General features: G+C 49.4%; 9 protein-coding genes across 12 annotated transcripts; 6 read left to right on the top strand and 3 right to left on the bottom strand.

Moving 5' to 3' along the window:
• Positions 1-4,937: 4,937 nt before the first annotated feature.
• On the bottom strand, positions 4,938-16,336 carry LOC131205380 (opsin, ultraviolet-sensitive-like). Of its 2 annotated transcripts, XM_058197455.1 has the most exons (7): positions 16,247-16,336; positions 15,638-16,154; positions 10,105-10,275; positions 9,858-10,024; positions 9,697-9,739; positions 9,243-9,379; positions 4,938-5,671 (listed from the first exon to the last, which is right to left on the bottom strand). In XM_058197455.1, the coding sequence occupies exons 1-7, from the start codon at positions 16,302-16,304 to the stop codon at positions 5,133-5,135; spliced, it is 1,632 nt and encodes a 543-aa protein (XP_058053438.1). In that variant the 5' UTR covers positions 16,305-16,336; the 3' UTR covers positions 4,938-5,132. The 2 variants fall into 2 exon arrangements, with proteins under 2 accessions (XP_058053438.1, XP_058053439.1); XM_058197456.1 differs by lacking the exons at positions 15,638-16,154; positions 16,247-16,336 and adding an exon at positions 10,514-10,609 and having other exon boundaries at positions 10,105-10,434.
• On the top strand, positions 6,409-9,129 carry LOC131205383 (E3 ubiquitin-protein ligase sina). Its single transcript, XM_058197459.1, has one exon. The coding sequence runs from the start codon at positions 6,802-6,804 to the stop codon at positions 7,654-7,656; it is 855 nt and encodes a 284-aa protein (XP_058053442.1). The 5' UTR covers positions 6,409-6,801; the 3' UTR covers positions 7,657-9,129.
• LOC131205382 (tRNA (guanine(37)-N1)-methyltransferase) lies at positions 11,463-13,417 on the bottom strand. The gene is made up of 4 exons (XM_058197458.1): positions 13,400-13,417; positions 11,934-13,345; positions 11,681-11,839; positions 11,463-11,604 (listed from the first exon to the last, which is right to left on the bottom strand). The coding sequence occupies exons 2-3, from the start codon at positions 13,297-13,299 to the stop codon at positions 11,778-11,780; spliced, it is 1,428 nt and encodes a 475-aa protein (XP_058053441.1). The 5' UTR covers positions 13,300-13,345; positions 13,400-13,417; the 3' UTR covers positions 11,463-11,604; positions 11,681-11,777.
• A 1,064-nt stretch (positions 16,337-17,400) lies between the features above and the next one.
• On the top strand, positions 17,401-24,743 carry LOC131216089 (uncharacterized). 3 transcript variants are annotated; one of them, XM_058210494.1, is made up of 5 exons: positions 17,401-17,487; positions 21,204-21,692; positions 21,762-21,891; positions 21,956-22,288; positions 23,915-24,743. In XM_058210494.1, the coding sequence occupies exons 2-5, from the start codon at positions 21,295-21,297 to the stop codon at positions 24,644-24,646; spliced, it is 1,593 nt and encodes a 530-aa protein (XP_058066477.1). In that variant the 5' UTR covers positions 17,401-17,487; positions 21,204-21,294; the 3' UTR covers positions 24,647-24,743. The 3 variants fall into 3 exon arrangements, with proteins under 3 accessions (XP_058066477.1, XP_058066476.1, XP_058066475.1); XM_058210493.1 differs by lacking the exon at positions 17,401-17,487 and adding an exon at positions 19,238-19,303; XM_058210492.1 differs by lacking the exon at positions 17,401-17,487 and adding an exon at positions 20,861-20,923.
• An 11,953-nt stretch (positions 24,744-36,696) lies between these two features.
• LOC131211351 (uncharacterized) lies at positions 36,697-60,963 on the top strand. Its single transcript, XM_058204819.1, has 5 exons — positions 36,697-36,817; positions 57,998-58,455; positions 58,569-59,516; positions 59,586-60,051; positions 60,128-60,963. The coding sequence occupies exons 1-5, from the start codon at positions 36,737-36,739 to the stop codon at positions 60,782-60,784; spliced, it is 2,610 nt and encodes an 869-aa protein (XP_058060802.1). The 5' UTR covers positions 36,697-36,736; the 3' UTR covers positions 60,785-60,963.
• Positions 60,964-61,277: 314 nt separating this feature from the next.
• On the top strand, positions 61,278-62,866 carry LOC131214679 (protein odr-4 homolog). The gene is made up of 2 exons (XM_058209018.1): positions 61,278-62,201; positions 62,270-62,866. The coding sequence occupies exons 1-2, from the start codon at positions 61,437-61,439 to the stop codon at positions 62,843-62,845; spliced, it is 1,341 nt and encodes a 446-aa protein (XP_058065001.1). The 5' UTR covers positions 61,278-61,436; the 3' UTR covers positions 62,846-62,866.
• Positions 62,867-85,264: 22,398 nt separating this feature from the next.
• Positions 85,265-104,891, top strand: LOC131216617 (uncharacterized). Its single transcript, XM_058211153.1, has 4 exons — positions 85,265-85,377; positions 102,772-103,509; positions 103,577-104,207; positions 104,275-104,891. Exons 1-4 carry the CDS (start codon positions 85,354-85,356, stop codon positions 104,298-104,300), a joined length of 1,419 nt encoding a protein of 472 aa, XP_058067136.1. The 5' UTR covers positions 85,265-85,353; the 3' UTR covers positions 104,301-104,891.
• Positions 104,892-105,117: 226 nt separating this feature from the next.
• Positions 105,118-106,838, bottom strand: LOC131212132 (nuclear migration protein nudC). Its single transcript, XM_058205883.1, has 5 exons — positions 106,664-106,838; positions 106,289-106,575; positions 106,022-106,193; positions 105,533-105,927; positions 105,118-105,454 (listed from the first exon to the last, which is right to left on the bottom strand). Exons 1-5 carry the CDS (start codon positions 106,736-106,738, stop codon positions 105,403-105,405), a joined length of 981 nt encoding a protein of 326 aa, XP_058061866.1. The 5' UTR covers positions 106,739-106,838; the 3' UTR covers positions 105,118-105,402.
• A 9,721-nt stretch (positions 106,839-116,559) lies between these two features.
• LOC131215698 (basic helix-loop-helix neural transcription factor TAP) lies at positions 116,560-117,831 on the top strand. The gene has a single exon (XM_058210089.1). The coding sequence runs from the start codon at positions 116,560-116,562 to the stop codon at positions 117,829-117,831; it is 1,272 nt and encodes a 423-aa protein (XP_058066072.1).
• Positions 117,832-122,140: the final 4,309 nt, after the last annotated feature.

Below are 122,140 nucleotides of genomic sequence, written 5' to 3'. Positions count from 1 at the left end.
CTTATGTTTTCGTTGATCACGTCCATGGCGTTCGGGTCAATTTCAGGTTCTGCACTCCGTTTGAGCGAGTCTATGCTGGTGAGCAGCCTCTGAAGGTGCGTTCGACCCTCGCGCATGCCCCACTGGCCGAATAGGACGACATTTAGCAACCGACGCTCCCTTTCGCTTTTCTTCCATTTCATTCGGCCTTGTAACTGCTGGTAGCGGGCGAATATTGTTTCTATATTTTCGTAGGATTGCGTCAATAGGCCCAAATGTTTTCTAATAAAACGGACAGCGCTCTTTCGCTCACCTGGTACTTTGGCGCCCATCCAAAGACCTTCGGTCTGCTGCAGAAACCCCACCAACTCCCGGTGGAAAGCATCCTGATTGGGTGCCTGGCCGCTGACAAGCAGCACATTGCCAATTGATTCGAACGTAATGCTCCACTTCAGCATGTGTCTGGTAGACGCATCTTTGAGAAACTTATGGCCACGAGCCGATATCAGTAACTGGGCGTTCGATTTCGTAAGGCAAATTTTTGCATCCGATACCTCGGCTTCAAAGGTATGTTGCTTTTCTACCTCTGTCTTCGAAGCGCTCACAAGAAACATCGCTTCATCCGCCGGTTGCGTAGTGAGTGATGTAAAATCCGCATTCTGGAAAGGCTCACTTGTCTCCACTGAGTTTGACTTTCCTGCCATAGTATCGTCACAGCTTAGCTTACACTCTTCCTCATTAGGAAGCAACTCGGAAAAACTGTAATTCGAATCCTCTTCCATTCGTGCAACGGAACAATCCATTAGGTTGTCTTTTCCATTAGGTACTTCAGTACTTTTCAATAGCTGCTCTTCTAACACGATCGGCGATTGTTGCTGTGAAATTGATACATTATCGCTTTGCTGACCATCATCTTGGGACGGTCTCTTGTGATTCTGGTTTGACTTACGGGTACGTTCCTTTTTGTTTGCACGATCCGTGGCTGTGTCGGGCAGAATCCCCTCGGTTGATGGCTCACTGAGCAGACCAGCTGACTGAGCAAATCGATAGTAGAAGCCATTCGAATTCATCGACAATGTTTCGAGGTTTAGCTCGCATTTGCTCGCATCGCCACCGAACAGATTGTACCGGGAACACTCGTCCTGATCAGCATGTGGTGCAGATTTGTGGCCCCTTTTGCTCATAGGCATACGATGGTAGGTCGGATGATATGATTTTACTTCTATCGTCGGTATCGGATGAACAAAGATACGGTGGGCGGTACGACAGTTGTGGGCATAGTGGCCAAATTTGCCGCATACGCTGCATTGTTTTGTATCCCTATTTTGCTGATAGTTTTCCACAAGTTTAACGTTATCTTCAGTCTGTGCGGCAGCGAAGCCATTCGATGTACCAGTCACATGTGGGCGAAAAAATAAAACATTCATGCAGAACAATAAATATAAAAAACACTATGCCTATCCTACAGAGTTAGGCGAACAAGAACATGGGCAACGGATCGAGAGCTTAACCTCGTTCAGAGATTCGGATTATCCTTTGGTTGCCTATTTTAACTGCATCAAGAATTGATTCGATTCCTGTCGAAACAGAGTGCTAATCGTTTTGTCTAACTGCTTTCATTGGCCACAAGATAGTAAAAACAATACAAAAAACTCTCCTGATTCGCCATATAAATGGAAAATCGGTCATTTTCCGTAAATCATCGAATATACATGACGCGAAATGTATCGCAAAATGGCAATTCAGTGCCTTCTGATCAAGCTGCATATCGATAACTTACCGTGCTGTGGTACCGACGCCAGTGATCAGGACAACGGACCGTGGTATGACCACGCACTCCGCATATGTAGCAAAACCTTCTGAAATCGTTCCGGCAAGCACCACACTCGTAGACGAACGTCTCCGCCCAGGATCCACACTGAAATAGTCAAGTAGAAGGATTGCACCGTCTTTTGTCAAATTTCCAAGTCCATCAGTTCGTCGCGGAACTTTCTTACGTTTAAACACATCGTTTGTGGACATCGTGGCTCCTGGTGTCCCTGTTGGCCACACATATGGCAGATGCGTGGCTTCGGTGCATTACGACACTTGAAGCGCATATGACCCCGCTCACCACAGTTATTGCAAAGCATCTCTTTCTTCGGTGGATCTGGGGAACGATCCTTATCGACAATTTTCCAGTGCTTAGCATCACCTATAATAATAAGAATTAAATGTAGTACATTACTAGTTGTCGCCATTGAGATATAGGATTAAAATGTGTTACTTACGTGGCATTTTCCGCATTACTGCAGCCATACTAAAGTTATCCTCCGTGGCAGTACTATTGTAGAATAGACTCATCTCTTTGTTCCACACACATTCAGCGTCACCCATTACAACCGGCGAAGAGTCGTCTATGCCGACAAAACGTATATCCTTTACCTGCAAGACGTCATCACCTGAAACCTGTACGACGTCGTCACCTGAATCATTTATAGTGCACACCGGAGCCACATCGCTTGCCAGCAAAGGACCTTGCGCTTCATTTTCTTCGTGAATGTTCAGAGAGCTATCATTGACCGATGGTACCTCTGCATCAAGCCAATAATCTACTGGCACATCCTTTTCTAGCTCAATATTACCAACACCACCACCACCATCATCATCATCATCATCATCACCATCCGAAATGGCTTGAACAATATCTGTTAACACGCAGGCAAAATCTTCATCAGAAAGGTTTTCTGAGTGATTTGTTTTTCTTTTTGGCCGCAGGGACTTCTTTTTGTAGCCTTGTGTGGCTCCACCTGTGTTTGAATCTGTCGATGCCGCTCGTCTTGGAGGGGTGATAATGATGAGATCCTCATAGTCACTTTCCGAAGAAATGGTCTCCAGTGCATGCGTAGTCGTTTCGGAAGCAGACCCTACCGTTGTCTTGCGACTGACGGTTGATTTATCCAAAACTGTCGATAAGTCATAATCACTCTCCGAGGATACGCTGCTCTCATCAAAGCATGCTTTTCCATTCTTCAGCTTTCTGGTGATTTGCTTGTACATGCTGTCGTCATCGGGAGTAATATTTTGTGTAACATTTTCGTCTGCTGTTTCTGCGTTCGTGGATTCTTCCAAATGGGAGGCGTTTTTAGATTTGTTCTTTGATTTGACCATTCTACCAGACAGTGCATCTTTTTCGACGATCTTTTTTGTTTTCAACACTGCATTGTTCACATCTTGCTTTTTTACAGTCAGCTCCGCGGTTACAGATGAAGCCGATTCGGAACAGTTCGACAAAACGGCACTTTCAACATTTTTCGATTTCCCCTTCGATTTCAATCCTCCTTTAGGTAGCAGGGAAGGCTTCGTGGTACCTTTGAGGACCTTTTCCGATTGACATGGCGTGGCGGATCGTGATGGCGGAAGAGATTTTGATTTGGCTTTTTTTGTCTTAGATACACACGGATGGCGCCTATCTGGATCGGTTGTGTCGCTGTTGCTTGCGATAGTGCAATCAGATGATATTGACGGAACACGCAGCCTCTTGGGTGCGTTGCTGGCTCTAGCTTTCTTTTTACCCGTTCGTGCCTGGAAAGATTCGTTCAGTGTGCAATCCAATTCTTCGTCGTTCGGAATAGAGTCCCCGAGGCTGTCGTTCATACGCGATCTATCGAGATGACCGATGAAATCGTCCGACATAATGGAGCTATTGGAAGGGCTCAGGCAGCGAGGGGAGTTCGTACTGGGTGACACCTTTTTCCTCTGCTTCTTCACCATTGGCAATACAAAACTGTCCTGTGCAACTTCATCATCGCTACAATCGATGCAAATCTGGGGCACTTCCGGGCCCGGCACAAGCACTACATCATTCGTTTCATCGTCGGATGGATCTATCGTTCTCGGTTGTTGTTTCCCCCGCTGCAACGGCCGTTTTATTTCATCATCAGATGAATCGAGCGTAATTTCGGCAACTACTGACACCTGCGATTTGCTGCTGCCAGTTTTGGATGCTAGCTTTTGCCGCACCACCGTTGCCTTTGCTTTCTTGACTTTAACACATTTCTTAACCGTCTCCGCTCGTGTGCTTCCCTCTATCACCTTCACTAGACCAGCAAGCCGCTTTGCGACAGGATTCAGTGCTTGATGTTGCTTCTTTTTGAGTTTCTTCTCTTTCAATGAGGGCTCGCTGGCGATTTGCACTTCCTGTACCTTATCGAAAACGATGGTTCCGTTCGTAGTGGACAGAGGCGTATCACTATTCTGGGAGTTACTATTCAGCAGGGATTGATAAGGCGTAAAAAACGCTTTTTTAGGTTCACTCCGTTCAACGCCAGTGTTAGTTGGCGATGCTTGATCCAACGGTTTCTGCTTTGGATTCCCACCCGGCTTTCGTTCGGTAACAAGTGGCTTTCTCTGTGTGAATGACTCGCCACCGAAACTAGAGGCCCAGTAGCGCATCGTTCTTGAACCAGTATTCGGTGTGCAATTGTTAACGACGGATGTTGTCGTCACGATACGCAGAGGTCTTGAGGTAGCCGAAGTGTGAGATTGAAGAGCATCATCATTGTTGGTGGTTGCGTTATAAGAATGATGAAACGACGAGTAGAGCTTTTCTTCCAGAGCCGCCAGATCGGGATCGTCCAAATCCTGGCGACGAGATGGGTTTCAGGAACTTTTCATAGTTACATCATGTTGCCGATGTTACCTACCATGTTAATGTTGTTCACGAAAGCGGCTGCAATGAAGATATTGATGAGCCTAAACCTAAACGACCGGGAAAATTATTAATTATTGGTTGTTGTTCAGCACATCTTGTTGGAACACGCGGAAAGTGACAAATGTCATGCCAAAACGTCACGTTTCGTGAAATGTTGACCAAGGTTTCTATAGATTCGTGTTTGTTCGCGAAACACAGTGATGGTGAAAACATGAAGTGCACAAAGAGCAGTTGCAAAATGGAAAGATTTAGGTTTTGATTTTTCTGTGAGCTTCAAGATTACATTTCAAATCGTTTATTTTTTTGTTATTTTGGATAGCATATACATAATTTTGAAACATTTTTAGCAGATAGGTCCGTGCAATAATCCGTTTGACATAGCTTTGGTTCGATCGTTACTGGTGGCCAGTGCGGCGATATTCTAACCGAAAAGATTGAGGGGTATTTTCGTAAGTTGGAATTATGTAGCCGTTTGTCCATCCGGTTCGGTGCAGGTGGTCGCTGTTTCTGCCGGCAAGGTTTCCGTGATGGCCAGCCAAGGCATGCGCTTTTGCAGCTCTGCTCGGTATCTGGGGTGGCTGATGGCGTAGACATAGGGATCTAGGCAGGCAACAAATTTGCAGGCACACGCCGGAAACATGGTCACTCCCGGGGTCAGCAGACTCTTGTCGCCAAAGGATCCAATTAGTGCCATCACGCCATAAGGAGTCCAAGATGCGACGAAAAGGAAGCACACTGTAATGGCAGCCTTGGCAATGCGAATTTCTACCGATGAATCGTTTTTGTTTTGGTTCGATCGCAACGAATCCACGTTCATTTTTTTGGCTTGTTCGCGAAGAGTTTTCTCGTGGTTAATCACGTGGCTCACAATATGGCTGTAATAGAAAATTATGAGGGACATCGGAAGGACGTAGCTGAATGTGAAGATGGTCGCAACGAACAGGCGATTGTCAAATGTCGCTGTCAAATAGTCGAACGTGCAAGATGTCAGAAAGCCCTCTGAAAAGACAAAAGAAATGCTATTTTTAATTTTGTTTCGTATAGAAATGCAAAATTTGGTTATAAACTACGTTTCAAAACTATTGATGCTTGAATACACCTTGTTGGCGCCATTACAGTGTTGCCATATGTTAAAAAATGAAGTATCATTGCGTTTATATGCAGTGTTTGTAAAATGCCACAGTAATCCTTTGATCATTATTTGGTGTAATCTAATACCACTAATGTATGAGAGTCGTTAAAAGCAGTGACCAAATTACACATTAAACGATAATGTTATTCAAAGTAGACCGGAATGCTTTATATTGGTTTTGGTTGAACGGGCAGTGTTAGAACACCTTCGAAACCAGTGTTGTCGCCTCGCATGACGAAAACGACAGCATAAAAACATTCATCTCCCCCTCCTCCCGTCTTTTGCCTCCTGGAGCTTTGTTGAACCCTTCTACGTCAGTACGTGACGGAAGTTCGCGTAATGTATGTGAGCCTCAAAAGTACATACGCTCCAGGATCAGGTCAAGTAGGGGATGAAGCTGCGGTGCAATTTAATGAAGAAACTCATTGAAAACGGATTAACAGTCCAACGAAGCGGTGCCAGTTACATTTCGTGCGTCAATACGGGCAGGGTGCGTGCGTAGTAGAAAGGGTTCGCTTTCTGCATCCTCTGTCGATTCGGTGCTTTTCTCGTCACGAGAAAGCTGGTGAGAAATCGATTGACAATTGCGAGCTGTCCGGCCGCCCTTAAGTGGCTAAGTGTATCGAAAGCAGCAAATGAGAAATTAATGGCACCACCAGGCAGATTCCAGAAAGAACTGTCATACAGCAATCAAGAGTGGAAGGAATGAATGTTTGCAAAACAAGTAACCATTGCATCGCACAACCCGGGGTGACAACAAGTGAGGAGCGCCGTCGGAACGAATAGAAGTCTTCAATCGTTCTGTCCATCGATCAACAACCACAGCGCTGTACTGTCCTGTGCCGTACGTTGGTGTGCCATTACACCGAACCGAAGCAGGTTTCTTTTCGCGGCTGTCAGTGAAACGGACTAGACGGACCTGGCAACGAAACGAACGGTGGCGACGGCAGCGAGGACTACGACGAGCGATTCGAACCCGCCGGAAGCCGCCGAAACCATGTCCAACAAGCTGAACAACCCGAAGCGCCGTGAGGTGGCCGGGTCGTCCTCATCGAACTCCTCCATTTCATCGGTGGGCGCTGGCGACAGTGGCATATCGGCTGATCTCGCTTCACTCTTCGAGTGTCCGGTGTGTTTCGACTATGTGCTGCCTCCGATACTGCAGTGTCAGAGCGGGCATCTCGTCTGCACTAGCTGCCGCTCGAAATTGACCTGCTGCCCGACGTGTCGCGGATCACTCGGCAACATCCGTAACCTGGCGATGGAGAAGGTGGCTTCGAATGTGAAATTTCCCTGCAAACACTCGAACCATGGCTGCACCATCTCGCTCGTCTACACGGAGAAAGCGGAACACGAGGAAGCCTGCGAGTTCCGGCCGTATCTGTGCCCGTGTCCCGGGGCGTCCTGCAAGTGGCAGGGTTCACTCGACTACGTCATGCCCCACCTGATGATGTCGCACAAGAGTATCACCACGCTCCAGGGGGAGGATATCGTCTTTCTGGCTACCGACATCAATTTGCCAGGCGCGGTCGATTGGGTGATGATGCAGTCCTGCTTTGGCCACCACTTTATGCTGGTGCTGGAGAAACAGGAAAAGTACGATGGCCATCAGCAATTTTACGCGATCGTGCAGCTTATCGGCTCGCGCAAGGAGGCGGAGAACTTTGCCTACCGGTTGGAGCTGAACGGCAACCGGAGGCGGCTCACGTGGGAAGCGATGCCACGATCAATTCACGAGGGCGTCGCAAGCGCCATCCTCAACTCTGACTGCCTCGTATTCGACACGTCGATCGCGCAACTGTTTGCCGACAATGGCAATCTGGGGATAAATGTAACTATTTCCGTTGTTTAAGCACCATCACCCTGGAAGTAAGCGAAACGAGTGACGCTAAATTTGGGAAAGAGAGGGACAAAGACCATGGGCGCTTTCGCTTGTTAGGCGTTTGTTGTTACTGTAACAATACGTATGTTCTGTTTTATATTTTTCGTATAAATCATGAAGCCCTAACAGTAAAAAGAGCCAGAGAACGGAGAGATTTTTCCATGTCCTCAACGAAAAAAGGTTCTTGTTTGCAATCGCGCTGATAAGATGAATCTCATCTCTATCAACCAACACTCTAACCCAACGTTTTTGAGGAACAACAAACAAATATTGATTGACGTGAATTCACCGCGATAGTTGGTGATCGATCCGTGGTGAAGAGCGGGACAAACATTTAATTATGTATGATACTATAAAACCATACCCACGCTGCGTGCTAACGCACCCTGGACGAAAGGTACGTGCTGCCCGAGCCCGCGAATGAATGTGATATTGTGTGTGGTTTGTGCGTGTTTGTATCACTTGCAGATAAGGTGACTAATAAGTTCATCGCGAAGAGACAAGTTGTAAATTAAAAATTAAAGCGTAACGGAGGGAACATTGGACAACAAACTAAGGGAAACGAAATTAAGGTAGTACAGAGAAAGAGAGCGAGTGAGAATGACAAAACAATGACTGTTTGTATAAGTTGCTCCACCGCCCTCTTATCGATGAAAACTGATTACTTACAGTTAATATAAATAGGTTAATTCCCATAAACACGGCCGGATCCAGCAAAACAGAATGGCTACACTGTGTGCAGCAACAGTTTTGCACGATACCGCCGCACATACGAGTGCAAGAAGCTGCACTGTAGGATCTTGAGAAATGATCAGCAGATGATCTGCACAAGCATATTACGCGTGTGAGTGTGTGTGTTTACAACAAAAAATCCAGTTCTCTTTTGTTTTTGCTAAAGTACCTACTCAAATGTACACAAACGCAAAGGCGATGCGTGTGAGATGATAAGATAACTTGGGGCGGAAGTTTAGTTGTTGGCAGGCCGGCGGAACTGGAGCTAATGCGGAAGGCATACATCGATCCAAGAAACACCATGTACCCCTTTCTTCCGTTCCTAGATCCAAACGCCTGACCAACGAACAGGGAACTATACTGCCAAGATATGTTGCTGTTTGTTTCTAACATTATGAAATCTGAAAGATGACGAATAAACGTAATAGTATAAGTTCATCAATCGCTGGCGTGGTCACCAGTAGTCAGTTTGAGTGGTATTGACTTTCCCTTTTTTAAAGAAAGGATTCATTTAACTTGAACCATTTAACAGAGTTGATCGCTTTACTTTGTCCGCTAGAATAATTTAACCATCCGTCACGTGTTGCACATTTTGTTGGCCGGAGGAGTAAAATAAAATAATAAAATGAAACTAAAAAAACGTAAAGCATGTGGCACAAGCAAAATTTGACAAAGCAAATAATTAATTCATAAACTGATTGCAAAAATAAATGATTATATATAATTTTAAAATTTTACACGAAAGTACGAATGTTTGCAGAATTACGCAGAAACGCTACGAAATATGTTGAGAAAAGATATCGAAGGGAAGGATGTATTCTTACCAGGTACGAATCGTCCCCAGATTTCCAGTAGCGGTAGCACTGCCCAAGGAATAGCATACATCCAGACGAGACAGACAAGGATGATCGCCTTGGTTCTGGAGAGCCGGCCTTCGAACGGTCGTGTGATCGTGTTGTATCTGCAAGAGTTGCCCAACATGTAATTTGATTGACGCAATAGCGTGAAAAAATGTGAATTGGAACCCAGAGCCCTTTTTTAAACAATCGTTTAAGCATATCATTTCTAAAAGTTAAAAATTATCTTCTCACAGAGTTATCTTGTGTCTTTTTTAAATTGGCTTGTCGAACACAACGATAAGATTATGGGCCGTTTGATTTTAGTTTCCATCCAACCGGCCGTGAGAAAACGTTTTTTGTTATCAACCAAAGGTCTGATTTGAAAATTTCTATCGAATTTGATCGATGTTTGGTTTATGCCAGTTTATGATCGACTTACCGATCGTATGCAATCAGTGCATTTGTTGTTCCAGCGCCAATTCCTGGAAAGAAACACATTGTAAAGTCAAAATTAATTGAATAGCAAAATTAATTTCAAGCTTAAAACATGATATGTTTTCTAATCACATAAATTTTTCGTTTTACAATTCTAATACTAACCGGTCAGGGATCCAATGAGGGCAAAAATCTGACATCCAACACTGCCGAGGGTAAATCCTTTCGTAAACGAGTTATAGATGAATATTGGTGTTTTCGCCATCATGAAGAAGTCGCAGATGGCCAGGTTGATGATGAAAATGTTCGACGGTGTCCGCAAAGATTTGGCACTATTTTGCAGGGAATGTGTGAGGTGGGAGCAAGAAGAGGATGTTATTGCTGCACAATCCGCGAATTACGGGTTACTTACGAAAGGAAAATCCAAATGACCAGCCCATTGCCGATGAGCGAGAAAACGGTAAAGGCAATGTACAGGAGGCCGAGAAGGTAGTGCAGGGAAGCTTCTGGCTCGGCGTACTGCAGCCAGTGCTCAGGAATGTGCACCAGCTCCTCCGGGGGAATGTTCCAACCGAGGTAACGTAGTCCAGATTGCTCTATACCAATCAGAGCTTCCGGTCGGTAGGCTGTCTGGTTGTCAAGCGCGTTCTCGATGATTCCCATGGTGCCGCGGATGGGTTGTGGGTTGGTTTGAGAGATCCACTCAAGATCCACTAGTTATCGATACAGACTGCACTGTTCACTGGGGAGAAACAGGTTCAGTTCCGAAACGTTGTACCACCGCTGCCACAGAAACACGTTAGTAACACGAGCCACAGTACCTTTGTAACGTAAGTCACAGGGTCCTAAATGGCACAGGGATGAAGAAATGGCTCCACTTCCAGCGCACCGCCCTAGACACGTTCGGTGTGCCTACTGACGGTCCGTTTGATCCGAGAATATCGGTTTTATAGTACTCAGAGCTGTTCTGGGGCTCCATGACTTGGTACAAGCTTTTCCTGTTTTGTGGTGGCAAAATAATTGAATCAGCGCTACAATTCTGCCAATGTCGCTGAAGACGGGTGGATTACCGATTACTTCGCCGATTAATCCGAGGTATTTGATCAAGCGCCATGCTAGCCCAAAAGGGAAGTATGAGTGTCTTTACCAAGGGTTTTAATTAAATTACTATCGGAATGACAGGCGGGCGGGTTTCTCCTCGTTCACCATAGTTCCCAAATATCCTCAATTGTCCTTCGCAGCTTTAATTACTTTTCTACTGCAATACTGGTATTCTTGTTGTGTAATCGTTTTGTAAAAAATAAACTCTTGAGCGAGTCGTCGTAAACCGTTCCCGTTCATTCTAAATCGCTTCTGACGGTACGGGCTATGATCCACTTCCGCTTGTTATTAGCAACCGATCTGGTACTTCACGAAAGCGATGCAGCCATAGAAGTGATTCGCGTGATTGTAAATCCGATTCGTGCCGTAATTTCCGATTGATGGCAAATACTGCCATTGGTAGACATAATACCAATTGTGTAGCATGTTCTTTTGATCGCTGAGTTGTTGCTACCGCCACTTTTGCAAACTGCTCCAGTATATTTTTGTTCGTTGAGAAACCTTGTTGATGGTTCTGTTAGTCGTCCCTTTTGTACCCACCGATTGAATGAAAGTGATATTTGGCTTACATGTCGGTTGGTGTTTTTTATTGGTAAATTAACAATCTCAGTGCATTGCATGCAATGCAGTTCACCATTCATCCTACTTGCAGCTTATTTAGATCCGTTTCCATTTTGTTGGTGTCCGGTGTACTTTTATCTTTCACGGGCAAAGGTTTCGGTGACGGTTTTGGAGCCTTTTTCGATACTAGCTGTGCGTGAAGTGTTTTGAAGTTCGCGTCCACTTTCTCCCGTTTTTCTTGTACGCGTATCTGTAGGGTTAAGGCAATCAAAATACTAAGATAAATAAAAACAAAGTACAAAAACCGATGACAGGATAATTATTACATTTTTCAGCTTGGCCGAAACCTCTTTTGTTTTCTTCAGATTCCCCTTTTTGGCCTGGGTAACGGTGAACAGGTTTTTTGCTTTTTTGGCCATTTGCTTAGGCCGATCTTTCAGTTTGTTGCACTTCTTCGCCATCGCTCTCTTTGTTCGGTTCTAAACCTGTGTGGGTAAAGGAAGCCAACAGATTTTTTTTTGTATTTGAAGTAAGGAACTCTGGAAAAGGGACTTTTTTTGGATTAGTGTCTGAAATTACATTGTCGTTTTGCAATGTCCGTCGCCGTTTCCATTGCACTGTTTAATCGTTTCCTCACAGAGTTCGTAGCGCCACTCAGCGTATCATCCGTCAAATAAAAACTAACACGCATCATGTCCTTATTGGGCGCCACGTTTCGTACAAAGGCGATCTCTTTTAAGTTTTCCAACACTTCTGTTCCCAACCAATGCTCGACCAACTTTTGTGCAATGATTTTCTTATCATCTACCCCCTTCGCAAAGCAGTACACGTGTACCAGTGGCTTCGTCTTTAATGCAAAGGTTTGTCCTTTAAATAGGCCTGGAAAATGCTCTAAATGCTCGACTGCCATTGCTGGGAGGTTCATCGTGATGTGCAGTTCTCCTTTGAACCGCTCGTCTGCACACCTTATCAGCAGGTCCTGGCGCAATTCTTGTTTGATGAAATCGACCGCATCTTTGTTGAAGCACTGTACGTTCTTTGTCACCTTGTTCCGAGCACAGTTACCAACCAGGGCCGTGTATGAGTCGGGATTGAGGTCGTTCGCCATTACTGTGCAACCCTTTCGCGCAGCCGGCACAGTAAATGGGCCAACACCGGCGTACAAATCGTACAGCACGTCGTGCTTGTTGAGCATTTTCACTATTTTCTCATGCTCCGTCGACAACCGCGGGTTCCAGTATACTTTGGAGAAATCGAACTCAAATATACTCCCATTTTCCTTGACAGTTACTTGATAGTCCGGAACACCGCAAAGCAGTTCCATCTGGAAATTACGGTACGTGCTATCGATGGAGACGGATTTGTTGACGACCGTCCGACAGTCGGCAATTTTGTCTTTAATCACCTCACCGACTAGCTCTCGGTAGGGAAGAAGATGGTCTTTCAAATTAAGATGCACAATGTGGCCAATTTTGCTGAACGAAGAGAGTGCTTCTTTGTCCTCTGGGAGAACTGCTTTGATAATTTCGTCATATTTCCAGTTTTCATACTTCAAATGAATTTCCTGCCACACGAGACATTCCTTATCGATGCCGAATTGGTCGAGTGGCACTTCGGCAAGATCCTCCCACTGTTTCACCGCTAGAGGATGGAGTGTTATTTTGTACTCATCCGTAACGACCGGTTTGTAGCGTTCCATTTTCAGCAAAAACTTTTTCACTGCTCGGCACACGTTATTTAAGTTGGTCGTTTTCGGTACAAACAGATGCGGTACGTTGATACTTTTGGCAAAGGCTTCCCTATCCAATCGAACCATTCCTCGGACGGTTGTTGGTGGATGCAGATCTGGGCACAGCATGTTGCGGAAGTAATGTCGATGTCGGACCGATTGTGAAAGGCAGTGCGCGAACCGTACCGAGGAGTTTATGACTTTGTTTCCTGTCATTCAAAGCAGACGATGAAGAGAACTTTCAGGCCAAACAATCGCAGGTCTGAAAAGAGCTGTTTTTGTGCCAAGGAAATCATGAATGCCCAGCAATAGTTACCTTTTTGCTAAATCCGAACCGGCCGATACCACGTTGTTTATAATGTTTGTATTGGCTGCCCGGATCGCGTTTGACATTCCTTCGAACGTCAAATTTCGACCACAGCTGGATAAAGTTTCGCAACGACTCGCGTGGATGACATAAATCGAATATAGAAACAACTGTCAACAAATGTTTAATGATTCAAATAACGATGGCCAACATGTTCAATACTTTTCAAAGATTTCGATTTTTTCAACACTTTCGTTGAACGTTAAGCTTTTCTTTAGCGGCTGTTGTTGCGGTGGAACCGCTTCAACAAAATCGGCTGTATCCTCTTGGCCTTCAGCGATTGATAGCAGATCCGTAAGGGAGCGGTAGATTCTTGGGGCCTCCTGTGCATTCTCTGCTTGAAAATAAAAAAGAAATGGCAGGTAAAAGCTACCCTGTTCAGCTCCTAAAAAAACTCCACTGGATCTCTTACCTTTGCTATTGTCAACGTCACCAGAGTTTTGTTGCTGATACGGAGGTGTAGTCGACGATGTATTGTGAAAGTTTTCGACAATCACGGCGTCGGAAGTGGCGGATGATCTTTGCGATCCAGCGTTTGGATGAAGGATGGATGATTTTTTTAGCTGCGCCCGAAAATAGTATGCCGCTGCTGCCAAGGCTACTGAAAGGGCGCCGAAAAATGCAGCCAGAATTATGTAAGGATAGATGACGGTTGTGTCTGCTTCAACTTTCGGGGGCTGCGAAGGAAATACATCTTCGACGCGCGAGATACTGGCCACTAAGGTCGATCCAGAAGATTCCACTAAGCTGCTAGGCGAGAAATTGTATCGTTGAGAGTTGCGAAAATTAAACCAAAAAGCACCTCACCTGACGATCTCCTGGTGGGAAAATAAATATGATTCATCGAATGCATACACTATCGCAGTCGTAGTAAATTGCGTGTCTGGTAAGTCCCTCAAAGAAGCCCTCGATTCTTGAGCAACGGAATGCACACTGCGAATCGTTCCTAATTCTAATCCTTTTGTTTCTCCTAGCTCATCGAGCAGTCCTTTCAACGAACTCGGATCGATATTGTCCACGGTCATAACCGCTAGCTGACCCTCCGACGCACCGACAACGTGTATCTTCAGCGAGGAAGTATTGCCATCTTCAGCTCCATCGCGATCGGTGGCGAACACGTGCAGCTCAATGGTTCTGTCGGCTAAAAGACCTGTTTTCAGTGGAAAGATGACTCCAGTCTTTGGATCAATATCGAAATGATCGTTCGCGGAGAGCCCATAACGGATGGTGGCATTAATTCCGTAATCGCGATCAGTTGCTTCAACCTGCAATAGTTGCTCGGGAAGCACTTTGTTCGCCACCGATACCGATGGAAACGCAAACCATGTGTTGTCGCGCGGATAGGTGAACACTGGACTGTTGTCGTTTATATCGTCGACAAAAATGTTGAGGTGTGTTAGTTTGGTGGAGAAATTGATTTCTCTTATCGGCCCCAGACGATTGGGGGCATCGAACGATGGTGCAGATGCTTGGTTTGCGCAGACTAGCTTCAGCACCACCCAAAACTGTGGGTACTCCAGATCGGAGAAAAGATCTTCATCTTCACGGTCAAACGGTGTCGACGCCAGCACGCCATTAGGTTGGTGTAAGTAAAAATAATTTCCGGGTGTTTGCGATTCTAGTTCGTAGGCACAGTGATGTAGCTCGAGCGGAAAAATAGACTTATGCTCAGTCATTTCTTCCAGGTGCAATACGGCGAGCACCTTCTCGATGGTAGTGTTTGGTACTTCCGGAACATTTTCCATCGGGATGGTAAGCAGGACAACGGATGAGGTTTTCGCCAGTTCACCTCGCTGTGCAAATGCTAGGACGTTGAGATAGGGCTTGCTCTTCGGCAGAACATCCAAATTGGTGAGTCTCAAATCTGCACCCGTGTTATTGTTCCATACTGACAGTGTAAAATATTCCAAGTCTGGCCCTTCAATCGAATAGCGCACGTCCTCTGTCTCGGTGCCGGGAATTAGTTCTAGATGTATCACTATGTCCTTATCCAAAGTTAGATTGATAAATGTGTTCTTAAACACCGGTGGATCGTTGTAGATGATTGAAACGTCCGGTTCGATCGTCACACTGACTTGGCTCGCTTTCGGCGGATCACCCTGATCGGTGGCGGTCACGATGAGTTCCAGTTGGTCAGGCATTTTCAACACTTGGTCTTTCAGTCGAACGATTGCCTTAAACTGTTTAGTATCACCATCAACTGGACGGCTTTCGACGTACACGTAATCGTTTTGTGACACACTAAACACTACCGCATTGTTCACGAGATCAATATCTCGGGCCATGATTCCCCGTCCATCGGCCAGGAACGGTGAAATGTCGAAGTTTTTGGGCAACGGCAAGGGAACTTGCGCCGCGTAGCTTTCCTCGAGAAACTTGGGCGCGTGATTATTGGCCAGTTTCAGCCTCTGCCGGTAAAGACCACGCTTCTCGCCCGTGGTACATCCGTACATCAGCTGAAGCAACAGGATAACCTGCACCTCACGTTCTTCATACTGCGGAAAGTGTTCCGTCGTGAAAAACTCCAGCAGTCGGTCTGCGATCCGGACGTTGATGTACAGTGGCTGGGCTTCGTTAACCACCACAGTTGCCGATCGCACGTGCTCGACTGGGAAGCTGGCGATGACGGTGTCGGGCGGGGTTGTAAGGTCGAGTTCGTCGTTGTTCACATGATTCGCAAAGTCAAAGGACGGCGAGGTGCATTCTGTAAAGAAACACATTCGACTCGTTCAAGAGTGAAGGAAACATCCTTCATGCAGTGCACCATTCAGTAGCACACGGCCACAACTGACTCACCTTGCGCTGCACTGAAATGCAAGGAATGTATTAAGAATACGATAGCAAACAGCAACATTCTGCCCCAATCGGCGGCGGCTGGAGCTAGAAATCGTGGCTCGGCCACAGAGGCAATGCAATGAATCAGATGTAGACTTCGACTGGACCGACCGATCTCTCGGTTCTGCACAAAGAATCACGGTGCTTCTTGCTACTATCTTATCACGTTTGTCAAGTGGTTCGCGATGGGCCTCTATCAGGTGAAAGTATATTCATTGAGCGGGCGGTAAATCAAGATTATGAACCTTAGCTGGCCGTTTTCCGTAGCACCGTTAAGCAATTGAGTCATTAAATAAATCAAATCACGAAGCGCTTCTGTTTCCGTTTCTATAATCGGGTTATCATCTTTAATGGGCCTCTGTTCCTGTGTGGGAAAATTGTGAAACAAAGCTTGCCTTTGGATAAAATAAACTAAGTACTTTGTTAGAGTATTGGGAGTATTGTGAACAAACGAAAACGAATGGAATTTGGTTGTATCTGTCAGTTCAAAACAAAAAAGAGTTAGACGATTTGTTCTTGTTTCATGACTGCCGTATGCAAATCACACAAAAAACTATAATTGTGTTCCATTCTCCAGCTTTGTCGTTCCGAACCCAGGTCATGCAAAGAAATTTGGGAGGTCCGTTTGTTGCAGATGAGTATGCGTTTCGATAACAAAAAATCACACTGCTCACATTTGGGGAATAATAAAAATAAGGCACCAGGTAGAGTGGCGTTTGTGCGCGACCGTTACACCAATATCAGCGGGAGACGCGCGCAACAACGACCGCGAACGCCGGCAAACAACCACAAGCGTGGCGCGCGTCACATGTGCGCTGTGACGAGTGATAATTGATATCGTTCGCACCGTGGCAATGCGCCCAGTACGCCGTGGGCTGCCGGTTAGCGATGCACGCGGTCGTGAAAATCGTCTCCGATAATCAGCGATCATCGCTTTGATTCTTCGACGACTTCGATCGTGGTTGATGACGTAAAAATGGAAAGTTAGTGGCAAAGTGGTCGTGAAACAGTGTGCAGTTTGAGCCCAAAGAAAACGATACAAATTGAGCGAAATCCAAAGAGCAATACTTTCAGAACGTACTATTTCTTATGTTAATGTGTGTTTTTTTGTACTAATTCAAACGGAGCAAAACTCTGCAAACCAGAAGAAGTGTTCTGAAATCCCCGCGGAATATCTGGAACGTCTTGCGATCGATAAACCGGTGAGTAAACATCCCGTTGCGCCGATTGGGGAGCGTTTGTGGGGTTCTTATCTACAGGTTTCGTCATCGGAGCCGAGGGGACCAAATCGTGCCTAGGTGTGTACACTGCGGTTCCATAAACCGTCGTTTGTGTTTCTTATCAGTGAAAACACCGACCAGATGTGAAACGATAAATAAATAATACAAAAAAGCCACACGCAATGGACGGAACCCTGCCCAGGCGCTTCGTTGGAGGAGTTGCTCTGTAGGGCGAAGGACCATTTTCGTCCCGATGCCGGACTGGAGTTTGAATTTAAAAATAGAGTGTCCTCAATTGATTCCGAACGTTCGTTCACTGGCGCTACAACGCGAAGCATTTGTCCCACACGGTAAAGGGCAGCATGACGGCGTCACCGTCAGCCAATGGACATTTATTTTTTATCAACTCCTTTCATCGGGTTTCTTTTCAAGGATAGCGCAATTTACACCCCGTCCGTCTTTGGTCGGACCGCTCGTGGAAAGTTATGGCGTTCAAAGGCGGCATTAAAAAGTGTCAAATAGCTGCTTCCAGGAAGGGAACGGGCGCATAAAAGACGTAAGGGTCAAAAAGGTGATAATCTTTTGGAAACCACGTTCCTAAAGGTTGATGAAGGTTGATTTAAAACTGGTTGAAGAACAGAATAGATTTATTACAGAGTGGCGCTCTCTCTAACCTGATGAATCTACAGTTGACTGGTTATTGACGTAAAGAGAGTAGACAGCAAATAGACAGCAAATGGGAAAGCTTTGCCCGGCGAGGAAGTCCCTCTGACCTTCACTCTCATCCAGCACGGGTTGATAAAAGAGTACAGGGACAAGTAAACAGGACTATTTCGGTTCAGGCAATGGGGCTGGAGCTCGGACTTCGGTCCTTCGGTTTAGAGCCATGGAAAAGTGTCTGGACGCAGAGAACGAGGAACGCAACCGGGAAACCACATGCTGTTGGTGGCCCATATCCATGCCTTTGATGCTATTACGGGTATAGGTTTATTTTTAACATCCCACAGCCTGTGTGCTTTGTGGCCGTATGTGACACGGGCTTGTTTGCGGATGTTTTATGATCGTCGCCTAGCGGATGATGCCATTGGTATCGATTGGTAAGCAGAGCAGCGTCCGACAAGGACCGGCCTAGCAAATATTGCGCCTTTCGGCCAGCTAGAAATGCAATCACTTTTATCCTATCCTCCAGTCCGTATTTAGCCGTACAGTTTGACCGTATGGCGCAGTACTCCAGGACGTGATTTTCAGTCGAGTTTTGCGATAAGCGTTGATTGCATTCCATAGGCCAATAGATAAAAAGGGTAACAGCGAAATCAAAACCTTGTCTTTGACCAATGCACTTATTTGAATTTCGCTGTGTTCGGGAAAATAAGTCATTTTAATTTTGCTACGTGTACCTCCTAGTATCCGTTACGGATTGTGTTGTGTCAGAAGGATCCCTGACTGCGCCGCCCTTAACGCAATCGACCGGTTGAGTCTACTAACGTTAGGAGAGAGAGAGAGTTGCGGTCGTTTATTCTCACTCGTGTCTCACGTTCGCCGCTCGATAACGGTTACACGTCCTGCTACTAGGAAGCGCCGCGTTAGTATCAGATAGTCAGCGGTTCGCGAAGGAACTCGGTGTGCACGCGTCTTGCGCCATCCTCCCACAACGTTCAACGAGGTTAACTTAAGCTGGACCAAGTTCTTGGTGCCGCATTCTTCAATTGGATAATCAGCCCAATCCGTATCACGGCGGTTCGCTAACGCCGGAACGGGCGTACCGTATGGCTGGTTGGTGTCGGACTTTGCTAAAGAAGTGAGTGTTGCAAATTCGCGTGGTGACCCGATTGTTGATAAGTCCACAAAGGTGGTCCTGTATGGATGGTTGTGTGTGCGGGTTCGACAACGTGTTATATTCAAATGATAAAAGGCCAACAAGGCTAAAGTGGCGTGGTACCACTGGGTCAATAGTGCGCGGATAAAGCCCAGCGTGCGTTCTCCAAGGCACTAGCGATAGGCGCAAGTACGTGTCTGTGCTCGATAGCAAACGACTAATTTTTGCCTTGAATAGGTACACCCGTCAATAGAAATGTGTACTAAATAGCAATCAGCGACAATGGCGGGAATGGAAGCGCCTCCGGTAATAATCGCCTGGGGCACCGACCGTTTCACGTGCCCCAAAACCGTCACTGACCCGCTGGCTGTCGAAGTCACTTAACCCGATCGCAGTACTTGACCATGATTTTTGTGATGCATTTGCGTGGCCCAAGTGAAACCCGAGGCGCCCCACCTCCCCCCAGGAGTCCGGTAGGAGTTTGCATGATGTGCTTGTATGAGTGCAAAACGATTATTCGCATCATTGCTGGAGAACGGTGGAAACCTTCCTCGCCTAAATGGAGTCAATTAATTATTCAAGCATTCAAGCCGGGAGTCGAGAATGGATGAACTCATCTTGACGGGGGGGTAGTGCTAGCGTTTCGTGGATCGTTCCGGTGGGCCGGGCCGGGTGAGTGCTTGTGTGCCTCCCAAGGGTGTATGTCTTGTTGCGCAAACAAAGTTCCGCCCGCGAACGGACATATCACTAAATTGGCCGAAGGCCTCACTGGGATACTGGTGCACGATAACAGGGAACCCCTGAAGATGTCACGGTGGATTCACTGGTAGCAAGCTTCTGATAGCTATAAGCGTGGAGCTAAAAAGCTGTGCCAATGGGTTGCAAACTGTTGCCTTAAAGAAGTCGCTGCAATTTTAAATTAAAATAATTTAAATTCAAGCCCTCTCATAACTGGAGCGACCGAGGCAGACTTCTACTCGGCTGGAATTCCTTGACTGCCTCGTGCATCGATCAAATGATCGTTCTCACACGATAGCACCGGATAGCGGCAAGCAGAGCGATCGAGGGAAGCTGTAGCGCAAAAAGAAAACGCAAGTCCACGACGGCCATGTCGCGATATTCAATTGTTTTGTGCGCTCACTTACTGGCACTCGGTTCAATTGAGCCGGCCGTCAACTGCCCGCTGTCGCTGACCTTACCGCATAGAGTCGCCTTTCTCGCCAGACCGACTGGATGGTCGCTCCAGTAGTCCGCTAGTACACCCCACAGTTTACCCCAAACGATGCACGACTTCGCGGAACAAGTGAGGTTTATCTCGAGATCTCGAGAGCTCTCGAGAGGTGGCATCGAAAAACGCACGCTGCCGGTGACAGCAAAGTAGACCGCGGCCGACTGCGATTAGCGTTTCGAGGAGCGCAAATTAGCACACCACAGTTTAGTTGTCAACTTTAGCAAGCAACGGATGGCGCTCTGGTTCCGTAAAGTGGTGCTCCTTGAGTACCGTGCAGTTGTGCAATTCCCGCGAGATTCCCCGATGGCGAGATAACGTACTGCTCGGAGGTGTGCGTGTTAATGGTGCGCGCGAGTTTGTGACGCAGGAAGGTCGGTTTGTTTTTGGTCTGGTAGTGCTCCGCCTCTGTAAAGTTGAAGAAACTTTGAACGAAGATCGATAGAGTGATTAGCGAGGGTGCTGTTACTCATATTGCTTATCTATTCCCCAGCGACACTAGCGCTATTGCTTTCGTTTCAAAAGTTTCTCACTGTAACCCCACGTTGAATTGACTTTGTCAGATCGCTTTCGGTTGTCGTTATATGACACATGCGCATCACCTGCGATCGCTGCTCATCGTGTGACTCACGCTAGTTTCTTTGGTCTCCCCAGCGATTCCATCGACAGATTTATGGACGTGAGATCATAAGGGGCGCATGATCGTGATCTTCCGCACGTGTTCCCCGCAGTAACCGGCCCGACGATGAATAAGCTGAAAACGTTGTTACCGGCCAGCCAGCCGACCGGCGAGGCGAACCAGGTGAACAACAACGAAGCTAAATCGCTGGAGCCGCTCGTGGGCTTCAAACTCACGCTGAAACATTCCGGTTCGGCCGCGTCGTCGGATTACGCGAACGGCAACGACGACAATTCAAACGGCCGGACAGCAGCGCCCTCTTCGTCGGCGGCCGTTCCGGAGCTTCAAGTGCGGCTTTTAGGTGCACGCCATCTCCCGAGCAGCTTTGGCCTGAAGAGTGTTGAGGGATACCTGGTGAAGGTGAAGCTTTTTCCCGGCAACATGAGGTTCGATTCCTCGATCCAAACAAACTCGTGGCCATCGTTTAACGAAACGTTTTCCTTCCCGCTCGTCACCAGCCACAAGTAAGTCAGGCGAATTTTAGTAACGCAATTGATAACCTGAATGTTTCCCCCTGTGTCCCGGCGGGCCAGGTCTTCGTTCCGGGTGAAGAAAACCGACCGGCACAAGGACACCCATTCGATGCAGTCGCTTCCGGAGAAGATTTTGAACGGGAACTTTGTCGTCTTCACCGTCTTCGCGCTGCTGGAGCTACCGCCAGGGGTAAGCAATCCTGGAGACAGCAGTACCTTCGCCATAATCACACGCTTGACATAATCGCTCACAGTACACGTCGTCGTTGAAAAGCAAAACGATGACCTTCATCCGGCAAGGTAGTCAGCGGTTGAAGGATAAACCGGTGATCGGGAAGCTGGTCAAGGATATCGACCCGCCGAACGAGAAGAACGGAAACGCCGACCAGAAACCGAGCCCGAAGAAGCTGTCGACGAGCGAAAGCCAGCGCAATCTCGGCTCGGCGACGTACTTTCTCGATCCGAAGTGCTTCACCGGGGACACCAGTGGCCAAACCCGGGGCAAGCTGAAGTTTAGCACCGAAGAGCTGTGGCTACCGATCAAAGACATGACCGTGACGCACCCGCCCGCCGAATCGCGAATCACCGTAAGTATACGGCTGGGGGGGCTCGTTCCGATCGGTTTCCATTTGTTTTTCTTGTCTTTTTGCCCAAGCTCGCCTCATATTTTGTGCCCGTTTGCCGTTTTAGTTTCTTTACGTAAAAAAACTCTCACTTTTATCCGAATGTGCAGCCATTTTATGCCCTCACCGGGTAGTGGATACGTCTGCGGCTGAGATTAGTTCGCGCCGTTCCGGGTGCCGGCGGACGGCCGTAAGCAAAAGTGGAAAGTGTATCCAAATTATTGCTTCTCAGCATACCGTAGGGCTTACGAACAGTCACGATCAGCATACCGAGTGGCAGCACTTCCCGGCCGGCGGTGCTAGAAAACGAGCTGCGAATTATTGATTAGTGACTTCGGTGGCCACACCTGCCACACACCGTACTGTAGTCCTCGGGCGACCGAGAAGTGTGTGAGCACCATTTTACACTTTCGATTTTGGCCATCTGGCCGGATCGGCCAGCGGCGCTAAATCGATACCTTCCGATGGGCTCGTGCCGCACCGAATCGCCACTTCCGTTTCTCGCCGGGAACCACATCCAACGAGCTGCAAATGCAAACGAGCGGCAGCAAATAACAGCAGCATAGATCCGAGAGGCCGCGAGAAGTGGAACCATTTTTTTCACCATAATTGCATATTATGTTACTCACAACGATTACTGTAACGAGGTGCGAATCAACTGACGTAACCGGGATTAGCGCTACCTGGCAGGACGAATGGCCAGTGGGCGGCAAAAGTGTTGGCTTTTCTAGGGGAGCCAGCAATTAAGAGCGCTTGAAGCGTAATTAGTGTGTGGGAAAGCCGTGAACTCATTGTGACACGCTCCGGTAGTTAATGGGGACAGTAAAAAAGATCGTTCCGCTCGGTAGTGATTACATACTTTAAGGATATTCCAATATCTCACTTTGATGGACACTTTCCTGTTAGGTTTTCCACATGTTGCATAAGCTTATGTTGAAGATAAGCGTTGGGCGAATAACGGATTCTAACGGGTTTGATTAAAATTAGATTGAAGATAAGAACAGTTAGCGATTAGAATCTAGTTAAGTTAGGTAGTTAATCCGGCTAGTTAAGATAGTTTCGGAAAAAAACAATTCCTGAGATGCAACTTAATAAGTCTGGTTGATGGCGTGGTCTCGAAGGTAAAAGCTCCTGCACACACAATGGGGCCGGCACCCAGCCACACTAGAAAGCGTCGTAGGTAACGCAAAATAGCTATACTTTCGTACGCTTAATGGCTAATAACTTTCGTAAGCCCTCTGGAACCGCGCCTAAACGAGAGACGCACGAATCACTGATCATAATTAAACGTTAAAGAGTACGCACTTTCGAAACTACAACACAGATCGCTCCCCCGTCTGCAGGGCCTTTTGTTTTGGCGTGATTAATTAAATTAAAATAATAACTTTGACTTGACCGAGCGCTTCCGGTGCCGGTAGGCACTGGTGAGCAGAGATAATTGAATCGCGCACGGTTAACCCTAATGCTTTCTTACTGAACCAGAGCCCCGACTATTCCCTCTTCCATAGCAGCTACTCAGACACCGGCCCCAAATGTTCCGGAAGTGGCGGTCTTTGGTTTGATTTCTATTTTTCATCTCGCCTCTTGCAGATCACCAACAGCCCCCGGGGACAGGTCGAAGTAACACTGCAGCTGTCGGATTACACGGAGGTGCACATCGACCCGAAAGCTTCCGGTGAAGACTGCAGTTTCAACGCGGATGGCCCATACTCGTCGCCACCGCTCTCGCCCCTGGCGCTGTCCTCCCGAGCGTCGTACGATGGTCCGCAGGTTGCGCCATTCGAATGTCGGCGTGCCTACTCCAGCGGATCACCGGTGCCGACGTCGAACTCGAACAAGAATCGCTTCAGCTTCGACGTGCGCAAGATTATGCGCAGCGTGAAGAACAAGGAGAAGAACCACAAGGGCCTGTGCCTGAAGATTACCACCGCCAAGGTACGGTGCGGAATTCGGGTAAAGGAGGAGCTCGAGTCGGTCGCGGAGAAGGTGTACCTCAAGACGACGGTGCTGGAGCACCAGATCCTGTCGGCCACCTGGAAGTCGGAACCGTTCCGGCCGGCCCTGTCGAGTCGCTGGAACCCGGAAGACTGCACCGTCGTGGTGCCGCTGGTGGGCGAACCGTCCCTCGATCATCTGTCCATCAGGATTGGGCTGGCCACGAAAAGCAAGGTGGGCAAGAAGACGCGCCTGGGCACCGTTTTCCTCGGGCCGATGGCGTCCCAGACCAACCCGGCGGCCGACGACCAGTGGCGCAAGATGGTGCTCTACAAAGGATCACCGATTTCCGTTTGGTACAGTTTCGAGGAGGAAGCGCGAGAGTAATGCAGGCTCCCGCCGTAGCCCGTGGCCATAAAACATTCGTAACGTGTGTAATAGTTGTGAGATTTGTAAAAAGGACCAGAAATAAATATTTATTGTATGTACATTAGAGACGATTTTTGGTGGCAGTTTTTGTTTGTGGAAATTTTGGTTCATTTCTCAACGGGACTTTGTCAACGTGGATGGTCTGCTGCGGATGGTTCACGCAAGATATTGGCAGGCATTGGAACAACATTAACGGTAAAGTACTCTCTATCGGTGTCTAATTTTTTGATTAAGAAAGGCGAACCGAACACACATAAACACACGGGCATATGGAGGCGCCACACGCGAGTATTGACCTGATAAGAAATGGTTTATGATTGGTTCAGGCTAACGATTCAACTCTTGCTATGTAGCAGTAGTAGTGCTCAATTTGATCATAACATGGTCTACATAGTGATTTAACAAATAATTTGGGTACAGGTATCCTTCTTCTCATTATCGTTGGAAAAATTACCGAACACGTGGTTGGAAAATACCTTAGCAGGAACCATCTCCCCAAAAACCCATCTTTGTTCTATGCATTTTTTACCTCCTGCCTCCGAGGTGTTGGAATTTTTCATATTCTTAGGAGAGTGCCAAGAATTTTCCGAAGGCCTCAATGGTTCTGGCTCATTTGTATACGTTTTCTATTTTTTTCTATGCTTTGTTGGAAGGTCCTTTTTAAAAGATCAGCTTTAGTGCCCAATGAGTAGATTAGTGTATTTCGTTCACATCCAAACACTGGATGGCATTTGTTTATGTTGGCAGGGGGTCTATAGGAAGCTATTGAAAGGAAGAATCCTTGGCACATCCTTCCACGTTGGGTGGAACGATCGGCGATCATCAGCTCCTTATGAATATGAAAAAAGTTTGTGGAAATTATCAGCTATTATTTAAACGTTTAGTAAAATACTTATTATCTATTTTGAGGAAACATCCTTAAAATCCTCACTTTTTAAAGTAGTTATGACCGATTACCTTTTTCCCATAGTACTTGAGCATTAAACACTAACTCAGAGAGCAAGAGCGCAGAGAAATACAGAGAGAAATACGCTCAGAGAGAAGCATAGAGAGAGTCAGGTTCGCCGTCAGGTTCAAACTACCAAACGTTAGCTCCAAAAATTGGTATTCTCAGAAAACAGCGTGCTCCCGTTCGACTTTTGCGCGGTTTCCGTTGAAGTATTCGGACTTGTTTTCCGGTTCCGGTTTTTTTTCGTGCAGATTCCCTGTTGATCGCAGAAAAACAGAACGGTTGCGTGCTGTTGCTAAAAATCGCGCTAAAGTAGCTGATAAAAGTGTATCACTCTTTCGACTTTGTCAGTTGATTTCTCGGCATTTTTCGTTCGTACCGGTCGGTTGTGTTTTCCGCGCGGAGTGCTGCGTGTCCCGCTCGAAACCGTAGTGCCGTAGTGCTGTGGCCCTTTGGAGGCGAAGGTTACCCGTTGCTCTAGCCGATACTAAAAAGATAGCCGTGTGAAGTGGGGCTTCGTCGCGTGGGCCAGGGTCTGGAGATTGGTGATCTGGCACCGGTAGTGCTGAGTGGCTTTCGAGCAGAAGGGCCCTAACGAAAAAGGAGAAGGCCGTTTGGTGGCCGTCCCGGAGCACGGCCGGAATCGACACCGTTCCTCGTCCCGCTCTCTGATAACGATTGGTGATATATGGCGGTGGAAAAGTGTGCCCCCAAAAGTTGAGGATGATTTCGGAAGTGAAAGGAAGGGGCGCGTAAATGTCGTATCACCGCGCCAGTGCGCTCCCGAATGGTGCTCTAGAGATTGTATGACAGCGAGCAATTAGTGTACAGGCGTAATCTACAGCATTCCCACCATTCCGGAACACCGGCAACCCGCCGCCTGATAACCCGTTGCGTAACTGTTTTGCCATTGAAGAAATTGCCACCACGTTCGTCAACGATCAGTCAGCCGAGCCGTGACGTAGTAAGTAACTCCAGCGGCCCAGCGGGATTACCATAGGCATCTGCAAGAGCTGCTGCTACGTACCGAAAGTGATCAACGTGGGACGCTTCGCCTTGTGTGACGCAATGTTGCCCCCAACCCGGTGACCGGCCATTCGGCCCTGGGGTTTGCCGGTGTGCCCGTATGTCGTTGACAGCCAAAATTGGCAGTGCCAATTAGAGGACGAAATTAATTTCAGTCAACCCAGTCCGTGCCCGGTCGGTGGATCTTTGGCCAGAGAGAGAGAGAGAGAGCACGATCTTGCGCGATCGTTGGTCATGTTCACTCGGTTCGTGGCCGCTACTTTCGCTTCCTGCTGTCGCGGACTGCGATGACGACAAATTTGCCGTGCAGTCCCTGCAGCAGCCAGCGTGGAGTGGCCGGATGATGCTTCATTCTTTCGGGAGTTGAACTCCGCGGTCCGGGAGAAAGGAGAGAAAATTGGGACAGGTGAACTTTGCAAGTTTCGCAGTAGAGAAGGGCCGCACAAATCCGTCCTGAAACACGGTCCTGGCATCGGAACCGTTAAATTAGTCTGCTCATAAAAGGTTTTATGTTGGCGTGTCGCGCCAAGCCGCTCTCCGCGTTCGACGTTGACGACTTTGCACAAATTATGAGGGTTAAAAATACGCGAAAAACCCTTTTTTATGCAACGCTCATCGGGGTCTCCGTGGGGTCCGTAAATTATCAGGCTCCATTAGCTGCTGGCCCCAGTCCGTTGCGCTCTCTTGCACCGAGAGTGTCCTTGTGCGATCCCATACCCGGTCTTGAGACGACGCCCAATGGCCACGGCGTGCGCTACACGCTAATGGCACACCAAGTGGAGCGCATTACCCGGCCGCGCGGGTTAACGAGTTGGCCTCAGCGAGGAGGTGTCTTCTTCCCCGGTTTTTTTTTTATCTCCAACCGGATGCTCGTTGGCACTCATTGAAGCGTGCCGCGCGCGTCTGCTCCCCGGCGGGTGGAAAATCGGAAACACATTGGAACCATGTGTGTGTCATGGGCCGGCTTCTTGAAGGAACGCCTCAAGCACCCGGGCGCCCGGCGGTGCTGAGTGCTTTTCGATGGGGGCCTCCACTTGAGCCGCGAATCCCTCGCGCGATCCTCGCCTTCTCGGCGGCGTGCGTGACATCGGTTTCCCCTGGTCGTGGTGGGCCCGAACCCGACGGTGTCATCACCTTCGTCTGTTTGTCTGCCGTGAATCTGGTTCGCGAAATAGCACAACGCGCGCGAACGATCTCAACGCACGAATCTCTCGGCGCACGCTCGTCTGCGCCATTTAACCAAACACTGGCGCATTCCTCTGGGCAGGCGAAAAATCGACAAATTCTAGACCTCACTGCTGATCGACAGTAAGCGCAGCCAGACGGTTGCCTCTACATGGGGAAGCCGTATCGGTGCGATCAATGAACCGAAGTGGAGGTTATGTTATGGTGCTGCCAGCCGAACTGTGTCATTGCCTGTGTTGTGGTGGGTTTCGGGCGCATCGCATTTTATGTTGCGATGAAACCGAACGCGCACCGCAAAGGTCGCCCGTTCCCGGGTCGTAAAGTTTTCCTCGCGGCCATTCCCATTCGACCGGGGAGGGGTGCAGGTTAGGTTATGGTTGCGTTCAAATTATGTTATTAGGCGCGATTTGATGTGATTTGACAAACTGCCTGGAATGTTATAACCCTCGAAACAGTATTTTAATGTTTCACTTGAAGATGGTTAAAAATGGGCGAAGTAAGCATTCCTGCAAAATTGAATTGAAATTAATTTTTAATATCTTTATAATTCATTAATATGTTATCCGAAGACCAAGTAGACAGACAGTGGGAATGCTGTACTGTGGTGGAATCATAAGCAGGATCGATCGAGGATAGACGATCGTCCAGGTGATCAATCTAGTCGTCGCCAACGACGACTCTAAACCCTTGGCGGACAATGATCCTTAGCGATCTGAGTCCGAGTCTTTAGTGATCCAGTAGACCTGCTCGAGTAAACGGATGCCCTCTAGACTGATATGACGGTTGGAGTGTTTGCTCGCCTTAGAGTTGATATCGCCAGATGCTCGAATTTCCCATTGCGTTTACCACCAGTAAGTAACGGGCGGGCTAGAACCACTCAGTTCCAGTATCTTCCTCGCTAAGGTCAAGTGTCGGGGGGCATAATGACCCCGACGGGCGGGGCGTACTTATCGATCTGGCACAAACTGGCGAAGGGCAAGGCTGCTCAAGTGGGTCCCTGCTGCCCTCCGATTAAAACCTTGCCCATTATGTACTCCTCTGATCGCGTCGCCAGGATGCGATGTTGCCATGCCCGACCCGCGCCAGGTCGTTCGTCGGGGACAGGTGAAAATGAATGGGCGACCATTACGAACCTCTTAAGAGCCGCATCATGGCATCAGGCTAGGGGATTGCACTCGACGTAGTAAAACGCACGCAACTTGGAGTTGGTCGGGTTGTGGGCCACGGCTTTTCTCTGGTCGCTTGCGGTTGGAGCCAAAGGCTTAGAGTGCATCCACGCTGCTCGATGGTATGGAGAATATCTCGAGTGGTATCGATCCGGAAAGCACTTCGGGGAGAAACGCGCTTGACGAAGATGACGGACGAAGTATTGAAAGACATACATCTTGTTCGGTTACCCGTCGTCCGGGAGCGTCCGTCTACCGTATCGTCCTCACATCGGTGGCCCCGGACCGGGTTCTGTGAATGGGCTTCGAGTCCGGAGTCGGGTGATGAATGAATGAATCAACCTTACCTTTCCATTTCGGGCTCCTGGTGGGACTGGTGGCGGCCGAGAAAAGAAGCAAAACCGGTAAGGCGACACCTTCGATTGAGCCGCGCACGAGAGGATGCTTTTTATGGTCACGCGATGACGATGGCGTTCGTCCGGAGCATCACTGTCGTCGCAGGAGCTTCACCGAACGAAAGACGAACCGGTGATAAATCAAATATGTTCAAGAATTAAGCTTAATAAAAAGGGATAAACCAGATAAGTAACTGGGACGTGGCACAGTTTACGTGTGACCAGCATGTCTATGTGTGAAGCAATCGAACGGGCGGACCACAAATTAGTGGGTGACCCCAATAGGATGTGCAAACAAAATTACCTTCATCCGATCCGGCTCCAGGGGAGCTACATACTAAAGGGCTTTGGGGCCCGCCAAGTAGCGCTTCCCTTACTTAACCCCATTCCGGCGGATCGGCAGCAGATTAGCAATTAAAGTGCCCGGTGGGCTCTGTGGCGTCGTGCGCGTCCATTTGCATTTGTTTGATCAGTCAATTAGCAAAATTATCCGGCATCGCGATGTTGTGTAACGGTCGTCACAAGGGACGTGTGGTACCGAATCGGCGTACGTCGCTCAACTGGCGGATTTTAGAAGACATTGCGCAGTCAATCGGTAAATCTTGTCCACTCTGCGCGGTGTCTGGCGACTCTACCGTTAAGCTGCATTCTTGGGCCACGCTCGGGCGCGATTATTCTTCCACGACTCGACGGTGCAACGGTTGCAGTATGCTCCTGGGACCGGGTCGCTGGCTACCATCGATTGGGGAGCCCCGTAGGCTGACGGAGATAGGTTGTTTGACAGGCCCGCTCGACGGCAGTCACACAGTTTCACGATGCATAAATTAGTCATTCAAATCGATTTGCGAACCGCGCGAAACACGATCGCTACATGTCGTGGCGAAAAGCTGCAAAAGGAAACTAATCAAATCATCGATGGTGTCGGTCGATAACGTGCGAGAGAAGATCACAATCCAGGCAGCGAATCTGATTTCAGCGATCGTTGCATAAGTGTCATGCGAAGTGGGTTCTGATGCAAATATGCTCCCAACTGCAATGCAAACAACCGTCGGACACTGCAAACTCTTTTTTCGGGTGTCCTTGAAACCGTTACGAACCCCCCGATAACCTTTTCGGGGGGTCAAATATGTTTTGATGGTTTTCATTTCCTTTTTGGCAAATATACCACAATGACGCTAACTGGAGTGCGAGCATCTGATTATGTTTGGCGCATCCCAAGCGCAGAGACAGCGGAAAGAATTCTATTAACGCAGCACGCCGGTTATCGCCGGGTCGGGTTATCAACAAATAAAATGAAACGCAAATCAGAGCCCCCGGAATGAGAATGATTGATTTCGAGGTCACAGCGTATGTCGATGGTAATGGATGGGAACATCACTAAACATACCGCCGCCGCCGTATGTTTAAGCGGCAGTTTGGACATTTCATGTTCCGTTTTCTTTTTGAGCTGCCGCGATGTCGTTCGTCTGGCGCTTGCGTGTCGCCGTCTGCGCGCGCTGATGAGTGCGTTGATTTATTTCCATCCTTCAACCAAGTCAGACCAACTCGCCAACTGGAGTGACATTTACCGAAGGCGTCCGGCGTTCTAGGGGCAAATTGGCAACAAATTGCACACGCTCCCTTCCCTATTAGGGCAACGGAACGCCGCATTCTCCGTACTTGTTTCTCACGTTTTACACGTGGCGGGGAGTTGTGGTGTTGCGCACTCGAAAAGGATATGTACGGCGTAAGGGCGTAAGTTTTGTAGCACCGATTCATCTTTGAAATCGCACCCGCGAAGACGCTTCGGAATGCAGTCAAGCTCCGGGTACACTCAGCACCGTTACATCGCCGATCTAATAAATCAATAAATTGAGATCGAAAGCGACCCGTTGCAGCGGGCAAGGGCTTGGCCCTGTTCCGACCTTTATCAGCACGGCGAGGATGATTTATTATTTTCGCCTTCCGTTGGTGGCCCGAACGGCGTTAACTGGTGCTCCGAAGGCTCTGCACGTGCTCGAGTGATCGTGATCGAGTGGAGTCGGTGCAGGCGATGCATTTGTGGGTAACGCCAGACGATTGCATCGATTGGGTCGCGATGGTCGATCGGATTTTCTTGCGTGGCCAAGACACGATCTTGAGATCGAGCGCCACAAGTGTTGCGGCAGGATCGTACAAGGAAACTTCTAAATTAGGGCCCCAGTAACTTATCGCATTCCAGCTCCGGCTCTATGACGTGCCCGGGGGCGTTTGACAAATTGATGGTGGTGCGCCCAAAAATGGTGCGCATAATAGATTCGGTACCCGTTTTTGCACGGCCCTGACCTGGCCCGCTTTGGGTTGATAGTCGGAAACAGTTTCGACGAGGAATGTGCGATGGCGCAGGAATCTCGGTGTCTCGCTGTCGTTCTAATCCGGCAGAGAAAAAAAAGAATTCCACCGTGTCGATAGTAAGTCTGCCATCGCAGTACCTTCGGGTGATCTGCTTAGAGCGGGCTCCATCGCGCCATTAGCCGTGTGGTAATTATATGAATTATTAATACGGTCCAAGATATGGGAACTCAGAGACCGAACGTTCGATCGACGTTCCGATCGGAAAGTAATGCCGATCAGTGGTGGTTCCAAGGATTTCCTCCGGGTGTACCGTGAATTTTTCTTACTTCCCCTCCGGCTGGTGCATAATAAGCGGTCTGACATTTCTGACTGCTGGCCTGCTTTACAGCATCTAATTAGCAATCGGAACGGACCGGAGGTTAGGTATTTTGGAATTCGCCCTTTTGCATCAACGGGGGGGCCCAGACCCGAGAGTGCAGTTAAGGGTGGTCTGCAATCAATAAAAAAGGCTCATAACGTTTAGCTGATACGAGCTGGCGTGAGGTGTTGCGGTGGTGATCTGTGTTCATTACAGCGACTCAAGGATGGAACCAATTTGTAATGGGTCCTTTTATTGGCACAACAGTGGAGGACACTGCGTGAATGGATGGTGCGGCAATAACGGCAACCATTAGGACTAGGAGACTGGCAAGACTGTGGCTGGCGAGTCGTTTTTCTTATTCAACCCATAAAACAAGTGGTTAAAGTATTCAGTGTTCAGCCGCGATCCGTCTTTTATGTTATACTCGAGGGACTTGCAGTGGTCCATTAGGAGATCAAAGCCATTGGAAAAGTCAAAGTTCCAATGCATCGCTTTAGGTAAAACTGATTATATACGAACGGAGGGTTACATACTAGTAACTCTATGCTTGTAAACATAATATGTCCTTTCAATCAGTTTCAATTTGTTGATCACTTCTGACAAGCATTCCGTTCGCTCGCGTACATGCCGCAGATAGACCGCAGAGCATGATCACGCACCCGGGCGGGGTATCGGTTGCGCATAATTATACCTCAAAGCCAGTAGCCGGCTCCACAGGCTCTCTGTGGCCACCGTGTAATATCTGGTGTAATATGACCATTTGACAGGTTCGCTGCTGATTAAAACCACAACCTGTCCAACTACTGTCGACTCCGGTGCGCTGTGGTTTGCACACGATCCGTGCCCGATCCGCACACAGCACCTGGTAATTGAAATGGTCACACTGGCGACCACAGACCTAGGGACCGTAGCCCATCTTATCCCTTCCCCGCTCCTGGGGCGGCGGGGATTAAAGGTCCCCGGCGGACGGCGTTCCGTTAGCCCCGCGGGCAAGAAGTTTCACTACCGGCCCGGGACAACATTTTAGAGACACGCAATCCTCGTCCAACATAGCCGCCGGGCCGGGGACTGCCGCCGCCACGGACGCGGTTTATGATCGGTGGTTTGTAATTTCACTTTATCGCGCTTTATTTGTCATTTCAATTAATCGCATCGCGCCGCAACGGCCAGGAACGGGTTTTGGTCCCCCATAACGCTCGGTGCCCATCCTCGGTGTGCCCGGAGGTTCCTGGTTTCAGTGCCGTTTGATTGCCGTCGTGTCGTGTCGGGAAAAGCGCAAGAGACCAGGCGCACCAGGCGCGAGTCGTTTCACGGGCGATCGCAAACGAAACGAGACTTTTTGCTTATTAATTTAAATTATCACCCAGTCATCATTGCGTAGCGCTGGTGATGTCTCGAGCCCGCCAAGCTTGCCAATTGCAGCAATTGCCGCGCGTCAGTGGTCTTTAGTTTCGGTCGGGGATTGAAAAGCGCTTGCTGTTCGTTAGCCGGGTGTCGAGCCCCGGGGGGGCTGTTCGGCTGTCCAACGGATGGACGTGGATCAATCGCGATGCTCAGAAGACACTGTGGTGGCCACCCGCGGAGCATGAAATTGAAAAAATCCGCCACGCTACCGAGTGGACCATCCCCAAAAGTGTATGGAAAAGAAGCCATTAATTTTGTTGTATATTTATTCATCCCCAACACAAAACAATAACTCTCGAGTTGATGTTTTTTTTTCTCCGGCAGTTCCGGGCCACCGATTTCATCAACCTTTCGTGGCGATCCGAAATGGGGTTGGATGATGGTCGCTGCTGTGGGTGTTCGGCGCATAGTCACGACCCGCAACCCTCCCCGGAGGTGCTAGGATCAAGAGCTGTTGCATAATGATAAACTAGGCAAAAAATTTGATCATCATCAACATATAAATGCAAAACTTAATCAGAAAGATGTTAATACCAATAAGCGAACGATGGCCGTCGCTACTTTTACTATCTGCGTTCTAATTTATTGGAACATCAATAGTTGATGATAGTTTTTGGGACCAACGTTTGTTGGTCGTTGGTCGAACGTTTGTTCTGTGGAGAGCTGGACGCTCCAAGATAGCCCAACGTTGGCTTTTAATTAGTGTCGATAACGATATCGTTATTTTCGTGATGTTCACTTCCTGTGAGCAAGAGATTGCGATTCAGTGATAGTCTGCCTGAGTGCGTCGATCGAACATCAAACGAACATCCGCAGGTTTCAAACCGTGTTCCCTGCATCAAAAGCAGAATCCCTACTATCCGCGTCTTCTCGACCACGGCCTCGAAAGTCAAGGCAACCCGGCTTAGATTTGGATATAACGGATATTCAGTCAGTAGTGGCCACTAAAAGTGTGCAGGCCACCCGAGTCAGTCCGAGTCGCTGCATAATTTAGCAGTTTCTTCTCGCTGCACTCGCTCTCGTTAATGTCAGAATGGTTCGCCGGTCGCCTGAGTGGCGGTTAGTGGGCCAGCCGCCGGCTATCAGCTCCATCCTTCCCACACGGCAGACGGAAGTGGCTACCGATCATCTCACGCGGCAGCAGATGGAGAAAGAGAGAAGCTAAAATAAATACAATTTATTAAAATGACTGGCCCCGTGCGTCCATTCTGGAGTGTGTGACGCGCGGGGAAAGTACAGCAAACGAATCCCTGGCGGGAAGACGGGCAACGGTAATTAGTAGCAAACGATCAGGGCATTTTGATAGCGATGACTTACCGTTATGGCGCACCGGGCTGCACACGTGGCTGACAGCGTGGAGCTAGCCCCTGGAGGAAAATGTTTATTTATTTTATAGGAGCAATTTTCATAAAATAGTTTGCCCTTCGCGCGGTATCAATCAAACGAGGGTCCTAAATTGTTTGACCTTAAATTGCCTTAAGTTACTAAAAGTGGGGCACATTAAGGAAAATTATAAATGAAAGAGATCGAACCCCTTCGTAATGATACTCGCAATGAGTCAATGAAGGGCCTGTGTGCCGTGTGAATGACGGCTTTGATCACCCGAAAACATGCGCGATCAAATCCACGCGCTATCTAGGCGCCGTGTTGGAACGCGCCATCATAAAAATTTATCTCCCTACCCCGAGAGCCCGGTCCGGGGCGGTGATGGTGCACATTCGTAACATTATTTCAGTCGCAAGATGTCCGTTTGGGAGTTGAATGTCGTTGAAGACTGCACGCATCGGGACCAGCATCCGGTAGCCGCCGATCTTCCCAAATGCTCGAGTGAGTGAGTGAGTGACAAAGGATTTATAATTAGTGCCGGTGGCGTTGACGTCGGGTTGATATCCTGGGACGCGCGTCTGGCTGGCACCAACAGCCAAGTTGCCGTTTCACGTTTCCAGCGAACTGGAATGGTCAGGGTGGCATCGGGCAAAAAAGGTCGATCGCGATGAATGCGTATTTTTAGCATTCATAAACGCGGGTGCAGCATACAGAATGTTGGGCCGTCTCACGCCCGGCTTAACGAGCATTAAAATCCACACCTGATTTTACACCACGGCCCCCGGTTCGGGGTGGCTCTCACGCTCGCGCACAGCACGTGGTTAATTATGTTGCATCATTGCATTAAATTTAACGTCGTTTATGCTACACCGAATGGTCGGTGCACCAAACCGGAACGTGGGTTCTCCGTCGCACAGAACACCCTGACAACCTGCATTAACACGACACGCCCGGTCGTCGCCAGTTTTTGCCGTTTGAGTAATGCGACCACCGGGCGGCGTGATAAATGGACGAAGAATGCTGTTTACGCTGTGCACGTCAATCGGACGATAAGTCATCCGGGGTTTGTTGGGATCTCATTGACGTTTCGCTGGGTGCCGTTTCCGCATAGCTGCTCCGATCGATCCATATAGATCGAATGGAATTCGCTATTCGCTATCAATGACTACTTCCTCGTCGGAAACTTCCTCGACAAAAAGGCGACATTTGAACCGTCACACCTTGGGTTTCCGCATCGTGATCCGCTTCAGCACACCTTTCACAGTAGCTGCAACAATCTTGTTCTGCAATGTCTCTAGTGCATTGCCTACTCTAGTCGTCGTGATGGCAACCATCGATCACATCGTCAGTAGCTCTGCGCAGTGCTTCGTGTGGCTGTCCCAACAAGCAATCACCGTTAGGTCCTTGGCGACTATCGTCTCCGATAAGCCAGGTTGGCACACGCGTAAAATTCTACTCTATTCTGATATCGGCGCTTGGAACAGTGGAGGCCTTCAGCTTGAACGCTTCCCATTTGAGAAAGGTTTTCGTCCTTTGGTCAGATTTGTTCGATTTATCTTATCGCAGCCCATAAAACTCGACTCTGTTCTGGGAATGATTAACCTAATTCTTTGACCACCTGTGTGTTTTTTTTCTCGTTGCAGACGGTGCTGGCCGGTAGAGTGAAGGTGTAGTGCTGCTTCGTTCCCTCGGTGCTAATATGGCCTACCGCCACTAAATCATTCAACATAACTGGTGTGTTTTGTTCCATTGCGCAGCAAAATGCGTGTGAATGTTGCTGCTGGAAGCCGCTAGCCAGATCCTGTCGTGGCAGTACACCGGTGGAGTTTCTTCTTAGTATCAGGGCAGTGCGATAAAGGCAGTGCGATAGAGTGAGAAAACACACAGCAGCAGAGCGAGCAAGGAAGCAGGAGTAGCAGTAAGATGAATTATGTGCACCACTCGGTGGTCGCTGCCGTCTGCCTGCCCGTGATTGCGATCTTCCTATGGGTTCCTGCACTAGAGGTAAGGTACCAGAACTATTTTGGGGATGTACTGTGGCCAGACTTTTTTTTTTTAGGTTATGCTACCCGCGCTGTGCTCAATTCATGTTTGCGTACGACAGGGAAGATAAAAGGTTCACCACGAACTGTTGATCAAATACGCTGAGTGCGTCGAGGTTTACGATGTTGCACAGTCGGATTAGCGGCAAGCTTTCGACACCACGGAAGCTGCGCGAGAGGCTCCGTCGCTTATGTTAAAGAATGTTTAATTTTCTTCACCGGGTCATCCGGAGCCCAACTCGCCGGGGTGTGAAAATATCGCCTCATGTGGCGCATAAATAGGGAGACTGTTCGGTGCAACCGAAGATAGCTCTTCCGAGTTGAGATTGAGTTGTCCAATGTAAAATCGAGTTCCATAAATCCACTGAATAATCTGCCGTGACCAATGCCATGCACTCGATTATGTCCCATTTACGACCGGTGCAAAGGCTCTTCTCACGATTGACTTCGGTGTAACCAGTTTTTTCTCACGTTCCCTGCAATATCTGAGGGGGCGCCCTCGGACCGGGTAGCGTCTCGCGTTGAACACGACTGTTTTACGCCAAGATTATCGCACCATTCGCTTTCGGCCGCGGCCCGTTGTTTCGTTTAATTCTTTAAATGTTTCGTGACAAGAAGAAATTAATTGTCACACGATTCTTCCGTGCCAGGATCGGTCTCTTCCGCTGCGGCCCGAAGAGCCCAAAGCAAAGCCAGTGATCTGTAGGGACGCGAGCATAGTTCCTTCGTGCGAACGCGTTCGTGATGCTGGCATCAATGAGGCCAGGCCAGTGCGGGGTATCGTCAACGGGTCATCGCTAGGCTCCTCCGCGGGCCCTGGGGCCAGTTTTGATGGGTCCCAGATGAACTTTTAATTATTCCCTCCCCAATTGCCGGCTGGGACGGGGCGGCGAACCCTGGCCTGTGGCGGCATACAAATTAACTGGTTCAATGGTTTTGCTCGCGAAACGCGGTAACGGTTCGGTTGATTTGAATAAGGTCGGCCATTGAGGGCGGCCCGGAACGATGGAAAATACGAAGGGAAAATTGCGAACGTCCGTGGGACTCATTAGAACTATGTAACGAACGCGGGGACGGACCGTTTGGGTGGTGGCGGAGCTGGAAGTTCGTTGAACTGCACGCCGCGCGCATTAGTGTGGCGCGGTGCGATGAATCGCTTGAACTCAGTTCGATGAGCCCGCGATTCACCATCGTTACTTTAAATGCAATTAACAAGGTTTTTTTTGTGTGCGAGTTCCGCAATATAATATTTCGGAGATTTGAAACCGAAAGTACCAAGAGGAAAAGTGCCTCTTTTTCCGCAAACGCCTCTGGGAAATCCATAAACCGCCTTTTTGTGGTTTTATTATGTTTTGATCATCATTGCGAGTGGCGATTTAGTAGTCGTAGCAGGGTACCAACTTTCACTTGGCCGTAATTACCGCTTCCTAGAGGAACAAACGGAGGCTAATGGGATGTGTCTTTGTGCGGCGCAAAGGAAAGCCCACGGTGGGTCATAATTCACGCAGGGCACGGCCCTTGGAAAGTGTGGTCTAGAAACATGATATGCTACATTTAACCTGCCCTGGGGGTTTATGCTCGCCGGGTGTGCTGCGCCGTGAACCCAGTGCCAGGAAGGAAGTGTGCTCCCTGTGCAGCTCGGGGCAGATGATAGTGGCCCCGGAATTAGTGTCACTTTTCGAACGCTTGTTTTCATTTTTCTTCCTTTCCCCACACTAAGGAAGCCCGTCAACGCACGTTTGTCATCTCGCCGGGGGAAAAAAATGCATGTTGTCGGCCCGTCAGTCGGTGGCGTCAAAACATGTTGCAGCTGGAATTAGTGGGAGATTATGGGCAGGGCGCGCGCAGACGAGTGGTTGGATGTCGGGGGATAGCGGGAAGCCCCCGGGAGTTTAGTGGCTTGTTGGCTTCGACGCTAATCCAGCGCGTAATCCACGAGAACGGTGGAGAGAACGATGATAAACTTCTGTTTCGTGTAGCGAACGTATTTCTCTTGTTAATTGCTGGCCCCCAGTAATTGCCAGCAGGTTTCTGGAAGCATCGGAAACGAACCCGATGTTTGGGTTTAGGTTAACAAAACTATGTTTCCGATAGGGACACACGATACGATTCACTGATGTAGTGCGCGAACTTCACAAGCATTAAGAACCACATGTAGAACATCAAACCAAAGCTCATAAAAAGAGATACACAGATCGTGCCAGAATTGACTTGCTGCTAGCGAGATCAGCTTACCCTGTACCGGTTTAATTCTATTACCAGCGGCTGCCTGACTGGCTGTGCAGAAAGTTAATAGGTTTGCTCCATCGAATATTGTGTTCAGTGATAGGCTACAACCATGTTTGTGTAACCCTGTCATGCAGGCCCAACATGAAGGACTCGATACGGAGAGGCTCTTTCTGGCTCCGGTTGTAGAGAGATTCGCACCTTCGGTGCCGTTAAGTGTTAGCGCCCAAGCTTTCGCACTGTTTTATGACGGATTGACGGGGTGTGCCCTTTTGCCTTGTTTGGCATCGAGGCCCATCAAGAGGAGCTGGGTCGGTCCGTGTAGGTGCCCACAAGGGACAAGAATTATTAGGTTCGCTCTCAACAGCTCCATTTCTGGGATGTTCTGTTATGGTACGAAGCGAGTTATTTTTCAATCTCCTCGAAGGTTGTAGGCTTGTGATTGTAAAAGGTAATTTTAAAATTGTTACTTCACGGCAAAGCACATAAATAAAGCAGCCATACAAGGGGAACATAATATTAGGTGGCTTCGGTTATAACCATTCCGGCTTTGGTTGCATTCTCTTCAAAGTATTATGTTGCCTTACAATCAGCGTGTTTAAATTTAATTTAAATGCGTCAAAGGGCGGCAGCGTAAATGAGAAAGGTCTGGTCCTTGGACACTGACCGCATTTACAAAGTGTTGTTAAAGCAATAATTAACTAACGCTGGCCAAATTCTACAAAACAGGCCAAGCCAATTAGCCAATTTATTTGGTTTCCCATCTCCAATGCACAGCTTCGTATCGTTCGAGATTTATTTCCTCCAGATTCATGTTTGCTTTGTGTGGTGAGCTATGGACCCCTAAGGGTGACGAGCAGAGGGTGACATGCGCTGGGATCGTGCAGCGAGAGATTTATTTAGTGAAGCAACCGAAGGGCAGCGATAATTGCTGCTGCCGCGGCATTACAATGTTGAAATTTGGATGTTGGATGTTTTATAACTAAACATGGTGCATCTCGAGTGTTTATATGTTCCTGGCACTGACCAACAGTCAGCGAGACATACGTCAATCCGTGGCGCACCGTGGTGTTACACGTGTTCGTGCGGCTTCCAAATTGTTTATATGGACCATTAAACTAGTTTACGGTACGCAAAAGGTTAGGAAAGTTTGAAGAAGATTCACTGCACTGGGCCTTACGCCGCGTACTGGAGAAGAGCGGACCCGGAAGTTTACGGTCGTCGGTCGGTTTACGACGGGGGTTTTCAGTTTATCGTATCTTTTAAACATGGTAATTGATGTTTTCATGGCGCTTTAGGTACGGAGTTGCATAGCTGAGCTTTTCTCCAATTTTAAACGGCCCGTGCGCTTGTCTCATTATTTCCAAACACGCGCCTTTGAAGCGGTAAATCAAAACGTACTGTTTAAATAGGTTTTATCCAGCGATCAGATAATCCTTTAAACGTTTCGCTGAAGCATTGAAAAAAAGACTGTCAATGATAAATTACATTGCTGGCCATTGAATGTTTCCCGGGGCGTGACCACCCAATTTACGGCTTTTAAAATGCACTTTTTATTTAACTTTCTGGCACCGCTGACCCTAGCGGGGGGTGTTTTTAAATTTATTTAATTACGCAGCTCAATGTTCAGTTCAATATTTTGCGAGGCGGCAACAAAAAATCGTTCTCGCCACATCTCGAGCCCTGCGTAGTTTCACCGTCGTTCCGTGGTCCGCGGCACGGGTCCCGTTACAATATTGTGGTAGGTCGCGCAGGAGATCATGAGCTTGGTAGAGAGATTTCACTTAATCTTTTTCCGATTTTTATGTGCCCAACCTCGTTTAAATCGATGGCCAACGCGCAGTGATCGTGGTTCCGTTGCGAGCCGGAGAACGTTGTTACCGGCGAGACTGAGGTGATCCTGGCGACTCGGTCCAGCCCGAACCGAAGGGTTGCTCATGTAAATGATTAATGATCGTCGTGGATGGCGCTCTTCAGGCTCGTACTTGTTGAATGGAATAAAATAATTCAACAGTAGGAATGCGCAGCGTAAAGCGAGAGACTTTGTTCCGTTCCTTCAGAACAGGAACCGCGAACACGTTTGTGGAACAACACACCACAATCGCCCCGTAATGATATGTGATAATAAATAATGATAAATAAATATATCGCAAAGTATCTGGCGAGAGCATGAGTTATGCTCCGTTAACCGCTGCGGACACTGCAAACTCGAAACGAACGCTGCGTTCAATTTGTCTTCCCATTGGGCGATGTGATTACTTTATGGGTATTTTTTTTGTACCGAAATGGCGCACTTGAAAAGGGTAATTGGATGGCCCAGAATGGTGCAGAAAGGCGATGCGTGGCTTTGATTTAGTACCCCTTTTCGGGTGGAGTCTACCTCACCAGGCCAAGGTGTGAAACACTCTGGACCGTTTTCATCAAATTAAAAGAATTCCATAAATTAACCCGAGAACCCGTTGCGTATCCTACTTTTTGCTTGCCGCGAGCTGCTTGTGGTCTTAAACTATGTAATAAAACCCGTTTTTAATTGTGCACATAGCGGTTCCCACGTTTGATGAAATAATTTCGGCCGTCTGCGTCACGCGTGGTTTGGTAGAAAAGTACGCCAATGTTGGCCCCGTATGGCGCTCGACATTTGGAATGTTTGTGTTTTCCTTCCAGCGCGATGCTATTGAATAACAACAATTTTTCCATTTTCTCGCTTCTGTCATGCTGGCAAATGACGGCGCATGTAATTGCCTATTGCAATCGGATGAAGTGTTAAAAATCGTGAAGCACCCTGAGGCCACTAGAGCGCAGGCGTCCGGCAGGTGACAGACAGAGGAGAGCCTGTCTCAGGTCCAACTGATGGTGCTCCCACTCCGACGGTGCAAACAATGCTCTGGCTGCACCTCTGGCCACTGTCAGCCCGGAAAAGCGAATCGGTTACCCAGCCCAACAATCGTTGGAACGAGTGCGCGAGATGACGGATTTTTGCGCGCGGGAAGTTCATTATAACGTGCCCCCATAATGCGCGCCCGGACTGGTGTTGTTGGGCGAAAAACATCCCACATTCCGGCCGCGGCCCGTCACGATCGTTTCACGCTGCCGGGCGGCGTCCGATCGGGGAATTTTGCGTTTGCATATATTTGCAGGGATTTTCTCCGGGCGGCGCCATAGGGAGGTTGGTCGTGGCCCGGGTGGGGAAAGTGCGCTCGCATACTAATCGATCGGTCGGGGGGACGGGACAAACGCCGTGTGACGAACACGGCGACGTGCTGGAATGCCGAAAGATGGCTGGCCGCCGATAACTCGGGGTGCAGTCTCGTGAACACCTTCCGTCGGGCGGCCCAAAGGGCGCCAATTCGTGAGGGTAGGGTAATGAAGGGTGTCGAGGGATGGCAAATTCGACGACAAGATTCAGTGCCTCCGATAACCTTTTCGGACTCCCGGGTCGGTTGGTGTTGGTCGAAACATTATTGTTTGCGAAACATTACATTGCGAAAGTTGCCGCACGCGTGAGCAGATTGCTCAATTACAACTACAGGGTGTTTCATTAACGATGCATGATTTCATTTGGTTATATAAAAATGGCTGAATATTTTTGATTGGTTGAACATTTATTTGAAAGGTTCATTCCCTCCATTTATTTGTGGAAAACAATTTTGGTAAAATGTTTACCACGATTGGCTTGGCAGTAGCTCATTCGGTCGACATATGTTTGAGTACATTTTCGATTGTATTTGTTCCTATTCCGGCAATTTGAATTTCAAGTTCTCGGCTTCAATTTCGCCGAAAAACCAATCAGCCAAAATCCGCACCAAACAGTGACTCGTTTTGGCTGTATTGGCTTCTCTTGCACGATGTGTGGGTTTTCCGAACCACAATACTGCTTATTAACTTAGCCACATAAGTGGAAATGATTTTCAGTGAAATGTGCTTTTGACGAACGATTTGGCGACCTACCACTTTGGAAATAAATTTTTCATATTTTTTCCAATTTTCTGCAACCAAAATTAGATTTTATATATATATGGAAGTGGAATATGGATATGTTAAGTGGAAGGAATGAACCTTTCAAAAACAAATGTTCAACCATTGAAAAATATTCAGGCGTTTTTTTATAATCAAATAAAATCATGCATCGTTAATGAAACACCCTTATAGGGTGATCCATCAAGTGTTTGGATTATAAACTACCGATTAATTGACTTTTGGAACGTTTAACATAATTCTGGAAGTTGTAAACATTTAGTAGAAATTTGAACAGTTACAAAATGGGACTCTATTCAATTGCAGAAAATTGGAAAATATTTAAAACTTCTTTCCAAAGAGCCGAGTCTTCAACTCAAACTGTGCGAAATCAGAGAAGCTCATTTCTACCTCGATGGTTATGTTAATATGCAGAGTTGTCGTATTTTGGGTTCAGAAATCCCACACGTCGTGCAAGAGAAGTCAATGCATTGGTTTCAACAGGGCGGTGCTACGTGCCATACAGCAGCGACAGTCACAATCGATATTTGGCTCTCGATCTTCGGAATGCAAACACTAGATGGACCACCCTGCACAAACAATGTACATTTCATTACGGCATTACGGGAACGTTCAAGTGATGCTATCGATTCGGTTTCAATTTACCAAGCGTTCGAACGAAACTTTCGAAATGTCATGGAACAGATGCTTCTGGTCATTAACATTGATGGGTCTGTTTAAAACAACAAATTACTGGACACCTCCACTTATAGGCAGGGCCCATAAATCAAATGAGTCTCGGCCTCTCTGTGGTAGGTCTGTCACCTGAGCCGGAGTCCACTTGGTAGACAAAATAAAAGTTGGCAATTTATTGCAAAAACCCAAAAAAACTATCGTCTCCACAAAAAACGGCTGCTTCCTGCAGTGTGGCCAGTCGGGGAAAGGGAACCACCCAACCCAACAAAACAAGAAACCGCCGTTACGGAACCATCCGGTTCCCTGCGTGGGGCCGCCCTGATTGATTGCGGTAGTCCCCGGCGGGTTGCACCGAATTTGCAGCGAATGCGAAAATGCACATTTGGCACCGGACAGAGCATTAGCATTCGCCGCAGCGGCTAGCGGTTCGCTTTGATAAATTTGGCCGACGACTATTTACGATGCAGATGGCGCCACCCGCCGTGGCTAGACCTTGGGCGGGCTGTGAAATCGTCTGAAAACGTGGGCACACCACGCCCGGTGTATGGAAATGGTGAGCTGATACACCGTGGTACGTAGGATCGCTAGGATCTGGACTCATTGCCCATTGCCGTACGCCGGACAATGGGACTACGGGATCTATAAATACCGACGCACCCGACGCGGCACGTTCCCGGAACAAACCAGATGAGCCGTGGAGTCTTGGGGAGTCGGAGTGCCGGGGTCGGATTTGACGGGTCGGGTCGTCGGCAGGGACCACACAGCACGCCGGACGGCAGCGCGTCGATCGATCAAACGGAGTTGAGTTTCCACGAAACACGATCGTATATCATAGCTGTTGACGGGAGACATACCCCGAGAGAGAGGGGACCGACCGCTACCGCTACCTTCGGAAGGGCCCAACAAGTCGTTGGGGTTGTTGTTGATAGTACCCGGCACTGGTGCTCCATCTGGATGGTCGGTCTGGGCAGCGCTCTTTTACGATGCAAGTGGATCGAGATCGGGCCCGGTGGGCAATGTCAGCCTGGACACTGGTTTCCCCCGTTCTATCATCGCTGACCTCCGAATCTCCCGTCCTATAAAATACGGCCATCGTAAAGGCCTATTAGAGGCCCTAGACCTTCGGACAGGCTTCGGGCGATGGAAACGAATAGAAACCTATTAGAGTATCATTTGATTTGCCCGCACCGGTTTGTTCGGTTCGGTTCCGTCCGGGAGTTCAAAACACACGCCCTCTCCGTACGATCAATTAATCGGCCCCGGGAGGCCGTCTGCTGCCGATGCTGCCGATGCGGCTATGAAATATGATGTCGGTGGGTGGAGTTGAAGGCACCGGGACCGGAATATGGTGGGTTAGCCCAGCATTAAGATATCAATAAATCTGTTCGATGGGCCAGCCCGTGGGCTTGAGCAGCCAGTTTCCTTCGAAGAAGTTTCCGAGGAATAGAAAAGAATCTCGGAAATTGGAAAACTTTCATCGTCTTTGCTGGCGTTGGGTGGCACCCCGGATCGGACCGGGATGGGGATCCAATTCTTTGAAACTCCTTTCTATTAAGTTGTACCCACCGAGCCTTATCGTGTGCAGCGGGTCGTTAGATTTGTGGGATTATCGAAGACAAAATGTTTTTACAGTGAGAACCGGACAGGCAAGACAGTAGGCAAACACATCTTCAGGTCTGACCATTGTGGAGTGGTTAGCATCGGGCGACCTATCAGCCCTAATGGGAGACCTCGCACGAGAATCGGTGACGGAATATTTTGGTCCTTTTCGATGTCATTTGTAAAACACATCATTAAAATATTTCCATAAAATATGCTGCCTCAAGCAGGGGCTGCAAACGCAGAAACTTGACACTGACCTGAGACCTGGTCCGACAAATCATACGAATGCTAATTTGGTTTTAGTACAGCCCAAGAACGTGAAGCGTGCTAAATTGGATTAAAAAAGCAATTCGACCGGAATCGATGAGAATAAAATTATCATTAATGATGCAGGAGGGATCTTCGGCACGCGGATGTGTGAGTCACCGGCCCCGAAACATCCCGAAAGCCACCCAAAAACCAGCATCGCCTGAAATGAAGCAAAAAACCAGTTCACTAATATGCAACATGCCGGTGATTCGCGATGCCCGTCTTTGTCGGTCCGCACTGTCCGCACCGGAAACGATTTGTTGAGTCTTTCGGACCAACGACAACTACACCACCACCGACTTTGCCTTCGACTAATGCCACGGTATCGAATTTCCTCGCCGTGCCGTGTTCGCCGTTGGCTTGCACATCTTTCCGATTCTGTCTCGCGGCGATCTTGGCACGATAATGTTGGCACACAATCTCCGATCACCGATTCGATCCGGGGCCCGGGATCTGGGTGATGCAAATCGCAAAACTCTCGAACCTTTAACTCGAACAGCACTCAAGATGTTCTCCGCGCGAGCACCATCCTGAGCAGGAAATGTCCGAACATTAAAACATGGCAGAAAAAAAAAATCCGATTCATAAACGGTGCATATCTCTGCGCCGGAGATCGGCGAAGATTTTGCACCGTCGTCGTCGTGACCCGCCGGGTTTTTATTTTGGTCGCGTTTGAATTAATAAATATTTGTGACACCCCACTGCAGACTGCAGCAAAGCAAACGTCGGGCCGCGCGGTTCGTTGCCCGCGGGACGTCCTCCGAGCGGCCGTTTATGCGCAATAAACGCAACCACCCTTCAACAAGACCAGTTCATTCGCGAGGCATCATAAATTCGGTGGTCACCGTCGAAATTTGCAATCGATTCCGAACTGTTCGTGCAAATAAAAGGGGGGGCCAAAAAAATGGCGGATGCTCGGTGGACCTGTTTTGTATGTGTGGTGGCGCCACGAGTGGCACCTGCAACCCGTCTGTCAATCCGCGCGCCCCCCGGGAAGCGCGAAGTAAGTCGGAAAGGACAGGTGCTACAATGGGGCCTGTCTGCCCGCCAACCACCCAACCAGCAATAGTGAACATATTTACATAAATCATTGGCCGAGAGAACACGATGAGTGCCCGTGATCGCGAGACGTTGGATTGATTGTAAAGGCGATCGATCGTTTTTTTTTCGGGCCTTCAGGCTGATTGATTTCGTGCTGATTTATGCTCGGTGCGATCGGCATTCAAAAGTGGCACACGTACGTAGAGCCCTCCCACTGGGAGCTACCCCCACGGGGGATGCCCCGACCCGACCGGCAGGTGATAGTGAGGTCCGATTCCGATCGTAATCGAATCCACCGACGATCTGACTTGCCCGGGTGTATCGATCCGAGCATTGCCCATGCTGGAGGTGTCATGCTGTGCATAGATTCGTTTGCCAGTGACCTTGCGCTTTGATGGTGTCTGATCGGCCAGGGCACAGTTTATGTTGTGAATTTGAAATTCCACTTTCGTTTGGGAACGGAACACAGCACCACTGCAAGGGATGTGGTAAGAAAGCCAATAAATAAATCGGGCTTGGATTGGGAAGAATAATGGTATGTATTCAACTATTTATTCACTAACAAGCGAGCTTTGTTGTACGTCAAATTGAGTTGGAACTAGAACCGGCAGGCCTGATGGCCTTGTAAAAATGGTTGGTTGTTCGGTTAGACCTTTCTGAGACTTATGAATGGCTTGGCTTATAATATTACATCGGAGGTCCCTGTGAGTGTTGTGGTCGGAAGGTAAATAGTCGGTTTTAAATGAAAACCAGACACTGGAGGAGCTCTAATGAAGGCTTTCGACGTCTGTCAAGCTGAAGGAGATAGCATTAGAAATAATTGTATTAGAAATAAAAAACCGGAAAAGTACGGATTTTCACCCTTTAAAGTAACTAAACGAGTTACTCCTATCGTGAATCTTGCCCGAACTTAATCCCATAAATGATCAATTTAGCAAGCAGCCATTTAATATTCGTCTAAAGTCTACTTGTGACAAGTGGTGATAGAATAGTTGATGAATTTGAATTAAATTCTTCCGCTCATCCGGTGAAAGCGTTAACTAAATCTCGAATCGACTACGCACGCTGGGTTCCAATACTTTTCCGCCCCGATAGACCCGATAGCAACGGTCGAAGAAACAAATTGTCAAGATCAACAAAGTGTGGCCCAGTTTTTTTTTCGCCACACGGGCAACCGAGGCCGCGTGTCACGTCGACGCGTCTTCTGGAGCATCGGCGCAAATTTATGTCTATTGCGTCCTGACGGGGCGCGGGGGATGCGCGTGTACGATTAGCGCCACTGCCATCCGTGGGCAGCCGAAACGAAACGAAACGAAGAGCGAAAGAATGGAAACTAGAAACCCTAAACTATCGGCCATAAAGCGAGAGCATCCAAATTAACACCATTTTCCCATTAAAAAGGCTGATGCGTGAGCCGTGAGGCACGAAATTAACACAGCGAAAAATATATCCGCGTCCTGTGTCCCGCCCAGTCTCCGTCCCCTCCGTAAATTGGCCCCACGATCGTTTGCACGGTTCGTTGCGCTACTTGACACTTACTTCGTTCGTACGGGCCAACAGCGCAGTCGCAGGTCTGGCCGTTCGCGAGAGATGCGATTTTTAGCGAACAGGAACACCAATCATCCGCCGAACCATGTCACTGGCCAAACCGGCCCAAGGCGAAGACAGACAGAAGACTCACAATTCTAGGCCGTTGTGGCACTGTTGATATTCAAGTCAATTATTTATGAGCTCCACTGAGCTGTGCTTCCACCGTCTGCTGGTTAGGTGTGTTTGTTGGGATCATAATAAGGCGGGTCTATTCCAAACGATTAACAAACAAAACTGGCACCTCATTCCGAAAACATTATTCTGTATGAAGTTGTTGATAAAATTGCTTTATCAAAGTAAAGAGACGAATGATGTCAAACAGTAACATAACAGAGAACCCCTGCGGCAGGTCCAACCGGAGAGCTTCGTCTAAGTCGAGCGAAAGGCATTCGTTTCGGTTGTTAATGAATCTTCTAGCTTTCTTATCGACCTGTCATGCTGCAGTCATGTTCAAGGGTAATTATGTGCCGTGGCCCTCGCGATCATCCCGACGACTCTCTGCCCGAAGGTCCCACTTCCCGTCAAAACACGATCCGGCGGCGCTAGGCTGCCGTTCTAAGAGGTCCCATAAATCTCATGAAGCCGGCTTCCGCTCGCTGGCCTTACTAATTTCTACTAATTCACGACCGTGCTGTGCTCTTGTGGACCGGTGCACTTTCGACGGTGGCGATGTTTTCCGTCGCCCCGTGACCTTCAACGGCCAACGATTTCGAAACGATCGATTCGGGCGCGTTGAAAGTGGTGTTAAGATTTTCCCACCGAGCGCCCACCGAAAACATAAAGGGCTCGGACTCCCCGATGAGTGTGTCCCTGCTGCTGCCGCTGCCCTTAATGCGGCGCACAGGATGACAAATTTGACAGCAGAAAAACGACTTCCCGACACCCCGATGGTGCGGCGATTTATGGGCTAATCGTGCGGCGCGATGCGTAATTTTCTCTAAGTCGCGGTTTGTGTGAAGAAACTCGCTTACTTTTACTTTAACAAACGCGCACGGCACTTTCGGTTTCCTCTTTGTCCGGCCGCTGGCGAAGTGACATTGAAAACGAGTTCTGGTTTCTTTTTCGGGGAAATTTTATCCGATGGAGCCGATGGTCGCACGGATTAAGTCGGTGGAGAAACGGTGGCATGCGGGGTGATAATAGTCCTATCCCGAGATGGGCGAAAGTTGGCTAGATTTGATTGCTAAAAGTAGTTCAGTAGTTTTCAAATGATGAGGCATCGGTGACGACACTGATAACTTTATACCATGAAGGTCATTTGATCTGCAATATTTTTTTGTGATCCGAACCGACAACCTCACTAGTCGATTGTCTCGTTCGATAAATGAATCGAGCCATGATCGGCATCCATATGAACGTGATCTTACGGAGCATAGCCCAGACAAATGGGCGCTTCCTCGCACACTCAGGGTGGCTACTAGTTGTAAGGTCCTTGGCAAGCTCGCCCTGCCGGTAGCTTGCATCTGAATGGACGCAAAACCGGCTCCCTGAACCACTACTACCAGTGTTACCATCGAAACCAGCTCGAAACGCCAACCTGAGCGCCGTTTCACTGCCACGGCAGTGAGTGTCTTTGTGTGTCACTGTGGTGGGCACGGCACGGCTAAAACCAGCGCAAAACCGCCCATATGCTGTGGGGTTGCTCCGAGTGCATAATGCTGGAGACCAGCTGGAGCCGTGATTTATTCGTGCGCCGGCCATAAATCATCGAACGTCAGTCTGTGCCGGCGGCTTACGTTGGGCTGCAGTGCAGGTCGTAAAACGGTAATAGGATGGCTTAGCTCTCGGTTCGAACCCCTTCGGACAAAGTACCTCACGCACGGGAACTAGCTCCCAGGCTGATGGTAAAATGTTGTGGGATGTAATGAAACGGACAACAATGTCCTGCGGTTAGGTTGTCACGTAAGTGATTGAGGGAGCTTCGGCAAATCAATTTGCACTCCATTCGCCGTTCAATTGTTATGCTGACTTTCTGTGTGCGATCAGCTTCGGCACCTGGTTAGGGAGACCGCACTGCCGATCATCTAACGGGCGTAACCGGTTGCTGAGGCGTAAATTGAGGCCGGCGCGGATCCCTGCACCGGAATGTGTCGCGTCGTCTCATTTGCTAACAATACACGCGGGCTAGACGACGCGCCGAAGCCATATTCCGCCAACGGGCATCGGTAATGGATTCACGCGTCAACATTCGCCCCCGGATCGACACTCGGATCGGGTCTCACTCTCTATAACCGGAGCTGGGGAGACCCCGGACCGCCAAACCGCACGCGACCGCCGCTTCGCGTCTTTACACACCTTTGCGTGCCAAATCATTCGGAAACGTAAACAGTCTAATGATTGTCAAAAGAAGATTTATAATCACTAACTGCTCGAACGGGTGGGGGTCTGCGGGGCCGGGTTGACGAAAAGTGTTCGAAAATTGTGGGCGACCCGGGTCCATGGTTCCACCCGTTCGCATAACCGCCCGGGTCGCTGGTGCTGTGGGTCGCTAGAGCACCCTCAACACCCGGGGGCAGCAGGGATGACGAACCTCGCTCGCCTAATAATGTTAGGTTGGGGAAAAAGAAATCCATTATTTTTGAGTGAAATTCAAAACATAGCTTAAGATATTTCCGATTTACGTCAAATATGCATCGTTTTGTTGGAAAATTTGTTGCTTTTTTTAAAGTAGCTTCATAACGGCTCTCTCATAAGACTTGATCGTTATTAGCGAAAAACTTGAGCCATTCTTTGTCAGCAACACTTTTTTGATCTCAGTTTCAGTTTGATCTCAGCAAATGATGGAAAACAACATATTTTCTTTTGGCCAGTTCTGACCGATTCTGGTCGTTCGATTGCTAGCTTCGAACGGTGCAGTCGTTGACATTAGATATCTGAATTAGTGTTTGACCTCACGAAAGCAACTCATAATAAACGATTACTTACAAGTTCTACCGTATACCCAGTAGAACCTTCCTGACCGTTTGTTCTGGTGTGACCACCGGTTAAGATGCTTTACCACGATCATTTTCACACAGTATTGTCGTATGTATCCCATTTCTTATCCCCAGTACCCATCCGTTTAAGAAAAGGGTCTATTTCGCTCCGTTTGGCCAAAACTTCGCAAATGAAAATTCGATCTATCATAAAAACCATGCAACATTTCAGCGGCCTAGCTTGAATTTTTGCCTTTTTCAAAGAAAAACTGTAAAATGTAGCGAATTTTCTCTTTGTTGACTTCCGTCGTTAGAACGCACCAACTCACAACTGAATGGAGTAAACAAAACATCGTAACAGCATTTTTCGGATGTTTAAAGTTGAAACTGTATGATCGATACTTCGAGAAATATCGATCACTAAAGTCGTCTACCGTGAAAGTAATGGATCAGCCTAGCTAATATTTTTGCATATGTTTAAAGTTGATGAACTGTGTTAGGGCTCAAACTCAGAGGTCTTTCGCATCCGCAAACCGAAGAATCGTTGCCCGCGAAGACAGGGGATCTTCGCAAACGCAAAATTGGATTGGACATTCGAGTTGGTCAAGCGGTTCGCGATCAGTCAAGGAAAGCGTTTAAACAGTAGGAACGTTTGAACATTTTAGCAAATAGTACTACTTTTAGTATTTTTCTAATGTTGGCGACTAGCCTTTAGTGTGCCAACCCTGTCATTCGAGCGGAACCCTAGAGCACACTCACGCCCGAACAAGAAAACAAACAGAGATCTTCACGAAAACGGCCAAGTGAATAAATAAGCGGCAGCGGCCCCGCGGGACCGATTGCGGGGCTGTCGAGGGGCGGGGACCCACCCACACAAACACATACACACATGCGGTCTCCGCTAGCGGCACGCACGCACGGGGTGAGATCGAGCCCTGGTGGACGGCAAATTTTTCATGAATGAACGATACACGGGAAGCGGTTTTCGGGAAGGCATCGCATCGCGCGTCTGTTGTCTTCTCCCTTCGGTGTGATTTCGAATTCATCTCCATCGCCTCCATCCATCCTGCCGTGTGACCGGTTGTCAATGTGTCACGCGCCATATGGTTGCCGGTTGGGCGCACCTCTGGAGGCCGCGGATTGGGTCAGAGAAATGAGTGTATGGTGCGTAGTGTTAATTTCGGTACATTATGCACACCATGCACGGGTCATTTCCGTGGATGGGTCGCACCCATTAATCTCCCGGGCGCATGTCGAGCCCACTTGCGCTGATCCTTGATCGTGGTTCCGACAGACGGCGGACATGGTTTGCGGGCTTGTAAATGGTGTGCCGCAAGCGGTTTAGTCTAATTAGGAGCAGGAGATCAGCTGCAAGGGGATCGAGCGCAGAACGAGAGCCAAAACCGACAGCAGGACCACCGGTTAGCATAAGACCGCAGCATCCCACTGGAACCACGCAGCGGAGTTTCAAATTAATCAAAAACGCAGCGGGGACGCTCCCTAGTGGCTGCCAATTTGTGGCTGCCACCAGCGATCCTGAGCTCCAAAGGAATGCAAAACAGACCGGAAACGGCTGCCAAATGACAAACGGGGACCACCACGACCACAGAGTATTGCGTGGGGTGTCGATACTTTTTGTCCCGCACTGTGTGCACACCATCGTCAGCCTGCTTCGATTTTGGAAGACTTTTTTCAAACGATCCTCAACGGTCCACGGTTACGGCACACAATTGACCATTAATGGAAAGGTGAGAAATCCGTGGTCTGCGTGAGTAAAAGTGACGAGAAAAGGCCAAAATATGGCGTATGCGAAAGGTGTCAGCAGGCGATGCAATAAGGCGTTGTCGTGGATTTGGCTGGCAGTAGGCGCAGTATCGCAGATCATAAACAAGGGATTTGCGTACCAATTTGCTGTGGAACACCCGAAGCCTACTTGATCTGTGCATCCGTCTGAGCAGATTGACGCCGAAATTGGCAACGGCAGCCAACTGTGGAGGGTAATTAAAATAGGTTTATTTAGGCAAATCCGCAACCGTTTGGTCTGGATGACTAAATTAGGTTTTACGAGAAACCTCCTTAAATGTAGGCGCCCCACAGCGGCGTCGTCAGTCAGACTTCCTGGGAAGTAGTGTTCCCCACGGGGAATGAATTATTGTCGAACAACCGATTACCGTAAAATGGCCCCGACACCAGACTACTACTGAATTGACCCGCCGGGGTTTACTTAACGTGACTTCCTGAGAAATAATCCTGATTTCTCGATCGATTGCCCTCCGTTCCGAGAACTCTCGACTCGTCGCAATCGGGCAGGGCAATCATCGGACCGACACTTATGCAACTCGAAGTCGGCCAATCCAGATGCTTCTTATCTGGGGTCGCGATGTCCAAGGGTGACACTGGCCAGCTAATAACAGTGTGCCTCGACGGGTCGAATGCAAATAACATAGTTCACGCTCCGTTCTGGAGTTCGGTGGAACTGGCCGGTCGCCCGGCGAATGGCAAATTAAATAGGTGGTTAAAGTCACTTATCGAGAATTGCGATAATTATCGTCCGTCGATCGTGAACGGCATCGCTTTCATCACTCACGCACGGGGGCTGTGGCCGTCGGGGATTGTTTCTCGAGAAGGCGCACTAGTCCAATTTGCAGACTCCCATTGCTGGTCGACCTTTGCCAGTGGATTGTTGGTTTACCTTTTTTAATTAGCGCAGCAAAGGGTGAAAAAAGCAGCACAAAATTATGATCCGCGGTGCTGCGAACCCAACAACTTCGCCGGCGAAGGCTTATGGGCGCGTTTATAGCAACAAACTATAAAAGTTGTCACTGCCGTCAGTCCTCGTTTCGCGGGTGATCAGTTTGGCCGGGCGGCTGACGATCGGTGAAAAGTGTAATTTATGATCTAATGCTGCGGATACGCGAACTACACGAGCAGTGCGTGCCAGCAGCGCGTTTGCCGTGGCCACGGCTGAAGTGATCGATACAATCTTGCCCCGTAAATAATGGCCAATCGAAAAGGTATCCACGCCGCTGGGATCGAGGCGGTTCGTTAAACAGCCAAGCGCCAAGAAGGTTATCGGTAACTTATTGATTTTTATTGGATGGAAATTTATGAACACTTACGCCGGTGGCAGCTTCGGCAGGTTACGTTTGACTAGCGGTAATGAGTGAGTGGAACCAGGCAGTAGTAATCGGTACACCGGTAGTGCAGCCTCGAGGCGTCATTTTGCGTGGTTACTTATGTACACATTCAATTAACCATGGTTTTATAGCGATTCGTGTAACCTGGACCGATCGCTGACCAACCAACAAAAAGGGGCCTGAGATCCTCTTTTGATGATCGCATGCCCCCATGGCTCTGACGGTGGACCGCGACGTAACCTAGAAATCGAATCAATCGTAAATTATAGGACATTTCTCCTATTTTGGCATGGATGCATGGAGTTATGCAAATGTCACCCCACTCGCGGGCGATACCGTATCGGCCCGAACGCGGAGCGCTATCAGCGCTATGTTCTTGCGGCTTGCGAGGACAGCGAACTCAAGATACCGCGGGTTGCGCTTGTGTAGGCACCGTCGAGACATAAATTTATATTGGAAACGTTGTCCCAAAAGGTGAGATGAAAGATAAATGCTCGCCGTATTAAATCATCCGTGATGTCGGTGCTTCACTCGGGGCATATCTATCATTTCTGTTTCATCAGTCGGCAAAGGAGACGCAACGTAACAGCTCGAAACCTCCCAACAACTGGAACATCAAACAATTGTTTGCGCCGGCAATTGGAAGCAAGTGACGACAGAAATCCGGCCGATAAAATTAATTCATTGAAAATAGTCGCACCAAAGGATTGTCACCTTCCGAGCCGCTGCTAATAGAGCTGTAAACTGACTCGACGGTGGCTTCCTTTGCCCCAGAGACCGACAGCGATCTAGGCCGCCCAAAGGCACATAATCCCCACGGAAGATGGCCATTGCTCAAGAAACCTGTAGCTAAAACGGGCCATTTGATGGCCCCTTCTGGTCGCCCGATCAAGATGGCTTCATATTTAACGACCAAGTCGGACGATGATCGCATCCCGGGTCCGGGTGTTTACTTTTCCACGAACCACTCAGTATTCCGGCGGGCGCGGACACCTACACCTGACGCACCAGCCAACGCACCAGCCAACGTACCACCTGCCCACCGCGACCACAATTACGCGCCCACACGATCCACACTGGACCAGACCGGACGAGATTCGAACTTGAAGATCGAAACCGACGGTTATTGGACAGCCCAGACCAGGGAGTCGTCGGTGCGTCGCGTCGGATTGTGACTTAATTGTAGTTTTATTGGCACGGAAATCGTCTTCATCAGCTCGTTTGCACCCGTGCCGACGAAGAGAGGGACCTCGTGGCGATCGTGGAATGCTGCCCTGGGGTTCTCGGAGAGGATCGACTGGTACGCAATTGCAGACGCCCGGAAGCTTGCTACACCGAAGCCGTGGGATGGCGTGTGCTTTGAGGATTAGGCGTTTTGTTGGGCCCATTCCGATAAGGAGCCGAAGGTCCGAGTGGCCAGCCATTACGCGCTGAGCTGATGAAGAAACTCGTTTGCGCGAGGCACAACCCGACGGGGAGCCCGACGAAGATGGTGATAGTGGCACACGGTACACGATCACGACCCAGCCCGGGCTGGCGGCTACCACCGAGCGGACGGGCGGTAGAGAAACATTTAATGTTCGATAAACATTGAAAATTTATGCTTCCCTCAACCCATTCACACTCTCGTGCCCCGCGGTCCAGCCGTTGCAAATCTGCAGTTGACCGAGCGGCATCGACTCTCGCTGGACGCTGCCGATCGGTGGTCAGACGTTGGCGGTGCCCGTGTGGGATGTGAGAGGGACTCCTTCGGCCCTCGGACCACGCGATCGTTCGCCTCTGGCCGATGTTTGGATTTGGGGCTGGGGGATGGTGTTGCGACTGAACCCGCCGGGTACTATCTTCATTCATGAATCTTTCTTTCAGGTCCGTGCGGTTCACGTTCGATCGCCGGTTTCTTGAATGGAGCGGCCGAGAAGACGAACCGCAAACAAAAGTACGCACGAAAGAAACGAAGAAAAACATAAAACCCATTCAAAGGCGCGGCAATGGGTTAGGGAAGAAAGGCAACCGTCGGCAACAATCGTCGGCTACGGGACGAGAAATTACAAACATGAAACACATTGGGAAGAGGTTGCAACTTGCGTCTGGACGGCGCAACAGTTGTGCATTTAGCTTCTCTCCCCCCTATCAGCCGCGGACGATCTGTCGTTTGTTTGGGGATATTCTTTTTTTTATAGGGGTTCTGGCCGGTTTTGACCGTCGCGGATTAACAATAAAGTCCGTGATCCGGACGGCGGCTAGGGCCTGAGAGGAAGTGGGTCGACGCGCGAAGTGCCCCAACAATTGCCGTTTTGTAACGAACCAACCAACCCAACCAACGCATAATTCAGCGTTGAGTTATTACGTTTTTTTTCTCTCTAATGCACCGAGTACAGGGCTTGTGCCGTACGAAACGAATTTAGGTGTCTGAATTTTGGATTAAAATTTAATGCATTCGATCGCTGCGTTTTTGGTAGATAGAACGTAGGTTTGAAAAGCAACACAACATTATTATAATTTCTTACGATCGTTCTTTGAGTGTTATGTCTTCACTTTTCAACTGAGTTTTAAATAGGCACGTCCAGGTAAGATACGCTGGTTAATGAGATAGGATATCAATATTCAGAAAAGTATCTTCAAATGGAAGATTTTCAAAACACATGCCATGGCCAAACATTGATAATTATGTACACATACTTTACAGCAAAATCGTTTATAGGAAAGAATCAACTAGAACATTCAACAGTGCCTTCTTTGCATGTGATCCGATGTGAACTTTGTAATACAGGCAATAGATTTGCGTTGTTTCAAAAAGATTACGCACCTAAATAGGACAATGCAAAAAAAAGGACGATAGAAGGACCATCGGCATGCTTTGAAACCTCCCCAATTCTGGGCAAAGGTGCTGTGGGCCACCATTAATGAAGAAAAACATGTTATTGGTCCAGATTCCACCATAGAACAGAATGATGCTACAGTCCACTGTTCACAAATATTTGTGCAGAATCAATTATCGATGATCTACACAAACGGAAATATTAATTATCTTACTCTAAAGAAATTCTTGAGAAGTCGTCCTTTCAAATGATGATAAAATCGAATCGAATATCGGTATCGAATAACACATTCTGAAGACGCACGACTGAAGCCAAGTTATTCTTGCCTTGCGAAATCAGAAGCAAAGCGCCATTTGCTCGCTCAATCTCGCTCAATCCCAAGATTAATCTCACCATATCATTTTGAAACAATTTTGATCGAATCTGACGTATTTCAAGCCTTCCTGGGACAGTAGGTTTGCTCATGAGTCTTTGTAAAACTTTGGTACAATCTGTTTAAAAACTCTTTTGACTGTCCGCTTTAATTCAAAAATGTATTCAGATGCTACTCAAGTGAGTCACATGGTAAACTTTTACTCAACCATTTGCACCATTGATAACGAAAAACTCCAACCAACGGCCAGTCGTCACGTTGATGGAAGTTCCCCGGGGTTTCCTGTCCCTTTGATTATGGAACCAGGGTTCGTGGCATAAATACACGGTTGGGAGGAGTTGGAAGCAGTGCGTTCTAGGGTTACACCGGGAGCCAGGGATCCGTTGTTGGGGCGGCGACTTTTCGTCTGTTGCGAAACTTAAAACCCCGGGATGTTTGATGTTCTAACTCTCGTGTTCTCTCCGATTCCCGCACACCCAGGCACACAGTATACCGCCGCAACAGTCCCCGCCGGGATCGGGGTACGGTAGCAGGTGGCTGATACGGCCCGCCACGGACCACCGGAGCACCGGAGGGCTGGATGCGGCCGGGCGACCGGAGCAACGCTTCGCCGCGCCCCGGAAGCTGTCGACGCAGCTCTTCATCCCGGAGGCGACCGCCGGGGTGGTCGACGAGTCGAGCGCCGAGCACGACGGGATCGATCGCAGCTACCGGAAGGTGAAGAAGATCGTGAAACACCACCGACCGGGACCGCGCCGCCTGAAGCCGGGCTGGGGCGCTCCCCGGCGGCGCCGGCCGAACCCGCACCTCTACACGCCCTTCTCCAAGTGGGGCCCGTGCGACTACTACTGTCACCAGAAGCGCGAGCGGTACTGCATCGCCAAGCGGAAGTGTGGCAATCACATCGTGACCGAGGAGCGGATCTGCCCGAAAAGCATGTAAGTCCAGTGCGCGGCGCATCTGCTATCGTCGTTTGCGGGAATTTATGGCCCCAGGCGGATTTTTAATGCGTTATCGCTTTTTTTTTGCGCTTGTCCTCACCCCTCCCCAGTTGTGTCCCGCTGCACATTCCACCGATCCCGACGGTGCACATCGACGAGGAGACCCATCACCACCATTCGCCCGGGATGCTGCCCCTGAACCAGTTCACGATCGTCAACTTTGACAAGCCGCAGGAGAAGCGGAAGAAAAAGAAGAAAATCATCATCCAGGAGGACGACGACTGGGAGGACGCGGACAGCGAGACGGACTACGTGATACTGAAGAGTCCGACCACCGGCAAACCGGGGCCGGCGCCGCCGTTCCACCGGAAGGAGGAACTGCTGATGCTGGGCAGCAAGATCCGCGGCCAGCCACTGCTGATCAATCTGGACGACTTCGACGACAAGCGCATCCTGTCGCCGACCATTTCGCTCGCTCCGCACTACGACAACGGGTACGAGACGGCGGCCCACAAGTTCGTCAAGTACCCGCGGAATCATGCTCCGCGCCGGCAACCGACCCGGTTGAGTGACTTCTTCGAGGACTACTACGATCACCTGTACCGCGACGGTACGGGATTCGCCAACCGGAAGGGCGAAGAGTTCCCGGACGACGATGGCTGGCGACCGATCACGGTGCCGGCCCCGACAGCGAACCACAGCGAGCGGGTACCGGTGGTGGAGTCGCACCGGCTGGACCGGAACTATGGGGCACTGTTCAAGCAAACGACCGAGTCGACCGTCCGGCTGGAGCGCAACGTGTCCCACAGCACGCACTACCAGCAGCTCCTGGAGTCGTTTTCGACGGCGGCCACGGGACTGGAAAGTGCGCGCCAGTCCAAGAGGGACACTGGCGAAGGTGACGCTGGCGATGTGATGTTAAAGTCCGGACCACCGGGGAATCAGCGGCGTGCGCGGGAGAAGGCTGTTTTCGAGATGCCACGCAAGGTGGACAATCCGTACACGAAGTGGAGCAAGTGGACCAAGTGCACGGCCAAGTGTACGACGCGACGGCTGAAGTAGGTTTTCCTTGAGGAGGGTCCTGAAGGGAGATTTAAAACCGACTTTTATCGATCGATCATTTCCAGACGCTGCCGGGTGCCGTCATTCTGCGGCAATGACGTCATCCGAGAGGTCGCCTACTGCTACACCGAGGGTAGCTTCTGCGAGGAGTGGATCGGCACCCAGCTGTACCAGAGTAGCCGGAATGTGGTATTTCCGGCGCCTACGACAACCACGACGACCACGACGACCCCAGCGCCACCGATGATCGCGGTCGGACCTAACAAGCCGAACAAACCGCGCCGGACGCAACCGGGATGGGGCCGGAGTGATACGGTGGCGCTGCCGAGCACTCTGTCGGCGCAGATATTCTCCAGCCGGCGGGGACTCCTGCAGCCGGAGTATCTGCCCCAGCCGCTGACCTGCGGGTTGCCGATGGTGCGCGACAAGCCAAAAAAGAACTACCTGTACAACATGCTGCGTATCATTGGCGGGAAAACGAGCCGCCGGGGGCAGTGGCCCTGGCAGGTGGCCATCTTGAATCGGTTCAAGGTAACGGGTGCAGGTGGATACTCCAGTTGTCCAGCGTGTGTGTTCTCATTCCGTTTCTTCCACCGGCTTTCCACAGGAAGCGTTCTGCGGGGGAACGTTGGTGTCGTCGCGCTGGATTCTGACCGCGGCCCACTGCGTCCGGAAGCGGCTGTTCGTGCGGCTCGGGGAGCACAACCTGCAGCAGTCGGACGGGTCGGAGATCGAGTTTCGCGTGGAGCTCAGCATCAAGCACCCACGGTACGACAAGAAGACGGTGGACAACGATGTGGCGCTGCTGAAGTTGCCGCGCGAAGTCGAACGGTCCGCCTTTATCGGGTACGCCTGTCTCCCGGAACGGTACCAGGCGCTGCCGACCGGCCACACGTGCACCATCATCGGGTGGGGCAAAAAGCGCCACAACGACGACGCGGGGACGGACGTGTTGCACGAGGCGGAAGTGCCGGTCGTACCGAACGAGCGGTGCCGGGCCGTGTACCACGACTACACCATCACGAAGAACATGTTCTGCGCCGGCCACAAGCGTGGTCGGATAGATACGTGCGCCGGGGACTCCGGCGGTCCGCTGCTGTGCCGGGACGCGGCCAAGCAGAACTCCCCGTGGACCATCTACGGTATTACGAGCTTCGGCGATGGCTGCGGCAAGCAGAACAAGTTCGGCATCTACACCAAGGTGCCCAACTACGTCGACTGGATCTGGTCCGTGATCAACTGCGATGGCAATTGCCGGGCGTGATGCACTCTCTGTCCGACGCGACACACATTAACTTATTGACCGGCGTCCTTGCGTCGTGAGCGTAAAGCTGTGGGTCAGGTTGCGCACCCGAAGAAAATGATCTTTTGATAATTATTTATTTGCGAATAAGCGAGAATAATGTGTATAGTTTATTTACTGTTTAAAGAAATAAAGTGATAATTACAAATTTACAAAAGAACCAGGCGCGGTGGCGGTGGCGTTTGACGTAAACTAAGAAATAATAAACGTAAAAGTAGCTTTCGCAGTCTGCAAAGTTCTGTGGCGTTTGTTTTCTCATCGGTTTCGCTTGGTAGTGCATTTGTGGCAATTTAAGTAGCTTCCCAGCCGCAACGTGTACCGAGGAGCGGTTATTTCAAATTTGAGCAAAGTGAGCCAATGTTGTGTGGATCTACAACCCAGGAGCCAACACATTTTGACAGCCCGTGTCTAGTTTCACCACCGGGGCTCAGTTTGCCACAAGTCACAACAAATCTTCAATTGTAACTGCGTTTTACAGAAATCGAATCGTCGTTTAGTGAAAGTCGTTTTAATGTAGCGGTACCGAGTATTTCTCCGATTCAATCATTCCCCGGAACGTTCCACGTTTACTGTGCATTTGTCTAATTCCCTGTGTGCCTAATACTTCGTCGACATGGGTCGGGCGGTGCTTTGCGAGGGCCTGGTCGAGGAGCAGCTGCGATATCTGAGGAAGCATGCTGGACCGTGCGTCGGATTCCTGATCGGACAACCGGTGGCCAATGGCAACTATTATGTTGTGCACGCCAATCGCCTGAAAACGGAGCGAGCGCCGAACGGTGACGCGAAGGAGTTGCTCGACCAAGACGTCCGTCAAATTTCCCAGCACGCCCTGGTGGAAACGCGAATGCTTCCGGGCGGAATGTACGTGCTGGGCATATTTGTTTTCCATGAGAATAATCTGTTCGAAGATCAAGCGCTGCTGCAGCGCGTGAAGCTCATTCTTCTGAACATGAAAGCCTCTTTCGAAGCCAACCCGCTGCTCATGGGTTACTGGGATGAGCAGGACCGGGACGAGAAGCTCGTGTTGTACTATTCGTGTCGCAACAAATCCTATTGCTGCAAAACGGTTTCACTGGATACGGACAGTCCGTCCGTCCGGCCGTGCGATTGGAAGTTTTCGGAGCAACCATCGTCCTGGTATCAGTTCAAGACGTACTTCGAAACGAACGACGTATGCCCGTTGCAACAAAAAATCGAAAAAGGACAGCAATACGACACGGAAGCGAACCTGACCGAGTGCGCAAATATGGTCAACGAGCAGCTGGCGGGGGCAAAGATTTTGTTCGACGGTTTGCTGAGACCGGAATCGGACAGCGTCGAGGGAACGCTTCGCAAGATGGAGCGCACTACGCTGGATGTTCAGGTGTACCTGCCATCGGTGAGTAACGATTCTTCGTTTTAGTATATACACACTAACGGTTAAATTTCCTCCGTCCCTCTTCTTAGCCTACCCATTTCCAAGAAGGTGAAGCAAAGATCGACCAATACAATGGGATGCTCAAGTTCGACGGGATCGTCAGCTCGCAGGTGTACGTCCACTCCCAGTGCACGTTCCGGGAACTGGAGCGCTTCATCAAGGCAGACATCGTGCGGTCGCTTATGTCGCGCATTCAAATCCACTGCGATTCCCTGGTGCAAACGGATGATGGCGTCCAGGACAAGATAACGTTGAACGAACTGCCACGTCGCATCTACTTTCCCATCCAGCAGAAGTATTCCAACTTCCCGGTGCAGTTTAGCGACTACCTGTTCCCGGACGAAGCCAAGGAAAGATTGGTGACGCAAATTGATGACATACTGGCGGTGAATCTTGCGCCGAATCTGTTGAACGCTACGGTTGAGCTCGTGCCAGCCGTAAAGGAGGACGAACGACACAACGCGGAAGAATGCGGGTCCGAAATGGGCCGAATGGGCGAAAATGATGGCGATGGCGATTTGAAGCTAAACATGCCCGTCGTCAGCGCTATTGGGGCCGCTTTTGTGTTGGTGATCGGTCTGCTGGTGTACTATATGTTGAAGTAAAACGGGTATTTTGTGTTTCCAAACAGCGAAAGCAAAGTGAATCGTTTTACTTTAATTGATGACATCCCAAAAGTATAAAACTCCACAGAGTCGAATTTCAGTCGATGTGTGTCTTGGATGAAGCGTAGACACAGTTTTAGTTATACGGTAGAGGTGCAGATGGCAGCACATTTGAATCGAATGTCGACCGTTATTCGACAAAACGCTGTTTTGAATGTTTCAGAGGCTTTGATATTGTGTTTAAATGATATGGCTACTTAGACTATCTGTGGCTCGACAATTGGCATCTTTATGACTCTATTTAGCTGGAATGCACTTCGGCTGGCGTTAAAACATAATCTTAATGAGTAAGTTAGCACGGTTTCAGCCACCACCTGCCACTGTAATCTCCCTTCACTTGCTTTCAATTCGTCATTGAGTGCGTAATCATTCCGCTGCGCCCGTCCCGGGATGGCACGATTCGATCTTGACCTTCGTGCACTATCTACTTAGCCGCGTCACGTCAGCAGGAGATCCGAGCTTATGGCCGTATTTTTGTCGTTGCCCCCTTTGCCTAATGGCGAACCCGCATAACAAGGCTGAATGTGGCGGAAGATCGATCGTGGCCGCCGTGCAATTTCGCACACGCGTATATGGTGTTGAAGGAAATCGTTAGTGCTAAACATTGTCCAGAGGGCCGGAAACGGCATAATGGCGGGTGCGCTTCATCTGGTTTTGATTAAGCATACTTTTGACCCCCGCTTGGGTCATTAGAAATAGGTACGAAACGTAGTGCTTATCAGCATGCACGGGACGCCAGGACTGCAGGAAGAGCACGCAAAATCAGCAGCGAACCGGAATCGACGCACGCGGTCGGTTGGTTGTCGTTGGGGTGCTTATGCTCGACCGTTCGGCTCTTTATCGGGCGAATGTGGGAGGACATTAACCGAAATTGGTTGTTGTTTGTGACATTAACAAATTGGTTTGTTGTTGTGTCCCTCATGGTGGCCCCAGCACTGACTTTGCGTGCCTTCGCGATTGCGTCGGCGTAACGTGCTACAAGTGTCAATGTCATGTGCCGATGACACAGACATCCGCTTCGATGAATAATAATTTATTTAAAGGACTGTCTTTACCGTCTGCCAAAACTTTCGAGAGCACTCGATGTGTTTTTGTTTTGCGCAAACTTTCGCGCGATGGCCGTGATTATATGGACTGGACACGTGGACTAGGCCAAGAGAGAAACAAACCTTTATTTACTTTCTCTAATGGGTACGCTCGAAGCGCGGACCGACAAGATTTCGAGAGCATCTTTCGCCACGCGGTGAAATTGAGGTGATCAACATATTAGCACTATTTTCAGGGTTAAAAGAGAAGCGTCGATCGGTGTTACATAAAGGAGGTACACAGGAACAAACACAGCTGAAACCTGATGGCCGACGTGACGAGAGTCGCGTAATGATATTACCGACGATTGCAGCATTTTGAAGGCCTTCCCTTCTCTGCGGTTTCAGGGCGTTGCCACTCTTTCGAGCGATTTCGATGCGGTTACGAATGGGAAATTCACATCTCACCGGTGACGGACCGAGCCGAAATGAGTTGAGTTAGTTTTGCTTCCTCCAGGAGGGTAAACACTTGTGCCGAAAGTAAACTAATGAGGTGAGCTGCGATTGCGAACACAGATAAAGCCAAACCTTCGCTGAGCATTAAATTCGAGCTCATTTAAACCTTCAATTGGTTCACACCAAATTTGAACGTATAAGTCCATTCAAATTTATGGCTGATGAGATTATTCGCAACCGAAGGCTCAGATTTTTCGTTGACTGTGAAGAAAAACAGTCTAATTAACCACTCGTATCCGGTCACTCGGTCGGTAATCGTCTCGCCAATGGACAGTTCCGCGCTACGATCCTCTCAGGGGCGTCAATGCAAAAAATGCCACCTTTGGCGCATTGTTTCGACCGTCGTCTCACTCCGTTTGTGATGAGTTAATTAATGACCCAGTACCGCATCTTTCACGATGCTTCCCATGCCGCGGAAAAAACGGAAATCCTCCAACATCTCTCGATCAGACGCGACGACAAACTTTGCCTCAAGGCTCGGCCCGAGTGAAAATTGGGTTGTTTTTCAATTCGCCACCGGATGAGCTTCAAGAGCTGCCCGGTAATTCGTCCCCGCGGTGTGTAGGCCACATAGCCGACGAAACAATGCGGCCACCGGCTCGCTGGCTGCCTGTGGTTCAAAGTTAATTGTCGCTGGTCACTGCGCAAACAGTGCTCCACTCCGCGGCCAATCCATGCAAATCGACGACGAACCGGCACCGGCGGAGGTGCATCATGTCCATAGCGTGGCGGATTAATTATCGCGCTATCCTTCGGATGTGTGCCTCTGGCGGTGGAATCGTTAATTGAAATCGCTCACTTAAGTTGCGGCGTCGGTGATGCGGCTATGCAAAAAACGATGAGAAGAAAAATGGCGACGATGCGGTCCATCATCTTCCGGAGCTGGCCGCGTGTGGATGGTGCGCAAGCGGGTGCCTCATCCTCAGTGGGTCACTGGGTAACTCGCGCGCGGTTCCGATGGTGGCATTGGATAAAAAGCACAAACACACACACAGGAATGCGCCCTTAAAGTGCCATTTATGAAAGGGTGCTTCACACTTTAGCAGCCGTTTCCGATGCTCCGATCGCCGCCGCGCTCCTCGGAACCGGACGTAAAGCGTCCGGTTACAAGGAGCGCGGAATGCGTTAAGAAGCCGATTTTGTTCAGGGGGCGGATGATTACATTGTTATTGTTGTTTTTGTTTTGTGGGAGATTTTTCATGCATTTTCTTACGATGGCTTTAATTGCTGTTTCACGGGCTTCGGGGAAGTTCCTTCGGCTTTCCATTGTTTTAATGATCATGATTTCCTTTTCAGCCATTTCTCTCTTCGCTAACGAGGGACTCTTCCGCGGGCTTTAAATTTTTGCTTGTGGCCACGGTGCGTGTGCGGAATGCGTGAGAACAAATTAATTTAATATAAGGTCATACATAAATAGTTTATTAAAATGAAATATAAAGGAAAACAACATTGCAGGACCATTGGAATTATGGTATTGCAAATCCAGCAACGAATAATTATGAAATACTCTTTAAATTAGTAAAATGAGCTTGGTAACTTCGTCTAAAAGACATCAACTGGAGTCAATGGACACTATCGGTTCAAACCCAAAACCAATCAAGCGAGACACTATTTGTCAAAATCTGCCAAAAATGTTTGCTCTCGATCTCCTACAGCTCGGACCACAGCATTTGGTGCGTATCCGATTGGTGGGAGGAAAATGATTAACGAACCGCGACGGATTAACGTGGGCCAGAGTGAAAGGAGGTCTCCAGCAGATCGTGACCGGAAGATATGTATGGGCAAAAGTCGGAAATCGCCCGACTGGAGCGGCCTGTCAAAAATGTTGGTACGAAAAAAAAAATTGTTCAGTAAAAGGCACCGTTTTGGCACACTCCTCCATTATTGAACCGGTTTTATGATCGCCACGCTTCACCGGGCCAGCAGCTGTTGTAGTTCCGTAGGAGACGCACAACACCCCACCATTCGTTGGGGAAGTTCTAATCACCAACCACCGCCATGGGCTATGGAAAGCGTAACCTAAGGACACTATTCTTGCGCCGAGGCACGACTCGATCGATGCACGGTCGCCATAAGTCTCCAAATCGAACCGCGGCAAACTCAAAGACAATCATAAATTGCACTTAAGAACTTCTCGCCACTGCATTGGACGTTAGATAAATTCTTGTCAATTTCACGTGAGCAACGTTGGAACGTCCAATTAAAGTCCAATTGCTGAGCGATTGGCTTTAAGGTTTGAGCGGGAACGTCGAGTGACACGAGTGTGGAGCGTGTTGATCGTGCTGACAGAAAAGGATAATAAATCGATTGGGAAAAAATACGGCTCTGATCGGTTGTCATAAATTGTCCCATCGATTGGCGTGACGGCGGTAACGAATTGGTTTGGCAGAATTTTCCATTTGCCCTTTAAATGAAACCTGAAGGGCAGTCCCAGGATTTCATGAGAGATTCCTTAAACTCGAAAACATACAAAGATTTTCCCATGAGCGTGTCAGGGTTAGATTGAGCGCTTAGCATAAACCTACAGCATCGAATTGACAGCAAGAACCAAGAATCGCCGTGTCCCAGGTTGTCCATTCGACCACTCGGATCGGTTCGGCCCCCGGAGGTAGAACTAATGCTAATAAATAATTTTTCCCACCGCTAGCAGACGCGTTGACCGCAATCCAACGCCAATTGGGACCGAAACAAATCATCCCGATTTCTTGTGCCGGCCCTCGCCGTCCGCGTGCTGGAAAAGAACCTTCCTTAGACCGGTGTCGGTACGGGTGAGGCACGGCTGGGAAAGCGAGTTCACCGGCCGGTGGGTCGGTCGATTGGGTGGGCCCCACCCCTCTCCGGGAGGGGTGTTTTTGATTGGCCACCGTCAACCACTGACGGCCACGATCGAAAGGAAACGATTGATGAACTTGCAACGATGGCAAGGGCGCACAAGAATTGTGAAATCCTTCGCCCGCTGCGCTCTGCGAATTTTATTCTGACACTGCCCGCCGGGCCTTAATGCAGCGACCAACGGTAGGGCCGGCTAGTTAGAAACCAGAGCCTGATGCTTGCAAGCCACCGGAAAGGCCGCACTTTTGCACGGCACTTCATGATGAGCACTTAACCTTGGATGCGTTTATGCTGCATGCATAAAATTAAAGTCAACGGTTAATGTCACACCGAGTCACAACGCTTGAGTTATTGTTCCTTTTAAGCTGTTGTGTTGCAATCGAAAACAGGCTCGGCAGGTCAATAAAAATAACGATTTGTTGAACAAATTTCTATAGCCGGCTTTATGGTGTGCCTAAACATGCTGCTCCCGGCAAGCAAATAGCAATCAGTTTTATGAGCTTAGCCTTCATCCACGGCAAGTACGCGAACCTCACGATAAAATAACAATTATCTCGCGGAGCATTATCATGCCCAACCGAAGGTGACAAAATCTACACAGCAGACAAAGAGAATTACAGCATAGGGCCGGCTGGAAGCCGATGAACTTAGGGCAGTAGCCCAGACCGGAACACCGGAGTGCACGACTGTTCTAACTTACAACCCACGACGGCGCTGGGTACGGTCATGGTTACGCTACTGGATAATGGGAAGCCGATCGAAACCCGACGTCAAGCCCCAGGCACTTAGAAGATCAACAGCGGAGGTGGCCGTAGTAGCCGATTATAGACCCGCCAAGGGCGAAGGGCTCTGCATCAGAAGTTTGCCCCTCTCCGTTTGAAGACTCGAGACTTGCACTAGTGTACCATCGGCATCGACAGATGCCGTGCGGCTTCTGGCAAGCCCCGAGCGGAAATGGCTGCCAACGACGGGACGTGTTCTTTATTCCGCGAATAAAAAAACGGCGAAACAAAACTGGCAGAAGAGCATGAATCGGAACGATCCATGAAGTGAGAAAATTGGCGGCGATTATGATTAATGTGCGCTATTTTGCATTCGCGCGGTTTTGCGATGTTCCTACCAGGCGAACGATTTAATAATAATAATGATGATGAGGATCATCATCGTCGATCATCTCCCGGTGGCATTGGAACTAGTTCTGTCCGACCCCGCAGCGTGAAGCTATCCCCATTAAAGATGTTCGATCGAGGAACTGACTAGTTCCATTATATGACGCAGAACCGATAAGCATAGCCGTTGAATTGGCCGGAAGAAGGTGTGTAATTGCATTAGGTTTTTAAAAGGAAATTGATTAAATTATGATTTAGATAACACCAAAAGTAGGAACCAAATGAAAAACTGAGACAAAATTTTAATAAAAAAACATGCAAAGAATATAACAAAAAAAACCTAAAAAATCAAACCATTCGGTATCGAAAGAAGTAGGAATTGAAAGCCCCTCGAGACCACTAAGTAGCGTCCCTACGGAACGTTGATTAAACGCTGAATTCAATTTATATGCTTGATTACCGGTGACTCATCAGCTGGCGCGTGAGCGAGAACCCTTCTGACGAGTTTAAATCTGAGACACTTAAAAAGGGTGCCCTTACCCGGCCCCGGCTGACGATACGTCGGTCGCCCTTGAAATTGGATCCAATTTCCAGTGCCAGTGCACGGAAAGCGGGCCATCCGCTCCGGGACGGTCCACCTGTGGCTTCCACCAAGGTGTCCTTTAGGCCGCGATTAGGTGTCGCTTCCTGACCTAGAACTTCGCGGTGTAGCAAAGCGAAAAAGAAAAACAAGAAAGGCAAACAAAATGTGACTGGCCCAGTGCCGTGGTGATGGGCGAACAAAGAGACGGTTCAGCGGTGTTCCTCACGAATCCGGTCGCTCGGTATGCATAATTTTCCGACCCGACCTCTACCGCCGTGGCCCGCCGTGGCGACACGGAGGGCGCTAATTAAGTCATTTCAACAAACGCTGTTTTCCCAATGAGCTGGGCTCGCTCGTTTGCCCTGGGTGGCTCGATCCGCTTGATCGAACGGCGCCCGGCGAACTTGAAGGTGAAATGTGTACACAAAGTGACTATTTTCCTACTCCCTGAAACGAATGGCAGATGATTTATCTGCTGCTGCTGCTGCTGCTGCGTGGCGCCAACGAGCATCTTCACGCCTCGGTCCGGGCGGCCGTTCGATTATTGACAAATCAACCTTTTGCCGTGGTGAATTCCCTTCGGTGGTTGGACGTTCATCGATCGTTTTAGTTTCACTCCATGTTTCAGTGCAATTTTCGATCGCATCTTTGCCATCTGGAGGCTTTCGATTGAAGTCATAAGGTTCAATTAATAAACGAAACAAGCGTTCGGCCATAATGAAGCCGATTTGTGGGTGCATTGTGATGAGGAGATAAAAACTAGCCAATAAGTGGAACAACGCGTGCGATGGTTTCGAAAGGTGTGATTTTATCCGGTGCATTATGAATTATGCAACGGAGGCAACTGAATCGGTTCCATTGGAGAAGAGCCGATACAAAATGCCAAAAAAACAAATAATAAATTAATAAGAAGGATTTTAATTAAAAATTGAAATCGTTTGTGTTGATTGTGTTGTGTGTTGGATGAAAGAAGGTGAAACACGTTAAAAAATACTGTACCAATCCCCTAAAATAAATGTATAAACGTCAGGTACAGTAAAAAAAGAAGGTGAAATAAATCCTTTAAGCTACGAACTAATGATCTACTCGTTTCCCGCTGGGAGCCACTCAAAACCGCCCGGGCCGTGCAATTGCAATCAAAATGGTGGTAATCCATAAGTGAGATGATTATGAAACAATCAACTTCCAGGCTTCGGCGTCGTAGTCTTTTCGCCGGCTGGTGGCCGGTGAGTTGCAATGGCCGTCTCGATTAACGGAAAACACTTTCCGAACACCCGATAGCCGATCGATAATGCACCTGCGATCGCTACACGATTCCCAAAGCCGAAAGGATTACCGGGCTCGGTGTGAAGTATCCCATTAAGCGCAAACTGCATATCGAAAGCATGGCGATCCCGGGTCCTCCACCCCGGGGGTTGGTTCGAAATTGCATCCTTCGTATAATTGGCGAAATAAAATCGATTCCGGATGTCAAAAGTCAAGCAGCGCGGGCCGCGCGTATCTCAGTTGGAATCTCGTCGTCGATGCAACAACGAAACGGATTCAGGGTGAGGTTAGATTTTTGCACGATAGCTCCTCAAAGGCAATGCCTTCCGTCGTAGGAATACAATCCTTTTACTAATAACGTTCGTTTTGACTTTCGAAGCTAATATAAAAGCCCCATGGGACAGTCGTAAAGATCGTAGAATTAACGTTCGAATAGCGATGCGGCATGATTTAATAATGTTTAAGCCACTGTTTGGCTAAAGTAACTGCTCGTCACGGCGATGAAAACGAGCATTTATTTATGTGCTGCCATTGAAGTGGTCATCAAGACGTATAAATTAATCGCGCTCGTTGCGGAAACAAATCATTCTGTACAGATCGCGCGCCGGAGGCCCTGACTCCGATGGCACACATTTTTTTTTCATGGCAGATTTTCCATGCCGATACCAGAACACACGCGCGGCGCACACATGAGCCGCCAGTGCGCCACTTATGTGTGCCACTGACCTTTTCCCGGTCCAATGCTTCGCATAAATAACGCTGCCCGTGGCAAGATGGGAAACGGGGTTGTTCTTAGCGCTGGTTCTTAGAGGATGGCATATGGGACGGCTCTCGATGTGCTGCGATGCGATGGGCGGTTCTAGTCGTCGCCCCGAGCGGTTAGATTTGTAAAGCACGGAGCATGGAATTGGACCGGCAGAAAGGTTAGACGCACGATGCTGACCAGTTTCTGGAAGCACATGATCGGAAGGAAGGTAATGATAAAAAATTGGGCAAAGCAAACTCTGTTTGTTTACTGCCCCAATTCGGTGAGGCACCTGAAAACCAATATCGCCTTTAAAGCCGCGCCGCGCCGCGTCCGCCGATCGGCAAACGATAGCAGACTCAAAGCCACAGCACCGGTGCGTTTTGAAGACGTCATAAATCTTCGCCACCAGCGCGGACCGTCGTCGACCTATTTCTTCGACTGACCAGACCCCGGGGGTGGGCTGGCTGGCGGAGAGGGGAAGGACTCGGCAGAGCCGGAGCCGGCCAGAGTGGCAATTAAAATTGTCCTTTCAATTAAAATTCCTCCTCCTGCGCGCCCCGGCGGCGGAGGAGTCGCACGTCGCACGAGGAAGTGGCGCCGGGCACCGAGATCGGGTGTGTGACCGTGGCACGCCGCACACGGTCACGCCAGCGTGGCCACGGCGCAGGCCAGCGGATATGCTTACGGAGCGATCGTTAGGCGGCGAGGCAATGGACGCTGACATTGAACTCGGCGCAAGTTTTGTGGCGCGCACTGACGTCGACGGTCGGAACTGCTGCCGTGATCGATCGGTAATTATGCATGCTCGGAGCGTATCGTAATCCGCCGAACGGCTGGGGGGGGAGGCGGCTGGGTGACGACAAGCTGGCCGATCTGATGGAGGCGGAGGCGCCAACCTAACGCAGCGCTCGGAGGATCGCGAGGCTCTCTGACCATCGCGCCCGCAAATCCGGCCGTCGGACACGATTAGGTTTCGATTAGGCGTGTGCCCGTATGTGTTTGCTTAGAAGCTTAATTGCATTTTTTTATTTGTGACAAGCTTCAGTGGGGCGGTGATTAAAACTTAATTCACCTGCCCAAGTTGACCGCACGCGCGCGCAGATTCTGTCCTGTGAACGATCGAACCACCGCGAGCATCGATCGTGGTCGAGCCGGCGACAATTAACCATCATTAGCGTGGGCGACCCAATGGAAGGCGTTGAAATCAATGAATCCACCGTTCGGCGGATAAAGGCTAGAATTGGCTATGCAAAATAGTGCAATCCTTTTTTTTTGTTCCGATAGGAAACAAAACGCCAGATGCCAGAGGTGGGCACAGAACTCGAATGCAAAGGAGCCTAAGAACGGTTCGCAAGATCACAACTAAGAGTATCGTGGCCCTACATTCCACATCGTGGGTGGCCTTAGCTAAAGGACACCCAACGGTTCGAGTTGCCCTTTGTGCGGCCCTACATTTGCCGTGGCCCGCTGGCCGTGCACCTTCTGGCTGATCATCATCCATTTTCGATAAACATTTCAACACGTCAGCATATTTACATCTATCAATCATTCCGGCGGCTCGCAGGGCTCCCCGACACAGCGGTGCACCGACACCATTTGCTCGTCTGTCCCCTGGCAGGCGAAGGCCAGCATGTAGGTGGAAAAGACTGCCATAAATGCTGTGACTTACAGGCTGTAGCCCTAACGCACTACTGGACGGACATACAGAATGGCTTGATCAGACAGACGGTGAACTATTGGTACCGCAAATCTCAGTTCTATCTCGCCGTGGGCGCAGAAAAATCAGATAAAGATTACGGTAGCTGAAGAAACAAAAACGCGTTATCCATGAATTTTAACAATTAAACCTTCATTTTTTAACACTATGGTAAACGTTGAGCAACTTATTTTTGTCTTTTAAAAAATATGTTTCTGCCAAACGAACCGCAAATTGGTCTGAGAAAGGTCTTGGTCTGTGCCAGTAATTTTTATTCGCCACACGTTCTCCGGGAAACAATGAACTACAACCACAAACCCACCAGTTGGTGGGTAATCACAACTCAGAAGTAACGATAGCTGCACAGAATGGATGGCCATCGGCCGAAGAAATAAGAACCACCTCCCCCAAAACGATCACCCAACCAATACAGCGTTGCACCGTCGGACACACACTAATGCGGCCACTTAACCGATATGGGGACACGAAGACGCGCAGACGGTGGGCCTCGATTCGTGGTGGAAGACTTCGATGCGACGCTCAGCGACGAACCGTTTCGCGAACTGAAGAGTAAAAGCCGAGCGCAGTGGTGGGATTAAGAAAAAAGAAGCAACAACAAGGATGGCCCGTGTGGCGTGGGGTGTATGGTTGAAAATTTTCCGAAAAAGACAGTGGAAAACAAGCTCAATCAGTGACCGCACCGACAGCACGGACCGCACGGGCCGCGCAGACAGTCACTCAGTCGCCAGCAAGCAGGGCGTGTGGGCGCTGACCAACTCCTCGATGGGCGGACAATCGGGGTTTCTTTTTCATTTAATTTTTCTTATTAAACTGGTCGATTTTTGTGCTCTTTGGTTGTGCGTTCAGGTGCCGTGGCGTTTGTTAAATTTAATAGCAGCCGTTTAAAGGCAACCGTTACGTGTGGCAGCGTTCAGCATTTGGTGCAACGTTCAACTTTGATTCTTCGATCGACCACCAATATCGGACGTGTAGTGTGAAATAAGAGTATTCTCCTTTCCGTAGTGTCTTCACGGGCTAACCGGGCTAAGCAGCATGAGAAAACGTTTGCTTTCTCGCTACAGATGATTAATTAATTGTAGTGACTAACTTGATCGTCTAATGATTTGCTCCGGCAGCGCATTCCCCGATTCGAGTGACGTAGATAGTTAGTGCGCGTGTTTGTGTTTGCAGCAACCACAAAAAGAGGCATCGTAAACGCCCACTTCGATCGGTGGTTGATGAGTGTTTTTAACCGTATAATAATAGTGTGCAGTAACTTGGTGGTTTCGTTTCCCTATAATTTTAAAATCATTCCGTGCCGGATGCGTGTGGCGAGCAAAACAAAAAATAAAAGATGCATTAGGGCTACACGTTGTACGGTTCGATTTACGTAGATTGAACGATTGTGGTTCCACCTCCTTAGCGATTGTTTACGCATTGTGAAAATCATCCTTTTTGTGTGTCGCCGTAGAGCAGCCCCCAGCGAAACAGGAGGCCGCTCACGTCGGTGTGATTACGATCGATTTCGATTGGCGCAGCAGTAGAAAATGGCCACGAACGTTAGCAACGATACGATTCCGGAAGAGCCTACGCCGGAGACGGAGCCGCCGTGCGATGAGAATGCGGAAGAAAAGGTAAGCGAAGGATGTTACTGAGCCATGTAAAATATGGATCGCACTCGCAGTATCGTTGGGGTGTGCGACCGCCTTTGGGGTGTGGTTGACTTCTAGGAAAATTGCCCCCGATTAGAAATGGAGATTTCCAAATTTCAAACCATAAAAATGGAATCGAATAGAACAGTGCACCAAAAATCGAATGGCATGGTGGTGAATCAAAGAAACAATCGCTTCGCAAACATATGGTTGTTTGTGGGGGCAAAAGTTTTGACAGCTCGGAAATGGAAACTCGTTTACCGACATGTCACTTTTTGCAGCATGCTGTGATCTAAAAGTTTGGCTCCCTTGGCGCATTGCAGCGAGCGTTCTAAAATTTTGCTGTGCACCTAAATACTGCCAAATGTCACGAAACGCTGCTTTACTATGTTCCAGCGCATTCACGGATATGCTAGTGGCACGCTAGTACGGCCATAAAACGTCGCATTCGGTTGACCGTGTTGAATGTCGAATGCCGAACCAGGCTGCGTTAGATGGAGTTCAATGAATCCCGCGATTCCGGACGCCGAGTTTCGAAAGGCCGTTCCGTCCTGTTCCGATTCTATGCGCAGTCACGTCTCACATGTACGCAATGGCACAGGCTAATGGATGGCCTTATTGAAAATGTTGCGACGATTGCCGGTTTGGCACAGATTTCTCTCGATAAGCCCTGGAAGTGCGACGAGTATTCTCTTTGCTAAATGGGGATTTCTTGGTTCCGTTGCATGTTTGTATTTATGTTTGAATTATTTTGGACGGTTGATTTGATTTTTGAGAGGATGGAAACATAAATAAGCTTTCAAAAGCTAATGATTCCATAGAAAACAACGAAAGGCTACTTTTTGCAGTGTGTGCCGATGGATTTCAAATCGGATTCGATTAATCGAAACGACTGCGATTGCATGACCCGGATTCTACATTTGTTTCCTATTTCAGTCATGTATTGTTCATCGTAAGTGGAATGTGTAAATCACTCAGCGAATGCCGTTAATATTCATCAAAACATAAACGCGAGCTTTAGTCAAGCTGCGGGTCATGGTGTCAGCTTCAACACGAGGGATGATTACTGCGAACGCTATTATAATTTTAATTTCATTTTTATCGTTCTATGCAGTGTTGTTCATTTGAGCGATTAGCACGAACGTGTAACGGGGGAATAGAGCTTCCAACAATTACTTTCAAAGTTCCGGTTCCCTAGATTCTGATTTAATGATTTTAATTATGTAACGGTTGAAATTGGGAAAAGACTGACGATCTTTTCCGAATGATGCACAGAAACACAAAATAGTACCATTAGCAAGGCTTCATTCAAGAAAACTGCCCGCTAACGTATGCTACACTTAGTGTTGATTGTGCGCCAGTTAGCACTTTTCTAATGGACCACAATTCGGCCGGATTGCCGCACACTGCGCCGAACCACAAAGGGCTTTGTCAACCCACAAGAAAGTGCCAGGGTGCACTGAGTGCAACCCTTTTGCTTTATGTAATGGCCAACGCATGCAACTGGTACGCAGGCAGCACGCAACGTTCGGCCGAGTGTAAGTCAGTGCCGAGAAAGCATTTATACGTGCAACCATTAGATAGCTTGTATTAGTGGTCATTTGAGAAATTTTAACGATTCTAGTACTTGCCGCTGCCGACCTAATATCCTAGCAGCTTCTAATGGCCGCAACACTATCCATTACCTTGTTGCAGACGAGCGTTTATGGCGATGAGAGTGATCGCTAGCGAGAGCTGTCTCATTAGCGATGGTTACACCAATTAAGCAGGTAGTGTGTTTTAAGAAGAGAAAGAAAAAACAAGCTACGAACGGTCTTACTCAGACCGTTGAGTCAGGTCGACCTATTGGTAGCTACTGCGCACCGGTTAGCACAGCATGAGATAGGCACGTGCCATATGAAACGAGCCCAACCCAAACGATTAAAATATCTCATACCACAACATTACGGCTATAATTGATTTGTCTTGGACCTTTTCATAATGGCCACTGTAGGGATAAAATTAAATTGAAAACCTAGACACGCGTGCGCCCACAGCATCCAATTCCAAGCAGGTGTTCTCACTAAGATTTATGTTCCTTTCCGAACCATTCTGGAAACCTTCCCGGAACTCGAGCGATATCGTAAAAAGAACGCGGGTTTGACACGTGCCTGTAGAATCGCCTCCTACGTTCCTGCCACGTTCCGGTTGCGATTTTCTAATCGGTCCAGCTCCGGTTCGATCACACATGAGTATCGATCGTGCCTCAAGATGTAGATCGTGATCCTGTCACCTGCACACCATCGTAGCCACCAGTGCCAAATGCATAGTCATGAGCGACTGATTGCTTCCAGTTCAAGCCGCGCGTAATACTGCACGCATTATTCATGGGATTCAGTCAGCATGCACGCGAACGCACCACCAGGATTCCGTTAATGTCCGACAGGTGGCACAATTTCCCACCGTCTGCGAGAATGACGGTCGTCTCACCAACAACGACTTCCACGGGGTAATTTGCTAAAGAAGAAAACAAACCGTTTCGCGCATCACATTAAGCGGTAAATCGAATTAGCTGATTCATGAGCATTTACGACTGAAACTATTTGTAAGCGAACATGACATCATGGCCACCCAGCGCTGGACACTGCCGCGTTGACACGAACGATGTATCTGTAAAGTTAAAAATAGACTGATGCGTCGGTAATTAGGTATGCTACATCTCTATCGGCGTAACGCAGAAGGAAAATGTATGCGCGTGACCGCAACTCTTTCGCTACTAAGCGTTTGATTTTGTGGCCAACAAATTTTAAATTGCAAGTGATTTTTGCAAGTGATACTTGGAACAAGGCTCACATTTCATTTCTTGTACCCTGATCGACCATGTCATAAATGCTGTTATTTAATACTGCCATGTGTTCCACGGCTGCTCTCACCATCGCCGATTGGCTGGAAGAGCATTTTATTGGGAACCGTTTCACACTCATCAAACCGGCAGCACCGGGACCCCGAAGCTGCTCCGCTTTAATGGTCGATAAAAATTTCATTACTCCTTCACCACATCATGATCCATTTTGTTCGTTTCCTCCGTTCACTGTGCCGCGGTGAACGCGGGATGTCGGGTCACGAGTGATGGGTCATTTTTTGCTACTAAAACTCAACGCTCGCTAGAACGCTCGCATTAGTTCTGGCCGTAGCGTAATTCTAAAACCAACTCAACCACTATCGATTAAAAGACGTGGACGCGATAAAAAAAACGGAACCAACTCCACTTTGCTTCCTTTCACTTTTATTCGGTTCTTGACGGGTTCTTGGTGGCCGGTCGAGGCCGTTGGCAACAGTTTTATTCTTTCCAAAAACTGGGCACCCAGCGGCTGACGCGTTTAGGGCGCTATAATAATTATGTGCCGGATCGCGGTGGTAAGCCGGATCGCGTGTGATTACGAAATCGTTGGCTGGCATCGATGGGTCGAAGCATGAACCGAGTAAGAACACGGTGAGGCTGATGACCTGTGATATAATGTTGACCTTGAGGATGTGGTATTATTCGTTAGGCTCCCTATGGACCCCTCATGGCGCTGGTGCAGTAGCTATCATTCCAAGGAGACTTAAGGTCTGATGGAAAAACTGCAATCTGTCGATTTTGACACCTGCATGGTAAGTGAGGATGAGTGTTCCCAAGCTGTCTGCTGCTGATTATGGTGCGGAAGCCTTTGAGTGGTCGGCACGTTCTCATGAATTGTTCCATACTACATCCATATGGCGTCAGAGGACTCAAAGCTTGTTATATAACCCGGATTCGGGTCAGTTTTAGTTTCCACATCTTTCAAAAATTGCCGTAAATATATTCAGTGGCCATTTTTTCTGTTAAAATTATATTTGTCCAATGGCTCGATCTTATTAGAAAAAGACAGTGAAAACATAATTTCTATCGTTAACACTACATCATTTAATCGAGCTGAGCATTTCTCTCCATAATGCCGGCAACGTAAGAAGAATATTTACGAGCTACCAATAACGGGCCACAATTAGTCTTCGGCGTGTCAAAGTCGCCTTACAACAATAGTTCCATCACCGCTACAATAGGTCCTTCATTGCAACAATAGTGCTCTGGCAGCTGACGAGCCCAAAGCCGCCGGCCGGGTCTAAACTCTTTTGACGTCATAGCGCAACGAGCAGAATTTTCGCAGCCCAAAGCTGAACACCCTCGAGAAAAGTTGGAGAAAGAACAAAATCAATTAATGGAAAACCATGGTCCCGGGTGTGTCAAGCGGACATTCCGACCCCCGCAAACCGGCGATCCGTGAGCGGGAATAACGCTGGAGGTTCATCAATTATGTTGCCCTCTGCTGTCAGGCCGCCGTGATGAGGTGCCGAGATGTTTGCCAAAAGCGGGTATCAATTAGCCGCCGAGAAGTCCGTAAACGTCGTTTCATCAGCCTTCGCTCGCGGGGGCTTTATTCTGGGTACCCCGGGAACCCATCACGTTACCGAGGGCCCCTCATCGTCAACCGGAACGATCGTGAGCCTGATAAAATCAGGAAAACAGCAAGGCAGCTGTGACGGGACGTAGAGCTCTTTCGGTTCGTTGCGCCCACTGGCCAAACCTACACTCCAGGATGTGATCCCAATCGGCGAGGCTATCGCTGACCCCACGATCGCGGTGTACACTTGGCTGCCCCGCGCAACGACCGTGGACACTTGTAAACTTCTCCGATTTACGCAGATCGACAAGATTTCGATCACGTTCGGAGGTAGCCTTACGTATCCACCCCGACCACCGTGACCACCCATTGCGGTCGCGATGTAAAACGATCGCAGCTGTTCGATATGTTTAATGATGGATACTCTTGTTACAGATCCGACTGTCGATCACGTCGATGCGTGATGCGTAAAATCGAGCAGGAAATTGATTAGTTGCGAGCAATTTACACCACACCACGCATGGTCGGTGAATCATTTTTCATTCGAAGCTACTATACGATGTTTTTTTTGTTGTGTTGCTTCTATTCTAATTTGCGATCTAAACACATCAACACAAACCATCCATCCACTCGACAACTCTCGTGAGAATGCCACCGAAGGACGTTTGGGTTTGATGGATAGCAAAAAAAGCAGTAAAATCCGTCGGCTAAGTGTTGTCGGCCCCCCAAAGAGGGTCTCTTTGGGGCCAGTGGAGAATCGAAAGAGATCACACATCTGCACGCGTCGGTTATGTAAATAATTCATCAAACTTTGACGCTCATGTTGGTCGTGCCGCTCGGCGGCGGTCGGGCGCTAAATGGCCGCTTGCAATGGCGGTAACGAACATTAAAAGCTAATCTGGCGTAAAATTAAGCTTCGTTTGATGACGCGTGCCTTCTGTGGTTCCGGTTACTTTTGTTCCATGCTGGAGGCATCCAAAGGAGGCATATAAACTGTTACAATTCTTAAAAATTTATGCAAAATGTTTCCAAAAAAGGTTTTTAAAGGAAGCATTAGGTTAGAATGTAATCCCATTCATTCCCGGCAGGACGGAAGTTAATTTCGTACAGCAAAATTCCAATTCTAAAATAAAGGAACCCATTCCTTGCAACGGTGGCCGCTCAAGCGCCCCCTAATCTTTCCCAGCAAATGCGAGCTCCTTTTATTGCCCAAATAAAAGCTCTCAGACAAACTCATTGTTAACTGAATCTGGGTCCAGCATCTAAATCCATGTCCATGTTCAACGGAGCATTAAAACACTTCAGAATCACCGTTCTACTCGATGCACAGGGTAATCACGGCCAGTTTTGCGTATCTTTTTCCCCCAAAAACGGCTGGGGCACCAAGAACAAAAAAAAAACCTCATCGGTAATCGGTTTATTTGGCTGGCTGGCAGCCATTTAATGTCACTGGCTCCAGAGTCCAAACAAGGAAATGTTTGCCCTCTAACCACCCGAGAGAACGGTTGGAACGACATAAAACACCGATCTCTCCCAGTCAGTTCGCGGGGGACCCTAATGAGCCCATGGTATTGCGTTCGGTTGTCCTGCTGTCTGCAGGTCTGCGCCACCGGCGCCGGAATGCAGGAAGTTTACATTGACGGGTAGCTGATGAAAAACCGCTCGTTTGCCCCCAAAATCGGTTCAGTTTGCGGTGGGTAAACATTGGAACGCCTTCTGGGTCTGGGTGCCTTCCTTTGCTCAGGAACATTTAATGAGCGCGGCATGGCTGACCAAGTGCTAACGAAAAAAATTGGACTTCACCCTAATGCTCAAGTCAAGTGTCCGCGCGCAAGATGATCTCGGCGCGCGACTTTGCACGTTCCGTTTGCGATTTGCGTATGACCTTCACATTCTCTTCGCGCCCCATCGGAACCGGTAGCTTTGCTAAAACATTTCACGATTCATAAAAAAACAGAAAAAAACAAGACGTCCCCAGAACGGCCGTCGTGTTTGCGGACGGTCAATATTTGAGAGGTACGGGAACTTTTCTAACCGTTGTTTCCAGCGATTTGTTTGCGGTAAATAGCAATTAATCGACGACGGAACCGTTGTGTTTTGGTCACGGAACCGTACTCTGTGCGCCCGCTGGCTGGCCTGAAATATTGCGCCCATCGTGCCCGGGATTCGTTTGCGGAAGTGACGACGATAATGGTCGCTGCTAAGCCGACACCACCTTCGATGCTGGTTTGGAAAGCTTCTTTTCAGAGATTTACTGAACAGCCTCCTCCGGTGGCTAAATGGTAAGAATAGTGACAAACAGGGGCAAATGTTGATCGAGTAACCTGTCAACGTTATGACACCCCACGCTGGGCGTTGCATAAAGCGGTTTCGAAGCGATTTGCAAGCGTCAGGCGCAAAAAAGACCAGACGCGCTAACCGGGTTACGTCACAAGTTCGTCGTGACACGCGGTCTGTTCGAACCGAAACGCATAAATGCACTCCGCGTGTCGACAGATGTTTCTTTCAGCTCCGTGCTCCAGTTACTGGTAGGGTACCCTTGAACTTGACACGGTAGCAGCGCTGTGTAAATTAGATTATGACACAGTGAGGCCCCTTCATCTCGTAGCTCCTGTAGGCTTAGATAACGGCGGTGCCTGTGCGAACGGTGTCCAACAACCCCCACCGGGTAACCGGTTTTATGCTGCATCGGGCAATCCGGATTGTGCGTAGCCCCGCGATTAGTTCGACCAACGAAATCGGCCCATCGGCTGACGATGAGTAAGTCTGTGTCGGCGAAAACTCAAATAGCTCAACGGCAGTACATCATCTCGAATGCTGCATTTCAATCAATCGCGCGCAAATCACTTCATCCGCTTCGGCCCTCTCGCGTGGCCCATGCTGAGCGCTCGTGCAACACGTGTTTCTAATCGCCGTGTATTGATTCCGAATGCGGGCTCGCAACTATCGGGGCGATCGGAACAGCGACAGCGATTGACTCGCAGAGACGTGCAGAGCTGTGCAATTAGCTGTGATGCGACAGTTCTGTTTCCTTCGCCTCGAACGAGCGAATGAGGAAGTCGAGGAGTGATTAATTCACAGCTCACAACACGTGGTTGTGCGTACCGTTTTAAGTGGGATCGGCTACTCCCGGGAGGGCGACCGCATTCCACGCGATCCTCAGTGCATTTGCTGGCAGAACAGCAGCAGCGCACGGGAAATGAGAAAACATATTTTCTGGACCACTCTGACAGCCCAAGACAGATTAGTGTGCCCTTTTGAAAAAACAGCTTCGTAGGCAAATGTGCCCATCAAAAGTCCGCAGTTTTGCCGTTCGAATACATTACGAAAGGAAGCGGATCGAATAAATCTCCAGTGTTCAGCCGTCCACAATCATTAGCCAGTTTAGCTTCTTGATGAGCACTTGATTCTTCACACCCAAGATCCGTTATCTCCTCCAGCGGCACTACGGCACTCGACGCGCCAACAAAAGGCTAATGATGCTTGGGGCCGTGTGTACTTTTTATGCTACCGTCCGTAGGACTCGACCCCAAAAGCGTACGGCGCAGCAACTTCAGGCCGCAGACGCATCTTCAAGGTTATCACGGTGAACGCTTGGCGAAGCTTCGGAAGGGCTACCGGAACATCTGACGGGTGGTAGACCTGTGGTGGGTCGCCCTCCCAGGCGGGTTCGAAGCTTTGAAACGCCACACCGCACTTCGGGTGCTGAAAACCGGCTCACGAGATGATGTCGATGTCAATCAAGAGATGACACGACTTGTGGTTTCCCGTTTCAATTTTTTTTCGCCACTTCTTGCCAACCCAGCCTGACAAGGTTGACAAGGTCGATGGGGTTCTGCCACTGACACTTCCAAAACCGGAACAAATAAACAAACAAAGAAACTAAGGCACAATCACGCCATTCGATCGCTATCGTGGGCATAAAGAGGGGCGCATTCTAGGGCCAGAGTAAATCAATTTCTTGAGATGATCGCGTCACGGAAACCGGACATCAAAATCCTGCGTGACCTGCGAGAGTGACCGGTCGGTCGGATTTAGACCAATGATCTCATTGCTGTGCCCAGGATCTTTGTGGTCAACGTTTTGCAACCATGCTGGTGGTACTCTGGTGGCCTTTAAAACAAAAAATCCTTCAATGAGCACACTCAACTCCCGGATGCGAAACGACGAACAGTTCATCGAACGTAGATCCACGGTCGTGATGATCCGGATGAGCAGCGAGCCGAATGGTGTTCCAGGAACAACCTAGGGGGCTCGTCTCCGTGGCTGGGACAGTCTAATCCCCCCACACTTCATGTACAAAAGCAATAGAAACAAATTCTGGTGATGGTTAATCATAGGGAGAGGCTCAAAAAGGATCAGCCAAATTTAATGGAGTAGTGTTGATCAAGCCGTTAACATTGTTTTTCTCTTCCAATATCATTCTGGCGTGGCCATTAGACTGCACGGCACGTTAACCATAATTACATAATAAATTTTCTTCCACGCCTAATAATGGCAGCATGACGTCGGCGATCGTGTCCGTTTTCCGAGGGGCCTGTGAACCGTTTAAGCGACCTGTAGATGGCCTGTAAAGGTCGTGTCGATAATCAGACGGATAGGAATTTCTAATTTTAGCCCCGCGGATGCCCGTCTGGGGCTGGGGTCGAAGGCATTCCTCCGCTTCGCTGTGGTCGGTGAACTTCGGAACGTTGGCCATTCTTATGAGGCCAATATGGAAGGATCTTTGCAAGATAATCTTGGAACCGCAAAAAACCGCGTGGAGTTATTGAAAAAAAAATGCCTTGTCACGTGCCGATCCGCATGGGTCCAGGATGCGTGAGATACGAGCATGACTCGTCGAATCTTCATAGGCCACAATCAAGTGCTAACGCTGCTCAGGTTTATTTGCCTATAATTATTGTACTTCCAGTTGAAAGTTAGTTTTGGAAAATAAGTTCGAACGCGTTCGAATTGATTGGCAAGAAAGTATTTTCCATCAGCTCGCAACCGATCTCATGTTTTAATGCTAAGCATTGGGAATCGTGACAAACAGTACGAAAAAACAATTAAAAATAAACCATTATTAGTCGAAGTTCGATCGACCCGTTTAACAGCAGCACTCAAGCGTGAACCAGACGTGAGATGAGAAAGAACGGTGAGCCAGGTGAGCCACCCTGCCACAAGGAGAACGTGCGCGCGCTCTTCCGGATCCGGACGAACAAACAGCTGACCGGCTTAGGCCGATCTTGTTGTTGTGTGACGTCACCGGTGGCTGGCTCTCTGCGCAGAATGATCGTGCTCTCTTACGTTTCCCGACGGTCTCTCACGGTTCGCTCACAGCATCCCCATCATCTCGACTCGATCTTGGCTCTCGAAGATCATCGACAGCATCGGGAGCGAACGGAGCATAAAACTGAGCTGGCAGAGTGTTCTCTCTCTCTCTCTCTCTCTCTGTGCAAATTTATATAATTCCCATATAACGCCGCCACCAGCATCGACGGGCCAGTCAGTTTGTGCACAGCCTTTGCGGAGTGTGCGACGGATTTTGAGGGCGCGTATTTCGAAACCGGGCGTCTTCTCGCGGACCGATTCGTCGTCGTGAGTGATCCCCGTTTTTTCCGGCTGCTTGTTTTCTGCTCTGCGCTCGCAGACGCGCGTGCCACCGTGTTTACGCAAACTGGGACATTACAGACGCCTTGCGTTGCGCAAGCCGATCTGCCGATCGACCGGCGGCAGTGCACGGGAAGGATCACAGCAAGTCGTCGATATCGTCAGGCATAGCGCCAACAAACTCCGATCGATCGATGAGTGCATCTGGCTCGGGCAAATTGAAAGTGCAACACACCGGCAGGAAGGTCTTCAGGTCTTCCGGCGTCCCCGGCGAGAAGGAAAAGGGACACACGGTCGGAACGGAACCCATTTTGCAAACCCCACGAGGGTGACGCAACACGGCGAACTGGCACCTTCAAGGACCCAGGCAGGCGTTCGAGGCGACCGGCGAAAGTGATGTAATTGGCCCGGCACAGGCTGCAACCGACGAGAATCAATGTCTTGAGCGCGCTTTCTTCGCCCTTCGCCCGGCTCTGCGTGCGTGCGTGCCAGCACCAAGTAATAGTTCCGCCACCCGTGGTTATTTCCCCGATCGGCCTCGCCAATCGCCGTACCATGGATGCTGTGTTCGCGCAGTAAATGTCAATCAAACACCCGGCGGCCCGGTTAAGTAAGCGGTTTTGCACTAATCTGCGAGAGGTGTGATCGACGCCGGAGAACAATAGGCCCCTCTATGTTCGGTGTGGCCCACCACGAGGATAACACGCGAGGTGCCTTATCGTGCAGCAGTGTGTTTTATGCGAGGCTCGCCTTCAGCGCACAAGCAACACAGGCCACAGGGCGTAAGGCGCGCCTAAGTGAGAAAGTGCATTTACGGTGCTTGGACCTACAATCTACTGCCACATACTACTGCTGAAGTGTGCACATGTTTGAACATCACATAAAATTAACAGTTTAGCACTCGAAAGCCTCCAACGCAGCCACCAACGGACAGGGAAGACACCGGCACCTCTCGCCGTCTGTGTGGAGTGTAATTTAAGTGTATGTGCCCGTGAAGCCCGCCCAGAGGACCCCGCCGTCAGCAGAAACATGAGCTTTAACACCTTCCTGCAGGTAAATAGCGGCGCCAATTCGGCGTGATGTAAGCCTTCGATTAAGATATTATTCCGCTCCAGACCGGAGCGATCGAGCTATTAAGTTGGTTACCCGATGTTTCGGTAATGGTTTCCTGTCTCCACGGGCGTCACCGACGCCTGTGACCTTTCCTGTGTTGTGCCGCATTAAATGTGTGCGCAACAATGGCTATCATTATCATTAGGCGAATCGCTGTGGTCGAGACCGTAGGGCGATTGTTTCGATTTAGCCGAAATGAGGATCGATCATTCCAGTGCCGATTGGATGTCGGTCACAGTCACAGAGTTCCGTTAAGACGATCGGCGGGCAAGCTATGGACGCTGGCTCTTGGAGGGGCTCTAATGCCACCGAGGCATTGATGCATCGGCACGCTTTATCGGCCAGAGTTGGCGGCCTTTTTGAATGCAAACATCGCCGCTGGCGAAACCGAAGATGATGAAGGAGGGTCAAAAAGCAATACGCGTAAATTTGCATACGCGAATAGCATCACGTACGCGCCTTGCGCTACGCAAGCTGAGGCCCCTGTTGGACCATCTTATCGGGCGGAGAGCTACAAAGAGGGCATAGAAGATTACTTTGCGGGTTCGAGCCACCGAAGATGATGCCAACGGGCTGCCCCTAGCTGAACAGAAAAGGAGAGAGAGCTGAGCGCCACCGAAATAGGTGTTAATGTTGCAAAGCTGAACTGCACAAAAACCGTTGTGTTGCGTGGTGATGAAAATGATGCCTATGAACCACGGCGCTCCTGACCCCGATTGGTGGTCGATTTTGTGTAACGAATGTTTAGTTTGCGGAAATTTTACCGTACGGGAAGCTGATCGCCGATCGGTCCCCTAAAATTGAAACCCGGAGAAGATCTCACATAGCAATCAGTCATTCAGTCGGATGGATTTGGGACGAAGTAAAATAGCGCGGAAATAAAAGTACCCGTATTGCGTTTCGGTATGTTCTAGTCAGAAAATCGGCGGCCCACACGGGCACCCACTGTGTCGGCCGAATGTTTGATGCTTCAAAGGCCACTGTCACCCATCTGAATGGGGCTGAGATATTTCCACCGCAATACCGAGTGTAGTATGCAAATGCTTTCGGTGTAAAAATAGGTAACCTTCTTACGGCCACACTCGGCCCGGCTAAGGTCAACCGTTTTTCCAGTAAACGCTCCAATTTTGCTGCTGCCACCGCTGTGGACCGTGAGCGCACCCTCCACATCGCTTAACATTTAAATCAGCTGTTCACGGTGGCGCTGCTGCTGCTGCTGCTGCTGTAGGTGATGGAACACGTTGATCGGCCTTTTGCCTTCGGATGATCGATCATTACAGTTGCATCGTTTGACTCGGCGCAATTTGCATGCCGCACACTCGGCGTCGGTTCAATGTTGACCACCTCCACCACCGTTTTGGCCGCCGTCGATTGCACCAGTCCAACGCTCCCTTCCATGGCAAGAACTAGAACTCAAATGGCAAAAACTAAATATTCCACCTGAAAGAAGTTTACGTTTCATCTCCGACCAGACTGTGACACAAATACAATGGGCCAGCTGGCTGCTGAGAATGAACGATGGCATCCACTGTGACCTATGGCATCGTTGGTGAGTTGGCCAGGGGATTGGTTTTCGCTAAATATAATTAAAGGAATGATCGTCCGGCACGCGACCGAGGAATGTTTGATCGCTATCGATTGGCTTGACGGGCAATTTCCATCCACATTCCTCATTCGCGGGACTGAAGCCAATTAACTGTTTAATTATGTAACCACCAGTCAATCATACTCAAACTCGAACGTATTCTTGTTTCTTCCTTTTATTGAAATGGGAGGCTGAAAAATCGCATAATGTTCAACGTTCCCTTGGGAGTCGAAAAATCGAAAGACTCAAAGCGACGAACCTCACATTTCTAGGGCACGGCTTGCACCGCCGATAAAAGATAGCGAAAAATCACACGGAATGCTGCATTTGCCCTTAAAACACTTTAATTAAACCCACCCCGGCAAACCGGTGGCGGCACCCTGACCAGTGCCCGACCCATTGCAAAACTCCCTCGCCGGTCGGGTCGATGCGTATCTTGCTTCATCGAGGTTCCCCATCGGTGATGGGCCTGGCGGGTAGCTGGGTGACGGACACATATCGGTGCAATCATTCACTGGGGCCACGCGCGAGGGGTGGGTAGCAATTCCCACCAAGAAGCTTGGCCAAAGCCCGGCGGTATTAGCCAACCAGGTTCTGCCGCTTACCCGCCCGGGCTATGTTGGGCACCGGAGAGCCCTGCAACGTCGTCGTGCTTATCTCGGATGGTTTCCAACCCCCGTTGGGCCGCTGGGTTTGCTGGCCACGAAAGGTGCGTGCGTGCGTGAGGCGACACCATTCTATGCTCGAGTTCACTTTTCGTTGCCGGCCATTTGCACCAGGTTTGTAGGTCAAACGCGGGATACCGTTTGACGAAATAAGCTTAAAGTCCTGGCCCCGGGTGCACGATAACAGAAACCCTTCGCTGTTTAATCTGCTTATGTTATGACTTCTGAGTCACCTGATTTATGCACAACTCGTAGAAATTGTGCCCTGCTCCACGGTGTGCCCCGGGGAAAGTGATCGTGATTTAGATCTTAGCTGGATCGGGACAACGCCACCGTTGAGATTGGTTGATTGATATAAAAAATGAATGACATTCTCCAGGCTGGCGGGCCTCTGGCGCACTTTCGGGCGCCTTTAGATGACAGTTGTTGATACATAAAGTTATGTTTGTCCTTTCGTCGGCTGATTGCACCCCGCGCCGTGCCTGTTATGCAATGCGGTCCGGGGCGACACACGGTACACAGGTACTCCCTCCTGGTGCATTATGCGATCGTGTACTGCGTTTTTACACGAAACCAACCGTATAATCAATCATGAGAGGTATAAAACAGATTATGCGCCATTTTTCACTTCAGGCATGATGTCTGGGCACGGTGGTTAGTAAGGTACGAACGTCGTCGCCAGAGACTATTACTATTATATCTATTATGGTTAGCCATTTCGTGTCAAGTCGAGTCTAGCAACATGCCATTAGCATGAAACGATGTTTGCGGAGTGACGCATGACGTATCAACTCATCAAACGGCAATGTTTAAAATCTGGATTAACCCATAAATTCTGGTGATGCCAAACACACTTCCCGAAGCTGCCAACAGAAGTGACCTAACGGTCCTATCGTAGTTCCCCATCGTAACGGGACTCACACGAAAATCTTTGTCATTCGCCTGTCGGGCTGGTGGTGAAACCCGTCAAACAACAACACCCCACAGCAGCCAGCAGCCGGGAGTACGTGACCTCTTCAAGCGCCGTGCCCACGTCACTACCTGCTGGCGCTTGCTGTGCTGCTGACTCAATCACGAAACAACCGCAAGATCCGGCACCTTTTGAGGCGACCGTAACAACGACCGCAGAACGTAGGCTTCCTCGTCAGACATTCTGAAAATAGCTCCCCGGTTGCAATTCGTTACGGCTCTGGCCGCGGTAGCAGCAAATGGCTAAAACAAATCCGCTTCCATCTAAAAATATCTCGCGGATCGCGCGGGTTTTATGATCGCTGGATCGCCTCACGTGTCGGACCAGAAGTGTTCTGGCGTCTGACCGCCCTGGCCGTCGGCTACTCATGCGCAATCTGCATCCGGATCTGCCAAGCGGTTCGAATTGAGCTACTAACTTTCTAGGCAAGCATTAGCATCGGCCCGAGCCTTCTTTCGGTGGCTGAACCCGGAGCCGAACCCGGATCCCACCCGGCTTCACATTCTGACTGCTGTGACGCATTGAGTCATCGGTTGGTAAATTTCCTACGCAAAGCGGCGGACGAAATGACACCCAGTGTGAGCAGCCACCGAGTGATCGTACACGGTGACAATGCCTTGCACCGGTGGCTGGTGACCGGAGTAGCATTAATTGCTATTGCCAAAGCCATGTAGCACACAATGGCGACAGAGAAAAACTATCGGCCCGATAAATCTTAATCATCGCAATGATGATGTGAAATGCCAGAGCCAGAGCTACCGAACAAAAGCGCAGCTCAATTCACTCGTCGCAAGATGTACTAGTGTGTTCAATAAGTTCTTTTCTTCGATAACAAAAGGGCGTGCTACGAGCCTAATGTTTTATGCTATATTGTTACACTCTTCATATGAACGTATGAGAATTTTCATTCCAATCGGTCACTTAATTCTTATTTGACACGCCATTTAGTATCGGCATGTATTCGTTACAATGGACAAAAATCAAGTATCGTGCAGTGATTTTTTTTGCAAAGTTTAAAAGTAAAGGAAAATTATGAACGAATGTTGAAAGTGTATAAGGACTCTTCGCCTTCAATTAGGGGGTTAAAAGAGGGGTGCCTGAATATAAACGTGGTCGTAAGAGCCTTCCAGAAGATCCACGGTAAAAACGACAAAAAAAAGACACAACGCCTGAAATCTTGGAAAAAAATACAAGATATGCTATTGAAAACACTTAAAGAGATTTAGTATAAGGCCTAGCCATCTCATTGAGCAGTATAACCAATATTTTGACTGAAGTTTTGAGTTCCTAAAAACTGTTTGCAAAAGGTCACCAAGAGCAATTAGAAAATGGCAAAAATCCATGAATTAAAGTTCGGATTGTTGCAGTATCCACCGTATTCACCAGATTTGAACCCTAGCGACTTCCATCTGGTTTTAGACCCAAATAAATCGTGCGTGCACAACGTTTTTCATCAAATAATGACGTCATAGCACCTGTAGAAGCGTATTTTGAAGCCTTCCCAGTTTTTCATTTCAGGGATGGTATTCTTTAATTGGAATCTCGTAGGATCAAGTACATCGATGTTCAGGGAGGCCATACTGAAACAACGTGAATTTCAAACCATAAAAATGTATTTTTATTATCGAAGCAAAGAACTTATTCAACAGCCTAGTATGTTCCGATGGCAAGATGGTCCGGTGAAATCGGTAGCATAATCTGTTGTCACTTTTTATTCAATCAACCATGCCCCATACGGACGGCCGGGCAGATGGAAAGGTCTTCCCCGCTGGGCAGAGAAGCGCTTCGAGAGGGCAAGGAAAAAGTGGAAGCACTGTGCAAAGATGCGCCCACATGATAAAAACAATGTTCCATTGCGACAACGAGCGCCCGCGCGCAAGAACGTGTACACTCTCTTGTTTTACGAGCCACCCAGGGCTGGTGGGAACAGAGGCAGCTCTGCAGCTCACAATGTAGTGCAGTTGTTGCAAAGCGAATCGGCTAGAGGCCGCGCGCGTACCGGGATTGCCTCCTTGGAACTGCGGTTGTGGCAACATTTGTTGGCTGCAAACATTCTAACAAACGACACGTTACATGGTTGTAGCTGCTTTTATCAGCGCACAATGCTGTGGAGAAGGTTTTTTGCGCCCCTTCTGTCACTACCCAGTTGCCCAGGCCGGTGGTGATTGCGTGGACTAGGGCGATTAGTTCTTCAAATCGGCTACCATCAGTTTTTATGTTGAGTTAATTAATTGTACGCATTGTTGTAACGTCATGCATAAGAAAGCTCCGCCTTAAATGGCTTGCATCAAATCGTGCATTTTGAAGCCCTTTCAGCAGCTTGGTTCAAAATAGCAACCAATTCTTCGGGGGCCCACAATCGGATATACTACCGTCGAGTCAAGAGCACTTGTCTGGTTGGCTGCATACTCAAAAATCGACGGAACCCGTGGATCTACAAGCGGTGATCGTGATGTGAATGCCGGGTGCCGTAGTCCCCACGTTGTCGTAGGTCACAGCACCGCACAGCTCCAGCCGGCGGCGACGACGACGACGTCGTAAACGTTTGCGTCGTAAGACAGGAATTTTTATCCGCCATCGGCCGCCCGTTCAGTGCCAACGAAACTTCCTCGAAAACATTCGTTCACCGCGCCAACGGCATGCGTCACGTCGTCGTCGAGCCGGATATCGAGTCGGTTCCTAGGGTCATAAATCAGATATTAGAATAAGGTCAACGGCGCAAAACGACTTGAGTCGTGCTACAGAGACAGACGTCCCCGCAAGTGCCTACGGTTGGACTGCAGTTACAATAAAAACCGGTCAAATTTTATGATCAAATTTCATAAGGCCCCGCCACGGGATGCATTCGCAAACTATTCATCACACCGATTTGCACGCACGAGGTTGCGAATTCATAAATTTTACTTACAACATCCGCGCCGAGGTGATGATGCTTGGCCACCCTCCAGAGAGAGGCGTATAATTTTCCCCCGCGAAGGGCTGAACCACAGCGCCACAAACACTACGCCACCCCGGCTCGATCGCCTGCGAGGTTCGCGCTGTGGCGCGCGTTGAAGTCGTTCGTTTCTGTGTCAGTGGGTAATGGAGCAAACAACATTTCCTTCTTCGGGCCGGTCAGACGTGCCAGACCCGGTGCGGTGGCCCCCCCTCTGGGGGTGAGATTTCCGACGCGTTCTCGGCTCGTCTGTCGATTGTTTTGTGCCTACCACGTGACGATGAGCGACGGCTTATTGTATGCTAATCGCGTTTCGGACCGGGGCGAAGACGTTTGGACCAGCCGAACCGCGGCGCGACCTTCAATGGTCTCCGAATTAGGAAAATTATTTTTGGACCCACAACAAGCGGCGCGCCACGCCGGGCGAGCCGATAATTATTTAAATATAATGTGGAAGAATTATTCAAAAAAGAGCTTGTCGTAATAATCCGCCACAATAGAGACGCCACAAAATCGCTTTCGTGCAATTTTGAAATGGACTCACTTTGGTAACAAGCCGCAGGTCCGCAGCACTCGTGACGTGTCAAAAGATCACCACCGTCTCGGGATGGATTTCAGCACGGCACATTTCGTGTGTACGTGCATCACGATCCGCAGTGACATCGTCTCGTAACCTTTAACACCGCGCCACAGGCCTGACTGACCCTGTGCGAAGAATTTCTTCGGCTCTAGGCTGGTGACGACCCAATTTGAGACCTCGCGCGTATCCTGCGCATCATTGTCTGTCAGTCAGTGGCACTGGCGCGGAGCTAACAGTGTTGTCGTTGGTTGGTGACCCAAACCAAACGCGAGACCAACCTTAACCGAAATCCCTTAACGACTGGCAAGCAAGTGGAATCAGAGAACGATTATCATAAAACAGAACATGGGTACGAAAGGGCACTACCGAGATGCCACCGACGAGCGGGTGTCGGTTTCAAGCCAGTCCGAGCGCTCCCGGTACAGTATACACCTCGCGTGAACCTCGGTTACATCAGCCGTTTCACCACGTTCAAAAACCACGTTTCGAAAAGCCACGCTCGTAAAGCTTCTCGCGCCGTGCTGCGCAGGACATCCCTGGAGTGCCGTTGCGGTAGAGAGCCTTAATTGACACACCGCGCGGATGCTGGCAAAACCGTTGCATCGGCCGCGGCGCTCGTAAACCTCAAGCACACACATTTTAAAGCCGAATGTCACTTTGTCGCTGTTGAAAAGCTTTCAAAACAGGGGGTTCAAGCAAAGGGTGATTAACAGGTCAAAATGAAACGCCGAGCCCCCTGACATCGCGAGTCTGAGATTTACGCCACGGTATGCAAAAGGACACGCTGCGTTCTGGCCCGAGATCGATCCGTGACGGCTCATTAGAATATTTTCATTCTAATGCGCCTCCTCGAGCGGCCACCTCGAAGGCCAGTCACATTGGAATTTCCCGAAAGCGTGTCTCCGCTAGCGGGGCCAATGAATCGTCGAATCGTATGCCAATCAATCGGTGGCTAGAGCCGGACAGACAACTCCGGATATGGTTCACAAAGGAACGGAAGGAACGGAAGTCTCCGTGGAGGTTCAGCCGGAGCCGCAAAGTAGCTGTCGATTGGGTAGCGACAGCTACTTTGCGGCAATCGGCGCCGGATCGCCGGAGAAGGCCTGGAGGTCGACGACGCGATCGATGCGATTGATCTGTAGATTGATAGATTGCCTTCCGAGTAGAATAGCGGCCGCTTGGTAACCTCACGCTGAGTGGCAGTCAGTTTCATCAAAAACACTTCCAGTTCGCTCGGGATGCCATTGTGAGTCAAACAATGGGCATCTTGGCGGATTGGCGGTTTTAGCACCTCAGCGACACCGCGCTGGGTCGACAGGGCAACCCTCAAATGTTTGTAGAAAATGTTTACAAAAGTTCTTATTTCATGCCAAAAAAATCACCATTTTGTGGTTTGAAATTGTGAAAGCAAAAAGAGGGCACGACGGACCCGTAACTGGATACCTCGATCAGCGACACGGTTCACGTTGGTATCCCCGGGGTTATCGGGCGCGGCTCGAGTGTAACGTTACCCCGAAGCTTAGGCGTGCCTTCCTTCCCACCGGCCGGACCGGGCCGTTTGGATGGAGCAATGACTGACACTCTTGCGCCCATTTGCTTTTAGTACTGCGACGAACAAATTGCCTCCACGGCGGGCCACTATCGCGCCACCGAGGGAGGTGGTGCTGGTTTCTGCTGACCTTGGCATAATTATGCAATCAGCTGTGCACGAGATACCTCCCTCCGTGGCGCCGGCGATAGAGCTGGCCGGGCGGTGAAGTTCATCCCCGGACGGGTGTGCGGCAGCTGCCAACGCTTTAGAAGAATATTATCATACAGTAGCAGCAGCAGCAGCAGCAGTCACTGAGAGGTGCTGGTCCTCGGAGTGGTCATAATGAGGCAGAAAACAGCACGGGCAAGTGGCATCAAGTACTAGCATCCGTCATTGGCAGCCGACCGTCCGTCTGGGTGGACGGGTACGGAATTATCATGTTTTCTCTCAACGGTTCATACTTCAGCACGTAAGCGGCCCTTTCAGTGGATAGAGCATTGGGTACTTGTATAGGGTGTTAATTTCGTATAGTTTAAGTTGAAGACTCACCACCTTGGTAATAAGTTTCAAATATTTCCCAATTTCCTGCAAGCAAATAGCGGCCCATTTCGAAAACGTCAAGGTTTTTACCAAAAATTTTCAATTTCCAGATTGAAGTTTGACATTTTAAAAATCAAGTAAATCCTAGTTTAAAATCCAAGCACTCGATGGATCACCCTATAATGTGAAAATAGCATTGGGAGTGCCGGCGGACCTACAGCACACCGTGCGGCCCCTGCATCAGCCGGCCGCATGTGCATGGATTGATGTATGCAACACTTAATTCGCCAAACAAATCATGGCAGAAAACATTGTCATTTTGCGTAAACCTAATTCACTCGCCGCAGTGGTCTGTAATTAGTTACGCGTGCGCTTTGATCACGCTTTGCTCACAGCAACACCAGCAGCCCAGCATAAATTATGCGTTCTTATTCACTGTTTTCTTGTGTCTCCCTCTCTCTCTCTCACTCACTGTCTCTCTGTTGCAGGTTAGTATTGGCGATGTGGCCGTACGATGGACCGAGTGCCACAGAAAAATCCCCAAGCACGTCTATCCCACTCCGAGCGCGCTGCTCGGAGATCGAACGGGCCAGAAGGCGGGTGGCCTCTTGGCCCAGACGTTCAGCTTCGATTCAATTACATTCAAACTCGTGGCTCCCAGCCCCCGGACTTAGAACGGAGTCCTAGCGGCTAGCCGGGGAATGGGGCTGGCGCTCTGGCACGGCCGTTGATGGATTATCATCCTTCGGTGGCCCGGCTCACGGGCTGGCTGGCTGGCTGGCTGGCCGCCAGCACAGCTCCTCCTGTGTAGCATTGAATAATTATTACTGTTATTAGTGCCGAAGGTTGGTGGGGACCGCCGGAACCGTGCTCCAGACGCTCGGTAGCACTCACGACGCTCGGTCGGTTAGGAATTTACTTGTGTGGTTCCGGCGGCCACGGGCACGTCCTTCAGCGGGCGGATCGTACCGAACCGAACCGTCGTCGTCTAGGTCACCGATAGGGGCGCAGTAGCAGTAGGTTAGTATTATCACGAGCCGCACGACGAATCGTCATCGTCGTGGCCGCCGACCGGATGACACATAAATCGTGCCTAAGCGCATATGCGCGCCCCCACCATGTGGCGGTTGTCATCGTTTTCGCGGTCACGGTCCGATTAAAAGCCACCGGCCGCCTCAAGTCCAACTCGTCGCCGATGTTTCTATCCATTTCTTTATTTATTCCCCCGAACACCGCCACGCTAGCTGGGCACAGCGAGCTGCAACGCATCGGTGATCCGTGGCTTCACGGCCACACATGTGCCGCGGATGCAAATGCACAAACAAGTTCAGCCACATAACAAGCCGCCGCCGCATTAGGTGCATTCTCATTTGCATACGGGTCCCGATCGGGGGGGTCTTCGAGAGTCCGAGGAGTTCCATGCTCATCCTTATCTTGCGATTGGTGCCAACACGTGCTGAACGCGCGCGATGTGATTGTTTTATGATTTTTCATAACTCTTTAACCTTAGTGATGTTCACGTCACCGTTTAGGCCTCCCCACCCGTGCGCTGGTGGCCTTGTTGACCGTAAGCATCGCGGGGGCTCCCAAAATAAAATCGCATTGTTTGCGCTGCTCATGATCGTTCCTCAACACCTTGGGCTTCGTTCCCAGTCCGTAAGGCTACCGCTGGACGGAGGTTATCATCATTCTGCTGGCCGCCGAGGTGTGAACCATTCTTTGGGCGATGTGCAGCGGCGACCTTGGTGCGGTTGCCCAAGTTTACCACAGGGTTTCGCGGGTGTGTTGTCGTAAACGTTCAAAACGCTGGGGAAAACTGAAGCAGAATGCAGAGGGGAAACAATACATGATGGCCGCGGGGAGGCGAGTAATTGGGCTAGAAATCGGCACAAGGTTCGCGTATAAATTGGCCAACCACAACCCGTCCGCTGTCGCGGAGACTGTCTTGAGGTTCTGGCTCTGAGTACACCAAGAACGGCCCAGAACGCCATCCGACGTGCCGACGTGCTGTCAATCCGCCCTCCTGGGTGTCTCGATAAGAGAGGCCCCTCTAGAGTAGTGGCATTGAAGTTTTTGGGGGGAATTCCGAACCACTTCACCGCCGGCGGAGCATCTGTCGAGGTTGTCTTGAGTTCTCGTCGAAAGGTCTTTATTTGCGAGCCGGAGTATGCAAACAGCGACGACGACGACAAGTTGGTTCCCCCCAAAAGGCTACTTCAATGGAATTTAAATGTCAAAGAAAAGCCCCGGATCTGGCAACCCGCTAAGGGGTTCGGGCATCCCATGTGGACTGCAATGGCGAGCTCGCAAAAATTACCGTTCGAAGCCGGTCGCGGGCATTTACCCAAACTCCAATGATTTGAAACGCAAACAAAGTCACCGATCGACGACGGTACATACCCGTGCCGATGATGACTAACCTCCCTCCGTGGTTCTCCACAGAATCATTTGGCAAACTGTTCTTCTACTCGGCCTACCGGTTGCCCTTCCAATCGATGGCCAATCCCGGCCTGGCCCACCACCAATTTGCGGCACGGCCATCTAAAGGCGCATGCAGTGTTTGCACCGGCGGGCGCCACCAGGCTGTTATTGATCTGCAAATATGCTTCTGTTTCCGATACGTGGCCAGATCGGGCGCCATTCTCTTTCCACCACGACACGCTGGGTGAAGCTCACCTATTTACGCCACCCCGTCATGGGTTTGTCTGTTTGGTTAGCACTGATCCATGCGACCAAAATTTGCAACCAAATGTACGAATAGCTTCACATTTCGGCAGCAAGATACATAAACTGTAAGCAGAGAGCTAGAAAAAATTACTAAATCTATGGGCAAATTTCAAACCCAAATCGGTTCCAACAGACCTTCGGTAAATGAAACGCTGACTAAAAATAGACAACCAACGCAGGGCACGTGGCGACCACGAGCGCATCTCGGTGTTAGAAAGTACTTTACGCGATTCAACGGGTGATCAATCGTCTCCCACCTTCACACGTTTGCACAATTAATCTTCGCGCCACCGTCGAACCGCAGCCGCGCACATCCTTTCGCTTGATTTCCGCGCGCATTAGAACGTGAAGCGTGGCATTCGCACCCGGATCACCCGGCGAACAGTACGAGAGCGTAACCGAGAGCATCGCGCGAGTCCAAGTTCAGGGAAGCTCCTTTTGGGAACATTCCACACGTCACGCCACGCGTGTAGCTACGGGTGACGCTCGATACACGGCGGCACGGCTCCAGCACCACCTAGTAGCCTGCGCCACCGGCGATCGTGTAACCTTCACATTCGCGGTCGCGATCACTACCGTTTCGCGGAGTTCGCTCGGGTCGTGGAAGAAATCGAGATCCATACGTTGGTCCGCAGTCAACGCGAACGTCACCTTCCGGGCTCGACTGTATCGGAAAGATTGTATCGAACCGGATCGACACTTTGTTGCGCCAGCTGTGCTAGGGAAATTATCGCGTGTACGATCATCCCACGATGACAGGGCTAATAGTAGCCACAATTAGTTTGTCAGCCAGTTGTCCGTATCCTACTGAGCTAATGTGCACGTGAGAGGACCAAAAATGATTAGTTTAACTTGTAGTCACACGATCCTGCGGTATGTTACGGAGTAAGGATATTGTCATTCTGCAGCCGGTGACTTAATAGAGCCACGCACCCCTGCAGATCACACGGAAACACCGCGCCCGGAGGTGCGCAAATCCGTGACAAAGACATTCCGTTCCGTAGCCTCCCCGTTATGTAACCCCATCGTTACGGCATCGGCTTCGCGTTCGCGAAAGAAGTGCGCCCAACGGGTGGACAATTAGTGGTGAATTGAGAGGCGAAATCAAAACCGTTGTCCACCATTTCACTCGGCCAAATAAATCGGCCGTCGAACGCTCGGTTACGCATCGGCCTATGTTACACCCCCTGTGACTCACAGTGGTAGGGTGCACAGGAGTGACATTGAAAGCTGGTTGTTTGGCGAAGCTGTCCCGGGGGGCCGTGGCCGCTTGGGGGTCGTCTGGTTTGAAGGTGGCACTTTTACTGTCCTACTGCGCCGACGCCCTCGAGTTAGCCGCCGGGCCGGGCCGATGATGTAGTGGCAGGGATCAACTCAAATTTAATTATCTTTTTCCGTTATGCAACCACCCGGCCCGGCTGCAGTCTCGTTGCCGTGGCGTTATGTTTCGTGGACTGTTGTTTCGTTGAGGCATTAACAATAAAAAAAAATCAAGATTCGATGCGATGCGCTGACCGTCGCTAGAGTTGGGCGGGGCAGTTCATCGACCAGTATTTCATCACTGACGATGCTTGTCAACATCGTCATCGTCAAGGGCCTCGAGTCCGAGTGACGATCAAGGTTACGCCCGGTACGGTGTGCGTTGTGGTTGATGCAACGCCCCGAGGAAATCCGCTTTTAAACGATGGATCCATAATTGTTTGTGTTGTTCTTTTTCGATCCTGCATCATATGTTGTAGAAAACTTTTGAACTGCTCGGATCTGATTAATGTTTCAATTGACTGTCGAATTCTCCCGTCTCTTGGATTGACTGAATTCAACTGTCCGACCCGATCGTGCATTCCAAGTTGCTTCGTCAAACATTGCGCGCGTTTATTGACCTCACGCACCATTCTGCGCCGTGCATGCGTCAGGCCATGCGGGTGATTCACTTTCGCGCCAACGTGACGATATATGAGGAAAATCCGGTCAGTTTGCGGAACATCCTACTCCATCGCCGCGGTCAGTCAACTTACACGGCGACAGGATTCTCCGACTTCTGATCAGCATACCAAATACGAAGCGCCGCCGATCGAGAACGAGGATGAGTCAACGGAATGCACAAAACTAGTCCACCCGTGGGTCGCCCTGGTCAGTCAGTGCTTTTCGTGCGGCGCGACAACGGTCTGTTTTCGGGCGAGTTTGGGCGACACTTTTGGGCAACGATCGGTGAGTCCGCGTTGGCGGATCGTCAGAATATTCCGTGAGTGAACAGATAAAACCCCTAAACGGTAATGTAACATCCAATCGGTTCTTTGGGAACGGGTCGTGGGGAATCGTTCAACAACGCTTTTTGCCATCGTCGTATCTTTATCACTCGAAATCCTTCCAACGGGACGGTTAGCTCCAAAGTTACGATAGAAAATAGGCTCAATATATCCGTCAACAGGTTCCAATCGGTAACACGTTTGCGCGTCATTAGGTACACCACTGTCAGCGCCAAATATATGTGCTTGTCTTCCTTGGCTGCGCATTCTGTTTTTGCTATAAAATAAGAAGTAAAAAAATTATGTATCATCGAAGAAGGGGCACATTTTTACGTTCAACCTCGAGACATCCGTGTCGCTTCATGGCGACTACGCAGAAGAAAGAATCCGCAAGAACGGTCACAGATGCCTACAGTTATAGTGACCGCAGCCGGGTCGAGCTGGAAGGTACGAACCTGTTTCCGGGAGTTCGTTTCGGTTGTTTTGGACACCATTGTCATCCGCCTTCTGACTTCTTTTCTTCCCATTTGTAAATCCCCCCGCACATAGGGGATTCCGTTTCGTTTCGCTACGCTACGTCCTTGCCCGCGACGGTGGCCGGCTAAATCGCTGGCCTAGCCGTCAGCTGGAAGTAGGAAGATTCACGTTTGAGGTTTAATGGCTCCGCTACTATCAACAGCAGCGCAGCGCAGAGAGAGAGAGACATAAAAAACCGCAACAAATGTTGTCTTCGCGAGCCTTCGCCTCCAGGGGGCAAGGTCGCGTGTCTCGATCGCTTGGGTGAATGTGCCCCCATCGTCGGTGGGTCCGCTGCAACAGGGAAGAAGATCTCGAGAAACTTGGACTTGGAGCGGTTGCGGCAATTGTGTTTGGATAGTGCCAGTTTTTTCGCTCCCAATCAACAGCTTAAGTGCGAATCCTGGGCAAAAAAATAAGATAAAAGGAAGCGAATGCCACATTACAGCCGTAGCCCATCTGCCCGGTGCATAGGCAAGCAATCGGGTGGATTGGATCGGCCAATTGATGTGGACGATAAATAACCTAGGAAGACATGGTGCTTGCTGCGCCGGTCCATTCTCTAGTTGAAAAACAACTATCGATCCGGCACACCATACGGCAATATTTCTTTATTTTTTATATAAGAACATAAACATATCATTTAAAGAAGCGGTGGCGCATTAAAACCAGCGAGAAGTAAGGTTTCCTCCTCAGATAATGAATAACAATATCCATCACACTGTGACACGCCTGTCTTGGATGCCTCCTGCGCGATACGGGTCCTAGCTTTGGCAAGGCCACTCGCAACTACCACTCAACACGCGACACACAAAAGTGAGCCACTTTTAAAAGTATCTTGACCGGCGGTGTTAACAACACGGAAGCATCGGCTTCATCGAGCGGAACGATAATCGGTGGGCCGCTCAAACTGACGGACAGGTCCCCGGCCGGCGATTGCGATTGCCTGCGACAGCCACCACGAAGATGAACGGGGAAAAAAGTTGAAGCTATGCTAAAAGCATTGTCATTAAGATAGTTCGTTTCAGCTAGTAGACGGCAGTGAACCGTGCCGCCATAGGCACTTCGGAAAATTAATCAACATGTCAAAAGAACCACATCTAACCGAAAAGAACGGAAGACTGCTGGCAATTTAATTATTTGGAATGTAAAAACAGGATTGTTTCTGCCCCTGGTCCTCAGCTTCACCTTTTACATAGATTTTTAAACGAAAACGAGTACCGCCTTGAATGAATCCTCCCTAACAGATTGGATCCATATGCTCATCATATCCTGGTAGTTCTAATTCGAGTCATAAATCAGACTACACACAGAAAGCCCCAAGACATATCCCGTTTCATTCGGATGGGTTGAAAAAAATAAGCGCAGGCTTTTTCCGGGAACGTCAGACACCACCGCCGACAGTGTTGCTAATTGCAACGCAAAGTCAGCCAACGAACCCGGATTCTTAGTGCTGGTCCGTTTTACCTTCGATTCGCCCGCCGGCACCAGGCGATGAGTTCTTTAAGCCGGAACACACTGTCTTCATCAGCGCTATCTGACCATCTTTCGCCGTTCCTGCCGCTCCGGCCGTGACTCCCAGCCTGGACTGGGTGGGCTGTGTCTGTCTGTAACTCATCAGGAGAGGCGGCAAAACGATCGTTGTGGTTGCTTCTTCCGACCACATTTGGTTCACTTTCCCAAGAAATCCTTTGGCTGCTCGTGCGGCACCGAAGGCAGAAACTCCGAAACTCGGTGAACCATCACGACCAAGGTCGTTCAATTAGCGGGCCATCAAATCAAAGTCCAAAAATAAACCAGTAGCGGCCAGCAGAGTCACCACCAGCCCCAGCAAGGTTCGGCTGCGGACACAACATCAATATACGGAGCAAAAGAACAAATAACCCCTCTCTATCGGATGGTGCCCGTGCACATCGCGGCGTTTTTCGAAACGACCCAAAAGGAGCTGCTTGAAAGTGTATGCCACAGCGTAAAGCGGAAACCGCTGAACACCTGTACCACAAGGCTGGTCTGTGGAGTCGTAATAATCGCAGTTCGACCCATGGGATCATTCCCTTTTCTCGATACATCCGTTCACCGCCTCCAGGTCGTCTGGAGTGGAAACATCACCCGCAGCACACACCGCTCGTGAGTGGGTTTCGAGGCGATGCCACGGAAAAAGTCGGCAATATGCATTTTGTCACTCCTTCGCCCTTCGCAGTGCCGAACGGGGAGTGTCACAAACCGGTGACCACTGGTCGGATAACGCAAGCAATGTGACTGCACCGAAGAAGGGATTGCGCAATCCGGGCGTGGAGTGGTGGAACATGCGGAACCAACCAGCACCAGTATGGAGAGCACCCGGTAACCGCGGCAGGCGCAACAGCTCTCGACCGTTGTCCATTTCGACTAGCGAAAAGAGACTGCAGTTCGTGCCGGCTGCTCCACAACTCGACCGGTTGGGAGTGGCGGCAAAGTATGGCTTTATCCCAGTCTCGTTGCTTGGCCCCTCTTTCTGTTATTAATTGTTTAATTTATATTGACCATTGTGAGCGATGGACACGGACACCCATCAGCTGGCGGCACCACGGAATGGTGGTGTCGAATGGTTTATCTTAAACCGGTAACGCTTTCGGTTTGGCTGCACTTTTTCGCCTCAAGGTGCTGTTGAGTGGACTGTGACTCTAAGAACTTAGTTACTTCCCCATTCCTGGAGCGCAATTGTTATAAAACATTCATATGATATGCAATGCCATAACAAGTGGAGATCAAACACAAATTGCTGGACTATGTTCGACCGAATTCCATCCATCCAGAAGCTTTCACTGACGGTCGAGGACAATCGAGGTCGAATCAAGAGGCGGATCTGCGGGTGAATTGTGTACTATTTTCGCAAGCCTCTGCCATGGCCAAATAATTTCCCTTTACTGTACATCGATGCTTTTACTTATTACAAGTTTGATGATCCAAATGAAGTCAACAATTAATGTAAGGCATAACTATGACTAACAACAACCGGAACTAAATCCCTTAATCCCCCTTTTCTACCGATGCTTGCAGATGACCAACAGTTGGGAGGCAGCTCGCGCTTCGCTAGGCTCCATCACTGGGAGCAGTAATTCAGCACAGTCCAACCCGCAACAACAGCAGCCGAAGCACAAGCAGCAGAAACACTTTCCATCACCGGCCGTGCCGTCCGGTGGTGGAGGAAGCTATAATTATTTCGATGGTTCCTTCAATGCCAATGCCACCATCGATCGCACAAGCCGTCGGTTACGACGGGCCAGTTACGCTAATCGGAGCTTCATGTACCACGGTGAATACCACCACGGTGGTGCCGAACGTGTTCTGGTGGCGGACACTTTCGGTGATACCGGCGGAACAGTTGGCCGTTTACCGTACTTTGTCGAACCAACCTACCGCTCGCTAGAGTACGATAGGCGGCAGCGTCGACGGCACAGCGTGCACCAGTTGGCCAGCACAAACCCCTCGAAACTGGACGACCTGCGGCAGCGCTTCGACGAGTACAATTCTTCGGCTGCCATTCCCAGGAGTGCGTACTACGGCTACTACACGCTCGATCGGCACCAGCAGCGATCGCGCCAGGTGGCGAACTCTCCGTCACCCCTTGGCGTCGTCCACTACGGGAAGCCTTTGGTGTACGGGCAGGGCGCACGCTACAGTGGCAGCCGATCGTTGGATCGCTACCTGGCCGAGGAGGAACGCGACCAACCGAAGGGACCGAAAAGAGGCTCCCGTTCCTCGCAAGGCTCAACCGACAGTAACAACAGTTCACACGTAAGTCACGCTGCTCCGACAAATCGGAAAGAGACCGCTACATTTAACTCCGCTTCCTGTTCCCCAGAGTGCATCATCCGGGTCGCTACTGCTGACGGTAGCAAACCTTGAGACCTTTGCCAAAATACATCGCAAATCGGCGGCTGCCGGTTCCTCGAAGCTGGACGGAAGCAGCCGAACCCTGGAGAAGTATCTCGCCTCGACCTTGGACCTCGTCCCGCATCACGGTACGATTGGGCGTCGGTCGCGCTACAACAGCAACATTTTGCTACCGCACAACGATGAAGACGACGAAGTCGACGATGATGCGGCAAGCGGCCATCCTGCCGACCATGCAGCCATCGACTACCGGAAGGATGCGCTTCACCAGCTGGGCACCACGATCGTTCCGATCGACGAGATTTCCATCGACGAAGGCGAGGGTAGTGGAAATGGAAGCGAACAGCAGCTCCAGGTGGCCGGACCGGGAGGGGCAACGACCAGCCTGGTGTCTCCGTTTCGATCGTTAAAAGCCAAGGATCCGGACTCGGTGTCCGTGGCCAGCTCGACACACTTTACCATGGTGAACGGTGTCGGTGGTCCACAACGGGTACCAAAGAGCGGGATCTGTTCCAGTGGCCATCAGATAACGATACTGATTATGACGATGAGCTTCATCTTCATGATCGGTATTTGTGCGGCTGTTTTTCTGCTCGAAAGTAAGTACCGTGAAGCTGATCTTAATGATTGACTGTGCATGATTTTCACCTTGATTTTTCATTCTAGTGCGGGCGAGGGATATGCCAAAGTAAGGGACAACATCTTCCGAGAGAATGCCGAGTTCCGGCGGTTACGTTCTCCCGCATAGCAGTAGTAAACGAAAACTGATAGATTAGCGCTGCCACGCAACACAACGTTGCCATATGATACATTCTATTGCTCTGTAGGTTTATACCGATGTTCACCGTTTAGTTCTATGTTCTTTAAGAGGCGCTGCGTATACGTCCCGCTCATTCCTTCCTCTCGGAACATGATGTAGTAGGATAGTCAGAGACCCGAAAGAGCGCAGCTACAGATCACTCCATTCCAAATGATTTCATTGTCCACCCTTTTGGCTAATGCTGGTAAACGGGATGTGTCGCGGTAACATTATTTTTGACTTGCCGTGCAAAGTTTTTCACGCGGAAACAGTATCTAGTATCGATGACGTATAGCCTTAGTTGATAAGATGCCAAATGTGCCTCTCGTGTAGATATAGATTCCGCCCCTCGAGCGTACGACCAGTTAATGTCGCCGTAGACAACGGTTTTCTGTTTCGCAGCTCTTTACAGGTGTTCATGTAGTTGTCTACCCAGTCTACGGTGGAATTTGGCCAATCTACTTTCCTTTCCTGTTATCTTCGCTTCACTGATTTAGTTCTGTGATATTTATTAAATTATTTATAGGTACGTCAACAAGATAAATGATGAAACTTAAAATGAAACAAACGATTCTGAAAGCTGTTATTCAAGGGAAGCGTTAGATGCCATGGCAAAATGAAAGAAAGGGTATGGGAATAATGAAAATAAATGGATATCACCCTAAACACAAAGCCGTCAAACGGCTTCCTTTCGAATGTTACTTGGTGCACAAAAGACTCTTCAAAGTTTCTTGTTTGGTAATGTTACAATATATATCCAGTAATACTATTAGCAACCGGCCACCTGGACCCCTGCTCAGCAGTTAGAGACGTCTCTTCGTCACACTCGACCACATTCCATTTGCTCGCCGAGATGCAGAACGCTCCTTTATCCGCGATAGCGGTCACTAGACACCAGATACTCATTAAACTCTACGTTGCGAATGCATACAAAGTTTCATGGAACACGGGCCGGTTAATCTGAACACACCGGCAGACTGCCCAATATTTGTACCTTAGTTAAATTTACAATTCGAAAAGTCCATCTCTGGATGTTGCTCCATAAACCTAGAGGTGTGAAGAGACGAAAGGGATTGTAAGAAAAGGCTGGGTAACCAAACTCCGTGCACCATGGTGGACAATTACTTCTTCAATACATCCTGCTTCTTCTGCTCGTCACTCGTCGGTAGACCCAACTCTTTCTGCTTCTGGTCGTACATCATTTTCTCGACCATACTGCGAGTTGACGAGTCCAGGTCGGACAACTTCGACGACTCGGGATTAATCTTCCGGGTGTTGATGGGCGGATCGGTTGCGACCAGCCGATCCCACCAGTTCATCTGGTTGATTTTTTCGAACGTGATTACTACCGTGTTCTTGTCCAAATGCCACAGGGAGTCTTCGATTTTGATCTCACAGTGCAGTTCACCGTCGATCACTGGCGGGTGGCCTTTGAGGCCCACCTTTAGCGACTTTCGTTGCATATTAACCACCACGTCTTTTGCTTTCAGTGTAAACTTTACATCGAATGGCACCTTCAGCTGTAAGTGCAATGCAGGATGTATCAAATGGGGCCTTTCCAGCAGTGATCCCTTCTAAGCCGCGTCCCATTTTGGCTTCCCAAATGACTCCTACCTCTATCTCTTGCAGTGTTTGCGTCCATCCGTACCTATCCAGGTCACATCCGTTTCCTCGGTTTGGTTTTAGCTTACCTTCATCTCCCGGTTCTACGTCTTCATTATCACTGTTCGCGTTCTTTTCACCATCTTTTGTTTCCTTTTTCGCTTCCGATTCCTTCTCTTTGTTCCTACCAAAAGGAATTCTTTGCGTTAGTATCACATCCTTTGTCAAAAATATAACCACCGTTGCCGTGGTAACGGAGGTGACCAATGCAAAACCTACTTTTTGGCGTCCAGTTCTTTTTGCAGCTTCTCAGCCTCCTCGTCGGTCAGTTCGGTAACGCTGGCCGACTTTTTCTGTGCCTCCTCTTCTTCACGCTTTTTGCGCAACACTTCTTGCCGACGCTTCTCCCCAGCCTCGCGTTCCTTTCGCTTCTTATCGGCCACCTCCTGTGCCTTTTTGGCTTCCGCACGGAATATTTTCAGCGTGAGCTTCTCCCAGTCTCCCTCGTTACCGCCGACAAAGAAGTCGGTCTTTCGGTTCAGAAAACTCGCAATCGTGCCCAGCATCTAGGGGGGAAAGGACGAAAATCATCGTGCAGCTTTTTCTAGGTTATGTCGCATTTGCTTTCCTACGACACCGAACTCGGGAACTTACCTCCGGCACGCCTTCGGTGTGTTGGGCGGCCATACCAAACAGGATGCTGTCGAATTTTCCATCTTCTTCGGACATTTTTATTGCTCACTACACTACCGTTTTCTCGATGATAAAAATACCGCACCGCACTTTGTTTCACACAGATGGTCACAGAATGACAACCCAAACAAAGTCGGAGCAAAATGATTTGTTTGGAAAATGCCAGATCTTTCGAGAGGGATAAACGTCACAACAGACCTGTCGGCCAAGTGAGGTTAACGAATGCTATCGAAACATCGCGTGGATGACAATTTGAATTTTCCGTTAGAATCCTTACCGTCTACTTGTCTGCTTAGTACGTGAGTTTTGTGATGAAAAAAGGTAATTAACACAAGTTCTATAAATACTTAGTGCATTTGACTTATGGGTTTCATACTCGATGATTTGGGAACAATTATCACTTTATCACTTTCTTACCAAAAGTGTCGTGGTGTCGCGCAATGTGTTGCAGTATCAATAAAGCACATTTATCTTATCTGCACACATGTTTTATTAACTACCCATGGTTAGCACGTATTAGCGCCGCAGCACCCGCGCAACGATTGAAATCCTCTTTTGCTTGTTCAACCCTTTGCTACACACCTGAGGGAATCGCAAGCTAGGGCAAGTGTTGTTGGCTCCCCACGTGGTACGCTAATAACCAGAGATCAGGTTTACGACGCGAACGATGACGGATCGATTTCCCAACCGGAAGGGTACGCAAACAAGGGACGGAACAATATTTACCCATCGGTAATGTTTGCCTCCGCATACAGCTTCGCGCTACCAATTGGTTTGTTGTAATTGAAAAACTGCATGTGCACTTTTTGTAATTGATTTCTTTCCACAGACATTGTTTTGTTCGTTTCAAAGGTTTTAAAAGCTAGAAAATCTTTGTGAAAATTACAGGTTGACTCGTGTAGAAGGTTAAACCTGGCACAAAGCGCTCGTCCTCGAGAAACATTCGTTAGGCGCAACATATTTCCATGTGCTACAAGAACGCAAGGTTATTGCACATTTGAGAGCAACTGTGCGGAAACGAATAAACAATCAAAGTTCTTACACGAACGATTGATCTGAGTAACAAACAAACAGTTTTCTTCTCTCGGTACTTGCGGAACAATAGGCAATGGAGAAGACTTATGCACGCACGGCCAGGGAAACAATTCGCCCCTCGTACGCATCCACGTTCCGCACGAACCGCAAACCCAAACGGTCCGATGTTGAGATGTTGACACCTAGTCAAGCCTACCGAGCCCCCTACAGCTACAGGCCAAGCTTGCCCGGTGCTGGTCATCCGCGCAACAAGCGGTCCTCATTATCCTCGCAGGTCCTCGCAGGATTCGTAATTATTTCCGTTGTTTTTTCGTTCGTCCCCCGCTCGGGATCCGCGCGGTGCTTGTGTGGTGGTCGCGCCATGCCGTCAAGGACATTCGAAAATCCGTTAACCCGTTTCGATCAGCAGCCACCATCGCGAGTATCGTTATTATGATTGCGTTGAAATTTATGAGTTTTTCCGGCTAGCCACCCTTGCAGCCCGCGGAATTCGTTTGCCTGAGGGAGGAAAACTCTCACCCATCGCGGCTGGCGGCTGACTTGTCATTTATTGGCCCTCGCCTTAGCCCGGGTCTCGCGCACAAAGGCTGTGCCGCCGTGCAATTGTTTCTACATTTTCCCGGCTGCGCCGACTGCACTCCGAGAGGTGGCCTCGAAGTGGGGTGTGGCGTCCGGAAAAACTAACATCATTTTTTTTGCATTACCGATGGCAGCGATGCTGTACGTCGCTGTGCCCGGTTACCGGCTTTGTTGTACTTGAACGATTTTATGGTTCGGCGGCGGGTTCAGCGTTTTTTCTTTATGTCATCATTTTGTTCCTCTAGTTTTTATGTGACCCTCCTTGCTTTGGTGGTAACAACGGAGAGAGAGAGAGAGAGCTAGAAAGGAGGAAGGAAAAGGAACATCAAAGGCAACCAGAACAACGACTCGGACCGGACGGAAAAGGGGTTTGTCGGAAGGGTTTGTGCATTCGGTTTTATTTTTCACAACTTTAAACTAGTTCACCCCGGGTCCCGGTGTAAAAATGGGCCTCGTCGCCCGGGAGTGGGTCGCGCAAAAGGGGTTGCAGTGCGCGCATTGCTGGGTGCGCTTTGCGTTGCATTTGTTTAACTTTTGATAGAGTGGATGGCGCGAGGCCTGGGCACGTGGAACCGGGGCGCTTTAAACTTGGGTGGTCGTCCCAGTCTGGTGTAGGGTGCGGGGTGATCCTTAGCAAGGAGAAAGTCATGCACCAGATTCACCCGCGGTGGGATGGTCCTTCCTGGACACGTGTAGTTGAATGTAACGGACCACCACCGGGTTGTGGTGTCGGTTGGGTTGGAGCATTAGTTATGTGGTCTTGATCCATTTCAAGGCTTCATGGAACACCAAATATGACTTTTTCCTAGAAAGTTGACCGAAACTGACTCATCGCAAAATTAAATTCAGTTCCATCTTTACATCGGCAGAGCGTAGGTTTTGTTTCAATTCCCGAATGAATTTCTCCGACAACCCATAACGATGATTCCCTCGGCCAGACGTTTCTCGCACCCAGGCCCCCGGATCGGGAAGGGTAAAAAAGGGGTTGATAATTTACTCCGCCTTTCGTGCGCTCGAATGTTTGCTTATGCTTCCGTCAATCCTGGCAGGGGCGAGACCAAAGTGGAACATTTATTTTGATACTTTTTGCTTGTAACATCGATCAGGCTGTTTGACGAGACACGGAAGAAGGAAGCAAACATACACACACAAACGCACAACATTGACACCGCACACGTGGCAAAGCGGGGCATTGATCAGGACACTCCGTGCGCGCGCGACACTCCGGAAGCGAAGGATTAGCCGGTGAATGTATTCATTAGCGTGCGAGGTGCAGGTATAAGCAGGAGCACGGGACAGGATTAGGACTTGTAATTAGAATTTTATTTTCAAGTCGCGCGGAAGAGTTGAAAAGTAAAAAAACTGAGTACCCAACAGCAACAATAAAAATCAACGGGCCCCCGATGGCTGACACTGCCAACGTGGCGGAACGGATCTGAAAAACCTGAACACAACAACCACCACCGGGTTGGTCAATTCCCCCCCTGGCCTGACTGTTCGCTGTTTACGGTACAGCTGATGAGCAGTAATCGGGTCAGTTGTTGTTAAACTATGTTATTTTAAAGCATTTATGGGCTTACAATGGAAAGGATTACTGTCACACGCGAGTGCATGATGATGGTGATTTTATTTTGTCGGATTAAATGTTCGCAACCTGCTAGCATACAGTACATAAAAATCCCCTTTCTGCGATCCGGACACGGAATAGAAGGATTTCTACGGAAACATCAAAATAGTTCCTTCATGGTTCCTTCATGGTGGAGAAGGTTCCTTTCTTACGATGAAGTCTTTTGAAGCGCCGTTTTGGGGCGCTGCGTTCCCTGCTAACCTCAACCAATCCGGCTATCATTTTATTTGGAGCTATAAACCATCACAACAAGCACAATAATCGTTATGCTTCGACACCTTCTCTAGAGCCCCTTGCCACCAGAGTTCCAGAGCTATTCCCGATTTCGAGAGACTTCAACGTTTTATTTCCAGCTACGCGGGAAGTGGTGGGTTTTTAATTAAATTTTTTCCCTCATCCTGGCCGGCCGGCGGATGGCCGTTCCACCGGCCGTTTGGTGCGTCGCCGCGCCACGTAAACGAATGCGGAGGGCTAATGAAAAATTACCTCACCAAAGTCAAAAGGTTCATTACCGGAGCGATTGTTATTCAAATTCATCCCTCGTCGCTCGTCAATCCGTCGGAGTGGCGTGGCGAGCTTGAAGGAGGAAAAGATGAAACAATAGTCGCCCTTGCAAAATTGCAGAACAAGCCCGGTGCATCAGTCCTTTGGCGATGATTAGGATTTTTCTTTTCCCTCCACCGAACCGAAGGTCAGGCGTGGAACTCCAGAGCTGCGCTGCCTGCCAACAGTCACTGGAGCAACGGTTTAATCTTGTGAAAAACTCCTCTGGAAAATGGAATCCCATGGACGCTATCATCTTCGGTACAGGGTTGGTAGAAACAGCAGCGTGCCTCCCAAAATCAACGCCACCCAGCGGACACCCGACCCGAAACGCGTGATCGGTCGCGGATGAATCAACACCCGAGGCCCACATTTATGAAACCCGAATCGTTTGCATAAATTAAATTTTTCATGTTTATTTCGGTCTGACACAACAACGCATAATTTATGTGTTAGCCAATGTTTTCTTTCTCACTCGCTCCCTCTCTCTTGCTTTCTGTCCTTCGAATAATGTACGATCTCTCGGGAGCATCGGGCACTAGGGAGCCTCCCGAATTGCAGCGACTAACGGTTGGTGACGGCAACGAAAGGATACCGTAGCCGGTTTTGCAGGCAACGACTGGTAATCGGGCCATCCCCGTTTCGGGCCTCCGAAGACCAGGAAGGTCCTCGGGCCCGGGAACCCCGGAAGGCTGGATAACCGGGAGAGACAAATAAGTATTATGCAAATTAATTTTCATCAACGAGCCCGACCACGTTGGAGGGCACACAATTCGATACACACGAATCATTAGAATTTTAATACGATTTGGTTTTCGGGCCTCTCGGTGGCACCTCGGCTGCCAGAGTCGACTGGCCCATTCGGCGGCGAAAAGGGTAATCTGGAACTAACGATATTAAACAACGTACAAAAAGTGTCAAGTACCGTGGCAAAAGATTCTGTGGCTAACCACTTGGGGCCCATTGCGACACAGGCAAGCCGTGTGTGTTATCCGTCTTTAATGGTGTTGATTGATTTATTAATCAAGTGGGTTCATGATTTATTAAAATTAACGTTAGATATTCTAACTGACGGTGGCGTCCACCAAAGTGTCCGGCGGTAATGTGAAAAATACTGACCCTTCCCCGGTGGCATGAGCGGTCGCAGTCACAACGTATGGGTGTAAAATGTATCATGACACGTGATCGTCCGGCTTGTTTGCACAACTTTATGCTCCTTCCGCCGTGTAAGGTGCAACATAATTCGGACATATGGTCCACTTGTGCACGCTCACTGTTTGCCTGGTTGTCCTGGGGTATTTAGTTAGTTTTTATAACTTTACTCAAAACTGCACAGGTGTTCATAGGTGTGGGTTTTGTGTACCTCTGGTGTATAAGTTATGAACTTTTATCACTCACCAAACTGCGGCTGTCGATTTTTCTGTTGATATCATTCCTCAACGAACCATCGGAGAGCTATTTCCACTGCAAAAATGGGCACAAAAATTTAAGTTTCTTCAAGAAATAATAGCTAAATGAGAGCTTAAAAATTTGAGTCTTTCTACAGTCGTAGTTTTAATCTTTTGTACATTCCAGAGCCCATCGTGAGATTCCAAACACTCACGCTGTAACGTTTGCATAAATATAAATAAACTCCAATTAATATTTTAAAATTAATCTTAAGCTTACCGTCTTGGTGCAATGTGTCGGATATACGCAGGCGCCATTTTACTTTTAATTAGTTGGGCGTTAATAGCGAAATTTGATTTTAAAGTTACTATGTAAATTAGCATACGAATAAATACACTACCACTACCACTGTACGAGTAAATTGATTACTATTATGTCCCACTAGAGGCCAGCTTGAGGTTAGCAGATAAATATGTCACATTCCTAACGAATTATTCCCAAAAATTGACCAAGAATAGACACATCGTAAGTGGATTGGTTGCGGTTCGACGAGATTTGCTTGTAAGTATGGATTTGCCCGCTGATCCTTACGAAAATCCTTTGCCGAAAAGGAGAAAGCAGCTTCTTCGAAAGTGAACGCATTCGATATGCAAATGAGATGCCGGAAGGAGGCGGAAGGATTCTGGATTCCGTTTCCTGAAATTATCATAATAATGGCTGCAAGCCCCTTCCGGACCAGTTCGACTAATACCGACCTACGGTCCTGTCTGGCGTGTTACTCCTTCTCGGGAAGGATAATTGTTTCCTTCCTTCCTTCGTCCCGCTCCTTGTCGAAAACTCCCCTGTCCCAGGCCGCTGCTGTCTCTTTCCTGACGTTGCACTTTCGGCTTCCGCCATTTCGGACCTGGTGCGGTACCAATTGTTGAATCGGCCGCCCGGTCTGCACTCACTTCCTCCTTGTTTTTGGGATACCTTTTGTTATGTTTCGGACACGTGCGAGTGGTTTCGATACCTCTTGCTTCACCGTAAACCCCGTGCAGACCGTTAGGCACAGTTGATTTGTGGAAGCGTAGCCGTTTAGAGGATACAAATATCGTTGGACTTCGCACGTGTCCTCACTTAGTTAGCGACTGCCGGAAGAGTTCCCAGTAATTATATGTTTGTTTACTGGAGTACCGAGTGCATCTCCGTCCACAGCAGCTGAAAGAACTGGAACTGCAAGAAGTTCACGCCTCCCAAAAGGAAACAAACACGGCTGGTCAGTCTATTTGTCACTCTGCTTCGGAGCAATCCACTTCAATCTTTCCATCGAAAAAACAATCGGTTCCCACTTGACCAAAGTCATCACCGACCGAAAGCTTAGTCCTTCCTGGACTCACAGTCCCCAGCTTAGCAAAAGGCTGTGCGAAAGGATAATCCGTGTGACAATCCTTTGCTTTTGTTCGGTGCTCTACGATGGACCTTTCAGCCGGTCGGATTTTGTGCTTGCCAAGCCTTCCGAAGGGATCGTGTGGTCCAAACTCCGACTCCCGACTCTCGGTTACCCCGGTTAGCCGGTGCAACACGAGCCACGGAGTGTGGCAAAAAATCTGCAAGCTGCAACCGGTTGCCGGTGCCGGTTCAGAAGCATCTGCCAGCCTGTATTATCGATTTATCACTCTCAATAATGTGCTATTCTAGTTTTTCCTTTTTCCGGGGAGTGGCAAAAAAGCGACATCAATAAAATCAAATAAAATTTCGACACGCACCCGGGCCGCGGTAATGGGTTAGAATGGCGGCCCGCCACCGACGACGACGACGAGGACGGTGATAGATCGAAGCACAACCCGGTATGCTACGTTTCGCATTCGGCAAAGATGGAAACATTCCGAAACGAATCGATCTATTTTTACACGCGTGGCGAAAGTGCCAAAAAATTATTCCCGAAAAGGGTTCATCCGGGGTTCGCTGCTTGAAGGCGTCGTCGTTGGATTGATTTTTGCCGATTCGTCGCCACGGCCCAGGATACAATATGTCCTGGCCATGGTTTGCTTCCAGTCCCCAAGAACCAGACCGTGTTTTTGGCCTACTTACGGCAATGGCCGTCCACCAGGTTGATGGAGGGATGAGCACGCCGATTGACCTGGAACCGTGAAAAAACGTGAGGGAGCCGAAAGGTGTTGCAAAAATGATGCGGCATAAAATGCATCGGAAACCTCTCCACAGTAGCGGCAGCGCGCCGCAGGATCAAACGAGCTTCATTGATCCGGGTGCCGCCTTTGGGTGACTTTTTCCCATTCTGAAGGGTTGTGATGAATCGGTATCCTTTTTTTTCGTTACCGTCGATTGTACTTGTGCGTTTGATTCATTGCCTTCGGGACTGCCGCTGGTGGTGCTGTGGAGGAAAACGGTTTTTTTTTCGAGCAAAAACATGCAAAACGACGACGCAAAATCATACGCACATTAGCCGATGGTGAATCTGTAATTTTGCACCTCATTTGCGCTTGGCATAAAATGGATGATTGAAATAAATCACATCAGGGCCTTTGTGTGCCGATGAACCCAAAGTATGTAAGTAGAGTATGAGTCTCTTATTTGAAAACGAAACAAAAAAGATCGTTTGTCCAGTGTTAATTTTGAGCATTAAGTTTCTCGCTTTTCTAAAAGATAAATTAACAAATAAGCCCTCAATGTAGGATGGCCATCCTTCCAGATATTGATAATAGATTGAAATTACAAATAAATAATTAAGCGTAGTGATTGAAATTGAAGTGCAATTAGCATCCTAACGACGCAGTTCCGCAGATTAGCTGAACAAATTTTGATAAAAACCATTTCATAATTTTTCCATCCTCAACCGGTCGCTTCGGCGGTGGCTCCTAATCTAGCATCGCCAGCGACGGGTGCCACTCAGTGCCACTTACACGACGGAGGGACGTTGCGAATGGTCTTGCTTCGACAAATTATCTCATTGCTCATCTGGTCGGCGTGGTGCTGGTTGAATATCGGAAAACGGGGACAGTTACATTAATATTCGATAGCCACCGACCGATACTTGCAAGATTCCTGCCCAGAGTTTCAAAGCGACCCGGGAACCCCACACGTTAAATCCGACGCGCCCGGGGAGGGACAGAGCGAGAAAGAGATTAGCAACAGCATTAGCAAACCCATCAACAGTGGCTCCGATAACCCATCATTATTCAAACGTGGGCCAGTGGGACCCTGTAGAGAAGGCGCAAAAAAAGAGGAAACTACACAGGACACACCATCTTCAAACTCTGCCTTCACAGTCGTCGCCTATTTTTCCCGGAGCGGACGAAACCGCCGCGTAGATCGTGATTACCATTAAAGACGCCCCCGGTCTAGGGCTGTAGCGGCTTCGGGAGTACCGGGTGGTTGGGTGGAAGAAAGAGGAACACATCAAAATAACATTTTCCTCACCACCCAATTGGTGGAAATTGGATTGATTGTTCCCGGTTCCCGGTGCAAAGTTTTCGGTGCGGTGGCCAAGTTGAAGGCCAAGGCCCTGCACAGAGTGGTATGTGCTCTTGGTTAGGGATATCAGCGACCTGGTGCTTGGGCTTTTACGCTAATTTGACAATGTTTTTAGGGCATTTTACTAAAAGAAGGTGATCAGTTGGTGCGATGTTAAAGAGAATTGTAACGGACGTGATCATGTTTAAAACCGCTGATTTGACAGTCGGCTCTTCGTTGTTTCGATGTTTTTTTTCGTATTTGTTTACATTGAAATAATTATGTTCAGAAAGTTTTAAAACTTCATTTCGGAGTAATAATTAGCCGCACACACCAATCTGATCTTTTACACAAATTTTACAGTGTTCTTGGAACATTTTATCAAAAGAAGGTGTTCTTTGGTACGATATTAAAGAGAATTGTGCCCTAATCTTCGATATTTTCTCGCATTTGTTTACTTTATAGACTTATCTTCACGAAGTTTCGAAACTTTACCTTAGCGTAAAAATTTGCCCGCCCAGCCGTTATGCCAACCGCCGGATTCTTAGAGCCCGTGCGCCAGGATCGGGATCTCCGGTGGTGGTGCTGACCTGTAGCCGGGCACCCATGTCACCAGCGAAACAATTCGAAACACTCGCCCCGGGGCGAAACAAGTGAACAGGGCCGACCCTTCGACCAACAGGGAACGGGCACGGGCCGCAAAAAGGGGTTGCCAGCCCTACGGTACACCCGCCGCTCGCCGGCCTAACGAGCACACTTCTGTGAATGGAGGAAATCCACCCGGCACCCTTGGCGGCGGCGCGCCGCGAAAGGCCTTCCGGCGCGAGCAGGACAGAGCGATAGAGGTCCTTTTCCCCGAGAATGGCAAAGAGAAAAATCGGACGAAAAACCAGTGAAAGAGAGAGTCCGAACGAACCGGCGACAAGGGAACCGCGGGCCGGACGTGCGAGCAGGATACCCGGGGCATCCTTTTCGGCTTGAAGGGGTGCGTGTTATAAAACTTTTCCTCCCTGCCGTGCGTGCGCTCAGTTGGTGCCCGTAGACAGCGAAGTACGGGTCGTGCGCAGAACATCGCTAGTGAGTACTCCCGCGGACCGACCTCGATCCGCCGCGGCCATGAGACGGTGCTGATCCACGACGGTTCCGCGGTTCCGATCAGTGACCGAATTCCGAATCGACCGTGCCTGTGCGTGCAGAATCACAGATCCTAGCTTGTGTGTTAGTGGTGATCATGTCCTCGTACTGTGGGTTCGACGAGCGATCGTTCGAAGACTTCGACGAGTACACGTCGGAGGACAGTGGGTTCGAGAAGAGTTACGAGTCGTACGGGGCCGATCCGTCGTTCGCCGGGTGCGTGACGCAGGTGCCGCGAAAGCTGAACTTTGAAAATGTGGCCATCGTCCCGCCGCCGACGATAGGACCAACGACGTCGGGCGAAGTGGAGGAACCGGTTGGGGCTGGCCGGCAGTCGCTCAAGGATAGGAGCGGTCCACCGTTCAGCCCGAACCTTGGCCTGCAGACTTCGACCCCGACGAAACCGGACGGAGTGGCCGAAGCGAAGCCTAAGCGCAAATACGCGATGGGCAAGAGCCGTCTGTCGCGCAACCGGAGTCCTACGCAGGTCCAACGCATCAAGCGGGTCCGCCGGCTGAAGGCGAACGATCGCGAGCGGAACCGGATGCACACGCTAAACGAGGCGCTGGAACGGTTGCGGCTAACGTTGCCCACCTTCCCGGAGGACACCAAGTTGACGAAGATCGAAACGCTGCGCTTCGCGTACAACTACATCTTCTCGCTGGTACAGCTTCTGGAGCTCGATGGTACGATCCATTTCGATCTGGAGAAGCTCCAGAGCCTGACGCTAAGCGGCGAGCGCATCAACAAGGAGCTGTTCGACGCAATGTTCATCAACCCTTCGACGGCGATCCACTGGGGTGCGATGGGGTCCGGATTTACGCCCGGTGACTTCTACAGCAGCATGCAGCAGTTCGGAGCAGCGATGAACGGACCGGCGGCTGGTGAAGGATCGTTCACCGGTGGGGCACCCGGAGGAAGTTATTCCAAGCAGAACTACCAACTGTTTCGCGGTGCCTTCGATGTGGCCTACAACTCACCAGCTCCCTCCCAATCGTACGGACCAGGTGCGTACCCAGGACCCCAGCAACACCAGCAGCCACAGGAGAGCCATCATCATCATCATCATCAGCTCCAGCCGCGACAGAGTGTAGCGCAGCAGCCATACGCTCGCGAAACCTACTACCCGGCCGTGTCACCGTGTGCTAGCAACAAAATGGCCGGTTTTGGGCATGGCGATGCGCTGGGTGACACCTCCGCTCGGCAGCGCCAGCAATCACCACCGGGGGCCACGGGGCACACCATGCACTACACCAGCAGCTTCTACAACCAGACGCCTCCGTGGCGCGACGGAACCGGTGACGGAGCGTACACCGGGCTGGAGGCGGGTCTTTTCGAAGACTTCGCCGGCGGCACCACCGTGGCCTGAGTCCGTTGTGGATGGAGCAAACGTTTCTGCACACGGGTGATATCGTTTCGATCGTTCCGACAAGCAATGCTAGCGGTAAAGTATCATGTGGCGGTTAAGGCTCACGTTGTTCCTGGGGACCGTTTTGTGATTGTTTTTTCGTTGGGTGCCATCGCCTTGGTGGAACCACTGGGTTCGTGGCCGCGACAAGACAATCACAACGCCGGTCCCGGTAGTTATCCGATGAACCATGTTTTTACTACATAATTTTTCGCACTGTCGGTAACGCAACAACCATGTCGCAACGAGGGCTCGAGTCGTTTGAGTTTGTTTTGAGTTTTTCTAAATATTTTAATTTTTGTTACTCTTATTACCCGCCGGAAGATGAGTAGTCATGAAGAATTAGTTTAGTGTTTTTATTTGAGATGATGCAATAATTTTATTCCGCTTTTCATGCGTTTTTCATATTCTTCGACCTCCTTGCAATGTGGTTGTGGGCTGGCCGTAGGAAATGTAGAATTAAGGAGTAATGTTTGTGTAGCAGAACAGCTTGCTTCACTTCAAACGCTACGGTACACCTACAGGGTGTCGCGTTGGGAAAAACTGGAGTGAACCGACTTGTTTGCGGCACGACGAACACTTGTAACGATGGTCTGATTTAACTAGTCATGTTCAAACGATATATCAAAGAAACATTGGCAACGAGCTCAGGATTAATACAGCATCACCGCGTTTACACCCGACAGTTAGAGGAAACTAACTCTCGGCTGTAAATCCGGGTCCACCTCGAGGATCGTTCCAATGTACTGCCTTCGCGAGAAATTTACGCACCCTTTTAGCCCTTTTAGCCATACGCCCGCAATGATGTGGGCAATGTAGACAGTAAGTGCTCTTCGATACCGCAACCGCGATACCTAAGTCTTGAGAATTGTCTCCATATACACTAGCGACATAGGCCAGAAAGAGGGAATCTATTTTTGACGCGTTTTTAGCATTAGAAGGACAGTATGTTAGTGGGAAAACCGAACCAACAAAAGAAAACAAATAAAATGTACACCAATCAACGTGAATGGAACGAGTTTTCAATTAACTTAGCACACTTACCGCGCGCGCCACTCGGGGTCACTATTCACGGTTAATCGGCGTTACTAATCCGTGTTCGGTTTGGGTTGAGATCGGTGAGGGGGTTGGGCAAAGTAACCTGTGACAGGCCGTGACAACCCGGTGATTGCCACGCCAACCACGATCGAACCGAACCGAACCAGCCGAGTCCCAACAATCGCATCAGCAATTCATGGCAGCCACGTTGACGTTTGTCGGATTTTTCACCGGCTTTTCACGAAAACATAAACGGGCCCGGTACAGGAAAACAATCCGGCCCCCTTGCCACGTTTGACGGGCTTTGAGATGTGGATGGATGGATGGATGGACCGGGGTCCCTTTAAATCTGCCGAGCAGCCGCACCGAATGGAACACAGTCAACAACAACAACAAGGCCGGCCGACCGACCGGCCGGTGCCGGCAACTCCAATTCATCACAATTACGCGAAGCAAACAAACAGCGGCACGAAACGAGGGTCGTGTGGGCTTTAAAAATCGGCGGCGGCCGCTGGTTCCGGTAGCGGACCGAACGGTGTGGAAGCACGGCCGGACCCCATCGGCCGGAAACCGGCGCAGTCCTTCGTCCTCGTTCGTCGACAACCCGAGGCCCGCCCGAAAGGGATGCAGTCCGATCCCGAGAGGTCCTGTTCCCGCCAGCGCACCCAGCCCGCGTTGCACCGCCCGTTGCGTTCCCGAATTATGCGAATAATCCGCGCGTTCAACACCTCAGGGGGTTCCACGGCGAGTTCCCCGGCCCGGGCAGCATAACGAACCACCACCCGGTGCTCGAGGGCTTGGAATTGAATTTCCACTGCGCACTACTATTATTTTTATAGCCATTGTTCCCCCGGCGCAGGCCCCGGTGGTCTTCCCGGACCTGCCTTCCGGGCCCTGGCGTTCGTTAGAGAGTGCTCATAAATCTCGTGCTCTGCCCTTTCACCTCCCGAGCCGGCGTTACAATGGCTCGCTGGCTGGCTGGCGCTCCTGACAAACTGCTAAATGCGGCTGATTGATGATTTTCTGTTCCTCCACGCAAACGGCACGACTGGACCCGGGTCCAGCCCTCGGCTAGGAGCTTCCATCGCCCGCTAAGCCATCAAAGGATTTCTGGCTCCAGCCTTGGTCTTGGTCCGGGTTGTCAGCCGGCCGTTAGTTTGCACCAAGATAAGAGCGGTCTAATTGGAACGTTTATGATTGTGACAGGCGCTCATCAATCAGACCGCACGATGGACGAGCGGTCACCATTCGAAAGGTGCCCAGCATGCCGCCAGGTTTGGTCCTTTTTGGCGACCAATGAATAATGCAAGCCCGCGCGCCGAATGTCGATGGTGTCCTGTCCATCAAATTTTACTCACCGAAACAGCATTAGTTTGGCAAACACATCCTTTGGCTGGGTAATAAAATCAACTAAATCCGGTACCATTCACCTTCCGCTTGTTTTACGTGTGCCCCTCGGCCGGGAATCCAGCATTAGCATGTGAAATCAGGTCTTACGATGTAACCCCCCGGGAGACAACACAACGACACGGTACCCCTGATTCTCCCGGTTCTTTTTTTCCTTTTAACGAATGCAAAACGCGGGGCTGGCTGTCACTTTAATGGTTCCTGCCATCACCTGCCCGGGCTGGCTGGCTGGGTGTGCCAAGGACGGCACGTCGCCCGCCCGTGGAACCGGGAACAAAAGGGCAGAAAAAGGACGAAATCCATTTGCAAACAATGTGTAAGACTCAAATTTGAGTTTTCGCCAACGGGACACGCTGCGGAGGCCGGCGAGCCCGTCCCCTCCGACAATAGTAGCGCCCCCATACGACGCACGGTGCCTCTCTCGCCGGACGACCGTTATTGCGATTCGATCGCCGGACAAATCAAATATTGGCATAATTTTTATTGCCTTCGACGCCACGCAGCAAGCGGGCGCTAGGCGTGGAGGTCGAGGTCGTAGCCGGCCGGTCGTAAAATCGGTGCCCGTCCGGCCGTAATTGCCCACCGGCTACATTATCCGGCCCGCCGGGCTGCCGGTCAACCGTAATACACCGCAGATTGTGGGTCACTCGCGTCGGCCGGCGATTACAGACCCATTCAACTGGCCACTGTCTTATCATTGATTTTTAAAGTCGTAAAATCGAATTACCGCAAACGGTGCCGGCAGAAACAGTTCACTTTAAGTGCCCAACCGTCACGGTCGAACAGGAACAGGACGAACAGATGCGTCGCAGGGATAATGCTGTCTGGGACCGGTGAGTCCTATAGAGTGGCGCTTTGATTAGCAGGCGCAAACCGTTGCACAAACCTGTGAAAAACTGTGCAACGCGTGCGGTTTTGGGCGAGAATAAACCTATCCCAACCCTTCACGCAACGCAGTGCACGAACGACAAACCCCTTCAGCGGTCGCCAGCGCGAAATGGGGACATGTGAAATAACATCCAACCAGCGGAGGGCTCAGCACAAGTACTACAGGACTATTTATTTTGCCATCGCCGGCTTACCGGTGGAAAGAATGGACGGAATAGATGGAAACCTATTGCCGCACACTGGCAGCTCTGTGGTAAGTGGCCGATAGGTTGGCGAGGACGTGCCACATCACCAGCACCGATAAACGGTTGAGAAGCATTCCTATTGAAAACTAAATCAATTTCGAGAGACAAATCAGATATTTATCGACGTCTTACGAAATGTGCTCCTTGGTGCGTTTCATGTTGAGTTTTATCGTCAGCTCTACAGACGATAAAAAAATGTATCGTATATTATTTATTCTATGTTTATAGAGAAGAAGACCTTTGAAACTGAAATAAATCATAGAAAACTACAAGCTTGTGTGCTAGCATTGGAAACATAATTTGATGGAACTTATATTACTTTCGCCATATGAGTTGCCCACAGCGTATTTTTGAGAGTTGAAAAATTGAGGATTTTTCCAATATTCATGAATTTTTGTTTATTGGAAACATTAGGACTTTGGGTTAATCGCAAAAATTGGCTTAAGACTTATGGTTCTCAGAACGTTACAAACGCAGAACGATGGTCTGATATCTAGGTAACGTTCTTATGTAATAATCGGAAGCCATTAACGTTGCACACAGTGGGCTTAAAAAGGAGGCCCTCGTTGTGCATTAAAAACCATTTTATGAACGACCAACTTCACTAGATCAGACAACATATGCATGTAGATATACTAACTGTCTTTGTTTTATTTCGATTAAAAGTCTTCCGCTCCAAAATAAACATCCTA

The sequence above is a fragment of the Anopheles bellator genome, chromosome 1, assembly GCF_943735745.2.
Source record: "Anopheles bellator chromosome 1, idAnoBellAS_SP24_06.2, whole genome shotgun sequence".
In the NCBI taxonomy this organism is placed as follows: domain Eukaryota; kingdom Metazoa; phylum Arthropoda; class Insecta; order Diptera; family Culicidae; genus Anopheles; species Anopheles bellator.
This window is presented reverse-complemented; position numbering and strand designations above follow the sequence as displayed.

Bases quoted from the DNA above. Each gene is read 5' to 3' on its own strand.
- LOC131216617 (XM_058211153.1), top strand. From the start codon at position 85,354: ATGAGCTTTAACACCTTCCTGCAG. The intron at 85,378-102,771 runs GTAAATAGCGGC...CGATGCTTGCAG, and splicing joins GCTTTAACACCTTCCTGCAG to ATGACCAACAGTTGGGAGGC. The intron at 103,510-103,576 runs GTAAGTCACGCT...CCTGTTCCCCAG, and splicing joins ACAGTAACAACAGTTCACAC to AGTGCATCATCCGGGTCGCT.
- LOC131205382 (XM_058197458.1), bottom strand. From the start codon at position 13,299: ATGACAGGAAACAAAGTCATAAACTCCTCGGTACGGTTCGCGCACTGC. The intron at 11,840-11,933 runs GTAATTTCAGAC...TTACCCACACAG, and splicing joins GGACATTGCAAAACGACAAT to GTTTAGAACCGAACAAAGAG.
- LOC131205380 (XM_058197455.1), bottom strand. From the start codon at position 16,304: ATGTTGCTGTTTGCTATCGTATTCTTAATACATTCCTTGCATTTCAGT. The intron at 10,276-15,637 runs TAAACAGTTTAA...GCAATCTGGACT, and splicing joins CGTCCAGTTGATGGTGATAC to ACGTTACCTCGGTTGGAACA. The intron at 5,672-9,242 runs GTAAGAATACAT...TTGTCTTTTCAG, and splicing joins CTGGGGACGATTCGTACCTG to AGGGCTTTCTGACATCTTGC.
- LOC131215698 (XM_058210089.1), top strand. From the start codon at position 116,560: ATGTCCTCGTACTGTGGGTTCGACGAGCGATCGTTCGAAGACTTCGAC.
- LOC131205383 (XM_058197459.1), top strand. From the start codon at position 6,802: ATGTCCAACAAGCTGAACAACCCGAAGCGCCGTGAGGTGGCCGGGTCG.
- LOC131216089 (XM_058210494.1), top strand. From the start codon at position 21,295: ATGAATAAGCTGAAAACGTTGTTACCGGCCAGCCAGCCGACCGGCGAG. The intron at 21,693-21,761 runs GTAAGTCAGGCG...CCGGCGGGCCAG, and splicing joins CCGCTCGTCACCAGCCACAA to GTCTTCGTTCCGGGTGAAGA. The intron at 22,289-23,914 runs GTAAGTATACGG...CGCCTCTTGCAG, and splicing joins CCGCCGAATCGCGAATCACC to ATCACCAACAGCCCCCGGGG.
- LOC131211351 (XM_058204819.1), top strand. From the start codon at position 36,737: ATGAATTATGTGCACCACTCGGTGGTCGCTGCCGTCTGCCTGCCCGTG. The intron at 36,818-57,997 runs GTAAGGTACCAG...CCGCACACCCAG, and splicing joins TATGGGTTCCTGCACTAGAG to GCACACAGTATACCGCCGCA. The intron at 58,456-58,568 runs GTAAGTCCAGTG...ACCCCTCCCCAG, and splicing joins CGGATCTGCCCGAAAAGCAT to TTGTGTCCCGCTGCACATTC.
- LOC131212132 (XM_058205883.1), bottom strand. From the start codon at position 106,738: ATGTCCGAAGAAGATGGAAAATTCGACAGCATCCTGTTTGGTATGGCC. The intron at 105,928-106,021 runs GTAGGAGTCATT...TTGCACTTACAG, and splicing joins AAACACTGCAAGAGATAGAG to CTGAAGGTGCCATTCGATGT. The intron at 105,455-105,532 runs GTAATTGTCCAC...TCACACCTCTAG, and splicing joins AAGCAGGATGTATTGAAGAA to GTTTATGGAGCAACATCCAG.
- LOC131214679 (XM_058209018.1), top strand. From the start codon at position 61,437: ATGGGTCGGGCGGTGCTTTGCGAGGGCCTGGTCGAGGAGCAGCTGCGA. The intron at 62,202-62,269 runs GTGAGTAACGAT...CCCTCTTCTTAG, and splicing joins TTCAGGTGTACCTGCCATCG to CCTACCCATTTCCAAGAAGG.